Source organism: Penicillium canescens (assembly GCF_028828765.1).
Source record: "Penicillium canescens strain IBT 15451 chromosome Unknown utg000010l_segment0_segment0, whole genome shotgun sequence".
Classification (NCBI taxonomy): domain Eukaryota; kingdom Fungi; phylum Ascomycota; class Eurotiomycetes; order Eurotiales; family Aspergillaceae; genus Penicillium; species Penicillium canescens.
Window position 1 is genome coordinate 986,577 of NW_026703972.1, and position 141,858 is coordinate 1,128,434.

Sequence of the window (141,858 nt, forward strand, 5' to 3'; positions counted from 1 at the left end):
CCGGAGATATTTTTACATAAGCTCATGAGATCTGTCCATGATTGGCATAGTTTCTACAAGCTATCCGCTAGGGATATGGGACTGACGATTGAGGGGGTTTGTGTCGGATTCAGAGAGTACAATCTCTACGGGAAAGCTTTCTGCAGGACAGAAGACATAGCTTCTAGAACGTTCTACAGACAGATAGACAAAGGGCAGCTTGCCATTTGACAGGAGAACTTACTTTCCTGTGACAGGAACCAGGAAAGTATAACCACGGATCGGGATTTAGCCTACCATTCTGTTGCCAGAATTCCGCGCGATATTCCAAATACCTCACCTGCCTGGACCGTACCTCCGCCGTACCCTCTACGCAACAAAGTCCTTTCGACCGGACACTGACGGCCGTCAAGTTTGGGCTTGTGGATCGGTCTGGACCTTTGCAAATCCTTCACTTCTTCTCCGGGCCATAAATAGAACCTCCTTGATCTAGTGTCCGGTGGGTCGTCGCTGGGATCTGCATCGCAGAACCGTACCTGCGTCTGTCTAAATTCGCGCATTGTGTTTGATTGGTCCGTCGGGCGCTATTTGTATCCAGAGTCTCATCAATGTGATAGTAGCGTTGCAATCTTGCGAGGGGGTGGCGATCACGCGAACCTAGCTCGTGGGCCTGGTTGCACATTTCACATGGTTGTCCTAGGCTCGGTTTCCTATGGAAACTTTCCAATAAGCTCTGGACTTTGTTTATGCCCTCCAAAGAAGGACAATCCTCATCCTGAGCTTGAGAGTATGTCAATATCTGTGCGGTAAGGGAGTAGAGATTCTAGTAAAAGCAACATTAGCTGGCTGCGAGTAGACAAGGAAGAAATAACATTCAGCGGCGCGGGGCCAAGGATGAACAGGATTGATTCGAGCGAGACCAAAGGATCCTCCAGCCAACCGCAGGCACAGTCCAGCGTTTCTGTCAGCCAGAAAAGTTCCAACCTATTATTTTGGCATCTGTTGAAGCACTTCAACCCTCATGAAAGAGAAGGTGACCGTGGCTAAAACAGGAAGATGTACAGTGCCACCGCCTTGAGCGATTTAATTGCAAGCTCAACAATATGTAGGAATCGCATTTTTGCGGCGTTGCTTTCTTTCAACAGTTAATGAAAGTGGTTCACCATACTCAACGCAAGATTGAGAAAAATGATCCCAGGTCGAAACTTCAGTCTATAGGCCACAAATCCTCCAAACACCGTTTCAACGTCGTTCGACTTGCTTCAACGCCAACCAAAGGACAGTGATCTCTCTACCCTCGGCGCAATGGTTCCATGGTAGAGACTTGACAGAAAAGTTATAAAAGGGGCCGGATTCCCAGCCCAAAATTCGCAGGACTTCCATCCTCACACTTTGGTCCTCACACTGTGATGCATCATAGTGTCCCTCTCTTTCCTGCGGGCTTGAGAGCTTCCGTGACCACGGCTGTCGCTGACACGAGCCCAGCGATGTAAGACTGTGCTCCCTCGCTGCCATGAGCCCCGCGAGTATAGAAAGGTGCTTCGCAGGATAGGTCTGCGTGAACAACAATCCTCGCAGGGGGGTGCTGCGAAAAAAGACTACCCCGCAGGATAGGTCTGCGTCAACAATAATCCTCGCAGGGAGGTGCTGCGAAAACAAGACTACCTCGCAGGGGGGCGCTGTGATGACAAGTGAGACCCGCAGGAGACCGCTGCGTTAACAAGTTATCTGCAGGAGACCGCTGCATTACCAAGTTCTCTGCAGGAGACCGCTGCATTACCAAGTTCTCTGCAGGAGACCGCTGCATTACCAAGTTCTCCGCAGCCTAGGTCCTGCGTCAACAAAGCGCCTCGCAGGGACATCTGCGACACCAAGAGTCTCCGCAGGGACATCTGCGACACCAAGAGTCTCCGCAGGATGGGCTCTGCGTGATCAAGTGTGCCTCGCAGGATGGGCTCTGCGTCAACAAGTGTGCTTCGCAGGATGGGCTCTGCGTGATCAAGTGTGCTTCGCAGGATGGGCTCTGCGTCAACAAGTGTGCTTCGCAGGATGGGCTCTGCGTCAACAAGTGTGCCTCGCAGGATGGGCTCTGCGTCAACAAGTGTGCCTCGCAGGATGGGCTCTGCGTGATCAAGTGTGCTTCGCAGGATGGGCTCTGCGTCAACAAGTGTGCCTCGCAGGATGGGCTCTGCGAAACCAAGTACTCCAGACCTTCCGTGACCACGGCTGTCGCTGCCACGAGCCCAGCGATGTAAGATTTGCGCTCCCTCACAGCCAATGAGCCCTGTGACTGTAAAAATGTGCTCCCTCACAGCCAATGAGCCCTGTGACTGTAAAAATGTGCTCCCTCGCTGCCCTGAGCCCCGTGAGTGTAAGAAGGTGCTTCGCAGGACGAGCTCTGCGTCAACAAACGTGCTCTGCAGGGGATTGCTGCATTAACAAGCCCTCTAGCAATGTGCAGGCACCTCTTCGTGGTGTTAGAGACCAGTATTCGATATTCAACAGTATTCGAAGAAGCAAAGACCTGCCCAACCTCCTCATAGTCTGTTTCTTTTTCCGAAGGATCATCATTGGACAGATAGAATGAGCCCTAGATAGATCGTCCCGAATTCAATGGCCAACATTATATAACAACGAAAGTGTCATTTTTATCAAAGGGGAGGTTCCCAAATGTTCTGCACTGATGGTTTGCGGTCCGATAGTCCTTTCGCGTAGTGAAATTGACACCCTTCATTCAGGCGTAGGGCAAACATGTTGGTGAGAATTGGTGAGAGTGTTGATGTGTTGGTGTTTTGATGTGTTGAGAGTTGAGAGTTGATGTGTTGATGCGCGTTGATGTACTGATGTGTTGATGTGTTGATGTGTTGATGTGTTGATGTTTGATGTTGATGTTTGATGTTGATGTGCTGAATGGTCGGGCGGTGAAGGGAGTCCTGGTCACCGTCTCACAGAGGCAACGCGGTCTCTTGCCATGTCCCCCACATCATAGAAACTTTAATTGCTTTTTTTTTTTTTTTTTGTTCCTGCAAAGCAATTTTGACCCCTGTTGGACACGCCTTGACTACGGCCTCCAATTCAATTGAGATGATCTAATTCAAGGATTGTGTAACTCTGATGATGATGATGATGATGATGATGTATTCATTTGCCCGATGTAGCTCGCTCTATGATGATGATGATGATGATGATGATGTATTCATTTGCCCGATGTAGCTCGCTCTATATATATGCTGCTATGCGGGAGTGCTGTCAGGCCTGCCGACAGCTGGAAGGTGGTCGCCAGCCCACTGGGCGACCGTCAGGGAACTCGCCTTGCGAATTTCTGATCAATCGCCCTCGAATCGAAAGACGTAGACTAAACAAAAGAAATGCACGGATGCAAACATGATAAACACAAAGCCAAAATGAACGTCATTTACCCCTGGTCGCGGGTAGGACCAGGGCCCCGCTTCAACACACCATTCCCACGCCCTCTTCTCTCCAACTGTCCAGTCTTGTCGGCTGCCGCTTGCGCGCTCGCTTGGATCAAGGGAGTACAGTGGACCTGGCACTGCACTCCTAATGGGCGCCATCCTTCTTCTTCCGTCACACTGTCTAAGGGATCATTGTCTCCGCTCCTTTGTCGTCCCCTTCCTCGCCCAGAGCCGTAGGGTCGACTGTCTGAAATTGGCCTAGGAGGCCGGTCTTGACCATGAATTCGGCCACAACTGTGCGGGCCTCCGGTCGTGTGAGGAGTTCGTCCCGGTGGAGAGCGACTCCCTGGTATGAGAGAGCGCTTCTCATCCAGTCTCGCTCGTCCTGGTGCAAGGGGCATTCCAGTAGGACGTGTGTTACTGTTTGGCTGCCAAGATCGCAATCACACCGCGCTGTTTCGCGTCGGTTGATACGATTCAGGTAAGCCCCTAGGCCAATTCGCCCAGTTCTAAGCTGCATCAGAATCGATGTCGTCGCTTTGCGCAAGCCCGTCCAGTATTCCAGCGTCTTCTTTGTTGGTGCTTCAATCAAGCGTTTCGTCGGACGACTGGTCGCTTCCTTGGCCCACGTTCTGTCCCACTCCAGCTTCGCTTCTCTGCGAATTCGTCGTCTCGCTGCGGCTGCGAGACATATGTCTCGGTTGAGGGGGTTATGCAGCCCGTCCTGTTCCTGCGCCGCTTCTTTTGCGTGTTGGTCCACGATCTCGTTGCCAATGACTCCTTGGTGCGCAGGAATCCATCTGAGTTCTGTCCGAATGCTTCTGCCCGCAAGTTGTCGGATCAGGTTGAGGCATCCTGCTAGATAGACCTGTCCTGACGGCATCCGCGGTCGTCTCAGCGCCTTCAGCGCTGCTTGGCTGTCTACAAAGATGACTACCCCGTTTTTCGCCTGCTTAGCCCATGGCTCTGTGCTTTCCAGAACCATTTCAAGTGCCATCTCAATGGCTCGAAGCTCTGCCGCATATACGGTGGACGTATTATCATCTCCCATCTGGCTATGAGCATGTTGATCCTCAAGGTCCACGCCCGCTGCCGCTCCGATCCTTCCATCAATTCCGCTCCCGTCGGTGTACAGAATCAAGGGTCTTTCTCTTGGGTCTTTCATCAGGATCTGGTTGTGATTGTTCACCGCAGCTTCTCTTTCCTCGATGATTACCTCTGGTGGCGCTTGCCATGGTGCCAGGACGAATGCCTTTCGACTCTCCCATTTCCTCGTCAAAGTATCCGGGGGAGCCATAAGACATCCGCCCGCCTTCCAAGCTTGCGCCTCCATCGGTGACCATCCAGCCCAGTCTCTCTCATCTGCCGGTCGTCGACGTAACATCGTTGGCGGGACAGCGAACTTTGGTCGTGTCCGTAGTCGAAGGGCCGTTTCTTTCACCAGTCGATTCATGTGAACAGAAATAGGCGGTAGGTGAAGCTCTGCATTCAGTGCCTCTGCTGCCGTAGTTTTGAAAGCTCCGCTAATGAGGCATGCTGCCTGTTTTTGTATTGCTGCGAACGGCTTACTGATTGTGCGTGCCTTGTATTTACTGATGAGCATAGGTTGATACCACGCGGAAACCCCAAAGAGCATCTGCGGGATTATCACCGCTTGGTAGATCTTTCGCATTGCATAGAGTGAGGCTCCCCACGTTGATCCTGCCAGGCTTCGTAGTGCGTGGAGAGAGACACCGGCCTTGGCCACCGCTTTCTCGCGGTGATGGTGGAATTCCAGACCCGGATCCAGCCAATAGCCTAGGTACCGCTCAGCCGTCCTCGTCGCTGTCACCGTGTGTCCTCGTAGAGAAAGCGATGTGTATTGTGGGTCGACTTCCCTGGTGTTTACAAAATGCACGAGTGCATACTTCTTCGGGTCAAAAACTGATGCATGTTTCTCGGCCCATTGGTCGGCTTTGCGGCATGCCGCTCTGAGTTTCTTGATGGTTTCGCGTTCGCTGTCTCCCTTTGTCATGAAGCAAACATCGTCGACCCACCCGTTGCTAGTCACACCGTTACCGCAGTTCTCAACGAGGTCTGCGTTGTAGATGAGATATAGAATGGGTGAGATCGGTGATCCTTGAGGGATGCCTGTAGGTGTCGGGATTCGATCAGATGTGCCCTCGGGCATGCGGATCCGTGTGCTTCGGTTGGTCAAGAAGGCCCTCACCCAGGGAACGAAGTGTCCCAGACGTCGTTTCTTGAGGTTGTGTAGTAGACGTTCATGGGAGACATTGTCGTACGCTCCGGACACGTCCAGCATCAGCAGAGATACCACTGGCTTGCCCTTTCCCCATGCAGTTTTGATTCGGTCGATGATAATGTGGATAGCATGATCGGTGGATATACCCTTTCGTCCGCCTAGATGGGTTCGTGGGAGTAAACCGTTGGTTTCTGCTGCGTAGCTGATCCGTCGCGCGACAACTGCCTCCAGAAACTTTCCGAGCGTGTTCAGCAACGCGACGGGTCTGTAGGATTTTGCGAGCTGGTAGTCACTTTTGCCTTGCTTCCGGAGCACCACCGTGATTGAGCGCTGGAAATGTGACGGGTTGTATCCCGTGTTTATGCATGCGTTGAATAACTGGACCACTGTTGCTAGAACCACCGGTATCTCGATAAGCTTGTGCCAGAGAGAGTTTGGTATACCGTCTTCTCCGGGTGCTTTCCCTGCTTTCGCTCCTCGCACCGCCTCCTGTATCTCTTGAGCGGTGACTGCTGGAAACTCGATTTGCTGTGGGTACAGGAATGAGTCTGTGTCGGATAGATCGGCCGGCGGTGGTTTTGGGAAGAAGGCAGTCCGGAATGCCTCTGCCTTTTGCTCAACTGTTTCTGCGAGAGTTCCAGGCATTTGGGGATCCTGTATTTTCAGCGAAGGGGTGATACCCTTCTCATATGCCCCGTCTCGGTTTCTTGCCCATTTAGCCAATCGCCACATACCCTGTGGGCCATCTTCAACGACTTGCTGGACTCGGCGCCGGTGCGCTCTTGACAATGTTTTCTTGACGAGTCGCGTTTTCTTGTTGCGTGCTTCCGAGTAGCACATCCAGTCGTAGGGGTCTTTGGTTCTCGTATGTCTGCGACGGAGGCGACGAACTTCTTTGACCGCAACTTTACACTCGTCGTCAAAGTCGGGGTTCGACCACGCGGATGGTTTTGCCCATGGGGTTGATTCCTCGATTGCTGACTGGATCACACCCATTAGCTCCTGGCATTTGGCTTCTATCCTCTGCAGATCTGCCTGGTATAGGCCTCCTGCCTGTAGACCTCCTTCGATCTTCTGGATGAGTTTCTGGTCATCAGTTGCGTTCCAGTTTCTTCTCTTCTGTTGTACAGCAATGGGTGTAATAATATCAAGCACAGTCCTGATCGGGAAATGGTCGGATGCGTGCTCGATGTCATCCGCCCTCTCGCAATTGATAAGCCTGTTGACCAGGTTGAATGTGATGAAGGTGAGGTCAATCACCGACGACTGATCGTTTCGAGACCAGGTAGGTCTGCCTTGTTGGGTCGTCAACTCGAGTCCCCATTCATTGGCAATTTCTAGGAGTTGCTCGGCCTCCTGATCGGCCCTGGTCCCTGTTCCTCCCCATCTCGGGTGATGCGCGTTCATATCTCCAAGGATGATGTGTTCTCCATGAGGTCGTTTTGACAGCTCATTTCTCAGATGTCTAAGAGTATTGCTGCCCGGCCTATTGTATATGTTGTGTATGAAGAGATCTGTCCAGTCTCTGCCCTGATGAGCCTTTCTAAGTTTCAGTAACTGGTAGTCCTGTGAGACGAGTTGACACGACCAAGTGCTCGGGTCAAGCCTTTTAGACACAAACAGGCATACGCCCGGTTGGGAGAGATCCGAGGCTTGGACTTGATTGTCCTGGCCTTGGGTTGTTCCGTCGGCAGCTGCTTTTGGTGGGTAAATTAGCTGGAATGTTGCCGTCGCTGGTTGGTGTGTTGTGTGTTGCATTTCGTTCTTCCATGGCTCCTGCACCGCGACGACGTCCGCCGCGAGGACATTTCTGTCTCTGAGGAACGTTGCCATCACTGGCCACGATTCGTGTACGTTGTATTGAAGAATCTCAAACGATTTCATTGATGAGTTTGTTCGTCATCGCTTCGTTCGCTGGCCTCGTGCCATACTTCATCATTTGGGTCTTCGATTGTTGGTGCATCCGTCGTAAAAATCGGCGGAGAAGATCCGATTGGTATCGCTTGTCGCTGCTTGTATTTCAGAACCACCAATTTGCGGTATTCGGGGCTCTCCGGGTCCAGTTCGTCCTCGTCATCAGGCTCGGACGTGTTACCGGCCATGTTGACAGAGGTGACCTCGTTAATGAATTGGGTAAGTCGGTGTTCCCGGCTATCCTGCGGAGTGTCAGGTTGAGGGAGATCGGCCGGAGTGGGTTGAATGCTGAGCCATTCATTGTCGTCTGGTTGCTCGTCCATGGTGTCGTCCGGCTCGCCTGTGCGGCGCCTTTTCGAGGCCGCTTGGAGCCTTGTTGACCCTTGGCATGCTAGTGGTATCATTGCTGGTTTCGGATTCTTTGGCCTCGTTCTTGAGCCTTTTGGGCGACCAGGACCTCTTTTGAGCTGAGTAGGCTGAATAGGCTCAGTGTTTTCCTCTGGTGATGTTTCTACTTCTATTGCTGCAGCCTCCACGTCGATTACAGCATCCTGGGGGTTCCGCCGGGGCTCTTCCCCCCGTTGCTCCTCTGGAGCGTGTATCGACGCTTCGAGTCCATTCGTGGCCATGGGGTCTGCCCTGGTCGAAGTTGCTTCTTTGCCGGTGCTTGCCGTCACTCGGAGGTGCAGAGGAACGCGGTGATATGCAGGGCAGTTGGCCAGCGCTTGTTTGGCTTCGTTCATCGCTGCAACCTTCACCGGACATTCCCGACTTGTAGGGCGATGCCCTTTATTCATGCAGGAATCTCAACACAGGGGAAGAAGCCATTACGATTGTAACGAACAGTGCAAGTACATGTACAAATGGTATGTCAGAGAAATACACCGATGGGTCCCTGTGTAATTCTTATCATGCGTATCTAGATGTCACCTACTCGCCCATAAGCTCACCAAAATCATTGGTATGGCGGTGAAAGACAGTGTGGCTCTGGGATCCTTGTCCAATATCAGCTGAAACAAATATCGGAAAGCAGAAGGAGCTGGTATTGTCCCTTTCCGAAGTTCCCGGCTGTGGCTCAGACGACACAAGAAATCCAATAGTTATAGCCAATGGTAAATCGAGACCACGGCTTTAATGACTAGAGTAAAGTGGAAATAGGGGACATTGAACGTTTAAGGGGAATGATCCGTTCTCTCCCCGGAGAGGAACCGAAAATCGGATCCCGGATACCGGATACCGGATACCACGGAGGACAAGCGTCTGGGGTTAATTTATGGAATCTTCAGATCGCTTCCCATTGGAAGTGGGTTAACTATATTACCACTGCCTCTTAATATAGTTTGGGTCAGTGCTGACTCTGTTGTAAAATGTCAGACAAGCCCCGACAATCCCCTCTTCGACCCCGGACTTCCCCGCAATGTCTAGCAAGAGTCAGGACCCTCCCTCCGGTCTTCAGTGCGCCACACGATATTACTGTTGGCGGGGAATATAGCGGATAGGCCGGGAGCTGGAATTGAGACATACAATGGGGCGTAGGTTCTCGCTTGCCCGTTCGAGCCGTTGCATTATCAATACAGATAACCATACACTGTTTCCTTGTTCTGAATTTAAATACTTAAAAAGCCCTTGTTCTTCTTCTTTTTCCTGCAACATTTCATCGCCCTGCGATCTATGACAGCTGTACTTCAAGCTATCATTATTTTCAAAGGACTCGATCATTCGTAATCTCATCGAATTTTCACATTCTGTGACCCTGACTTTGGAGCCAACCTTGCTTGGTGGTTGCAGAAACCATGGCACACGCATTTTCACCGAACGGCGCGATGACCAGCCCCCGCGTATGGAATCTGGACTACCCTCAAACCCTTCTGCGTTGTGTCTAATCAAGAAATACGCAGGATTGGCCTTTGTGGTGGCGAATAATGGTTCTGTTTAATGTCAGTTCCTACACCATGTTGGGTAACATGTTTGCTGCCGGCATTACGCCCCTCTTCGGCCTGATCATCGTGGATTTCAAAGTCAGCACTGGCCAAGTCTCTAGTTTGTCATCATGTGCCCTGCTGGCCCTTGGGATTTCGGTACGTGAGAATCCTATCGTATGTTGACGAAGTAATCTGAGCAAAGGCAGAACATGTTCGCGGTTGTGGCATCCAAATACATCGGGAAACGATATACAATCCTCATCTCTCTCGCTGTGTTCACTGCTTCCAATGCTTGGGCCGTGTACGCGACGACCTTTCATTCACTCATGGCGACAAGACTCGTCGGTGGCCTCTCCGGGGGTGTCGTCGAAGCCCTCGGCCCGGAGATTATTGTGGAAATATTCCACGAGAAACACCTTGCTTCGGCCATGGTCATCTATGTAGGATTCCTTGCAGCCGGATCCGCTATTGGACCCGTTGTAGCTGGGATTATCGGAACCGCGACGGGCGAGTGGCAATGGTACTTTAAGTTCCTGGCAGTTTTTGCTGGGGCCATCATGCTGCTTTGCATCCTGATGCTCCCGGAAACTACCACTAACTCACAGTCCATCGGCTTTCCTGACCAGCTTGCGGAGCCAGTCTCCAAGAGGGATGCTGAGCTTACCGAAAATTCTGAAATCGCCTTTAACCCCCGACAAGAGGATAATCTTCATGATGTATGGGTGTCGCGATCCTTCAAGGTTCGAAATTCAGATTGGAACCGAGATGAAACTGCAGTCGAGTGTTTATATGTGCCCTTCTTGATGCTATCTAAGCCTGCTGTTCTCGTCACAACTATTGTATTTGGCCTGACAATTGGATGGACCGTTGCCTGCTCTATTGTGTTCTCCAATGTCTTCCAAAAGCCACCCATGTTGTGGACTGCAAGAGCCGTCGGCTTTTTGAATATCGCTCCGTTGGTTGGACTGATGATTGGTCTTCCAATTGGCGGCATTTTAGCAGACAGATTGTCGGCCCGTTCTGCCAAACGACATGGGGGTATTCCTATCCCGGAAAGTCGACTACTCATAGTCACTATTGGTGGTGTTCTCAGCCCTGCTGGTGCTCTCATTATTGGGCTCACTATGAGCTATCACACTCATTGGGTTGGACAAGCCATTGGATGGGGTATGCTGTCACTTGGTCTGACTGCATCTGCTAATATTCTCCTCACTTACGCGGTTGACTGTTATCCCACCCGTGCTGCACATACAGCGTTGATGGTGAACGTCATCAAAAACCTTCTGGCATTTGGTGTGTCATTCCGGTCAATGGATTGGTACTTACGTGATGGTCCTCTAAAGCAATTTGGTGCTATGGCAGGAGCTCTGTGGGCGAGTTATCTGCTCGTGCTACCACTTTACTTACTTGGTGCGAAAATCCGAACTCGCTTTCACTCGTGAAAAGAAGGAACAATTCATATAGTTACGAAGACATAGCACAGGAATGGACGAGCTATTGAGTGACTATTGAATCTAGTTGGTGATAAATGTCAAAAATAAACAATCATATGACCGTATCTGTTCATCGCATTCTTGCAATAGCAGGTTTGAGGGGGAAAATAAAAATAAAAATAAAAAGATATCAAAATGCACCATTACTCAATCCTATAAAGTTCAGTTATTGTTCATGCGGGCCATACCTAGAGTGATTTCAACGATACAGATGATAAAAAGAAGAATACAAATGGATAAACCGAGAACGCGGATTTCCACTAATGTCAATCAGTTCAAGATGCCCTCGTAGACGCGTCGCTCTTAAGATTATCAATGACTCTACTTGGTATAGGGAAATCTGTCACCTTTTCAGAGGTTGGATTGTGCGGGGTGCGAAAGTATTTTGAATTGCTATCTCAGATTGTTGTTAAAGTACACTTGACCTTATTTCTTTTCATACGGGGCGATATCTGAAGTCATTCTTACGATCTAGATGATAGAGAGAAGATACACTTGGCTAAACACGATATACTTCCCTGCATCTACCAGCTGAAATATGATTTTTACTTGATCGTAGGTGAGTACCATTGATTATGAGCACTAAATCACCTTGCTCGCGTTCGTGCTATCTAAACTGACCGAGTATTGGTATTGCTACTACTCGTCGAAGGATCTTCACAAGAGCGCAGGCATCCTATCCCAGACAGGCTTTTTATGCGGAATGTAATTATACTCGATCAGCATCTCAGTTGGCTAAGCAATGAGGCCGGTAGATTTTGTCCTCGGGTATTCTCCTTTGACTTGCAATAGACAGCTTCATTTGGTCTCCTAGATCCATGAAACTGTCGTAAATATCACCTTTAACTGCAGTTACGGACATAATGAGGGATGTTAATACCTAGTATTTGCGCCGGAAATGTTTAGCTCATGGAATTTCTCGTTAGCCCAAGGAGATCATACTATAGGTTGACGGGTTTAGTCGTTCAGGCAACCCTAAATTACCCACAATCCCACAAAGAAAGTTAATTTAACATTGCACGGAATCTGCTTTCCGATTGCATGGCACACCCTACTTTCTGTGGAAGAGCCCATACTTTATTTACTTCAGGTCGAGAAAATGGGGCGGCGACTTACCCCTAGAACAGGATGCTTATAGGCTGATCTGCAGCTTCTTATTGGGCAGGGTAATTTGAATTTGACCGTAGTTGTGCATTTGAGACTTATTGTCTTATTCAGAACGGACCTCGTCCCTGTGACACAGACGTGGTGTTTTTTACCCATGTCGCAAGCCTGCTAATCTCTTTCAGTCTTAAACGCGTTGATCGTCTTTTTTGAACATTCGCACCTAAACCGCCTGCATTTTGCGCTCTTCCCTCATTAGTGTATTTGGGTGGAGTGAGTAGACTCTATATGCTTTCTCAATTCCCTTATTTACTAACTCCTCAGGTTTCTTGTCGACAGCGGGTGTGTTTCAGTTGGCTATAAGCTGGAGAAGGAAACTTCTGCTCCCGATATTACCATGATCAAAGAGTTCATACTGTGGTACTGCTCGCGTTCTACAAGAAGACGTCTTCAACCGCATGGAAGACCTACAGTGATTGCTACTCTGGCATGCGCGGAGAGCTTTTTCAGTAGCTTCGAGACAACTACTGGGAACAGGGTTGCTGCAGAGGACCGTTCAGGGGTATAGCCGTGTCACAGGACCGCCCCCCACCCTCGCGGGTAGGGGGTGTCCCACAGCCATAATGCAATTAACAGCCATAATGCAAATTTTCAATTTCTTCAACTTCTAGCTCATTTTTTAGACGTATAAGGTCTAGGATCCATGAAATAAAGCCCATCAATAGCCTCAGTAGCCAATAATGTATCATCCTCCTCATTTTCAAGTGTTTCCTCCAATTCCTTAGCCGCCAAATCGGCCGCCATTTTCTCTGCGTCTTTCCGCCAAGCACGAAGCTTCGACTCATCTTCTTTCTCACACCTTCGCTGTACTAGCCTATTGCCTGAAATCGATGAAAGGGGACTCTTTGTAGCACCCTTTACCCATCGCTTGCTTTTTGTAGGTTTTTTCCCAGGCGTTTTATGGCTAAGGGCGCGCGCAAGGCTCATCTCAGCAAGTTCCGCATTGTATAGAGACGATTTTCCGGCATCAATTGCGCGCCGTATATGCTTCCGAATTTTACGTAAATCAGGATTCAGGTTATCAAGTAGCGGGAAAACTGTCTTCTCCAATTTTTCAATACGCGCATAAGAATTGGGCGGAGAATTGGTCGCTGAACTTGGGAATTCGCGGGTAGGTGACGGCTCGTCGTATATGCGTAAGGTCTCTTCGTCCGAATATTGCCCTAAATTACCCAAAACTTGTGTCGGATCTATTGGCCAGATACCAGTAGATTTGAACGAGGTTTGGATAGTTTTGGACCTTAAGGCGTGGCGTCGGACGGCGTCAATGTTGCGGAAAAAGTCGCGTTTTTCGTTACTTCCACCCCACGCCACAACCTCAGTATTCGCCATTTTAAACTTATGTTTTAGGCTTAAAAAAGCCTCAGCATCAAGGGGCTGACATATATGAGTCGTGTGAGGTACAAAATACCAAGGAATAATCAGGTTTTCCTTACAAAAATCGAGAAATTCGATAGTTGTATGAGACGCATGATTATCCATTAGCAAAAGCCTCGGTCGCCCGCGTCGTACGCGGTTTTTTGTGGCTTCATGAAATGAGCATAGCCATCGGTAAGCAGTCTCACTATCCGTCCAGCCACTAGACGTCAAATGGATAATTTTGTACGCCGAAGAAGAGGTTGACATATTACTATACCAGTCTTCCATGTGGACGCTGCCTTTGACTAGAAACCACGGAAACATCACCCAGCCATCAGCGGCAATACATTCAATGCCAGTAATAGTTTCACCTCGATCTCCAGTAGCAATACTAGCAGTTTGACGCGTAGAGACGACGTGTTGGTTAAGTCCTTCGCCATTTTGGAAGCCGGTTTCATCCCAATTATAGATCTCATGAGGTTCAAAACCATGCTCACGGTAGAGATACTCAAGCCTATCGTACCAATGGCTAATAACTCCAGGATCCTCGGCTTGAATTCGTAAAGACTCCTTTGATTTTTGGGTAATAAGCTTGATGTGTGGAGGTAGACGCCGTATAAGCCGATAGCTATACATTGAACTAACAACTCTCTCCGAACCCGCTATTTTCAACAGGCGATTTGCGGCAATTTCAATGTCTTTTGCAGTTGGAGGTGTATAGCAAGAATTTAGCACTTCGATCCAGCTAATTAATGCATTTTCCTGATTCAAATTCAATGCATTATTGGTGGTAGGGCGATCGGAGAGAGATGTCTGTCCGTTTTTGCGACCGCGAAGCTTCGAATAAGACACGCGATAATGGTCCGCAGCCTTACGTAGTGATGAAAATTCTCGCGTAGTATAAGCATGTAATGCCTTAGCTAGCAGATCCTCTTCATCACGAGTTTTTTTAGGCATTTTAGGTGGGTAGGAATACGCGTAAAAGTTGAAAAGGTAGGAAATTTGCATTATGGAGGTTAATTGCATTATGGCTGTGGGACACCCCCCACCCTTCGGGTAGGGGGTCGTCCCGTGACACGGCTACTGGGTTAGTATAGCAAGTTGCTGAAAGTTGATGATGCCGTTGGGGGCTTACCTTTCCACAGTGGATCAGATCGGATCAAATGGCCACTTAGGTTATCTAACAGCGATATTCGATGGCAATTTGGATGTCTAAGTTTATGTAGTTGACAGAAACTGGTTGAGGGCACTATAACAATAAACAGGCAATTAATTAATGGCAAGGAAGGGTGTGTAAATTCGACAATGTGAACAATCTGCTCAACCGGGGTTTGAAGTAAACAGTTTCCTGCATTTATTCCATTCGGACACCTAATGCTCCAAGGATCCTACAGATGACCATAAATCGAATTGTCAGGCCAAATCGGTGCTTGTTGGTTTGGAAACCAATTGACCAGATATGTCTACCCGTCGAATCTCCACCCCACTCTTCCATGCAATTTGGTTAATGAACATAATTAATCACCAGCCCGCAGCATTTTCTATCGGCAAAACTTACTGATTTCTTCTTAACCAAAGTTGCCAATTTCCTATCGTGTGTTTTTGTTAATGTTGGTATCACTAGCTAGGTACTGTGTACAGTGGTTATGCTTCCAAAGCAAAAGTCAATTTGATTCGTGTAAAGTAGATGTTCCTCCTAGGTCAAGGCCCAATACCCCTGAATCCCTACGGCGGGAGCCGTTGCTTAGCAAGATTACGTACAACCTGTCTTTGCTTATTCTGACGGGAGTGTATGTCCCGACAGTTAAAGCCTAATGAAACTTTTGACACTGGTTATTGAGTTCAGCCATTCGCCTCGCATCAGTACAACTTTCTTTTGCAATTTATATAAACACACAATGCCTAGATCATATGTTCACTTTAAATTTTCTTAGAAATCAGAGGTGCATTCACTTCAGCATTCAGCGATCATTTGGGGAAATGGCCCGTTCGTTTGTCACGCAGGAAGCGACGAGCTGTTCCTCCCTCTGAATTCCAACAGAGTTGAACTTGCCAAGCCCATGACGAGGTAGGGTCAACTCTGGCAAGTTTCGATATCCCGCAAAAACCTGCCCTTGTAATTCTGATTTACGTTCCCTGTCCAGCAGTACCCGTTACAGCGCAGCTCATTCAGGATTCATCGGATCGTTACTGCCGCAGCATCGGCGACTCGGAGAAAGAAGCCATGGAAGTGTACGTCTGAATAACGGATGCAACGGCGGGAGACAAGAGCAGATGATTCCCATATTCATCTCCACGTAAGACCAAGTTGCAATCGGAGCTAGGGATCCTAAAAAAGGCGATTAGTCTCTATAGTGGGTCGTATCGAGATGACTGACTTGTCAAATCGGTGGAATTGGTTGCTATGGCCACTGCCTTGAGGCGGATTATGCTTGTAATGCAGGCGCTATCTTCCTGGTTAGTACACGATAGGTTGAAGATACATAATAAACATACAAACTGCCTGCAGCGAAGATTAACATGAGGCCAAACTTTCGCTTCCAAGAAAGTTGCAGGTGAGACAAAACGGGAATAGGCATTACCAGGATGCCTAGGTCGGTAACGATATTTATACCTGCATTAAAAAACCATAAAAATTCCCTTTTTATGCAGCGACCTTGAATTGAGGTGTCCCAGAATGCATTTACCGGGATACAGCTCAGGATGGAGCTGAGAACACACCAAAGTCCATATGTGCTTATGACGCCTAGCGCGATACGCGACATAAGAATAAATCGAGGCAGCGCAAAGATCCGAATGTACAGAAGAAGAATTGAGGCTTTGGTGAATGTCAATGAAAAGCTGTATAATGGGATACTCAACCACAAAAACTATATCGCAACTTAGCATGTCTATCTCTCATTTGCGCAGACCACGCCAATTATTGGTCTGACAACGTAGCATGTTGTGTCCAAACGTACCAAGAATTGTTTTTCTGTCTCATTTGGATGAAGGATCTCTTGCGGCTTTCCAAGACCGTAATGTACCTCTGATTTACGGTTATCAGTTGTTGTACTTGGTTGTACTTGTGTGGGAAGGAAATCCAACTCGCGCTTACCAAATACGAGCACAAATAACGCAGCGATAGCGAAAAACTACGTAAGGTTTACTTTAATTAGCGTTCTGCAAGCTTAGTGGCTGAGGGAAGACAAACCAGAGATAAGCAAACCATATAGTCGTCATTGCCAACACTGCGGATTAACATGTACCGAGTGCAAAGCCGCAATACGACAAAGAAAACAGCGAGCCCACTAAAGGCCGCAGCAACCGGGAGGGTGTTCATCCTCGTCCCAAGGACAACAATATTCCTTCCCGTTATAGATTCATATCCCTTGTAGGTAGTGACAAGAGGAAGACCATGGCATCAACTCCAACCGAGTGTGTGAAGACGGAGACAACCGGGTCATACTGTAATCAGCCCCTTTGGAAAACTAATCTCGTAATAAAACGTATAGGAGTTTGCCACTAAATCTCTCCAAGGCTGGAATGCTGACTAGGTTTGATGGATGATGCGATAACCCGCATGGGTGGGCACCTGCCACGATGCTAGCCAATCAAATCACTAAGCGTGTTATCCAATCGAAGATTGAGCCATTGACTGGTGACGCGCGCTACCGCACGCTGTGGCCCTGAAACGAAACCGGGGGAAATGAGGAAGAATTTACAGATGTCATGAACATTGAAAGTTTGGATTTGGTAAGGTGCCGGAAAGTTACACGAACGTTCGCTAGGATACGCTAATTGTATGCAAGCCACCTCACGTTGTCCTGTGGCGTAACGTGTGATTGGATGAGTATCGATGCAGAATAGAATATATCTGCAAAAGGACCCTTTAGTGAAGAGTTGCTTGTATGTTTCAATTTCCCTGCCATGCAGCAATCGTTTCCTTCTCGAGCTCTTGAAGTCTTTGCATTTCAGTCAACAGCCGAGGATCGGGTCCGAATCGAAGGTCTTCTATTTCGAGTTTCTGCAGAAGATGAAGTCCTTTGGAGGATCGAAGCCGGGATAGCTGCACATATAGCGAGCAATACTTCCGATGGCGATCTTGCCCCCGGATGGTGGGGTCATCTTTAAGGTCTAGGATCGCAGCTGCAAGAGTCGAGCCTTGAACTTTGTAGTCGGTGAGGCAGAACGCTGGGCACATGGGAACCTGCTTTCTTCGGACCGAATAGCCCTTCATAGTGATAGATCGCTCTAATGGAAAGACTGGCACGATGGAAGGTTCAAGGTCTTGAAATGCAGTGGGTCTTGGTCTGTCTGGTTTGAATAAAATGCAGGCAGGTGGCTTGGTGCACATGATATAGAGGTCGTCGATTTCAAAGAATTCAGCTAGTGGGGAGGTGTCAAGAGGATGGTTTCATCACTGTTTACGAAAGATCAACATACCGGCCGGATCTAACACGACTCCTACAGCAGTCCCCGCTGCGCCATTAACCAGGCCGAGCAGGGTGCAGATGTTGGTCAGTACAACGGCAGGCATATTTGGGGTGTAGAGAAAGAGTCCGGGAAAAGGGATTTTGGTTCCTTGGTCCGGTTGCTGGAGCAAGTCGTCTGCACGAAGCCGCAGGTTGATAGGACCAGTAGACCTGGTCCGCGTATGATGCGCAGGAAAGACATATACATTCTGACACCGGGTCCGCGCGAATTGCTCAATTCGAACGCGGTTTACCTGGTGACGCAGAGAGTTTAACTTCACGACAGTGGTGGCGTCTTCCAACAGCGGGCTGACCAGGGTCGTGATAGTTTTGCTGTTAAGAAAGGCTCGATCGGCTTCTGTCAAAGTTCCAGCCCTCGCTCGTGAAAGGAGATCACGAAACGGAGCATCTTCTGATTGTCTCATTTGCTCATCCAAGATGATTACCTGTTTGAACTGATGCCAGAGGAGCCGACCGTTCTCATCCTCATCTCTACCCCTTCTAGGCTCCTTCCATAGGGCCGGTCCCCGAACAGGTGGAAACTGGAAAAAGTCACCGATGAAGATGACGACAGGAAGCCCACCGAAAAGATCAGTGGAGGATCTATCGAGGGATTTGGCGATCTTGCAGTGATTATCAATGACTTTGATCATGGTCAGATCCATCATGCTTACTTCGTCCACGAACATGATGGTCTTGCGAGACCAGAGTCGTCTAACTCGAGATGTCATCGCAGTTCCCCGTGAGCGGTCGATAGAGATCCCTAAAGATGTGTGGTACGTATTCCCGCCAATGTTATCGGCCGCTGCACCCGTTGGGGCCATGAGGATTACCTCGTGTTTTCGTCCGATAAGGTTCATACCGGCATCAATTGCCTTGATGATCTGGCTCTTACCCGTGCCCCCTTCACCTCCGACATACAGGAGGGTCTGTTTGCGTTGCGCTGAGTCATAAGGATGGTCCGCCCAGGCCAAAGCTTCAGATAGCACCCTCTCCACGACCATTAGCTGTTTCTGATTTAGGGGAATCACTTCAACGACCAGGGACGCCAGAGAGGCGCCAGTGGGACTCTGGTCAACCCGGGACTGGAGGTCATCCATAGCAGGGACCGTGTATGAGCCAACCAGTGTAGGTTCCAAGATGCCATCTTCAATCTGGATGTCGAAATCGTCGAGTGCGAAGTTAGAGCTGGTGGCATTACGATCTGTGCTTTGCCCATGATCAAGATTGGCGAAACTTTTCAGGTGAACCTCCCACGCTTGTAAAGTGGATGGTGGGAGGTACTTTAGGCCAGATGTTTCGTATGCAGGAGTATGAAAGATATCCAGCGGCCGGAGGTTCTGTAGTAGCAAGCTTCGCACTGGGGTTATGGCGCGGAGCAAGGGAGGAATCCGGCGTCCAGTGACCAGCGTCTCTCGATGCCATGCTTTCCTGATGGAGTGATAGGCGGCGACCAACGTCTCGGTGTTAAAAGTCTCATCCTGCAGTTGAAAGCATTCATCGTCCTCGTCGCCATCAGAAGCAAAATTTGGCGGCTCAAATCCGTCAACGTCATGGTGAAATGAATCAGCTGCGCCATTCGCCGACTTCCACAAACTTGCATCGGCTTGGCAGTCTTCCTTAGACTTCCGCAGCAACTCGATGTTTCTTGCAAATCCCCGATTGTGAAATGGGAGGGTTGGTTCAACGGCCGCCCATACTTGAACATGGGCGTCCCGCTTTGTCGCATGCCGGCGGAAGAGATCAACCAAGTGATCCCAGGGAACAAAAAGGCCCAGTAATATCTCAGCCATGTCATTTATAATCGCAGTCGTTTTCGGATGGCCTCCCGGAATCGCGTCTTCTGCGGCCTGGAACTCCGTTAGCTGTCCATTGAAAGTCACGGCGGCCACCTGGGACGTTGTGCGCGCCAAGTGCTGTACATGCGTGCCATATCTAGGATGGGTTGGTTCGAAGTCCACGTCATTCGCAACAGCGTCGCGTATATTCTTAGTCTTTACAAGCATGCAGTATTCAAATAATGAAAGAGGAGCCAGGTGCGGTCCACGCCACTTATAATTGTCAAAGATGCTTACGGGGCCGGTGTCGCCCGTTTCATATGTGCAAGGTTCTTCTGCCATGGGATCAGAAGAGGGGCCGCTTTCAAGGTTATCTGGCTGAATGATTGCCCGAATATAACGCCTTAGCCACCAGAGGTTGATACGGACGAAGTTGTAGCTGATCGTGTAATAGGTTGGTAGCTGAAGCAAGACGCTAGCGACCTGTACACCACTGATCTCTCGGTCATGAGAGAGGGCATTAAAGCAGCGTAGTGCAAAATTATTGACACCTTTTTCTCGAAGTCGGAGATCTGTCGCTGTTGGTGGCTCAGCAACCTTTGCATTCTCAATAGATTGCTTCAACAAAGCCGCCTTGGCAACCATCTGCCAGGGAGAGACGTCATCTTTCGTGGCGTAGTTGGTGATGTAATAGATCAGCGACAAAGACTTCGAGACTGTCGGAATCCAGGAGATGTCTTGATTAGAACGAACACAACTAGCAATGGCGGGGTTCCACGGGTTTATCCAGGCATGGTTTCGAGCGAGGTGAATCAGTCCAAAATCATCTACCTTAGAGGCAGGGACCAGATCTCGAGGCATGCCAAATCGACAAGCATTCTTTCCGGGACCTGTTTGCCGGTACTTGAAGCATGTGGCGAGATGGTGTTTCGAATGGACTTGTGTTTTACGAGCGACACAATTGCTGTCATACGATAGTCGAAGATGGAAGTCGTCATCGGATTCAAAATCTTTGGCCGACGGTGGCATGCCGGGAAGGTTCACTTCAGGGTCTTGCAAAATACTCTCATCAACGCCTTGGGTAATGATTGACTCTAAGTAGCGAATCATGCGAGCCGCAAAGTCGCTATCCTGGAGGAGCCGATCTCGCAAAGTAGTGAAAGCCAGGTTTCCTCGCGCCCATGCTAATCCGTGGAGATGTAACATGCCTCGACCATTCGTCTCGACAACAGCGAAATGGTTCGAGAGATCGCCAAGGATACCGATCCGGTCAGTATTAGTAGCGAAAAGGCCGTCCAGAACGGCTTTACAGACTTGATGGAAAAACTCAGCGACTGCCACCGGATTAGAGGTAACGGCGGCCTCACGGATAGCGGCATTTGCCGCAGCCAAGTTGTTCCCAGAGTACTCTACGCCAGCCAGGATCAGGACCAAAGGATTACGTAGGTCAGAGGGGTTGATAGTGATCCAGAAAGCTGGCATACCGTACCGTGTAATCAGTCCTCGAATTTCAGAACGCATTCTTAGTTTCTGGGCGAAGGATCCCGGGACTTGCATCCCGACAGTCTCGATATTTCGCAGCAGTCGTCGGATGACCGGATCCTCAATCTTCTGGCCGCTTTCGATGGTCTTCGCTGCATTCTGGAGTTGGGTCACTGTTAGAGAGGCGATGTCGTCCACTGCCGACTGCCAGTTCTGCCGTTTAATGAGGAATGCGTTCCCTAGCGAGGATTTTCGGAGTTGGATCACATCATACAGCAGGTACATGAACGTTTTGTGGCGTGCGAACCTACAGGAATAAGGAGAGACAAAGATCAGTATCTATAGAATTTTTTTTTTTTTTTTTTTTCCAAAGAAAGCCACGCACCTTCTACTGTGGTGACGCAAAGCCCACTCGGCAAACGCTCCAATTGACACCGGGACAGTTCGTTCATCGAGATGGCCCCCAATGCCTCTCGGAAACAAGGTTGGAAACGCGGCAGTAAAGTAACGAGGGTCCGTCCAGTGATTTACCAGGGTGGTTTGGCCACGGATTGTGTAAGAAATTAATGGTATCTTTCGATGACCAAGGGGCCGTGTGCCTCTTGCACGTTCTCTGGCTGAGGTACTCTCACTCGACGGGGCCGGTTGGTTCGTAAGGACGGTGAACAATGCGTCCAAAACGCGGCGATCCAGGTCTTGACGTTCTCCGTTTATGTCCGTGGCGACAGAGCCGGTATTGAAAGGGCTACCGCCACTCGCGTCGAATGCACTATCCTGGGCAGCCTGAAGATCGTTCTCGTAGTTCCCTGTCTGTAGATTTACGGTGTAACCTTCGCGCTCGTGGTGATCCGGCTCGTCGAGATAGATGATGGTATCCCGCAGGTCCGGCGGGATAAAGTCATCGCCCCAGTCATCGATCATGGGACGGTTAATTATGGTGTTACGGTAGAGGTGGTTCTGTTGGACAAGGTACTCCAAGGCTGCCAGAACCTTCGCCTTCCGCACGAGTAGGAATTGGATCAGGTCCGAATCTACGGGAGGTCGACGACCCAACCAGAACACCTTGATCAGACTATGTAATGTCAACTCCGGGCTCGGTAGGATCTCGAGAAGTGGTTCTGGGTCCTGTGGGATGACAATGAAATGGCCACGGAGAGCACGGTAGTTGATTGGCGAGGAGCGGCCACCTGGTCGCAGTTTCAAAACGACACCGAGAGGATGGCACTTTGCAATGAGACATTCTTCTGTCAGAGTGAGGCCTTCCAGAGCAGACGGATAGTCCTGGCACCGAGTCACATTCACAAGGTTCTTCGCAGAGAACTTGGGGATCATATTTCGATTGAGCGAAGCATGGCACGACGAGCACAGATTCCAAGTGTTACCATGTCGGCCGCAGGGATCAAGACTCCCCAACAGTGACAGCAGCAAAGGATCCTCATTATGTGCGCGGTAGATATCTGTGTCGGAGACAAGTTCCCCGCACGAACAACAGACGCATCTCTTCGCAGCCGCAGAAATCTCATCCTCGTATCTGGCTATGGATGCTCGTATATGCGAACAGGAGATATCCGGGGGAAAAGCATCGGAGGCGACGGCACGAGCCTCTAGCTCAGCACGCAGGAAACCTACCGCTCGATTTAAATTGGCCAGCGACCTCTCCAAATCTACCGTTCTCTCCCTGTTGACCGTGGCCTGTAAAGGATTCGGATAGCATCTTGTCTCTATATTGATGGGAGATGCCTGTGAGATCCGTGGCGACTGTGGGGAGGACACCGGCAAAGGACCTGCAGGAAGTAGCACTCTCTGGGGTCCCGGCCCGGTTCTCGAATATAATGGCACAGGGACGGGCCGAAGCGCAGCGTTTAGAATATCGAACGATGGAGGCGGAGCCATCGGCGCTTGCGGAACTGGTGCCAGAGGCCGCAAACGGGATCTCCTTTCTGGCAAGTATGCTACAGTATCATGTACAGAATTGTCATTAACAGGACTTGGTATGCGGAGAGCTGGTGCTAGAGGCCTCAAAGGAGATGCCCTTGCGGGCAAGGATGCTCTAGGATCACGAACAGGATGTGGCGTGTGTGGAACTGGGGCCAGAGGCCTTAGAGTAGAACCTCCTGCAGGCAAAAACGTTCCAGGGTCTCGAACGGGCTGCAGTGTGTGCTGAACAGGGTCAACAATGCAGCAGATAAGAAGGACGGACCACTCCCAGTACCTGGTACGATGCTACCGTCCTCCGTGTAGCTGCCTGGCGGCAGCGATTACACGTCCTATGATACAACGACCGGCAGGGGCGTGCACATGTAGAGCACGAAAAATGTAGCGTCGAAAAGGCAGGAACAGTAGGGGAAGTTAGAGGCGGAGGTGGCCCAGTTAAAATATTACTCGTGCCTACAGTAGCTGAAAGCTGTCGGGCTCTGACCGCCCGTTGAGAAGCCGTCCTGCGGCAATTGTCGCAGGACCGAAACTGTGTAGAGCGCCATGGTCTGGCGCAACCAGAGCAGAAAGAACGTTGCGCAGGAAGAGATGTCATTAGAGAAGAGATGGCTTGAAACCAGCAAACGGCATCCGTTCCAAGGCGCACTAGGAGAGGAGCGACAGGAAAAAGTTGGGGCCAGCGAGAAAGATCCGTGTTGATCATTCATATAGTAGAAGTCGAACACGTCACCGTGCGCATGAGTGCATAATAGTACTATCTGCAGGATGCTCAGGACAAACAAGGGTGGAATCATAATAGAAAGGCGAGAAGGCCGGAACACCGACTCCAAGACGAGCGGGAACACCGGGATCCCTAGACACGGAGAAAAAGCAACAGAGGCCGAATACGAATTCGGGAAGCACGAAGCCTAAGGAGGAAGGAAAGGAAAGTAGGTGAGCAGCAATCAGAAGAGAGCGCGGAGAGACAGAGCAGCAATCGGAGGAGAGCCTGGAGAGTCGCAGCAGCAAACGAGAAGGAGCGTATTGGCAGTCAATAGGAGCATTCCTTGGCACGAGAAAGCACCAATTAGCAACGAAAAAAACGAAGAGTTTGGCAGTGAGACTGGAAGACGCGCGCTGCGCACGCTGTGGCCCTGAAACGAAAAGGGTTGACGAGTGAACTGGATTTGAAGAGATAGTATGACAATGAACGCTTGCTTTTGATAGGGCGCGGATAATAATTATGCACGGATAAAAGTATGAGTCAAATATATGTATGCCAAGCCACGCAGTACGATGTGGCAAAAGGGGTGATTGGTTGAGCATGTGAGTAGAAATATATCCGTAAAGTTAAATTGAATTATTTATCACGGGATGGGGCCCCTAAGTATATATTGCTACTAGTGTTCGTCTACCAAAAGTTTGAGGTCTAAAACGAGTACCTTTACGTTGATTCATCGCAAGGACTATTCTGTTATGGTGGAGCACGGTCTCATTTATTTGAAGCTTCACGCCAAGCAGCAATCGTCTCCTTCTCGAGGTCCTGAAGTCTTTGCATTTCAGTTAGTAGTCGGGGATCAGGTCTGAATCGAAGATCTTGCATGTCGAGTTTCTGCAGGAGATGAAGACCTTTAGAGGAACGCAGTCGAGATAGCTGCACATACATCGAGCAATACTTCCGGTGACGATCCTGTCCTCGGATCGTGGGGTCATCTTTAAGGTCGAGGATCGCAGCCACAAGGGTCGAGCCTTGCACTTTATAGTCGGTAAGGCTGAAAGCGGGGCACATGGGAACTTGCGTTCTACGGACCGAATAGCCTTTCAGGGTGATAGATCGCTCTAAAGGAAAGACTGGCAGGACTGAAGGTTCAAGGTCTTGAAACGCAGTGGGTTTGGGTCTGTCCGGTTTAAACAATATGCAGGCGGGTGGTTTGGTGCACATGATATAGAGGTCGTTGATTTGGAAGAATTCGGCTAACAGAGAGGTGTCAGGCAACGTTCATGACTATTTATGGATGACAAACGGACCAGTCTGATCTATCACGATGCCTACAGCAGTCCCCGCAGCACCATTGACCAGGCCGAGCAGGGTACAGATGTTAGTCAGTACGACTGCAGGCATATTTGGGGTGTACAGAAAGAGTCCCGGGAAAGGGATCTTGGTGCCTTGGTCCGGTTGTTGGAGCAAGTCGTCCGCACGAAGACGTAGATTAACGGGACCAGTGGACTTGGTCCGTGTATGAAGCGCAGGAAATATGAAGACCTTTTGGCGTCGTGCCCTTGCAAATTGCTCTATCCGAACGCGATTTACCTGGTGTCGCAGAGAGTTCAACTTGACTATGGTGGTGGCATCTTGCAGTTGAGGGCTAGCCAGGGATGTGATGGTTTTGCTGTTGAGGACCGTTCGATCGGCTTCAGTTAAAGTCCCTGCCCTCGCTCGCGATAGGAGGTCACGAAACGGAGCATCTTCTGACTGTCTCATTTGCTCGTCTAAGATGATCACCTGTTTGAATTGATGCCAGAGAAGCCGACCGTTCTCATCCTCACCCACTCCCCTTCGTGGTTCCTTCCATAGTGCCGGGCCGCGAACAGGTGGAAACTGAAAAAAGTCGCCGATAAAGATTACGATGGGAAGACCACCGAAAAGATCAGTAGAGGATCTATCGAGAGATTTGGCGATCTTGCAGTGATTATCAACCACGCTAATCATGGTCAAATCCATCATGCTTACTTCGTCCACGAACATGACGGTTTTACGAGACCAGAGTCGCCTCACTCGGGAACTCATTGCAGTTCCTCGTGAGCGGTCGATGGAAATCCCGAGAGATGTGTGGTACGTATTGCCGCCGATATTATCGGCCGCGGCACCCGTTGGGGCCATGAGGATCACCTCGTGTTTCCGCCCGATCAGGCTCATACCGGCTTCAATTGCCTTGACGATCTGGCTCTTCCCCGTGCCGCCTTCACCTCCAACGTAGAGGAGAGTCTGCTCGCGCTGCGCTGAGTCATAAGGGTGGTCCGCCCAGACCAACGCCTCAGATAGCACCCTCTCCACGATCATCCGTTGTTTCTGATTTAGGGGGATCACTTCGATGACTAGGGATGTAAGAGAGGCACCAGTGGGATGCTGGCCAACCCGGAACTGGCGATCATCTATATCAGTGAACATATCGGAACTAGCCAGCACGAGCTGCAAGATGTTATCTTCAACCTGGACGTCGAAATCGTCAAGTGGAAGGCTGGATGTGGCAACCTCACGCTCTGTGGTTTCCTCATGATCAAGGTTGGCGAAACGTTTCAGTCGAGATTCCCATTCCTGCAAAGTAGACGATGGGACAAATTTTAGGCCGGATGTTTCGTACGCAAGAGTGCGTGAGATATCAAGTGGCTGAAGGTTTTGTAGATCTACGTTTCGAGTTTGGGTTGTCGCGCGGAGCAAAGGAGGGATCCGCCGCCCGGCTACTAGAGACTCTCGATGCCATGCTTTGCTGATGGAGTGGTAGGCTGCGATCAATGTCTCTGCATTAGTGTGTGCTGAACAGGGTCAACAATGCAGCAGATAAGAAGGACGGACCACTCCCAGTACCTGGTACGATGCTACCGTCCTCCGTGTAGCTGCCTGGCGGCAGCGATTACACGTCCTATGATACAACGACCGGCAGGGGCGTGCACATGTAGAGCACGAAAAATGTAGCGTCGAAAAGGCAGGAACAGTAGGGGAAGTTAGAGGCGGAGGTGGCCCAGTTAAAATATTACTCGTGCCTACAGTAGCTGAAAGCTGTCGGGCTCTGACCGCCCGTTGAGAAACCCTCCTGCGGCAATTGTCGCAGGACCGAAACTGTGTAGAGCGCCATGGTCTGGCGCAACCAGAGCAGAAAGAACGTTGCGCAGGAAGAGATGTCATTAGAGAAGAGATGACTTGAAACCAGCAAACGGCATCCGTTCCGAGGCGCACTGGGAGAGGAGCGACAGGAAAAAGTTGGGACCAGCGAGAAAGATCCGTGTTGATCATTCATATAGTAGAAGTCGAACACGTCACCGTGCGCATGAGTGCATAATAGTACTATCTGCAGGATGCTCAGGACAAATAAGGGTGGAATCATAATAGAAAGGCGAGAAGGCCGGAACCCCACCGACTCCAAGACTAGCGGGAACACCGGGATCCCTAGACACGGAGAAAAAGCAACAGAGGCCGAATACGAATTCGGGAAGCACAAAGCCTAAAGAGGAAGGAAAGGAAAGTAGGTGAGCAGCAATCAGAAGCGAGCGCGGAGAGACAGAGCAGCAATCGGAGGAGAGCCTGGAGAGTCGCAGCAGCAAACGAGAAGAGCGTATTGGCAGTCAATAGGAGCATTCCTTGGCACGAGAAAGCACCAATTAGCAACGAAAAAAACGAAGAGTTTGGCAGTGAGAGGCCAGCAAAGGTTGGCGGGCAGCTCGCGCAGGGTTGTAAACCCTTTCACTACGTTCCTTCGTTTCAGGGCATTGTAAACCCTTTCACTACGTTCCTTCGTTTCAGGGCAGGCCAGCAAAGGTTGGCGGGCAGCTCGCGCAGGGTTGTAAACCCTTTCACTACGTTCCTTCGTTTCAGGGCAGGCCAGCAAAGGTTGGCGGGCAGCTCGCGCAGGGTTGTAAACCCTTTCACTACGTTCCTTCGTTTCAGGGCAGGCCAGCAAAGGTTGGCGGGCAGCTCGCGCAGGGTTGTAAACCCTTTCACTACGTTCCTTCGTTTCAGGGCAGGCCAGCAAAGGTTGGCGGGCAGCTCGCGCAGGGTTGTAAACCCTTTCACTACGTTCCTTCGTTTCAGGGCAAAAAACGAAGAGTTTGGCAGTGAGAGGCCAGCAAAGGTTGGCGGGCAGCTCGCGCAGGGTTGTAAACCCTTTCACTACGTTCCTTCGTTTCAGGGCAGGCCAGCAAAGGTTGGCGGGCAGCTCGCGCAGGGTTGTAAACCCTTTCACTACGTTCCTTCGTTTCAGGGCAGGCCAGCAAAGGTTGGCGGGCAGCTCGCGCAGGGTTGTAAACCCTTTCACTACGTTCCTTCGTTTCAGGGCAGTGGGAAAAAGGCAGCAAAGGAACGCGAGCAGCTCGCGCAGGGTAGTAAACCCCTCCACTTCGTTCCTCGTTTCAGGGCATATCAAGGCTCACGCAATGTTCTTGTTTATGGTTTCCAAGTATGACGAGAAATTACGTATTACTTGAAGTTGCCGACAATGTTTTGGACAAAGGTAAAGGGATCAAGGGCAGGACTATGCCTGAGAGAGCTTATACATCCCCCCGCTTCCATGCAAGTAGAATCTCTTCGTGGCCAGATGTTTATTTGAAAGTGCAGATCCCCATAACCATTAGCGGTGAAATATTTGAGTAAGTTCAATATTTGCTCACGGATTCGATCGAGATGGCCCAGCCACGGCTCTATTCGGGGCAAAACAAAACACTGCTGATCAATGACCTCTCTCGTGGCCTTGTCTAGGACCGAGAAGCGGATCTCCAAATAACGAACTATGCAGAATGGGCAGAGGTAAGACACGAATAGGAAAATGCCGTCGCAGCTGGTGGATTCTGATAAAACGTCTGGCCCCACCCAGGAGAAGGAGGGCTGACCCTCGTAGCCAGGGAAATAGTAGCAATCGACGGTTGGCAGTACGTTTTCGGTATCGTTGGTTGGAAACGGGCCTCTCCATAATGAGACGGGCAAGGTATCATGACCAAGAGTTCGAAGGGCAGGGGACAATGTGCCTTCCGAAAAATCCCTCCGAGGGAAGTTATTGCCAAAAGGCAGAAAGTATTCTGAAGTAGAAGCCAGTGAGTATATTCAGAGTTCAAGGTAAGAAGAACAAGAGAACTGACCAGGATAAAGATCGTCTTCCATTGCTCTTGTGTTTTTGCAATCGCTACAATCATTGCTGCCAACCTTTTATCTATTATAGCACAAGGAGCCAACATTCACCCCACATGCAGTTCTAGCGTTACGTAATTTCTCTTCAAATGATATAGTGCTGTTCATTCAGTAGTAGCATAAATGAGTGTTTAAATCTGGCGCAAGAAAGATCTGTGTTTATTCACAACCGCAGACTGTCGCTGAGTGATGTCATATTTGAGCACCTGAACTGCCCTGCACCTCATACTGCTGATTGACCGTGTCTATGACACGGAGTGCCTCCCGTTTTGTTCAACATGTATCAGTGGCAATGTGTTCCGTTCGACTGTACGCTGCATTTTGATGGCTATGAAATTCGGGGTTATCTTAAGTTACTTGGTCTTGGAGTCCATGACAGTCAGTGATGCCGACTACATCAACAATAAGCGGGGCTGATGGCTCTACATACGCTATTCCCGTGCTCATCGCGAGATAAGGGAAGCCAGTGCAACGATGGAGCCGGAAACTGGATTCCAGACGGCTTGCTCTGTCCGGCCTACTTCGTGTAGTGGATTTGACTGCGATATTGAATTGGGGCGGATTCCGTGGCTTCAGTCTCTCACTGGGGCTTTATCGCTAAGGATGACCAGAAGAGGAAACCGCAGGACGATGAAAGGAGAAAACCAAAAGCTTAGAGATGCTTAGCCTGGTTTGCCCGAGTTCCGTGGTTTCGCCGGTTACAAACTCTCTATGCTCACAGTCTCGCTTTAGCGCTAGCTGCAATCCGATGGAGGTATTCGTGACTAGCCGTCCCAGGTTTCCCATGGCTGTCTCCACAGCTCTGGGGTGTTATTGGCCCGATAAAGGACACGAGAGCGAACTACAGGTGCGAGCAATATCACAAAAACCTCTCCGTCGATCAATGCGGGATCTGCATCTCCGGTCCGCAAACGGTCGGGTGGGTCTAAAAATCGCGCTATTGAATACCTGTACCACTTGTACAGTGACGCAGCAAATGTTTTAACACCCCTCTGAATTTTTAGATTCTGCCGGTGAAAAATTCAATTTTTTTCAACATCGTTTAACTTGTTTCTTAATGAAACACTTAGCCTTTGTGTATTGAATTATATTATACCTTCTATGAAAAACACTTACTGAAGCAAGAATGTTTAAAAGTAAGATATCATAAACTTGCTCTTCGGTTTACAATAGGCGGTCTCAAAAGCGGTCTGTCCAAGGGTGTTAAAACATTTGCTGCGTCACTGTACGTGTAATATCGCCGATACGATTAATTAATCGCCCATGGTTTTATGTCAATACCGGTCATTGCGCTCTGACGTGACGGTAAATCCCCACGGCCGTATCAAAGCTCCGAATCTCCCGGATGGTCCCAATGACCGTGCTCTGCACATGCTGGCCCCATCGCCTAACGTTCGCGCTCCTCTTCAGGACTCAGGATTCTTCCCCATTGTTCGTGTGCCCCGACTGAAGTGCAAACGTACCAGCAATGGCCCGTCCAACACCATATTCTCGACCACAGGCTCCCAGCATTGGCTTCAGGAACTCTATCGGCTCCACCCATGTTCAGCCCTCACGCTTGTCTACCACAGTCCAATTATGCCATGATTGCCCTCAACGAGGATCAGGCTTTCTACGGGGTCCCTTCAGATCGAATCTCGCCAGTGTCATATGACATGGAAATGTCTCTTGTGTAAAAGTGGAACCACCTCTGAATGGTCTGGGCGCCACCTGCTGGATTTTGATGGACAATCAATCCCGTGCAGGTTAGGCTCGGCATATCAAGAACGAGGAGACGATGGTTTAGTTTCATTGACTTCGTGCAGGCACTCTACTAACAATCTAAATATTTCAACGCAGAAATCAAGAATGTAGTCTGATTCGCATAATTGAGCCATGTCTCGACTCGTCACATTATCCAGCGCCTAGACAACTATACTCCTTGTTTATCATCTACCACGATTAGAAACGAACTAAAGGCGCAAAGAGACGAGGCCTGTTTAGACCTCGTAGGAACAACTTCGACCAGTTCGCCGGTTAGGTGCCCCCAAACATCGCATTATGATCCCCCTGCGAGGGCGAGATGCCTCCTGGGGTGGTTTCGGCCGAGTGGGCGGCTGACCGAACAATCGACGGAACCAACAGCAGCACCGCGGCTACTACGAACCTCGAACCGACCCACCAAAGCACCAGCAACATACTCTCAGGAGCAAGAGAGGGAAACTGCTGGCAGACTCAAGAGGCGCCGAAGAAGAACCTACCGGATCCAGGGCGTACGAGGGAGCGCGACAACGGGACACGTACCACCACCACCTGGCCAAACGGGCTCTATTATACGATAGATTCTAGAAGCTTTTGAGAATAGTGACGACTCCAGAAAGCCCCTGCACCGGGAGATTCAAGCCAAACAGGCGGGGACCTCCAGGTTCCATGCGGTCATCGCCGAGCTACGCGACGAGTTGCGCCGGGCGGATAAGAAGCACATGGAAGAGATAAAGCACTACGATGGTGCACTAGTCGGCATGCAGAGAGAACAGGAGGCAGTTATACAGATAATAGCAAGGGCAACGACCAACACGATGGAGAGTTCATACAATGGTCAATATGAAGAGTTTCTCGTGGAGCTTCAAGCCCTCTGCACCGGTGACAAGAATCCAAGTACAGGCTGAAGCTGGCTATTGATTGTGTCTGAGCCACCATGATGTCATTCAACAATCGCACAGTAAATACGAAGCTCGGGCTCCCTCATGTTCTCTTGGATTTCCGATCTGCCAATGATGAAATCGAAGCACCGGACCTCGCCGACTGGTGAAAACCAGGGAAAGACAAGCACTCCTGGAGGTATTCGTCCGCCCGTTGCGCACTATCCAGTGCGAATTGACGGGGGACGGGCCGGAGCTGGAGATGCTTCCGATGGAAGGGATTACTTCGAGTCAGCCCCTGACGAGGACGGCTTCGTGGAAAGCGCCTGGACCTGACCAACTGCCGGTGATAGTGTGGCAACAGTTATGGTCTACCGTGAAATCTATGTTTTCAAAATTTGTCAAGCATCCCTCCAACTCGGCTACTTTTCTAGCCCCTGCAAAATGGCCAAGATTGCAGGGCAGCCCAAGGGTAGGTGAGACCCTTCGGTACCAAATTTATACCGCCCCTCGCTGGCGCCGGAGAGCCACCGGAAGAGGCCCCAGCCCTGGTGGAAAAGCATCAGCTACTGCTCCCGAATCACTTCGGAACGCGGCGGAGGCGATCTTCTGGTTATGCGCTCAACATCCTAAGAGAAAAGGTACACGATGCGTGGCGTGAGGGCGAAGTCCTCAGCCTGGCGAACATCGATGTCAAGAGGGCTTGTAACGGTGTGGATCGGGGTGTTCTGTTGCGGAGGTGGTGAGAACGAAGAATCCCCGAGGTCCTAATCCGATGGGTCAGCAATTTCAGCTCCTCGTGACGGCCGTCGATCGTCTTGGAAGTCTTGGACATGTGCCAACCCGAGAAAATGGCCATCAAGCACGCGGGCGTGCCGCAAGGCTCGCCGCTCTCTTCTATTCTCTTCTTGTTCCTGAATGCAAATCCCGTTGATGCCTCCATCACTAGAAGAAAGGGAGCAATCGCTTTCGTCGTCGATTATACACGGCGGACTGTAGGCTCGTCTGCTAAGGCGAATACAACCATACTCCAGCAGAAGGTCATCCCACGAGCGTTAGAATGGGCGGTGCAGGCCAGCGCAGCCTTCGAGGCAGCGAGGACATTGTTCATCTACTTCTCGAGGAACCAGCGACTGTGCCAACTTTCCGCGGTTCCGTGTCACATGAATGGAGCGACTGTTGCCCCGGCATCAAGGTTCTCGGCGTGATACTCAACCAAGACTTGTAGTTTAAATCACGTATCTGAAAGGCTGCGAACAAAGGAACGAAAGCTATCCTTGCATTAAGACGATTGCGCGGGTTACCTTCACCGGTAGCTCGCCAGCTCTTCACTTCCACAATTGCATCAAATATTGACTATGCAGCGTCCGCGTGGTGCCCTATAAACTCTGCTGTCCTGCTCTCGCTTGCGAAACTGCATCTTCAAGGCGGATGGGATCTTAAATTAGGATCACGGAAGCAACCAGCCAACTGTGGGTGAACGGGGATAGGGTCAGCCTGAAGCCACCAACTGATGAAGACCGCGAGAATACTACACGAGCACATACCCTCGCATGCGAAGCAACAGAAGTGAACGGTGTGGTTAATCGCCTGCCTTGGGTGCGAGTCCAGCTCCCAGCGTCGGCGTTACGGGCTTAAACAGCGCAGGAATAACAACTTCCAACAGTCTACCACGGTCCAGAGTACGCGCCAGCTGGATTCGTCTCTCCCAGGACCCCACACGAAGATGCTGTATGATAGCCCGGATCGGGAGAAAGCATTTGAATACTCTTTGGTTGAAATGCCTCCGTACGCGCCCGAGGGTAATCTATGACGGAATCAAGTTTGTCGATATGATTATACCCAACGCGAGCTAGATTGCTGACGAAGCGGCCATAGGCGCGTTCAAGCGCAGCAAAACATCTAACGTCAAGCGGTTGTATAGATGCGACGTATGTGCACGCATACAAAGCGGTATAATGTCTTCTGCGTACATTCGATCCAATTAAGGCGTAAGATAGCTACCATGGCCGTCAAGAACCAATGGCCGATATCTACCTCGTACGCGCGAATTCGTTAAATGAATGATAGCTTTTGTAGCCAACGAAGGCTAAACTCATCGGTAGTCCAGCTGTTACTCGAGACCTCGATACGTCAATCTCCTGGAAGGTTATCAAACCAACCCTCGATATAAACTTAGCCCTTGAATACCACGCATGGAGGTAGCGAAAACCCATCAGCACAAATTACTTCGATCGCAGTAACCCATTCGAAATTTCCATGTTGCAAAACTGATCGCTGACTGTTGATATAAGGCCGATCGCTAATCCAGTCTCATCGAAGTTGTAGATACCCTCCTGTTGTATACCGTTCTCATTGATCACGCGTTGAACGGTAGTAAACCGCTCTCGTACGAATTTAGGGTCTTCATTTAGGGCGCACCGGTAGTTGTAGCTCTCAAAAAGCGTGTACGAAGCTCATCGCGACGGCCAACAAAGGTCATGATGGACATTCATCGCTAACCCCCCGTAGTCGTGAAGCCGCGCTATCTGAGTAGATCCGCATGTATCCATAGTAATTGAAACTGCGACGGGATCGCGAGAAAACAGTGAGAAAAGGGAGAAGTGAAAAAGATGTGGACTCTATATGTAGAGATGAAAGAGGAGAATGGTAATGGAAGAGGAAGGAGGTGTGATAGAAGGCTATCGAAGGTAACGGGCCACATCGCCGGATAGGGAGTCATGAGTGGTTAACCGCCACAGCCTATGTACACAATCCATATGCTACTAGCATGGTGACAAGAGCCCATAATCCTAAGCGATGCATATACATGAGTACACAATAACCCCTTCGTAACACCTCTGCTCCTCTCTCATCCACTTCCTTTAACGTCGTTCCTAAGACTGAACTGTAAATGTGTATGCTTCTCCGGCCTTGGCGATGGTTTGCTGATAGGCTTCGTGTTGTGACAATCCAAGATTCCCGGAGGCTACAACCTTCTTCGATAAACTGTCAATGACAGTCGCGATGACGGGGTATCCATTATCGTTGAAGATCGAGACGTAGACGTCACCAGAGGTATTGATAATAAAATTGAACACCACGCCATACCATGTGCAGCTGTACGAATTTCCAAGCTTGGAACCAAGTCTCCATATCCCTGCCTCAGTGACCCTAGGAACCAGTTTTGATTCACCACTAAGTCATGGTTCGTTAGTCTAGAAACACACACTTTGCAAGACAGACTCACACTAAATTTCCAGCAGTATCAGGGGTTTCCAAATCGCGAGTCTCCAGATCGCGAGCCTTCTTTGACTGCGTAACGGGAAGCTCACAATAAGTGTAGGTGGGATTATACAGACATTGGGAGCATAGGGCTTGCTCGCGTGAAGAGGTAGTAGCCGTGTCACGGGACGACCCCCAACCCTCCGGGTAGGGGGTGTCCCACAGCCATAATGCAATTAACAGCCATAATGCAAATTTTCAATTTCTTCAACTTCTAGCTCACTTTTTAGACGTATAAGGTCCAGAATCCATGAAATAAAGCCCATCAATAGCCTCATTAGCCAATAATGTATCAACCTCCTCATTTTCAAGTGTTTCCTCCAATTGGTGTGTACTCTTTCTTGGCAAAAACGTTTTCTTGAAATATCTAGCCAATCAGAGGTCTCACAGCCTCGTGAATTAGTTCATCGTAATCGTAACCTCAAGCGCTACGACCTGATACCCTTTTTATAGGGGAGATGGCAGCGATGGTTGGGACGGGTGCGAACGCACAGATTTTGCCCCCTGACAGGAGAGGAACACCAAAAACCACGGCCCTCGCGGATCCGCCCCGATCCATGGACGACATCGCGGAAGGGGCCCGCAGGGTGCTCAACCACATCGAAAACAATGGCACGGAGGACCGATATGTCACTGGGTATATTCGCGCCGTCCGCCAGTACGCACTCAACGCCCAACGGGGAGACGGCCAGGGGATGGCCAAGGTGCTCGAGGCGTTGACCAAAATCAACATCGACACCGAACGTCTGAACCAGCGAATGGATACCATTGAAAAGACAACGAGCACATTATCGACGGCACTATCTACCCCCGCGGCGAACTCTGCGGCAGCGTGGCGCAACTTCCGGGCCAAAGAATGGCAGCGCGACTTGGCTACGGCTGCGGCTCCTATCACCCGGAGCGGCGGCACATCGTCACCAGGAGTACCGGAAATGGAACTTCGCGAGGACCGAGAGGTCATCGTCAAGGTCGGAATGAACCGCGAGCAAATCCGTGGATTGACACCAAAAGATTTGGTCGAGAGGGCTGAACGACAGAGGGTATCAAATGCCCGTCAGAAGAATTCAGGGGTACTGGCCGGACAGGCTTTCTTTGTCGCTGCTCGAAAATTGCCGTCGGGGGATGTGGCAATGATCGCCAACAGTGCGGCAGGGGCAGAGGTCCTCCGCAAACATGCTGCGTGGCTGAGAGCCTTTGGACCAGGCTCGGTGGTCCAAGAACCGTCATGGGGAGTGGTGGCGTACCATATTCCCGTGAGGTCCATGAAGGTTACTCCGGAGACGATGGCTGACGTTGCGGCTGAGCTGCTCAGGCAGAACAACTGGGGCGAAGGCGCTAAGATTCAGTATCTAGGATGGATGACCCGTCCGGGTGAGAGGGCGGAGGGCTCCATCCTGATCGAGTTCACCAGCCCAGTCGTGGCTAATCGCGCGATCATCTCGGAAGTCGTGTGGGGGAAGCAAATTCACAATGCATCACGATTCTGTCGTGAGGGGCGGATAAAGCTATGCAGAAAATGCCAAAAGCCGGGGCATATCCAGTCACACTGTTCCAACTTATTCAAATGCGGTCACTGCGCCAACGGACACCCGACCTGGGAGTGTCCGTCGACGAAGGGGCAAGCGATACCAGTCAAGTGCGCCAACTGTGGTGAAGGGCATCACCCTACAAGTCGGGAATGTCCGGTGAAGGTTGCAGCGATGAACGAAGCCAAGCAAGCGCTGGCCAACTGCCCTGCATATCACCGCGTTCCTCTGCACCTCCGAGTGACGGCAAGCACTGGCAAAGAAGCAACTTCGACCAGGGCAGACCCCATGGCCACGAATGGACTCGAAGCGTCGATACACGCTCCAGAGGAGCAACGGGGGGAAGAGCCCCGGCGGAACCCCCAGGATGCTGTAATCGACGTGGAGGCTGCAGCAATAGAAGTAGAAACATCACCAGAGGAAAACACTGAGCCTATTCAGCCTACTCAGCTCAAAAGAGGTCCTGGTCGCCCAAAAGGCTCAAGAACGAGGCCAAAGAATCCGAAACCAGCAATGATACCACTAGCATGCCAAGGGTCAACAAGGCTCCAAGCGGCCTCGAAAAGGCGCCGCACAGGCGAGCCGGACGACACCATGGACGAGCAACCAGACGACAATGAATGGCTCAGCATTCAACCCACTCCGGCCGATCTCCCTCAACCTGACACTCCGCAGGATAGCCGGGAACACCGACTTACCCAATTCATTAACGAGGTCACCTCTGTCAACATGGCCGGTAACACGTCCGAGCCTGATGACGAGGACGAACTGGACCCGGAGAGCCCCGAATACCGCAAATTGGTGGTTCTGAAATACAAGCAGCGACAAGCGATACCAATCGGATCTTCTCCGCCGATTTTTACGACGGATGCACCAACAATCGAAGACCCAAATGATGAAGTATGGCACGAGGCCAGCGAACGAAGCGATGACGAACAAACTCATCAATGAAATCGTTTGAGATTCTTCAATACAACGTACACGAATCGTGGCCAGTGATGGCAACGTTCCTCAGAGACAGAAATGTCCTCGCGGCGGACGTCGTCGCGGTGCAGGAGCCATGGAAGAACGAAATGCAACACACAACACACCAACCAGCGACGGCAACATTCCAGCTAATTTACCCACCAAAAGCAGCTGCCGACGGAACAACCCAAGGCCAGGACAATCAAGTCCAAGCCTCGGATCTCTCCCAACCGGGCGTATGCCTGTTTGTGTCTAAAAGGCTTGACCCGAGCACTTGGTCGTGTCAACTCGTCTCACAGGACTACCAGTTACTGAAACTTAGAAAGGCTCATCAGGGCAGAGACTGGACAGATCTCTTCATACACAACATATACAATAGGCCGGGCAGCAATACTCTTAGACATCTGAGAAATGAGCTGTCAAAACGACCTCATGGAGAACACATCATCCTTGGAGATATGAACGCGCATCACCCGAGATGGGGAGGAACAGGGACCAGGGCCGATCAGGAGGCCGAGCAACTCCTAGAAATTGCCAATGAATGGGGACTCGAGTTGACGACCCAACAAGGCAGACCTACCTGGTCTCGAAACGATCAGTCGTCGGTGATTGACCTCACCTTCATCACATTCAACCTGGTCAACAGGCTTATCAATTGCGAGAGGGCGGATGACATCGAGCACGCATCCGACCATTTCCCGATCAGGACTGTGCTTGATATTATTACACCCATTGCTGTACAACAGAAGAGAAGAAACTGGAACGCAACTGATGACCAGAAACTCATCCAGAAGATCGAAGGAGGTCTACAGGCAGGAGGCCTATACCAGGCAGATCTGCAGAGGATAGAAGCCAAATGCCAGGAGCTAATGGGTGTGATCCAGTCAGCAATCGAGGAATCAACCCCATGGGCAAAACCATCCGCGTGGTCGAACCCCGACTTTGACGACGAGTGTAAAGTTGCGGTCAAAGAAGTTCGTCGCCTCCGTCGCAGACATACGAGAACCAAAGACCCCTACGACTGGATGTGCTACTCGGAAGCACGCAACAAGAAAACGCGACTCGTCAAGAAAACATTGTCAAGAGCGCACCGGCGCCGAGTCCAGCAAGTCGTTGAAGATGGCCCACAGGGTATGTGGCGATTGGCTAAATGGGCAAGAAACCGAGACGGGGCATATGAGAAGGGTATCACCCCTTCGCTGAAAATACAGGATCCCCAAATGCCTGGAACTCTCGCAGAAACAGTTGAGCAAAAGGCAGAGGCATTCCGGACTGCCTTCTTCCCAAAACCACCGCCGGCCGATCTATCCGACACAGACTCATTCCTGTACCCACAGCAAATCGAGTTTCCAGCAGTCACCGCTCAAGAGATACAGGAGGCGGTGCGAGGAGCGAAAGCAGGGAAAGCACCCGGAGAAGACGGTATACCAAACTCTCTCTGGCACAAGCTTATCGAGATACCGGTGGTTCTAGCAACAGTGGTCCAGTTATTCAACGCATGCATAAACACGGGATACAACCCGTCACATTTCCAGCGCTCAATCACGGTGGTGCTCCGGAAGCAAGGCAAAAGTGACTACCAGCTCGCAAAATCCTACAGACCCGTCGCGTTGCTGAACACGCTCGGAAAGTTTCTGGAGGCAGTTGTCGCGCGACGGATCAGCTACGCAGCAGAAACCAACGGTTTACTCCCACGAACCCATCTAGGCGGACGAAAGGGTATATCCACCGATCATGCTATCCACATTATCATCGACCGAATCAAAACTGCATGGGGAAAGGGCAAGCCAGTGGTATCTCTGCTGATGCTGGACGTGTCCGGAGCGTACGACAATGTCTCCCATGAACGTCTACTACACAACCTCAAGAAACGACGTCTGGGACACTTCGTTCCCTGGGTGAGGGCCTTCTTGACCAACCGAAGCACACGGATCCGCATGCCCGAGGGCACATCTGATCGAATCCCGACACCTACAGGCATCCCTCAAGGATCACCGATCTCACCCATTCTATATCTCATCTACAACGCAGACCTCGTTGAGAACTGCGGTAACGGTGTGACTAGCAACGGGTGGGTCGACGATGTTTGCTTCATGACAAAGGGAGACAGCGAACGCGAAACCATCAAGAAACTCAGAGCGGCATGCCGCAAAGCCGACCAATGGGCCGAGAAACATGCATCAGTTTTTGACCCGAAGAAGTATGCACTCGTGCATTTTGTAAACACCAGGGAAGTCGACCCACAATACACATCGCTTTCTCTACGAGGACACACGGTGACAGCGACGAGGACGGCTGAGCGGTACCTAGGCTATTGGCTGGATCCGGGTCTGGAATTCCACCATCACCGCGAGAAAGCGGTGGCCAAGGCCGGTGTCTCTCTCCACGCACTACGAAGCCTGGCAGGATCAACGTGGGGAGCCTCACTCTATGCAATGCGAAAGATCTACCAAGCGGTGATAATCCCGCAGATGCTCTTTGGGGTTTCCGCGTGGTATCAACCTATGCTCATCAGTAAATACAAGGCACGCACAATCAGTAAGCCGTTCGCAGCAATACAAAAACAGGCAGCATGCCTCATTAGCGGAGCTTTCAAAACTACGGCAGCAGAGGCACTGAATGCAGAGCTTCACCTACCGCCTATTTCTGTTCACATGAATCGACTGGTGAAAGAAACGGCCCTTCGACTACGGACACGACCAAAGTTCGCTGTCCCGCCAACGATGTTACGTCGACGACCGGCAGATGAGAGAGACTGGGCTGGATGGTCACCGATGGAGGCGCAAGCTTGGAAGGCGGGCGGATGTCTTATGGCTCCCCCGGATACTTTGACGAGGAAATGGGAGAGTCGAAAGGCATTCGTCCTGGCACCATGGCAAGCGCCACCAGAGGTAATCATCGAGGAAAGAGAAGCTGCGGTGAACAATCACAACCAGATCCTGATGAAAGACCCAAGAGAAAGACCCTTGATTCTGTACACCGACGGGAGCGGAATTGATGGAAGGATCGGAGCGGCAGCGGGCGTGGACCTTGAGGATCAACATGCTCATAGCCAGATGGGAGATGATAATACGTCCACCGTATATGCGGCAGAGCTTCGAGCCATTGAGATGGCACTTGAAATGGTTCTGGAAAGCACAGAGCCATGGGCTAAGCAGGCGAAAAACGGGGTAGTCATCTTTGTAGACAGCCAAGCAGCGCTGAAGGCGCTGAGACGACCGCGGATGCCGTCAGGACAGGTCTATCTAGCAGGATGCCTCAACCTGATCCGACAACTTGCGGGCAGAAGCATTCGGACAGAACTCAGATGGATTCCTGCGCACCAAGGAGTCATTGGCAACGAGATCGTGGACCAACACGCAAAAGAAGCGGCGCAGGAACAGGACGGGCTGCATAACCCCCTCAACCGAGACATATGTCTCGCAGCCGCAGCGAGACGACGAATTCGCAGAGAAGCGAAGCTGGAGTGGGACAGAACGTGGGCCAAGGAAGCGACCAGTCGTCCGACGAAACGCTTGATTGAAGCACCAACAAAGAAGACGCTGGAATACTGGACGGGCTTGCGCAAAGCGACGACATCGATTCTGATGCAGCTTAGAACTGGGCGAATTGGCCTAGGGGCTTACCTGAATCGTATCAACCGACGCGAAACAGCGCGGTGTGATTGCGATCTTGGCAGCCAAACAGTAACACACGTCCTACTGGAATGCCCCTTGCACCAGGACGAGCGAGACTGGATGAGAAGCGCTCTCTCATACCAGGGAGTCGCTCTCCACCGGGACGAACTCCTCACACGACCGGAGGCCCGCACAGTTGTGGCCGAATTCATGGTCAAGACCGGCCTCCTAGGCCAATTTCAGACAGTCGACCCTACGGCTCTGGGCGAGGAAGGGGACGACAAAGGAGCGGAGACAATGATCCCTTAGACAGTGTGACGGAAGAAGAAGGATGGCGCCCATTAGGAGTGCAGTGCCAGGTCCACTGTACTCCCTTGATCCAAGCGAGCGCGCAAGCGGCAGCCGACAAGACTGGACAGTTGGAGAGAAGAGGGCGTGGGAATGGTGTGTTGAAGCGGGGCCCTGGTCCTACCCGCGACCAGGGGTAAATGACGTTCATTTTGGCTTTGTGTTTATCATGTTTGCATCCGTGCATTTCTTTTGTTTAGTCTACGTCTTTCGATTCGAGGGCGATTGATCAGAAATTCGCAAGGCGAGTTCCCTGACGGTCGCCCAGTGGGCTGGCGACCACCTTCCAGCTGTCGGCAGGCCTGACAGCACTCCCGCATAGCAGCATATATATAGAGCGAGCTACATCGGGCAAATGAATACATCATCATCATCATGCGTCGTGTGCTGTGCTCTTCAGTGCTTAACGTTCCACTTTTGGAATCAAGACGGAAGGTTTTCACCACAGCTTTAACCCCATCGATATTTTTTGGACGCTGGGAAATTACCGCGGGTGAGAGCAGAGATTTGCGTGTCAATTTGATTAGTCGATACGCGTCCCTCAAATTGGCGAAGAAAGACCAGGAATCCTTGAGATCCCAAAGCAACTCTGCGCTTCTCCAATCTTCTCAATGTCAGGCCAGGATGGAATATTCTAACTTGTCGGGGTATGCATACCGTGTCTTGTCCCGGGTTCTGGCTCTTCCAAAGTTCCTGAGGTCATGTTTCTTGCTATAAACAATGCCTCAAACACAAGAGAAAGATTGAGAGCTTTTGATGATATATAATTAAAGAAATGGGAAATTGGATGGTTATATACATAACGAGGGATATCCTCCTCATTTTCCGTGAAGTCTCCCTGGGAGTTAGTAGTGGGAGTTCTGGGGGCTAAATCAACGCGTTGAATCGTATTATTAACGAGCGTCATCCAGATATGCCTGTACAATCGGTATACAGCTTCTATCTGATGACCGTGCAGGGTCGAACTTAGCCGATGTTCAACATTCACAGAATAATGAGGCATCGAGTCATCTCATCAATTTTCTTGCTGTCATAACCATCACAGCGCAATCCGCTCTGATTCATTTTTGTCTTTTTGACCCCTCAACTTTCACTTCGAAGGACGTATAGTGGCAAATGGTGCTACGAAGGGGTGAAATCCATTGTTATTGAAGCTAGCGGTGTAACACAAATTTGCTTTGGGATTTGTCTTTACAGCTGCAGCTGAGCTGCTACAATAGCCGCTGACCCAACAAGTTTCTCGGAGTCAGAAATTCGATTACTAAGCGAGTATATCTAGACCGGCCGCACGTGGCCACCATGAGGCTTTTGGACTCTCAGTGTAACACAGCGCTCGTCTGAACATCCCATCATCACCATCACGAAACCGGTCACGTTCCTGTTAACGGTTCCATCAGTGCTAGGAACTCATCTCTTGACCCTAGGAGTTCGCTTGCTCCCGGAAGCCTCTGAAACGTTTCTGAGAGCGAAGAAGCAGCTTCTAGGAGCCACGTAGCCCCCAGGAAACCCGATGTAGCTTCTGGGGTCTGCTATCCCCACCACGGGGAATCAAAGCCGCGTTCCTGTTGACAACTGGTTGATTCCTGGAGGCGTAGGTGTGCCTTCTGGGAGTGGTCCAATGACGCAAATTTGTGAGCAGGGTTGGTGAAGGTGTTTTGTGAGAGCTTTCCGCGGTCTCGGAAGGCAGGTTATTGACTCTAGGACCCTAAAGTAAGCTCCCAGGGGCTCCACAGCTCCCAGATCTGGTCAATGTATTCCAGAGCCAGTTTCGTATTCAGTCAGGAACGTAAAGTGAAGATCCCAGGGCTAGATCTCATTTTCCTAGAAATAGAAATAGCCCCAGGATCTCAAGAGTATTTCCTAGGGGATAAACAGCTCCTAGAAATGCTTTTGAGGTTCCCAGGGCCAACATATTGGTGCCCAGAGTAAGTTAACAAGCACGAGAGTTTGTCAGTCTTTTGCCTGTGGCTTTTCTGCCAACAATCCCCGCCTTCACGCGACACGGCTCCACTGAGACGAATCCTTCTCTGTTTCTTTGGTCACCGCCGTTAGGTATCATGAAAACAGAACTTTTATCTACCACTACAGTTTCGAGCTCAGACATTTTCGGAATCAGCGAAGCAGTCAATAGCTACTGGCTATGGTGTATTGGTGTCCAGCACTTACGAGATGAAACGGTCGCGTTGTACTTAGGAGTTTAACCATCCGTATTTCATTTCTTGCTAATTTGCTTCAAAATTCTATATCACGGCTATAACGGCTATAACCTCTGTTGCTGATCACGATGCCGAGTGTCTGGTCACGTGTACTCGCGTGTGATTCACTCGCTTTTCGCATTTTCCGTCAAACTCGGCTGTAACCTGTGATCACCTACGCTGAGTGGAATTGAGTCGGGCCGATCGGCGAAGCGGTGCAGCGGTGGAAGGTTGTCGCACTAAATGAGTTCCTGCTAGTCTGGCTGAGCGACGGGGCCCACCATTGGGAGATGGATCGCTTGCCGTGTGGACGGAATGTGTCTCGGCATCCGACGAGGGGACTCGTAAGGGGCGAAGGATGGCGTCTAGGGCTCCTTCTTTCGGCTGTGGTCATCAGTATCTTGGTCGTCTCAGAAATAAGGTCATCCACACTTACCACACACAGCATGACGTGCCAAACCCTGTATCTCGCTTTTCCAACCATTCTTCCGTGCACGATAGATGACAGAGCGATGTGCACTGACCGCAGTGCAAGACCACGCTCTCGTCCGCATGGTCTTCATCCTCAGTCTGGCAGAACACACAGTAGATGCTGTCGACGTGGACGCTGTCGACCGCTTGGCTCGGCCTGAGACTCTGCAGCGTCAAGTCTTGGACACCCGCCCGGATATTAGTTGCCGATGAGAGGATGGCTGGTCGGGTCGGCGAAACGCGCCATGGAACATTGTTCGTCCGCAGCGTTGCAGAAGTCACAAATGGATTGAATGGCTGCACTGGCTCGGGGTTGGTTGACAGGGGCACCGGTGGTGGTGATGACCGGGTGTTGTCTGATGCAGGGCGTCGCCTGGAGGCTAACGATGTCTGACGCTGGCCCCGATGTACAATGACTGACGGAGAAGCCATTCTGGAGCCATGTGGTACTCGCGCCTGGTTGCGGACGGCGGCTTCATACCACTGCTGGCCAACTTGGTCGGCCTGCCATTGCCGGTGCCATCTCGCGCAGAGGAAGTCTCTGGCGACATCACAGAGCTTGGACTGCAACGATGACAAGTCAAATGGCTCTCTGGCGAGAGTGGTCAACTTTTGATGGCCGATCTTGGTGTCTTCAACTTTGATCGAGTTTTTGCACGGCTCGCCTTTTTTCGTCGTCCCGCAACAAGAGCCAGGACCGCCATTGGGGCGGACCTCTATCTCACAAACAAGAAACGGATTCCAAGGCAGCATGGTAGTTATTGAGGTGGTCGTCAAAGGCAGAAAATGCTTCGGATTGTGGTGGTGTTGGGCAATCCACTGCGGCGTTCCCTCGCCAGCTTTATATGCCATCGCCGTGGGCTCCTTACCTACATGGCTGCGTGGCTGGCATGGAACACTTCCTTGAAACAGTCGGTATGTCGAAGAATGCATTCACACGCAGTATGCGCCACTATACGGCCAATCAGTGGCCTGCGAGAGGGGATATCATTTCAGATCACTGCTGCCCAAATCAGCTGCACTTATTGCTGTAGACCGCGGTGACCATGCATTGGCGAACAGACTGGCTACTGCGGTAGGCAGCGAAGTCGACAAATGCTGCGTTAAATTCTGCGTTGCCTATGGAATTTCGAAGTGCGTGGTAGGTTGTGATTTATTCTTATGGCGCTAGATGCGCGATGTGGGTACGTAGAGATAAATTCGGTTCCCAGGCCATCAACACACTACCAGGAACAGTGTTGTCAAGGCATCGATGCTGCTGTGCGACTGCTACACCCCTCTGTGAAGCGACGGAGGACACTCCTAGCTGACCAGAGAATTTAGCTGCGGCGACTATATAAAGCCCTCCGCGCCACTTCGAATGAACTTCCTCACCTCGACCGCATCTGCCCTCATCCTCAACTACTCTCATCCTCATCTACCTTCATCCTCATCTACCTTCATCCTCATATACGTTGTATTTGTCGCATAGCTCCTGTCTGCTGTTCAAACATGGTTTGTATACTTGTCTTTGTTACTGAAGGTATTGATAAGATAATTAATCGCAGCCAAATATCAGAAGCCTCCCTACCAAGCTTTTGCTGGGTATTGCGGCGCATTTGGATGGCATTGCGTTATTTGCCCTCGCAAGATCGTGCCCAAACCTTTATTTCAGACTGCAGCCCAGCATCTGGAAATACAATCAAGTTCCAGAATAGCAATCTGTTGCATCTGGCCGCCCAAACCAACAACGCCGATCTTGCGGAGGTTTTGCTTCAGTACAACGCCAACGTCAATGCCTTCTACCGTGGAAAAACACCTTTGATGATAGCCTTGAAACACTCTTCCACGTCTGTGTGTAAGTTCTTGCTGAAAAGTCAAGAGCTAGACGTCAACATCCAAAATTCCGCGCACGATAGTGCTTTGTGGTACACCGTCCACTACGGAAGCTTTTCCAATTTGAAGTGTTTATTGGAGCGACCCAATTTGAAGCTTGATTTGAAACACAGAAAGGGCCGAACGGCGCTCCATCAAGCAGTTCTATGGGGGAAATTAGGTTTCGTGCATTTACTACTCTCGACAGGCTTTGATCCTAATCTGGAGGACGATTCAGGCCACTCGCCATTGGCCTGGGCGTGCCGTTTTGATAGACCATTGATGAAAAGGATGTTCTCGTGCGAGCATGACTCGAGATTATTACTCAGTCCTCACATAACATATGATACTGGACTGCCACTCCATCAAGCAGTGTCATATTGGTCACCCGACGCCGTCAAACTCCTTCTTAAAGGAAAGCCTCTACATCTGAACGTTCAGGACCAGTATGGTGATACACCGCTCCATCTCGCCGTTAAAAGCAGACGTCTGGAAGTGGACACATTGCTCCTGAATCGCCCACGACCAACGTGAACTGCAAAGACACAGACGGTAACACGCCGCTTTGGCCGTCTACTTACTCATCTTGCGATGAGATATGAGAGAGGCTCTTGGCCGAGAAAGACATCGATATCAATTTCGTCGGGGGCCGCGGGAGACACTCGAGACCATCCACATCATTGCACCACGCCGTAACTAGACTGGACACTGTTACCCTACGGCGACTTCTTGCGACACTAGGAGTTGATGTGAATATTTGCGTTGCAGGCCAGTCCCTGCTTTACGCCGCTGCTGCACACGGAGGTGTCAACACGGTGGCGATGCTGTTGAAAGTAGAGGAGGTGGACATTAATGGACGGGGATTGGCAGATCCACCCATTTGTCGAGCGGCCGCACGAGGCCACCTTGATGTGGTCGGACTCTTAGTGCAACAAGGCGCACGTCTGAAGATCAATGAACTATCGCTAGTTACGACACCGCACTTTGCATTGTCGTCCGTGATGGGGACTTGGAGATGGTCTGGGTTCTGCTTCGCCATGACCAGATTGATGTCAACCTCACGAATCGGTGGCTCGAGGACATTTTGATATTGGCAGCCAAAGGTGGGCATCTTTCAATTGTTAATGAATTGTTATGTGATCGCAGACAGAAAGGTGGTAGTCTGAGGAGATCTCTGGATGCCGCAGGGGACGACTGCATCCGGAGGGCCATTCGGAGCAGGATAGAAGACCGCAACTCCCGCCAAACGTTTTTGGCGCCGTTGCCAAGAAGAAGCATGGGTGATGGTCTGTAAGAGCTAGTGGTATTCACTTTAGGTAGCTAGAGTGATATGGCACGAGATTTGCTACTCCAACATCAGTTGATAGCAATTTTTGGAATCGTATTATCGCATTCCCACGCCTCGAATGGTATGCAGTCGCAAAAACGTCACGGTAGAATTTCAACCAGCTCTACTAGCACCCAATGTATCCAGAATACACTTGCAGACTACCATTAGGTGATGGTTTCTGCAATATTTTTGTTTCAAGGTTTCATCGGTCATTCAGTTCCGCATATCACTGAGTCATTTAGGGTGAGCAATAGGTGAGATCGAGCGTCAACAGTTGAGGTAAATATTTACTGGCTCTTTGAACGCGGTCAAAATCAGGCCTGGAAGGTCACGGGTGGCAATAGATATGTGATAAGCGGTGCGAATAAGTGTATCGTTGCTCTCTTCGATAAAACGCAGGAACCTTATATTGTACTATCGTTGAGACGTATGTTTACTAGCATAAAGCTGATGTGGCTGTTAGTTAAAGTTGCTCTCTTACTGCTGTGCAATTGATCATTATGGGCTATGTGGTGAGATCCATGGGATGAAGAAAGGAAGGAAGAGAGAGAGTGGGAGTGTGTGTGTGTGTGTGCATAGATTAGAAGATTCGATGAGGTTACCTCAGCTTGGCCATCACCGTTTGCAGTCTCCGTTCCGTACAAAGCAATGTCTAGTAGATAAGGCTCCTGGCTGTGTTTCTGTGTACCAATCTAGATATCTATTGAAATGACACTCCAGGCTCATAGCGTAGTTCCTGAATTCCCCGAGGGCTCGACCATGGTAGACTGGCACGTTTGGGACTGGAGGAGCTTGGGAAGGTGACGAGGCCGATCTAGTAGCTGCAGCAAGTTCCCGTAATCGTTCCAAATTCGGGTCTGCGGCGCCATTTGGGTCTGTATTTTCGTTTTTAACAAGTGATAGGTTCAGCTGGGGCGCACGGAAAGACGGGCTGACAGCTTGCTCAGATGGTGCAGGGAGAGTATTGTTTGGAGCTTGGATAATACCAGTTTTGCTGTCCCCGTTTTGCATCGGTGCTGCAAGCCCCCTGTATTGTGCATTGACCGAGTCCTTTGCAGCAGGGCCGATAGTGGGCGAGTAATCTTTGCTGGTGGTAGCTGCGAGCCGGTTCCAAGCCACCTCAAGCGCTATCTGCTCATCAACAACTTGTTGTTGGATCTCAAGGAGCCGTCGCTGCCGCTTCAAATTTGCGAGCTGCGCCTGGGCCTCTCTAATCTCCGTGTCGAGCTCATCCGTGGGCTGAGACTGCGTAGGGTTAGGCTCGAGCATTTCGGTCAGCCGCGACCCTTGCTCTCGGATTGGCGGAGTAGCCTCGGCGGAGGAGTCGGATTTTTTGAGCTCTTTCCCTTCCAGTAACATCATCATACTGCGAGGGATTGGTATGGTTTGGGGGTTTTCTTATTTTTATTTTTTCTTCTCGTTGGCTGTGGCTTGATTCATAATGATCACGTGGTGATAAGATACACCAATGGATCACGTGGTATTGTTTCGTTGGTAACTCGGCCTGCTAAGTAACAGTTACAGTGACTGGCCATAAGTTTGGACACCCTCCTTAGACCCACTTTCATACCGCTTTCCCTTATAGCCGACACCGCCTAGAAAGACACGCTAGCTACGCGTCGCTATTTCTCGCGATTTTAGCCATTCTAGCTATTTTATAATACTATTTCATGAAGCCTGCCTTTCAAAATCTGCTATTTTTACTATGGCTCCACGCTCAGAACTTACACCTGCTTTACGTGAGAGGATCTGTGAGCTTCATACGGCTGCTCATTGGGGTTACAAACGTATCCATAAGAGATACCCCTGGATTTCACTATCGGGGATCCGGTATACGATTAAAAAAGAGCATGAAAGACGTGCCGGTGTCTCAAAGCCGCGTTCTGGCCGACCGAAGAAGCTTAATGAAGCCGATAAAGTACGCCTTTTAGACTCAATCCACGGGAACCCTCGCGTTACGCACGAAGACCTTCTTACTGAGGTCTCTTATAAAGTGAAAATAAAGTCAATTCGACGGCTTTTGAATGCTGAAAACCTCCGGAAATGGCGATGTAGCTGGCGACCTTATTTAACTGAGGAACATGCCTTTAAACGGCGTCAATGGGCTTTTCGCTATCAACACTTTACTCCCGAAGATTGGGCTCGCGTCTTTTGGTCTGATGAATGTACGGTAGAGCGTGGAATTGGTGTCCGTCGAGAATGGACATTTACTCGGCCAAAAGACCAGCCAAAACTTGGACAAGTTCAAGGCCTTCCACAACGGGGAAAGCAAGTTAAGCAGATGTTTTGGGCTGCTTTCTCGGGCGCTACCCGTCGAACTGGTTTGATTCCGCTATTCGGGGATCCGGAATCAGAGCGTGGAGGTGTGAATAGCAACGTTATCCGGGATCTATACCTCCGCATCCTACCTACCCTAATATCGAATGAAGGGTCGATTTTTCAGCACGATAATGCGCCAACACATACTGCCTACGTCGTCCGAGAAGCTCTACGGGACTTAGAGCTCGAGGTAATGGAATGGCCGCCACATTCGCCTGATTTAAATCCAATTGAGAACCTCTGGGCGTTGTTAAAGGCCGAGATCTATAAGCTTCGGCCTGATCTCATTGATATGAGGAATAATGAGCAGACAAAGGCTATTTTAATAGATACAGCACAGATTGCATGGGGCCGATTGAACCTTGAGCACCTAAAACATCTCTCTGAGACTATGCCGCATCGGGTGCAAGCTATTATTGATAGTGAGGGATGGTATACACAGTATTAGTTAAATGGCATGAGGTTTTAAAACCGGCAGAAAATTATGTAATAGGTGAGTGGGTCTAAGGAGGGTGTCCAAACTTATGGCCAGTCACTTGTAACAGTGTCGGGTACATGTAGTCCGAGATCCAAAAGATGAGCCAAGGTTGCAAAATCATGCACAACAACCTTCAGATCGTAAAACGGTCCAATTGACTATAATCGGTTAATATTTTCAGTGGGCTGTTGGCAGTTTTGTCTCCATTGGATAATAGTAATAGTGATCAAGGCGTTAGTCGGGGAGTTGATCAAGCCTCACGGCGTTGAGGTTTAGATCCCAAGTATTCATGTCCATGACCTTTGCAGACTTGAGCAAATTTGGCCAGCCACCAACGGTCGTTGCAAGCCCGTGTGACCGTGGTAAAGGGGTGGGTACAATCGTCACTGCATAATGACGGATTTCGGTGTTCTACAGGCGTCATTCCGACGCCTTTGTTCACTGACCGGATAATCAATTGGAAAGAAATGATACATACATACTGTGAGATTCACTGATGTTTTATTTGTTGGCATGGGATGCCATGAGCAGGTACAATGCGATGAGGAGCTGTCGATATATCTCATATTCATCAGCTCCCTGGTGATGAACGCTAATTGAGAATATTGAAATTACACGATGAATTTACGGGGAATCATGTATGTCAAGGCCAACAAGGTGGTTTAGGTCTGATCTCTCTTCAATGAGAGAGAGATCCTATTTAATGGAGAGCATTTCTCCTGAACTATACTCTGTATGGTAGCTTCAATGCTGATCACTAGATTCATGCTCGGCGAGGCAGGCATGAAATGCCTGGAGATGCCTGGAGAAGCCATGAATCTCAACAGAGAAGATAAATATATTTTGTTGAGATTCCTGCATGAATAAGTTAGATGGTCTCAAAAGCCGTACTTCATCCGACCAATAAGATCTCGATGACTCTGTCTTTTATTACTACCAATTTCAAGCTATTTATGCTATTCACTAATGACCAATCCGCGTATTCGGAGTATCCATTTCTCCGGTTCTCTTCCAGTATTCATGAACTTGCATTGACAGATGGTGTATACCAGATATATCAGGCATGAATCAGTTGTCACGATTTGTCCTGTATCCGGCCAATTGGAGATGTAAATGACTCTGTATTTCCATTACCCCTATTTCCTGCTATTTATGAGGTCCATTCTAGTTACATAAGCTATGCCGGTCGGATCATCTATAGACCCGGTTTCATGCAGTATTCGTACGATATTTGTGACATCAGTCAGCGTGATCCTTCCTCAAAAAGAGTATAGTTCAGGGGAAATCCTCCCATTTTAAATAGGGTCTCTTTCTCATTGAGAAAGAGACTGTTGGTATCACCAGCTAGGTACTGTACACAGTTAAGTGGACAGTGGTTATGCTTTCAAAGCAAAAGTCAATTTTGATTCATGTAAAATAGATGTGTTCCCCCAGGTCGTGGTCCAATGCCCCTGAATCCATACGGCGGGAGCCGCAGCTTAGCAAGATTACGTACAAAGTGTCTTTGCTTATTCTGACGGGAGGATATGTCCCGACAGAGACCAAGAGACTTAAACACCTCTCTGGAATAGACTGTTTGCATGCGTTATTCATCTTCTGCTAGAAGACATCGTATATTTCAACATATTTTAATCTCCCACTTTTACATTTGTTAAAGCCTCAAAATCTGACAGAGAAATATTGTACAATTTAGAATTATTATACAAAAAAAAAAAAAAAAAAAAATTCTATTGATCGTTGCGAGTTCAAAATATTTAGTTGATGTACGGCCAAACTTCAACAATGTCCGCGGGTCAGCACACGCGACCGTGACCTAATACTCCCACTCCAGTCTAGACGGACAGACGCACAGCTCACACAGCCAACTGTAAAGCGAGGCTGGGAAGACCAGTCCATGTCTCCTAGTGAAGAAATTGTAGGCGCTCTTTGACGATTCAACGTTGGGTCATTAACAGATGAGATGGTCAAACATGAATCATCGAAGATTGAATAGCTCCCAGTGTCTCAATATAGAAGACCGTGGAGGATTTGATCGTTAGCCAACGTTTCCTTAACCGATTCAGCATCACTTTTTCTCAACATAACCCCAACTCGTCTCTCTCTGTGGGCATATAAAATGGCATCAAGAATGTCGCTGCAAAAGTCGCGGTAAAAACGAAGGTATGGGTTGCAACAGGCCTCACATAGGATAGGCATCGTGTCTTTCAACGTTTGCTACCTAGCAGAGCACGTACGCGACAGGAGCCGAGAAGCCTATAAATACGTCCTCTACCCCCAGCAATTTGTTCTACAATCCTATCACTTGGCTACGCAAAGTCGAGCAGGCCTTGTGTCTTGAGGCACTCGATAAGTTCACCCCCTTCGACCCAGTACTTATTTTTCCACTGTACTGACAACTTTAGATACATCGTGGACCGGCAAGCTAGAAAGTGCCTGTGAGAGACGTGATTCCCACTAGGTCCACTATGCCACCCATGCCAGCCGATCAAAGAACAAGATTTGGGTTAGCTGGTCAAAGTGTCTATGCGAACATCTCTCTCCACCATAGCAGCCGACTCACTGTCTCGCCCTGGACCTCCCCCGATGCAAAAGAGCGACTTTTCATACAGGTATGTAAATTTCAGCACGATACTGTCCAAATTCAACTGACTTCAAAGATGATGCGAAACAACCAGATCCGTGCATTCCGTCCAATATACACCAGCGCAAAGCCACGGAGCCCTTTCCCGTGTCTTATTTCAGAACATGTGAGTCATGCATTGTCTCGCCGATCAACAAGCTAATGATGGACAGGAAACCGTTGACAGTGCACCAGAGTGAGTCCGAACCAGCACCTCGTCAGTGCTCCGCGCAAAGCCACGGCTTACACACCATTTCTGGTCCTGCCGCTTCAAACCATGCAGCATGTCCTATGTGGAATATTGTAAACCAAGGGCGCGGGCCAACAACAGCACGCATAAGCTCCAGACATTGGTTATCCACGATGAGGTGAGTGGAATATCGCGCCTCCTGCTGCGCCGGGTCCGATTATTTGTGCCAAGTCTGTGTCTCAAACACAAAACACCACTGACATCTCCATGCCGTTGTAGGAGCAGCCCATCGCCAGCATGTTGTGCCAAGCAACCTATTCCCGCCGAGTCAGATAAGACCTAGGGCACTACGGCGCGCTCCATCGTGTCTTCCGCCCCTCTCCTTACCGCCTTCACGCACCAAACGGCGGAGCCTCAACCTCTTGGCATCTACACGAAGCAGTCTCCCAGTACGACTGTACAATTCCTTGTCACAGGTGAGTTCGTCGCGCGCCTTTGCCGTCTAGGAAACTTGCCCGGTGCATCCAGCGCGGCTTCTCGAAGCGACAGCCGGAGAGTGCAACGAACATGAATACAACATGGCGTGAATGGTGACCGCATTGCTGAAGAGAATTGGAAGTGATCTAGTCGGTAAGCTGGTATGATCACGATCCTAATTGATCATCGGTCTCAAGCGTACTCTCGGCGGATTCTTCATGAACAACGTAAAGCACATTACCTCGTCCAGCTGGATCAAAACTTGCTGACTCCTGACTCGGATCCCCCAACAGGAAGACACCCTCAGATTCCCACCACTCGAATGCGAAGCGAGCAAATCTCTTATCTGCTCAAGCTCCCCTACACAATACGATCGCATGCTGTCTATAGCTTCCACATGACTACTGGTGGCATCGATGAGTCGCTGGTGGGTACCAAATCGGCTACCTCGACCCTTTCTCCCAGTCGATTTTGTGCATCAGATCATGCGTTGATATGCCTACCTGGCGCAAGACCCGAAATCTAAGGAGCGCATACCACTGTCTATCTCTCGGCATTGAACACTCACAGGGGATAGCCTTCTCGTGGCTTGGGATCCGGGTGCTGAATGGGTGACTATCGTTGTCTTCGGATGGTGTCTAGCGTCTTTAAAGCCTGGACCTCTGAAAGATGCCGAGAGGTTCCGGTGTTTCTGTCTTGCTTCATAGCGGACGAACCGTACCTTCGCAGAGGGCCAGGTTGTTATTCCAAGTCTGCATGCAAGGAGAATGTGAGGCAACAGCCCCGTCATTTCTAGCCGAATAAGTTGACATGACCATCCCAGCTTCAAATCGAGCGGACAAGACCGAGGACAGCTAAATCAATGAGAGAGCCCACGACCCAAGAATCACCGTCCGGTACAATCCCACTTGATTCCGACCCGCGTTGCTGAGCAAAAAAGGATCAGCAAGGAACCTGTGTTACAGTCCTAGGTATCCAGATCGACTCTATTGCAGTGGAAGCTCGTCTGCCGCCAGAAAAGTTGTGCCGCGCCACATTGGACGCCGCAGCTGCCCTGAACGCAGCGAGTCTCTCCGTCAAGCAAGCAGAGCGCCTCACAGGCTTATTAGCCTTTTGTTCAAGAGTTGTCCGACTTGGAAGAACAAGATTACAGTCTCTATACACCTTCCAAGCCGCTTTCCCACATGGGAGTAGTGCGCGCCGCCGTATCCCTTACGAGGTACGTGACGATTTGGAATGGTGGAGGGACTCCTTGTCTCTCTTCAACGGCGTACTCCTAATTGACCCCTGCCGCCGCCCCATCACGCATCTCTACACAGATGCCTCTAGTATAGGCCAGGGGCTCTTCTTCTTCTCATCCCAGTCTACATTAGACTGCTGGCTGGCCCATTGTCACCAGCTTCATCCAAGCAATGCTGCCACATTGGCCCTTGCTGAAGACGCACATGCGCACATCAATACCAACGAAGTGGACGCTATTCTACAAGGCTTCCTACTCTTCAGCCACCATTGGCTCCATCATACTCTCGTTATCCACACGGATAGCTCCACAGCGCACACGGGACTCAAGAAAGGCTTTCTTCATGGTCCGCCTAACGCACCTCTGAAGAGCCTGCTTATCCTAGCGGCGGCGAGAGACATCCACATCGTGCCACACTGGCTCCCCTCCGGGGAAAATACATTAGCAGACGCGCTCTCACGTAACAATCTTGAAGACATTGCTAACATTTGTCCCCATTGGCAGGACCTCTCGGTATTGAACCGCCCGCGTGGTTCTCTTCACGAGCTCCTCAGCTCAATGCCGGCCACCTAAAACTGCTCTGGAACGGACTCAGCGCCAACACCCGTTCCGTTTACCTCTCCGTTCAGCGCAGCCACGAAAAGCACTGCGCGCTACAAAATTTCTCCGCATGGCCAGTGTCAAGACATTCATTAACCTCATGGCTAAGCTCACGACTCCTTGGTAATGCCAGCCAAAAGGCCGTCAAGCCTGACACCGCACTCGCCGACCTAGCCGCTCTCCGAGCCTACCATATCGATAATTTCCTTGACGATATCTTCGATAACAAGCATTTTCGACGTCTCATAGACGGTGCGAGAAGACTCAAACCCGTCACAAAAATACGGGTCAGAAAACCTATTTCTCGTGACACTATTACGAACTATCTGCGAGCCTCGCCGCACTCCCGCCTCGGCCATTGGAGATGTCTGCGAACCTTCTAGACGTCTATAACTTTGCCACCGCGTGCCGGGTAGCATTTGCTGGATTCCTTCGCCTCGGAGAATTCACCTACAAGGCTGACGATCTCAGCACACATTCTATCTTCTCAGCCACAAAGTTAACGCGCTCCGACGTCAGATTCTCGCCCTCGTTAGACCACGCACAACTCACACTCAAGCGCAGTAAGACAAACCGCCGCCACGAAGGGGTGCAAATTATTCTTGCAAAGACAGGAGACGGCGCGTGCCCAGTTGATGCCCTTCAGAAGCTGCTACTTCTCGATCCCAGAGGGCCCGACGCCCCATTGTTCTCCTTCCACAGAAGACCATTCAGTCGCAACAACTTCCTCTCGACCTTATCTACTAAGCTAAGAGCGCTTGGACTACGGACAGAGGGCTACTCGGGTCACAGTTTTCGGAAGGGCGCAGCTCAGCATGCGCACGATAGTGGGATACTCGACGACCAGATTCAGATGCTAGGGAGATGGACCTCAGAGTCTTTCAGGGTGTATTTTACGGCGAACGCGTCAGTTTTGTACAAGCTCAATCACCAGTTCCAGACAGGCTCGCCGGCCCCGCTGTCTCTGCTGCTTCCACCACCGTCCCCTCCACCATCCTAGTTTGGCCGGGTCATTTGGGCCCTATCTGACGCTACGGTCTACGACCGCAGCGACAGGTGACCCGTTATGGCCAAACTACACTCTTCTTGCTCCTCTTGACTGCGTGAGGTCACCAAGAAAGCATGAATAATACCACAAAAACAACTTAAATTTTGCTATTTAACACGTGTAGGGCATTTAATATACGTATGACCTTTAGTACCACATCCAGAACAGGTGACCTGCCGCCTAACTGTAGGCATAGAGGGTAAAGCAGGTTCTGTAGGTTGTTCTACAGGCATCTCCAGCAAAGATATATCTTTACATACATCCTTCTTCTCAATAACCACATCACTCTGACTGCTCTCCTGACCCCTTAAAATGCCTCTCTGATCAATAAATGTATGTTTGATCACTCGTTTTTTTTGTCTGTTTTTTGTTGGTTGCCTCTAATTGTATACAGCGATCTTGGAGGAAAATTTGGCGGTGGACCACTTTTATGGTCATTTCGTAGGTCCTCTTAATCTCCCGTTTAATAGGCGAAGAAAGGATTGAAGAAGAAGATTCTAGACCTTTTTTGATACGAGATTGCGATTTTGAGAATTTCGAGAGAGTCCAGAGAGTATTTGGATCACTATCACTGCCGGAAGAGAGTGGTCGCTGGGAAAGGATCTCAAGAGGAGGAAGTTCATCCAGGTGCACATTCAGTTTTTCCAAGACTTTATCTGGATTAAATGGTGTTAATCCAGTAGCCAAGAAGCTATTCTGGATAGTAGAGGCCGTAAAAGCACCCTTTCTTGCATCTGCAATCAATTCAAGGAAATCTTCCTTATCAATAGAATTGACTCCATTCCGCATCATGGTTGAAACCGCTCCTCCATAAAGCCTCTTCAAAACCGAAAAACAACCCACATCCAAAGGTTGTAAAAGATGAGAGGCATGGGAAGGCATGCGGATTGCAATGATATCATTTTCATCACAAAGTTGGTCAAATTCAGGGGTCAAATGACTACCATGACCATCCAGGACCAAGAGGCAATATTTTCCTACCCTTCTCCCAATATTTGGGATAAAGTAGTATTTTAGCCACCAAATACCAACCTCATTGGTACTCCAGCCATTTTTACTTGTAGTAAGACCAGCTCCTTCTTGATTGTTCAGGAGGGGTTGGCGTAGATGCGCTGGAAAAAGTTTTCCCTTGAAAACAAAGAGTGGAGGATGAACACTTCCATCAGCTCTGATACACTCAATTGAAGTCACCCACTCGCGATTTCCGGCTTGTAAGAGAGCTCTTTTCCCATGGTATTCAGCCGAGGTAATAATCCTCTGTGTCGCGCCAACCCCCATAGCAAAACCAGACTCATCAAAGTTGAAAATATCATCTGACGTGATACCCCACTTTTCAATAGTATTTTGGACCAAATCAAACCATGGTTTAATAATTCGAGGGTCCTCTGAAAGTGCTCTCTGATAGTCGTATTTTCGAGAGAGTCGGCTGGATAAATTCGGGCGTCGTTTGATAAATTGAGTAGGCCAATTGACACCGATAGTGGAGGGGGTATTTTTCTGGGCACTTCGTAGGAGATTGGCCATATCGCGCAACATAGGCATCGTGAGAGCAGCACCTCTGGTATCCATATCAAGTAACCAATTTTCCATTGATTGCTCTTCAATTTCAGTGAAAATATGGCCAGTTGGTCTCTTCTCAGCCAAAGATTCGCGCCCATTGATCCGATACTTCAAAGTTGAGACAGGTAAATCAAATGATCGTGCAGCAGCTGCAGCAGAGGGATATTTACCATCTTTTATAGCCTTTATAGCTAATAAAAGACGGCCCTCCTGCTCTATCAACTTTTTTTTCGATCAGAGCGTTGGGGGGCATTTTTGTTGTGGTTAAAAAACATGTTTTATTATTGAGGGGGATTTTTTATGGGGTCGCCCGACCGGCAGTGTCGCCCGGGAGACCGTGAATCACGTTAAAAGTTGAGGTGTCCCTATCAGTTCCCGCTGATGGGTTCTTGGCGGGCTAGCGGGTACCCATGGGGTACCCGAAAAAGCAATATGGCGAGGTCTAGCTGCGATTTTCCAGTATGGGGATGAAAATGGAGCCGGTCAAGACTAGTAGGCCATCGTGAATCTGTGTAGCCGTAGAACTTCCCAATGATTGATTTTCACATACCTGTCAACCTCATTAATCGACTCAACTTGAGTAATTCGAGGTCCAAGTGGGCATCTAGCCAATTGCCCATTTTCTACTATACTATGATCCATCCTGCTACTTTAGCCGAATTAAAAAGAAATCTTGTTTATTTTTATTTTTAGTCTTTTAATTTATTTTCATTTTTTAACCTACGTCGAAACAATGGTACGATGTGCATTGCTATATTAGATGGTGAAATGGGGATGGCTCAATGGCAGTCTGGCATAGCAGACAGGTCGATATCATGGATGAAGGATCAAGCAACCAACACTCCCTAGACAGCACTAGTAGACAGCGGAGCGTATACCCTGAGACTTCTTCATAATAAAAGGGCTGGAAACGAAAAGAGTGAATTGTACGATGCTAGCCCAGTCCTCTGCTGGAATCCCAACATGGAGGAATGCTATCTGACTGGCCACGTGACTAATAGTCCGTCCATCTTTCTACTATGTCACCGGTTCCACCACTACAATGGGTATTTAATTATTAAACTCATTTTTTGCGAGCTGTGAGTTCCGCTATGACCACTTGCCTCCCAAATGGAGACTTGTTCTAAGTAGATATGGTGAGTTGAGTACAGTAGACATAAGTTATATTCTCGCTGTTTGTAGTTTCTCAACCATCTCTTCCAGAGTTTGCTCTCAGCGTGATTTCCTGGTTGCCGTCCGTTCTTTTACTCTTTTACGTACCCCATCCACCACGATGCCGACAGGTGACTATGTTCCTTGGACTGAGACTGAGGAAGAAAACCTCGAACCATGGTTATTTGAATATGAATGGATGTCATGGGAACAAAGGGCTAAGGAATATTCCAAGCAACACGATAAGTACAGGTCATTCGAGTCCCTGCGAGGAAAGCGCAATCAGCTTCGGAAAGGAATTCGAAAACGGCGACCGATCGCAGACAAATCGACTTCACGATCCCATACCAGGGCTCGGTACCAACGTCAGATGCTTCCGGAGGGCTTCCCTCCTCGCTCTCCGACCTTCAGGCTAAAATCTGCGGATCCTTGGTCTCATCAGCTAATGCAGCAAGTGCGTCGATATAGATTACGCGACATCAGGCTTCTGCACCATCCTCGCAAAATCAAGAAGACTCCCAGCCCGCAATCTCACCAAACAATACCACACCGGGTAGGTCAAGATAAAACCAGAATATACCTCACATTGCTAATCATTGACTGCCTTCTCAGTCTATATATCTCCCAAGCCTGTATTCCGTCGACATGAACTACTTACCGTATTGCTAAATGTGCATGCCCGAAAATGGCCCGCACGTTTTAGTTTTGGGCAAACGATGTCAATATCCTCCCAAACCTCCTGGACCTCTTTACATAGACCAAACACTTCCTTTAAAAAGCTCTGAAGGGATCGACTGAAGCTCCCAAAATCTTTGTTCTGGGGTACATAGTGATCGCCGAAGAATTCATAGGGCCATGGGTTTGAGCAATGTCGTGCGAGGTTCCGTGTCTGTGCAGTAGAAATCGTTGCATCCAACTCGCCGACGGCGTGGAACATTGGAGTTACAATCTTAGGGAGATAGAAAGCTTAGTAGCATTCATTCTCTAATTTGAAGCCGCTCAGACATATTGCTGAACACTATTTATTCAAATCAGGCGTATCCCCAACACGACGGAATAGGTCGATTGTATATGTAAGCAGCGATCCTCCTGAGACTCAATGCAGTTTCTAGTTCCAGTAAGTGGGTCACGACTCTTAGAACAAATGGTGTCGTTCTTTAGAATGATGCAAGGAGCTATTTCTCACATTAGGAAAGGGTACCTATATCCACATACGTGAGCTACTGTACTATCTTCATGGGCGGTGAAAGAAATTGCGACGCATGTCCAATCCATTTTGGCACTCTCGTGAACGTTGAAGGTACAAGTCATGTTCTAAGCGAGGATTTAGAACAGTAGTGGTTAGAACGTAAGCCGTGCGCGATTACTTGAATTCAGAATTGAACGCTGGATCTAATTATTGTTAAGACGAAATGGCGGTTTCCCCTTGAGGATGGGCAAACGAAAATGAGTGATGTATAAAAGCGGATGAGTAGTGGCCAATAACAAATTAACGCTGCATACGTACTTGCTCTTTTATCAGTCAAGGCATTGAAGCCACTATTGGAACAACCAAGAAAGGGTAGGCATAGAAGTCTGCAGTTTATGACGGGCTCCCCACAGCCCACTGTAGTCTAGCAGGTCGTCATATTGTACAGACCTGGACACTGAAGGATTACCTACGAATCGTGCACAAATGCTTAGTCCCCTCACCACTCCTTGTCACTGGGCATGGAAGCGCTGAGCTTAACAATTTATTCCACTTCTCATTGTCAACCAGAGGCACAGTTGACACCCATTCTGAAACAGTTATTGACTGCTATTCTCCCCCCGGTTATAACAGCGTATCTGCTCAAGAATGGAGATGGCCGGACCCATTGTCATCGTCCACATGTACTGAGGATATCTTCCTCTCCTTGCCAGCTTCCCGACTTCCGAAAATGCTGGACTGGGCTGACATCCGGGTCTGCGTTTTGGATCAAGAAACCGATGAAATGGTAGCAATATATCCATTTTTCCTCCCGCGGGTGGAATCAATGCTAGGAAGCTTGTCCAAAGCTTGTAAGCTAGTGCAAGAAGTTGCCGCGAGCCATGACATAAAGGAATTTGAATGTCAATTATCCATTTGGCTTTGTAACCAAGGAGAGTCCAATGCTGTGACTCTAAAGACCGCTTTCAGCTCATATTTCCGCCCAAGTGCACCAGAATCTGCTTGATCCATCGATTTTCTGTAGTAGCTAATGAGAACTTGCTCAGAGTGCAGTTCTACCTCATCAGACGACGGCAGCTTTGCAAGTGCATGTGCATGCCGGGGTAGGCGTGAGAGTTGGAGATTGATCTGCAAGAGGCGTCTCAGTAGCCGAGTTACTGGCTGAAGTTGAAGCCAAAGATTGACTGTTTGTAGGCGTCGAGGTGAATATCGGAGTTGGTGATTGATCTGCAAGGGGCGTCTCAGTAGCCGAGTTACTGGCTGAAGTTGAAGCCAAAGATTGACTGTTTGTAGGCGTCGAGGTGAATATCGGAGTAGGGGATAGATCAGCATGGGCTGTTTCAGAAGCGGACATGTCGATTGTAGTTGAGAACGAGGTCTGACTGCCCGTAAAGATCGGCGTGGTCGTCTGAGAGGAAACTGTTTTACCGATGCTACATCCACTGGGCACCTTAAGACCGTTTTCTAGCGTACAACTAGAAGTATCTCCCTCTCGGTTGTGGAAAGCCACGGTGCCGTTTTTGTTCACTGTCACCCAGGCGACCTGCTCTCCATTTTCAGTGCCACATATATCAATTTTCACCGACTTATCGTCGGAACCGGCACCAGTGAAACCTAAGGGTGTTAACAACAGCGCGTTTGGTTCAGATTGTGTACTCACTCGAACAATCTTTGCCTTTCAGCTTAGCAAAGGTTGCTGAGTAGCCGGTACAGCCGTGGTTATTCTGAGACCACACTCTACAGTTGTTCTCGCCACCAGTGTCCTTAATGATAGCCAAATAACTGCCTGTCACAACATTTCCGATGAAGAAAAGGTAATTGAAGGAACGCATCTTGGACTTTGCGCGGCTTGAAGTCAAGCAAGTGTGGTGATGGTGACGACTGGCTGGGGCCGATAATTATTTATGTCCGGGACTGAATCCTTCAAACCTACATTCTATTATTCTTACTGACTCTTTTAGACGGGGGGAAAAAAGATGGGGGGGGAATGGAAGCAATTACTTGTGGGAGTGTTCTTGTGGCATAAGTCTCAGCAGTACAGCCGACAGGCCGATTGATTGGAAGCGGCCAGTCCGCTCACATGCCGGCCGGTGGTGGCACTCCAAAATTGCGTGGATATTCCTTGAACAGCTGGGATAATATGAGGGTGCCTGGTATTGGTAGGTCAGCCACTAAGAAGCCCATCCACACCTTTTTTGTGTTTTCTGCCCTCAATAATCAATTAGGCCTATGCAAATGTTCTTCCGCCGCGTCCCCTTATATAGTCCACAGAGCATTTTCTATTCTCCAATTCCAAACTAGGCGCCTTTTCCTGAATACACGTCATTAGTGACCCAAGCCGCGTTTTATCTTCCGTTTGTCCTGCCTGCATCTGCTGTGATAGCTTAATCACAACTTCACAATGGCTGTATGTTCTCACGAAATCTAGACCGGCTTCCTTAGCTTCTGACGAACTATGCCGGGGAAATGGGTACTCCGGAGGAGGGATGTTCTCTTCAATAAATAGCGGAGGATCTCTGTGAGAGTAGGTACCGGACCTTTGACTATGCAAAATCCGAGCAATACTAACCAAGGAAGCTCATCGCTTCATCTGAGGAAAAAGGCGAGTGCTGGAGTCATTGAAACGAACTCGTTCCGGCACCTATAATAAGCGATCCATAACAAGAGACACCTTCTAACTTTCGGCAAATATACAAATATACACTCGCCTCTCTTTTAGAGATTCCAAATAGTAAGATCAATCGCCTCTATTCTGAGGAGGCGAGGCGGAAGAGGGGGCGAGGCGGAAGACGGGGATATGCGGAAGAGAAGGATATGCGGAAGAAGGAGCTATGCGGAAGAGGGGCCAAGCGGAAGAAGGAGCTATGCGGAAGAGAAGGCCATGTGGAATAGGGGGCCATGCGGCAATGTGGAGCCCTTTTCAGTCCCCAGCCTTATAAAAGCTTCCTCCCACCATGTCTCGTCTCTTTTTGTTCCCAGTGCCCCTAAGGGTTTTTTTTCCTTCGGCGTCAACCGCTAATTGCATCCATTCATCATGCCCAAAAACAAACGGGCATCATGCGACCGTTGTCGTGAACAGAAGAGGCAGTGTGACCTTTCCTCTCGTATGACAAGGCGAGAAGAATGCTGCTCAAGGTGTGAAGAGCAGGGAAGTGAATGCCGTTTTGAAAGGTCGGAGGCTATCCTCCCACGCAAACGCCAGCGTTTGAAGCTAGAAACACAGTGCATGGGCTCCAGCTCGCATCAAGCAAGAGATCCCTCTGTTGTCACTTCGCGGAGCTCATCGCGCCGTCTGGATGTGGACCACGAGGCCACGAGCGCAGATCACCGCGAGAGTATTGGTCCTCCCATCGAGCATCAGGATGCTCCATTTTTATCGCCAGAAATCCCACTCACAACGGTGTTGTTGGATGAAGCATTCGAATACAGTCCGCAGCGTTCGAGAAGCCCTCTTGCACTTAGCTCTCAAGGGGCTTCATTCCTCCATCGTGTCTTTTCTGGCAAGTCTGAGCCACATCCGTCGGAGCATATACCACCCGTTAGCATCGACACGGAAAGCCCAATGCTTGAGCCGCCAATCTCTGAAAAAAGTCTCAGACGTTGACTTTGATCGCCTTCCCCTTGTTCATAAAGAACGCACTGCCGTTACAGTGCCGAATGTGCGAGCCGACCAAATCCCGAAACTTTTGGCCTCTTTCGACCAAGTCTTTCCGGATTTCCTCGTGCCTTGAATGGTAGCGGAGAGGGAAGGCCTCAAGGCTCTCGATCGGCCTTGATCCCCGGAACTTTGCCACACGCAGAAATATTCCGGCTCGCCAAACTTGACTCCGTCATAATCGATGAATCAGCACTCGAGATTCCACCACGTCTCGTCATTTTGTGTCATCTCTCCCCCCGCGTCGAATCTGACACATCGTGGCTCTTTTGTGCCAATGCATGTGGTATAAGCATGGCAACCAGGCTTGAAAAGCGCCCAAAGAAGGTCATAAGTAATATGACCGTGCCGCAACATTGATTCGAGACGCTGCGAGATAGAAGCATATGCTTGCTTGAGGTGGTCGATGAGCAGGCGGAGATGCTCCGCATGTGCCGAGTCATGGTCCGAGCTGTTGTCCACGTTCTCCACACATCTGTCGAGCTCTGGGAGGAAATGGAAAAGGACGTTTTGCTCGATCTAAATCCACGTCAGCGTTCTCTTCGAGATGCTACTCGCTCTCAATTACCGATGGCTTGTCCTCCATCAAGCTAATAGCTTTGATGTGGTGCAGTACCACACGCAGGATGTCACGTAGGCCTTCCAATTTGATGTCTATGTAGTGCGTCACCTCCTCGGAATTCCGTTCTAACCATACTATTAGTATTGTTTCGGTCTGTCACGCGAAGGTCTGATGTACCGACACGTTCACGGACAACGAATGCATATTCAGCATAGTCGTCCAAGCCACTGCTGGTCTTCACCGGCTCTGCTATCTTGTATTTGCATGCTTCTTTGTCCCAACTATACCCTTGTCAGCCAGTTTCTAAAAAGGAATGGGAAGGGGAGTTGGTGGCTCGTACGTTTCCAGAACAGTCTTGAAATGGGGTGTCGAGGCCCACTTTTCGAACGATTTGAAATCATCCGGGGTAGTACAGATCGGACTGTCGAGATCAGTTTCATTTGCGACCCGGACACCCTCCTTCTTTTCACTGCTTGCTAGACAAGCCTGAGTAGGCTTAGCTGCCACGGACAGTTCAGCTGAAGCACATTCATCGCGGGTGAGCTTCACCAGCAACTTCTTCAGTCGAACCATGTCGGGGCCGTATGGAGACTGGTCCTGGGAGACAGGAGTGTTTGGAGGTTCTCCGCTTGTAAGTTCGAGCAGCGCCGTCTCAAGAAACACACCAAAGAGATGCTGCAGATCCTCCACGATCGTCTGAGACGTAGCTGTCCCCTCCATTGGGCTATCTGGAGGCGTCAAGCCTTGGTGACAGGGAGAAGAAATCTCGTTCAATGCCATGTTGTGCAGTTAAATAACTGGAAAATTAGGTGTGTTATGGGAAGTTGGTATGAATGTGCAAGAGATTGGAATGCCTATGAAGAACAGAAAGGTCGACCGGAGCGAACGGTTACCGAACCACCTAAACGCTTGTTCGTAACTTTATTTCAATCGCCGACAGCTCTTCCTTCTCGGCAAAAGATCATCCGAGACCCCGCCTGTCCCCCGCCCACAGTATCTACAAGTTTATCAGAACACCCAAGATCTGCAGATAATAGATGATAGGTTCTATTCGGGACTGTTGCGTGAGAGCCCCTTGCGTCGGGCCCACGATATCCCGTGCTGGACATCGCACACAAATATCGCCTGGCCTTCCCCTCCCTCGAAAAGAACATCGCCGTTTCGAGGGAGAGCCGGGCTCTCTCCGCGACGGTTTCTTCCCGCCCACCGCGGAACCCCCTCATGTATATTCCACGTATGCTCCCGCATAGCTATTTTTCCTCCTAGAATATACGGAGTGCCACGGGCCCGCCTGCAGCCCTCACGGCGCTGTAGCCCTCCGTCAACGAGGCCTACATCGCCAGTGTTCAGACCGCAGGTGCCCCGTGCGGGCCAAAATATCTCATCCGTCTCCATTTGTGCCAGTGTAGCAATGGTTAGAATAGATGGTTCTTTGAGACGTTCGTAGATAGCTCAAGGCGGTAAGAAATGCGGTGTTAGTAAGATTCACAGAACTAGTTCTCGAAGCTACCGCTCTAGTTGGGACTTTAGCTATTACTGGAGATGATACTCGGATCACAGGTGTGGCTTTTGAGGCGCCCGAATAGCCAAAAGACTGAAAGGGTCTAGTGGTTGGTGTCCCGTGAAGTTTACAGGCGTGGTTCAAACTTGGGAGAGGAAGGCTTTTATGGGAGAAAGCATGGCTAACTGCATCAGTGATAGCAGCAGAGAGGGCCATTGTTTCACGAATATATCTTATAATTCCCGAACAATAGACCTAACAACAAGTAATTGTCTCTGTAGGATTTTCATCTTCTTATACGTCTCATTCCATGTTCGAACAACAAGGTACTTTATAGAGGTCTTTTCTGGAGGTGTTTAGATGTTCAGAATTAGCTGGGGGTACTTAGTGGTAAGCCTAATTTAAAGGCCCGCCATCAACTTTGTCAAGGCTGGAGAACGTTCACTTGGATCGTCCGTAATGCTGGGCAAAAGGCGCTGCAGCGCTGCAATTCAATGAATCTGACCACCCTCAAACAACACAGTGAGGGATTATTATCTGCTTTTTGCCTTGCTAGTGAGGAAAAGTTTAGGTTAGAGGTCTAAATGATCCTTCATTCCCCGCAGGGCAGATTTTAAGCACAGCAATAGCCGTACATTCTGTATGTTAGGTTGGTGGAGGGGAGTCAACAAGTTCCTAGGAACCGTGCTAGTAAACTGGAACGGAGTGGGGGATCCAGTAGTAGGCCGAGCAACTATAACCGTGTACATGTATATCTAACTGGATACGTTTAGCGTTATTCAAGATAGCGCGTAATAGCACTGCCTCCGATATCTCCGCACAGCTCTTCTAACACCATAGTTTCGTTTCGCCTATATGCTCCCTGTTCATGCCTAGGTGGAGATCATTTCCATCCGGACATTACAGAGAACGGGCTTGAATGCGAACATACGAGATACGCAGGCAGCAGAGACGACTTTGAGCTTAAGAATCAACAAACGGAAGGAGGACTTCCACTAAAAAGCTCCACAATTGCTGCCGTGATTGAGCAATACATCGGCAAATGAGAAATGTATGGATAGCTCAGAATGGTGCGCTAGTGAAGAGAGGGCTACCAACGAAATGTATCGGGAAAAATGCGCCACCAATAGCGTCCAAACCATCCTCCAGGCTTGGATTGTGAAGATTCTTGGCGCTCGACCTGCGAACATCTAGTTGAGTACTCCGTGGCTTGTCCCCTTCTAACGGGTGGATAGGTCTGTGTGCAGCTGGCTTAGTCCCACCGAGAAATGGAACTACTGGGCGCCAAAAATGTACCACATGTGGGGGAGGCACCAATGGGACGAAAATCTTGAAAATACTGCTTTAACATCCACACTGCAACCATATAGTAGCTCTCCGGGGCCGCCTTCTAGTCCTTCCAGGGCCTTGGCATTGGTCGGTAAACGAACTTGTTGACGGCTTCGACAAACTCCTCATGTAATTTGTCCAGCGGAGCTTGCTTCTCTGGCCACTTCCACCTGTATGTAGCTGCATCAAGTGATTGGGATTCTTCATATCTCCTGAGGTCATTGATCGTCTCTTTGGTTAACTTGAAAGCCACCTCACTCTGTGAGACCTTGTCAACATGCATGACGTATGCCTCGATGTGGATCGTCCCAAGCGTGTTCTCCAGCATCACCGAGCACCATGCCCAGATTGCACTCTCTGATGACAGTTTCTCAGTTAGGTAACTGGCTCGCTGTGTGAGATTATTCAAAAATAGCCTAGCCAGATTCACTCGCTTAAAAGTCTGTACCAACCAGTGCACATTGTCTTCCAGCACCACTGTGGGCGGCGCTCATGGCTTAAAGGCGGCGGCAGACGAGGGTAATATGGCAGTCGGCTGCAGTTTTTATCTGAAGTCAAATGGGTATTCTGCGTTAAATAAATGCCGGGATTTAAGTAACATAGACTGATATGCAACGCACGATGGACACCTCGTTTTGGGAAGGAACTGATTGGGGTGACGGCCAATTTCTTGCCAGCAATGAGTTTTCTCGAATATTCTTGTATGAAGTTCTACACGCTTCTATTTAACCACTATTAGAATGCTCGACGCTAGAACGTTCTAACTACTATAAGACTCCCATTGGCGTGTTAATCCCTAACATACAAGACCAAAACCCTTCCCATAGCAGCCCTTCTTTCTACAATCAGCGTTGCCCAGCCACGAGCTGTACTCCCTATAGGGCGTTTAGATAGGCTCAGTGTACGAGAACGAGGGTTCTCCTACGAGCGTAGCACAGAGTAGTCTTAATGACCTAGAAAAACTCCTTTCTAGTCCCAGTCTTACGCTTGTACTGTTCTTTGAATATTCTACTCTCTGAACAGCCGGCCATCCCGAGCCCCAGCATTACCGTATGTAATTTTCTCGCATCCTTCCATACTCAGCGCAGCCAAGCATAGTCTGAGGAGGGGATTACCCTGACCCAATCTCTCTTCAAGCCTGGCAATCTCCCGGTCTAGCTCGTGCTCTAGGCTCCTTAGGCACCTTAGAGTCTCGTCGAAGCCGCCAGACGCCTCAATGCACTTTATCAGATGCTCCTTGACCTCCCGGGACAGTGGTTTAGCCTCAGCGGCCGCGCTGGTTGGGCGCTGTCTGAAGACGGCAAGGATGTGGCCGCACCGCTCGGGATGCCTCTCAAAGCCGCAAACGACGGGGAAGGAGAACTTGCCCTCGTCCAGGTCCTCGGCGAAGCCCTTCTGGGCAGCGTAGGCACTGAGGTTCAGGTAGTCGTCGCGGATCTGGAAGAAGCGTCCCAGCAGCTGCATCAGCCTCTCTAGGTCCTCGACGACCGCGCCGCCCCAGCATGGGCTCTCAGCCACCATCAGTCGCACCAGCATGACGAACATGCCGCCCGTCTTGTGATCCACCATCTTCACATATTCGCGCTTGCCTGGGCACTGTAGGTTGTGCTTCCAGTACAGGTCCCAGCTTTGGCCCAAGAAGAGTGTCTCGAGACCCTCCAGCAGCGCCGCCAGTGCCGCCGGACTGAGCGCCGAGCGCACCACCGCCGTCGCTTTCACAAACATGAAGGTCGCGCTGTTGATAGACTGCGCCGCCCCGAAGACGACATGGGTGGCGGGAAGTCCGCGCCGCAGAGGCGAGTTGTCCTCGATGTCGTCCAGGATCAGCGACGCGTTGTGCAACATATCGATGGCCGAGATAATGTGTGCTAAGGCTCCCGGAGGCACCTTTAACCAGGCATTCAGGGCTTCGATGAGCTGGGTCCTCGTGCCCTTGGAGGGCATGCTAGAGACGTGTGTAACAGGCGCAGCCACGGCCAAGTCGTTGAGTTCTTCCTTCGGATACTGACAGACGGGATGCGTCTCATTGGGGGCACCGTTGTTAAGACACTTCGGAGTTTTCAATATCGTGTCGTTGTTATCAGTACTCGGCTCGTCGCTCTTGGTGCCATTAGACGTGCCATTGGTAAGACGCTTCGGCGTTTCCAATGGCGTGCCGTTGTTATTAGTACTTGGCTCGTCGCTCTTGGTGCCATTGGGAGTGCCATTGGGGGTGCCATTGGTCATCCATGCATTTTGCCTGGTACAAGCCGAGAGCCAATAGTGATTACCGGAGATCGAAAGACCGATATACTCGATCCAACGTTTCAAATCCAAGGTCATGTCTGGGTGTGAACTGAGCAGATCGTCGCGGAGCCGGCAATACTTAGCCTCAGCTTCCAAGATCATCCTTTTGACTTCTGCCTTGGCATCTGTACTCGAAAGTCCCTTGGTCCGGGACACCATCTCGACAAGGTTGACGATGCGTTTCGCCTTTCCGGTCTCAAGCTCCCAGACTTCGCGTTCATAGCTGAAGGAGTCATTCGCCCAACAAAGAGCTTCCTCGGCGGCGGCAATTATGGGTTGTACTAAAGCATGTTGTTCCTCCGAGAGGTGAAGGTTTGTGGCGAACAGAACCATTGGCCAGAAAACACTGCCATAGTACACGGGTTAGTTGTACTGTCAAAATGCTAACAGAACGGCGCAGAGTTTGCCTACCTCATACCGCCATTTGACATTCGTACACGCCAATAGTCTTCCAGTGTCTGTGGCACTTCGCTGGTGGCGTTCTCGGCAATATCCAGCCAGAGAACACGAAAAGCATCAAGCATGTCCGTGCCAAGCTTGCGATCTGTTTTGATACACTCAAGAACACACTCGGATAAGAGCATCTTGAATTTCAATTGCGGTGACTCTGGGTCCCAATTGCGGTTGTCCTGAGGGTCCAAAGCAGGCCTCAGACATTCATGCGCCGTCATGGCATCTTGGACGCTGAGCTCCTCATTCACATCTATGCAACCAGCCAAGTCAGCCACATGCCTACCAGCTGATATGCATGACCCCATTCAGTGAACTCACCGTCGTGAATCAGACCAAGGTCCAGTAGATAAGAAACAGTACCAAGCCTTTCGGGGATGGCCTCAGGGTAGAGGAACGAATTCCAATTCCCCACCGGGGAAACGCAGAAGTGGGTTCTCTTCTCTCTGCCGTCACGAACGTGCTTGGCCCAGTCTGCAGTGAACTTGACAGTTGCCCCGTCGGCAATGTCATTACGGGGATGAATGCGGATAGGTAAGGACGTGAAGCAGCCTGTTCGCTGCGCCTCCTCTGTTGGAATGAGCCTCGACAAATAAGTCAGTTCATCCATAATGGCTGGGAAGGTCAGGTGTTGAAAGTGCCCTTGGATTAGACAAATCCAATGATACACGACAACAAGAAACGTGTGGTGGAGAATGCGTTTTTCCCTTTATCGCCTACTATATATAGGAATTGTGGAATGTTACATAGACCACCAGTCCAGTTATTTTGGCAGGCATATTAATATATACATATGGTCAATACCTCTCTCCTTTTCTCAACAATAAAACTTGGTACTTTATCGAAAGTTTATCGAAAATACTACGATGACATGCCGAGATAACATGCCGAGGTAAAATAGAAATCGAAATAAAGTAAAAAAGAAACATTGAACCTTATCCTAAATGGGTTTAGTAGGAAAGATGCGGGGTAAAGTCTATCATTGCTTGACCCGGGCCCGCCGTAGATAGAGACCCTCTTGGTCAAGCAATGACTCACTTCACTCCCTATCTTTGACCATCTGATATGGACCGCCCTGTGAGAATCGACGTAACTGAGGAGCCTAGGTTCAATACACGCCCTCAGAGACTCACACCGCGTGAAGAAGCCGCCTTCGACAAGTGGTTTACAGAAGCGCTGGCAAAAAACTGGATCAGCAACTCGAGCTCTCGGCATTCCAGTGGGTTACTCTTTGTCCGTAAAAAGAACGGTTATGACCGAGGTTAATCTCCCTGAGACAATAGTCTAGACTGAAGTGGGTTTACACTAACAGCAAGTAACAGGCGTTCTGAGCAGAAGGTTTTGCTTGTCGTTCAATGGTTACCATAAAGCTTGATGCCTCTTAAAGGCATAGTGTAATCAGAAACTTAAGTTACGACGTTAAACGCCATTTGAGCTGTGAGCCTATAAGTTGGATTTTGTAACCCCGCTCGATTTCTTAGCGTAAACTATAACTATATCTAAAGGTATTCTGTAAGCGAGTTGTTCACCCCCAAAACACCGTACTAAATGGGATAAATTACAACCTGGTATCTCAACAATGGTGGTCTATAGGGACTTTGCCTTCTAGCACAATGCTTTTTGGTGATATCTAGGCACTTCAGGGAATTTAGAGAATGTTTGTAACATAGTGGATAAGATATATATGATGCTAGCTCATAGTAGCGTAATTTTCGATACCGTAACAATGTAGGTTTTAGATTCCGTCAAAATTGATATATAGTGCTGAAAAGCCTTATCAACGGCAAATAATAAAATAAAATAAAAAATGGTTGTTGAGATATCAGTGTAGAATATATCGTATTTCGTATGGTGTTTTGGGGTACACCACTCGCTTACAGAATACGTTATACGTTTCTGTCCGGTGTATTTCAACATCCTGCAAAAAGTATAACAATTTATCTGCTCATGGCTAAATGGCCAACTCTTGAGCCATGGTTTATTCTAGTCCACGGGGAGTCAAATAAACTTTCAACGGTCCCTTCTCCCGCATGAGGAAGATTTTCTGGTCAATCCAACTTCTGCTCTCATCCGAAATTCGGAGGTCAAAGTTCCATAGCAGTCGAGCAAATACAGTGCGTATCACTGCAGTAGCCAAACTTTGGGTAGGGTCAGCAAGTAAGAACAAGGTCTAATACAATTCAATCAGTGTGGCAAAGCTAATACGTACGCTCTGCCGAAACAGGCTCTGGGCCCGACTAGGAACGGCTGCAAGGCATGAAGATTGTCGCTCGCGTACTGGGGATCGCCCAGGAAGCGCTCGGGGTGGAAATTGAACGGATCCCGAAAGAGGCTGTCTTGGTGGTATAGCGCCCATTGGTTGATAGTAACGGTAGTCTAGAACATTTGTCAATCAAGGAGTTCCATCGAATACGCTTTGCGCTATGACTGCGGATTCTCATTACATCTTCAGGCACATAGTGTCCACAAATCAGCGCTCCTTCCCGTGGAGTCACCCTCGGCATTCCAACCGAGATAGGGGGTAGAGCCGTAGTGTCTCGTTCATGCAAGCCTGCAGAAAGTTCAGGCGGCAAACAGACGAAAAGGTAATTTCGCATTCGTCTTTAAAAGTGGATCGGACCTCCAGGGTTGCTTTTTCCAGAGCATTCGCATTCGTCAAGAGGTAGTATGTTAATCCGGAGAGCGCCGTCGCCGTGGTCTCTGCCCCAGCACGGACTAGGATGATAGCGTTGGCCTGGAGTTCCTCCATCGATAGTCCCTGTAGGAAATGTATTAGCTGATTACGACGGCATAATTATCTAGATACACTCACCAAGTCGTCCTTTCGCTTAATTAGGTTCCCGATTAGATCGGAGCGCTCCTCCTTGCTGTCATCCATAAGCTTCAGCAATTTCGTCCTCGGCAATTCAGTGTGTTCCCTGGACCGCTTCCGAGCCGACTTCCCCACCAAGAAGAACAGAAGCTTTTTCAGTCTAGGAAAGTAGTTCAGCAGCCGTAGGAACCTTCCGGCACGGCTCAGCTGGAAGGTATCCCTAACCCAAGGATGATAGTCGGACATCTCAAGGCAGCCGAAAGCCTCACCTAACGCTAGGTCGCTATGGATGTCAAAGGTAGTGAAATCGTACCATGAAACTATATCCACGGGTGTCGCACCTCCGCCGCACCTCTCGTGCAGTCGCCGTACCAGCAAGTCGACACAAGACATAATGGTGGGCTCCTGGTCCCGCCGGCTCCTCTCGCTGAAACCAGGCTGGAGCGCGCGCCGGACGATATTGCCTTTCTGGAGGTCAACAGAGGCAAGGTGTTTCTCGGGGACAGAATAAAAGCGAGTATCTCTTCCCAAGTTCTGCTTTTGGCTGTAGATGTCGTCCCAGGCCGCGGCGTTGGCAAAGGATAGCTCGTGAGGCGCCACCCTCACCACCTCGCCATAGCGCCTGTGCAGGTCCAGGATATCGTCCGAAAGGGTGCCGGCCATCTCCTTGCACAGGTAGGGGAATACCGAGGCCCGCATATGGATCGGACCGGGGAAGTTGCGGAGCGGATGGACGCACAGGTTGTAAACAACTCTGGTCACCGCAAACAGCACCATCTAACTTGCTTGATCAGCGGGGGTCTCATCGAAAAAAAAAAAAAAAAAACAAAAGGCAAAAAAACATCACGGCTGTCAGCATAGTATGGAGAGGATATCGTACAATGCCAAAGAACGCCGCAAAGGCACTGCCTAGGCTGGAGATGATTATGGCCATATGTCACGGCGGGGAGGTAGGTATGTAGACGGTAATATAATATGTGATCAACACACAGTAAGCTAAGTACAGACAGAGCAGTAGGGCAGGCTCAACAACAGGACGTAGCTCAAAGAGCTACAAATTAGGGGCAGACAAGATCCTGATGATATCTTCATATAAGGACAGTTAATCGACGTCTGGAAGCCAGCATAGCTCCCTGACATAAGAGGTGCTTTTATTCTTCTTTTATGTGGGGTTACAGTCTGCCTATACCCTATGGTATTGGTGGAATGCTTACAAGCCTAATCTAAGATATCCTATCCTAGCACGGCATATGTCATTTAAAGAAGGCAAGCGAAAGCGAGATAGGCCCCCTGAAAGTGTGAATACTTACTGGTATATGGGGATCCACCCGGGTGGACTAGTTAGAGTTCTCGAATTTCCGAGCCGTGTGTGCGGGGAAGATGGAGAAATAAGGTTTTGACTCAAGCCACCACCCAAACTTCTGTGATTAGTTAAGACTTCTTAATCTAGCGATAAGCGAAAGACAAATTCAAACCTCGGGATTCGCCCCCTTATCCCCACTTCTTATTTGGTTTGCCACGTGGCGCGGTGGTGGCGGTGGTGGAGCGTTCACAGATAATCCAACCTGGCGGAATATCGGGGAACTTGAAGTTTATTGTTATCAAGGTTTAGCCACAGCCCTAACTGTAGCATCCAGGAACCCATGAGGTCTGTTACGTATCACTAAATGAAGCTCTGATTTAGGAACTTGGGCCGTTTAAGTTCATCCTGCTTACTTCGTACCATTCGATGCCTTATCTTTAGGCTAGTGACCATTGAAGACCACATGACTCCCACAGTTTGACCAATGAGAGCCACCATAGTAAGTTAAAACATTTTCCAAAAAAACCCCTCTGCACCCAATCCATGGATATCGAAAGCAACCACTGCCATTTGAGCCAATAGCGAAAATACCGCACACTCGCCTGATCTCTTTCGATGTTCCTCTCCTTAATCTAGGAGACTTTACTGGCTGGACATTTCTCAAATTGGAGGGTTCTAACTTTCCAGTTGTTGCAGAATTGAGGCAGCATCGTGTCTACGCCGGGCTGCATCCACGATCCCACTGTCAGGCAAATGGAGATACGGCTGAGAACTCATGCGAGCATGGATCACGAAGTTCACTAGCGAGGGTGGCGGCATCGGGGCCGGATAAACTGGGTGGTTTGGTCTTTACAAAAGGCTTTACGCAGTCCGCCATACAAGAGATGTGCTAAGAGGGCTCATACTCTGCTGAACCATCGAAACTAACTTGGACAACACTTGTACATTTTCCTAGAATGATCACTCAACCCCTTTTCTTGCTTCAATGGCTACAGCCGGCAACCGTGGCGGGTGTCGTAAGTTGTCTTGCTACCCATGATTATGGAACTGGGCCCTTGATTAACAATACCTCACAGATTAGTGTACTAGCACTTGTGTATATATCGTACTGTTGCTTCCTTCACCCACTTGCCCGTATTCCTGGGCCAGTGCTTGCGAAGTTCTCACCCGTATGCTGCTGAACAACTCTCTTTTCCTTAAACACTTCAACTGACTGGTAAAGTTATGGATAATGGGCTCTCTCTACCGGGGAAGTTACAACTCAGATCTACAGAAATTACACGCCAGATACGGTGAGATATCAATAAACTCTAATTCTGTTGTTTCGTTAAGGCTGACGACTGGATGCTCAGGAACGGTTGTGCGTATAGCGCCAAATGAGCTCTCATTTTCCACCCTCGAAGCCCAGAATGAGATCTACTCAAAGCAGGAAGAAGGCGGCTTTTCGAAAAAAGCTACCTTCATAGACTTCCTCACTGGCCTTCTGTTTGCGGATCCCTCGCCCACACTGCTCACAGTTTCCGATCTTGATATGCATAAGAAGCTCCGTCGGACCGTGGAACAAGCCTTCACCCCTAGTAGTCTCGCTGAGCAAGAACAAATCCAGAAGTCACACGTTGACAAAGCCATCCATCAGCTTGAAGAACATGCAGATCACGGAGACGAAGTCGATCTTCGAGCCCAGTTGGAGACGATACTGTGGGGAATCCTCGCAGATGTGACGTTCGGTGAGCCCCTGACAATGGGGAAGAAATGTATGGCGCAAATCATGTTAGTTACCTCAAGATGGAATATACTGATGTATTCACTGTGCAGCGACGTGGGAATTTCTTAAGACCGTGGGAAAGGCGTCTATGCCCATGGTAGAATTCCTCCTTTGGTCAAGCACCTTCCCTGGAGTAGCTCTGGTTTTACACGTTATCTTCTGGATTCTGCCTTACCAGATTACTCCCTTCTCTAAGATTCTTCCTGCTGACAAGTTCAAAGAGTACGTCTGAGGTTTTGTATAACCCGTATACATAGTTCCTTGCTAATTCTTTTCTCCAGGTGCTTAGAACGACAGAATGCTAACACGCGCAAGACATTCATACAGGCCATGACGGCCACTGAAAAACACGGTTTCTCTCTCGATAGTGACGCTATGGTTTTCAATATCATAGTCCTATTGTAAGCATATTTCATCTCTTCCCGCTAGTGCACCGGAATTGATAGATAATAACTAACGCCTGTTCTGCGCGGCAGATTCACTGGCTACCAGTCATCGAGCATTGCGGTGGTGGCCCTGTTTTATAACATCCTTCGCAATCCGGGTATATACGACAAAGTGTGTGAAGAAGTCAGGGCGAGTTTCCACAACGAGTCTGACATCTCAAACGAACGCCTACTGCAGCTGCCCTTGCTCAATGGCTGCATTCGCGAGGCGTTGCGTCTCCTGCCCCCGGCCAACGGCAAAACCGCCCAGCGGACCGCCCCGGAGTGCACCATAGCCGAAACTTACGTTCCGAAGGGCACGATTGTATCCGCCGATATTTATAGTATCCACCGGTCATCCCGGTACTTTAGGGAGCCTGATTCGTTCCAGCCCGAGAGGTGGGTATCCCACGGCAAGGATACATTATTCGAAAGCGACAACCGCCGGGCCTATCGGCCGTTCTTGATAGGACCCAGGGCATGTGTTGGAAAGAACTCAGCCCTGCAGAGTTTGCGTCTTATTACGGCAAAGTTGCTCTGGAAGCTTGATTTCGAAATGGTAAACAAGGACTTTGTCTGGGAGAGAGATGCTGTCAGCAGCTTGATCTATACCGACTATCCCCTGATAGTTCGAACGAAGAGGGCTGGCTAGGCGGCGGGCAGCGACGGCACCTTCAGCGTTGCTCATATTGATGATCGTAACCTACTGCGCGAGAAGATTCGAAAACGGCTACGTCGCGTGTGCCCCATAATTTCCACTCTTTAGCAACCAATCAAATGAGGAGCGACTCGGGCCGGGAACGACATCACTCCAGCTAAGGATACATCGACCGCCCCCCCTTGCCCGCTCCAAAGGGGGCGTCGACATTACTAATCAACCCTTTTCCGCATACATCTGTGCGCGCTCTCAAAGGCTTCAAAGGCTTCAACCACCTCTTATTCAACCACAATTGCCTTTAAATAGCCTATAAAATCAATCACCTAAATGATACTGACCATTTTGGGCCTTTGGCTGAGTTCCAGCCAGCGGTCTTCGAGACCGCTTTGGAAAACCGCCAGTCCTCCCTCAACTTCCTTAAAATAGACCAGGACTCAAAAGTTGACCAAAAGTCAAGTGCAATTCTCCAGTCAGCGACAATTTAGATGAGAATATTTGACTGGGACATATCGACGAACCGTGCCTAGTGTAGGAGGGTGGGTCTATAGGACATTCAGCGGCACGAGACATGATGCTTCTAAGCAGGTCTCATGTCCCGGGTTATCAAAGCCTTCGTACTATACAAGTTTTCTTTCTGGCGGAGCGACCTCGATCGGCAGGGAGGCACGGATTAGACAAAGTTATTTAAGGGCATGGAGGTACACAGCTGCAGCTATACCACAGGATTATGCTATGTTGGCCAGCCACATTCAATTGCTTTAGAAGTTAAAACGGCCAATGTTCAGTCCTAATGTGCTTCAGCCGCAAAAAGGATAAGAAACCAAGTGAAGGTCTATTCATAGAGACTGTCTAAGGATAAGGATAACTTTTGAGGCCATACTAATCATGTGTTGCCTTTCCATGAAATTTCTAGTTTGTTTTGTTTGCATCCAAATAGTGTGGGGAGGTCTCTAAAGGCTCAGGCCATTTCCGGTTTTAATTCCAAAATTAGGGCAGTCTATCTCGCAACGACTGCCATAACCAGGATCTTCCCGAGGCACTCTCATATCTCAGAGGGATCACGGACAATGTTTTGCCTATTTGGGTCTAGTGCTACTCTTAGCGAGAGTGAGAGATACGCTAACCAATGGCAACCAGTTCTTCAGCTCATATAATGTCTGCGTGGATGAGCGCTGCTCATCGGGCGATGCAAGACAATGAAGGCGTCATTTGAAGTCCCGTTCTACGCAACTGACTTTCCTAGCCCTCTACCGACCGGTACCGAAATCAAGAATGAATGAACAATCAATCTTCCTTTGAATTACAACACGCACAACCTGATTTCGATTGGGAGCAATAACGGAATTGCCATGTGAATACCTCTCCGTGGGTCAGTGACCCTCCCGCAGCTGCTCCTCACCGAGCTACTACGGCACCGTAACATTTACTTGCCCAGGAATACCAGATTAGCTACGTTCATGATTGACATGAAAAGCCAAATCAAGACGGCGAGGATCGCTGTGTACCACGAGTTGGTCATCTTGACACGTTGGCGCTCGAGCTCGGCTCCCTCTCCAATTACCTGGTCCACCTCACTCTCGTCGTCCCTGCCCGCCATGCGCCAGCGCGCTCTGCCGGGGTGGACCGTCATATATTTATCGCGACAGGTAAAGTAGATGAGCGGTGCGGTAACAAACGGCAGTATGATACTCAGCGCCACTTGCGACCCATTAAGTGCTGTATTGAGCCCCGAGCGACCCACGGCTCCCGCGATGATGATGCTTGGTGTGATGCTGATGCTGCGGGTCACGAGGCGGCGCAGCCACGGCTTGATCTTCCAGTTCAGTGAACCCTCGCTAACCATCTGGCCGGCGATGGTGCAGACGATTCCTGCCGAGACTCCCGATAGCAGCAATGCCAGAGCGAATATGATACCTGCCGTGGGCGAGATAGACTTGGAGAGCAGATCGTGAATACCAAAGATGTCGGCGTCGAGGGCATCTGGGTTATTGTAAAGCGAGGCACCGGCAACCATGAGAATGGCGGAGCTAACAAAGAGGGCGAATGTGAAGAGCGAAATGGCCAGCTCGAGAATCGAGACCGTGAGCGAGTGCTTAATTGCGCCCAAGGACGGGACATAGTAGCCTTTGTCGATTCCATCATCTAGAACCGAATACCCCGATGTAAGCTGACGAGGCAAGAGCCTACTTCGCTCATCATATTCGCGTAGGCGGGGTTGAACAATGCCGGACCCTAGGTAAAGACTGTGAGGCATGACTGTTACGCCGAGAATTCCGCAGGCCTGGTAAATACTGGGAAAGCATTAGAGCGAGTATGAAGGCGATGGAGGAATTTAGAACTCACGCTTCCGATTCGATAAGAGATTTTGACGGAAGATAACCCTTGAAGACTTCACCGGGGGTGGTGACACGGATCAGAGACATCTGGATGCAAAAGCAAAAGACTACGGCAAGAACCAAGGAAATGATAAACATTTCGAAGTACCGGAGGCCCTTCATCGAACCTTCTGGGCGGTAGAAGAGCAGGATTACCATTACGTCGATGATGGAAATGGCGCACCCCGCGACCAGCGGTACCTGAGGGATTAGAAGGTTTAATGCAATGGCAAATCCAATCACCCGGTCAGTCAGCACTTGTCGACACACAAGATACGAATCGGGGAGTGAATCAGGGGCCTACCTCTGCTATATCCGTGGCAATGATGGCAGCCTCGGCAAAGGCGTATAGGATGTAGTTGAGCCATCACGGGAGAAACGCGCGACAGGCCTCGGCGAGGTTCAAGCTACTGACGGTGCCGAGCTTGATTGCCAGGCTCTGGAGAAAAATGGCAAATAGGTTGGAGAGGAGGACGATGAACAATAGGCGGAAGCGGTACGAGGCTCCTGCGGCGATGTCGGTCGAGTAATTGCCTCGATCAACTGGGTGCACGCATGTAAGTTAGGTGAAGGGGAAGGCTGCGGGATGCCAGCGTCCTGAACATACTGTAGGCAACCGAAATCATAAAGCCCGGCCCAATGAAGGAGCCAAAGGTAGCGAGCATCTTCCTGACGCGCTGGGGCAGCGCCACGCGGGCGGCGTCAGCACCAGCCGAAGCTGGCGGAAAACCCGGGGGTGGGCGGTTCCAGGTATTTGCAGACCGCCCATATGGGACTAGCCACGATCAATTGACGGTGGCCTTGCCGTGACCGTCGTTTTCGGTAGGAGCATCGCTGGCTATTTACCCTGTGACGTTCGAGGCTGCGTTTGGCAGTGCCTGCGAGTCGCTTTCTCGCACGGCCCGACTATTGACGAGGCCATTGAAGTCCTCGTTGGTGGTCAGGTCGTTGGAGTTTGGATTGGGGCTCTGGTTGTAGCCGCCACCCTCGACGGGCTCGTCGGTGTGAAATGTCTTGTTCATTCCGTTGGCAACTCCTGAGGACGATGACTCGTCGGTCTACGATTGAAAATACTTGAGATAGAAACCGGCGTCTCGCACGAATGAGTTGATTTCCCAACTAGACTAAAATACGAATCCGCACTCAGCCTAGTGGGTTATGGTTTAGAATCCAACTGAATGTTGTTGGGGACACGCAGAGAAAAGATTTGTGGCTACAGCCGTACAGACCACAGGAATATAGGCAGCCGAATGGAGAGGCACCCGGGGCTCACACAGCGGCTGGGAGTGAAGCAAATTGACTTTTTGTCCTCGGCCGTTCCGTCCAATGTCTACCGGCCCACCACCAGGCACCCGGCGTAACTCAGGCAGCGAGATTGTTCGATTCGTTGAGCCACGGCTGATCTTTCCACGAGGTTCCAGCCTTAAAAATGCTTCGAGAAAGCTTGTCAACTTTGCACTAGGAAAAGACAAGGTCCGCTGCTGGCGTTTCACATCCACTTTCGCTTTGCTTTGGAGGAATCCGACAAGGCTGACAAGTTCAAGCACAGCCCGCCCCTAAGTACGTTATCACCTCCAAGTTTCTCCGTATTTATCATCCCGAGAAAGTGAAATGGAGGAGATATCTGGGATGAGCAGGAATACAACCATATAGCAAAACGGAATGCCCCGAATCTCTGCTAACAACCACATTCTTCCCCAAACAGCGCTCAAGGTTAACGTCGTTTCTAAGCGTGGCAACAAGAAGACCAGACTGCTGTGGGATTTTATTATCTTTCCGAATCTCTCATGCTCTAGACGATGAGAACACCAAAAGATCGTGCTTATCTCCCGAGAGAGATCATCCTCCTCACGGCGGAGAATCTCAACCCCCGTGACCAATTATCACTCTTACGCGCCGTTCCTGACCTCGCCCGAGTCTTGACGTTCCGACACACTTCTGTTAGGGATGGAGGAGGAAATACAATCTTGCACCTTCTCGCAGTAGAAGCTGAGGGCAGACTGAAGGAGCTGCTATTAGCGAAAAGTAGTACTCAGGTGGACCCGAAGAACAAGAACGGTCAAACGCCACTGTCTCTCGCAGCTCTGTATGGACGTGAAGCGGTGGTAAAGCTGCTTCTGGAGCGAGACGATGTAGAGGCGGACTCGAAGAACAAGAATGGTCAGACGCCACTGTCTCTCGCAGCTCTGTATGGACATGAAGGGGTGGTGAAGCTGCTTCTGGAGCGAGACGATGTAGAGGCGGACTCGAAGAACAAGAATGGTCAGACGCCACTGTCTCTCGCAGCTCTGTATGGACGTGAAGGGGTGGTGAAGCTGCTTCTGGAGCGAGACGACGTAGAGGCGGACTCGAAGAATAAGAATGGTCAAACGCCACTTTTTCACGCAGCTGAGTGTGGACATAAGGAAGTGGTGAAGCTGCTACTGGAGCGAGACGATGTCGAGGCGGACTCTAAGGATAAGTACGGTCGGACACCACTGTCGTGTGCTGCTTCGAATGGATATGAAGCGGTGGTGAAGCTGCTTCTGGAGCGGGACGATGTGGAAACGGACTCGAGGGATAATGGAGGTTTGACACCGCTGTGGTACGCAGCTCTGTTTGGACATGAAGAATTGGTGAAGCTACTGGTTGAACGAGATGATGTGGAGGCGGACTCGAAGGATAATAATGGCCGGACACCGCTATCATACGCAGCTTGGGATGGACGTGAAGCAATGGTGAAGCTGCTTCTAAAGCGAGATGATATTGACGCGGACACGAAGGATAATGAGGGTCGAACACCGCTATCATACGCAGCTTGGGATGGACGTGAAGCGGTGGTGAAGCTGCTTCTGGAGCGAGACGATGTGGAGGCGGACTCGAAGGATAAGTACGGTCGGACACCACTGTCTTATGCGGCTGGGTCACTGTCTTTTGCAACTGGGTATGAACGTGAAGCAGTGGTGAAGCTACTGGTTGAGCGAGATGATGTGGAAGTGGACTCGATGGACGATAATGATCGGACACCACTATTATGGGCAGCTGAGTGTGGATATGAAGAAGTGGTGAAGCTACTGGTTGAGCGAGATGATGTAGTGGCGGACTTGAAGGATAAGTGCGGTCAGACACCACTGTCGTGTGCTGCTTTGAATGGATATGAAGCGGTGGTGAAACTGCTACTGTGGCGAGATGATGTGGAGGCGGACTCGAAGGATAATGAGGGTCGGACACCGTTATCGTACGCAGCTTGGGGTGGACGTGAAGCGGTGGTGAAGCTGCTTCTGGAGCGAGATGATGTGGAGGCGGACTCAAGAGATGATGATGGCCGGACACCACTGTCTTATGCGGCTGGGTCACTGTCTTTTGTAACTGGGTATGAACGTGAAGCGGTGGTGAAGCTACTGGTTGAGCGAGATGATGTGGAGGTGGACTCGATGGACAATAATCATCGGACACCATTATTATGGGCAGCTCGGCATGGAAATGAAGCGATAGTGGAGCTTCTCATCTCCCTGTCATAGATACCCAGCAGAAATCCAAGCAAATATGCGAGAGGATGACCAGGCTCCGGAATAGCAGCCAGAATAGCAGGAGATGATACCTGACGTAACGTTCCAAGTGAGAAGCGATGTAGGCTGGCTTAGTGGAGAGACACAACCACTCTGAGGATATTGCTAATCTGCTGAGGTCTCTTACCCTTATACCGCGTTCGAGGCAATATTGTCAATACATCCACAGTGCTCCTAGGAGCCGGTGCTGATAAGGCTGACTCGCGAAAAGATAAATGTGAATATGCATTCAAAGGCTGACATGACCGCTTCAGCCCACAAAATTTAAAGGTCATAATTGTCCTTGTCTTGTGGTCGATTCTCTCAAGTTTTCTTTCCCCTACAAGATCTTGTCATTACAATATCCATTAGGAGGAACCAAGCAATCATGGATTACAAGCTGCCACGGATGTCAAACAGGGCCCTTACCCCAGACACAGAAGTTCAAAACGGACATATATGGCAAGCTGGTATCATCCTTCTAGATCACCTTTCCCGAGGAATCAATTAGCTAACAAGCATGTTTCATGGAGGCAAAGAATCGGGTGAAAACTTCCGTCTGGTCGTCGGCCAATTCATCCACGGAGATCGCGGCAACGCAAACCAGGTTTCGTAACCGTCCGTTGACCGGTCCCTGTCTGAATCTGTAGCTACGACTGTAGCTACCTCTATTGCTACCTTTCTTGCTAGCTCAAGAGACTTTAAACCGCCTGAAAGCTGCATGAAGGCAGGAAACCAAGATCTACCCTCACTGGAAGGGAAAAAGAGAGCAGCCGAATCCTCAACCCTCTTACGAAAACTGGCGACGCAAGAGATGCAGCAAAAGAGACTTCCAAGAGTTACAGCAATCAGTACGGCGATGATAAACGATACGATTCAATACCTACAAGCGGTATCGGACCACATCTCAGCTTCCGACACCATTTTCTCCAGGGAACGGGCCAAGATGCACCTCGCCGCGCAATTGCTACTGAGCAGGTACGAAGATATCATCGCGAGGGATAGAATACAGATACACGGTGCGTTGGATTATTTTTCTTCACAGGCTGAACCAGAAGAAAAGTGCCCGAGGTGTGTTGCTGCGATGAGGAGCGGTTATATGATTGAGAAGCCCCTTGTTCTTCTTAGCTACTGTAAGAACAAACGGTTAAGGACAAACGGTTAGGAACTGAGTAAGGAGCGATAAGCGGCAGATTGCCCAACAACACTGAAAATTCTCGAACATACTGCTTCGGCCTTGAGTGGCACTCCGCCTTATCCTCAGCTTATTTTTCATTTATCTGGATATATTGAACAAGAGTACAAATAAATACCTCCATTACAAAGACAACCTCCAGACGGTCCTTTAGTTTCGTGGCCTTTCCGAAGATGTGTTCACTAACAATGAATATACTAGGTGAGGATGAAATATTAGACAGATGAGCTGTGGGCAAAATGCCGTTCGCTGGTCTGCGGCAGGTCCCCGCATCCGAGCAAGAGAGAGAAGAAGGCTCCAGATTTATTTAATAAGGGAATTCTAAAACTTATAGATCTTTTAACGTCAATTACCTCTTCCACGAGATGGAAGTGCGGATAGAAAGAAGATACAAGGTATCAAGCCAATGATAAGGTGTACATGGGCCATGTTATGGAATCAAAAGAGTAACCAATCGCACGTCCTAACTCAACTTTACTGAGATTACTGTGAGAACCAAATTCCTTCTTGTCAATACCCCAATGGAGGACCGAATCTTGTCTTGTAGCAGCCCTGACAATTTCTAGACCCTATAGCTACGTCATTGGGTCGATTTCCTCTTTCCGTTTTATATGTGGTGGGAATCGCTAGTTGGGACTTCTTCGTTTATTCAGTACACAGGCCTTGCGAGCAATCCATGGGCTAGAATATTTGCTGGCCGGAGAAGCGCTACTTCCTGATTCGTTCCTGGGAGCAATTATGTCTTCTCTGTCTTATCGATTAACTCTTAGAAGATACCGTCGTCACCCCTCAATTAGTTTCAGTAGCTTTCTAAACCCAAAGCTCCTGGACTCCTGGGAGCAGCTATCTTACTGTAAGCCAGCAGAAGTCCCAAGAACTTAGTTCTATTGGCTCTCTGTGACAACAAGGCATCAATGTAATTGTATCCACGCGAGGAATCCCTTCTTGTTTGGTGGCCAAGGGCTATTACAGATCAATTGCAACGATGTAACTAAGTCTACGTAAGCTAAACAATATTGCTCGCAAAGGAGAAATTCAGTAAGTCATATTAAATATAAAGTAAGCAATATGGATACAGACGACCAGGGAAATAATACGGGCCCTTAATGCCCTTAATCTCGTGTCACACAAATTCCATATCCTCCCTTTTACACGTGTCAAAGAAGCTTGTTCGAATCCAATAGCCCAGTTGTGGCTCAATACTGCGCCAGACGCGGGATTCAGCACCCCGGTTCTGATCCCAGTCACCCTCTTCGAGAACCCCACCTGATTCCTTTGCTTGATCTAGGCACAGTTCGAATGCGGCCGGAGACGGAAAAATCGAAAACTCACATCCCTGTTGAGCAAGTGTGCGATGAAGTTCATCCGCCCGGATAAGGACTTTCTCAAGCCGGGCTAGCATAGCATCGTTCTCCTGCCCTGTCTCGCGCCTCCATAAGCTAATAGTGCGATCAGTCCAAAGTACAAGCATGATTTGTTTGCAGTGACGGAAATGAGTTTGCAAAAGAGTGATAATCGCGTCATATGCACCCCATGACACGTCGAGTTCTGAAGATGTTTCGCTGTTGCTGGCAGTTGGATAAAGGTGCGGAAGATTGCAGCTTATTATAGCAGAACTTGCACGAATTTGCTTTTCGGCGGATACAATATCCACACCGTTGACGTACCTAAATAGTATAATGTCAGATCAGATGAAATGCCTAGATCGATCTCCCGTGGAACTTGAAAGACTCACTTCAGTCGTAATCTATCTAAAGACCAGGATAACCGGTCATTTCCGGATAGAGTAGGGTGTAAAGCACACGTAATTTGTCTCGCAATATGTGCCGGAACATCATTTCCACTGCCTGTGGATTGGTCTACTAGAGCCGTCCAGGACGAGTTGTTGTCGGAGTTCTGCCCTAAGCGTTGCACGTTTAGCTGGATGACCCCGGAATCGTACGGATACAAGCATTTTTTCATGTCTCTCGGATGTCGGAAATCATGCATGATGTAGGAAAGAAGAAGAGTTGAGCAAGATCAGGCAGCGGAAACCGTCGCCTCGCCCAAACTTTAAAAGTGCGGTCGCGCTGGCTTACCCGAGGCGGCAGTTTTACGGTCACCTACAGTGGTGTAACATTAGTATTTGACCTCCAGTACTTCGGGACCGTGACCGCTTTTTAGACCGCCTACTTTACTAGTACGTCAACACTCGCGTTTTCAACGCGCCAGTATCTACGCTATAATTTTTACGCGTTTCTCACTCTGTCTCTCTATAATAATGCCTCCAATACGCGGAAAAAAAGGTCCAGAGCTTGACTGCCTTACCCGGGCTAAGATCTGCGAATTACATGCTACAAATGGCTGGGGTGCTACGACTATTAAGAAGCAGCGCTTTCCCGACATTCCACGCTCAACTATTCAATACACCCTTACCCAAGAGGTAAAGCGTCAAAAAAACAGCAAAGTCTTCCACGCTCAGGCCAACCGAGGAAGCTTACTGAAGAGGATCGTGACTATATCTACGATACTATACAAGAAAAGCCTTCAATTTTGATCAAGGATCTACTCGGAGAGGTTGATTTTAAGGTCCACCGTATGTCAATTTGGCGTCTAACCCACGAAATGGGCCTTCGAAAATGGAGAAAAATGCAGCGGCCGACCTTAACGCCTACACACGCTGAGAAACGTCTACGCTGGGCCCTTCAATATCAGCATTTTACGTCGGAGGATTGGGCCCGCGTCTATTGGTCTGACGAATGTACGGTTGAACGTGGTATTGGCCAGCGTCAAGAATGGACTTTTACGCGTCCGAAGGATCAGCTATTTCAGCATTCGAAAGAGGGCCATCAGGTTCAAATGGTTCCAGCGCGAGGGAAGCAAATTAAGCAGATGTTTTGGGCTGCTTTTTCCGGTCTTCCGCGTCGATCAGGCCTTATTCCACTATTCGGAGATCCCTTATCTCGGAGAGGTGGCGTTTCTTCGCGTACGATCGAAGAGCTTTATCGGCGCGTCTTACCTACGCTACTTAATAGCATTGATTCTAATGCTATTTTTCAGCAATATAACGCGCCTGTTCACACGGCATATATCGTACGGGATGCTTTAAGTGAGCTTCAATGCGATATCATGGAATGGCCACCTTACTCGCCTGATTTAAACCCAATTGAGAACCTCTGGGCGCTACTCAAAGCCGAAATTCTTAAGCGTCATTAGACCTCGCCACGACCCGCGGGTCACCCTGACGACCCGGACCACGACCCGGACCTCGGAGGGTCCTGGGTAGTGAGTCCCGACCCTGACCCTCCATGAGGGGAGGGTCGTTGAAAGTGCCCCCGACTCTCAGGGCCACGACCCGACCCTCAGGGTCGTAAAACAATGCAAACACCAGCATGTCGCGCGGTGCACAAATTATGTAGGTTTTAGCTGTATTTTTGAGTATCTCACTTACAGCAGTTCTAGGCTTACTTTGCTACCTTTGATCACTTTGAATGCATTAAACAGATAGATTGAAAGGATGAACTGAATAGATGAATTGAACGAATTAACTATATATCCAATATTTCATATCCATCAAGCAACCTTGAACGCTTGCGAACTCTACCAGATACTCGGTGCTGTATCTCTGGCAGGCATGTCACTTCACTATCATCTTCCTGGTCACCTCCTGTATCCTTGGCTATACTGCTTAAGCGTCTTTTGCCAAGTGCGTTTGTAGATAGGCCTTGTGAAGCTGCTTGGCCAGGCGAAGTTGCTTGAAACTCTGTAGAAGGCCCCTCATCCTCTTCATCATCACTGATTGGATCAACGGTGATATGTTGCTGTGTTCTCTCTTCCTTTGCAGCCTGTATCTCCTGGGCTGAAAGATATTCAGACAGCATTATTCGCTCCTCTTCAAGAATCTCGAAACGCGACGTGCACATATACATCATAAGATCCGAGATTGTTTGAGGCTGTAGAGAGCCCCGCCGATAATGACAAATATCTCGCGCAGAGTTGAAAAGCCGTTCTACTCCTGCACCACTAGCTGGAATCGAAAGAATATCCCGTGCAAGCCTCGCCATTCTCGGGAATTCATCTTGGTGATATTTCCACCAAGTTCGAGGCTGAGCATTTGGTACTGTGTCTGAAAGAGAAATAAGTAATAAATTCTGTCGAAATTAAGAGAAACTTACTACTATCAAGATACCTTGTCAGCTCGTCAGATTGAACTCGCTGTGGAATCTGCGATTGCTGCGACTCGTCTCGAACACATGCTAAATCAAATTCATCCGTTTCTGGAATCATTAGAGGAGCACCTAATGTCAGCTGCTCCCGCGCAAGGTTCTCAGAGTACTTTTCGAGAGAGGACTCAAGGCTCTGGCGATAGGTTGCTCGGTAATCAATTCCGCCTTCCTCTGGGTCCCAGTCGGCGGTTGAGAAAAACTGAAGTTTATCCTGCGGAGAAAGGATTGTGCCAATGGCATAGAGATCGCCATCCATATTATCAGTGTCTTTATAGTAGACTGAGAGCTTGCTTTTGCCGCTTCGAGTGACATAAGCATTCCTTGCTTCCAAGCGACCCTCTTCCGTCTAAGCCGTCTAATCGACTTTTCTATGTGATCAAATAGCTTATTGTAGACCTTAAAGACCCGGTGGATAGTGACGTCCTTCGACTTTGAAAGAAGAGTTGTGAATCGGTGAAAAGGCTGAAGGATGCAGATAAGATAGTCCACTTGTCGCCACTGCTCCTGACTTAGGGCAAAATGTTCTTGGTCGTACTGTGTACAGAAAGCATCGAAGGTTTGCTGGAGTTTCTTTGCGCGGACAAGCATTAAGAACGTGGAGTTCCATCGAGTAGCAACATCCTGAATTGGCACGAGCTTTGGCTCCTTAGTTTGTAAGTTGTAGAATGACTCTCGGCGCTGCGGACTCGCGTTGATATAGATCGCAAGGCTTCGAACCTAAGAGACAGATTAGGATAATGAATGGTAGAAAAGTTACGATATCTCACCTTATTTAGAGTGTCCACGATCTCGCGTTTCTGCTGTCTTGCACGAAGACTATCCACCCGGTCATCAGACCATGCCTGTTCAGCTACATCATTCTTTGGAGCAGCCTTCATCTTCCCAAGGAGGTCTTTAAGGCTTAACTGGATCACATGGGCAATACACGGTATCCGAATAATAACGACATCGTTGGCGGATTGTAGTGACTCAATCGCGTCGTGGACACTTGCCATAAGGGTAACGTTATTTGAAGCGTTGTCAGTGGTTACCGTAAGCACTCTATCTGTGATCTGATACTCCTGTAGCAGCTTGAAGAGCACTTCACTCAGATTTGCACCTGAATGAGATCCATGTAAGTGTTCGAATCTGAGTAGTATCTCATTGTACTCCCAGTCTTCGTCAAGAAAGTATCCCGTAATCGCTATAAATGCCTGCTTAAATGGCGATGTCCAGCAATCTAGAGCAAGTGATAGCTTCGCACCAGAAGGGAGTCTCTGAAGGATACTCTTTTGGTTCTCACGGACTAGGTCTCGAAGCTGCCGGCGCATAACCTTAGCAGAAGGAATTTCCGGCATTGACGGTGCAAGCCGGGCGTAGGAGATAAGATCACGGAACTCGGTGTGCTCGAGAAACAGAAAGGGGAGATGCGATACAGCAAGAAGCTTAGCAAGCTTCTGCTGCCAAACTCGCTCATCGAATCTTCGTACCGTCGCATTCTGCGCCTAAACGTCGAGGTCAGATTTAGGATCGTCACGGTTAGAGTTAGGTCTTATCTATACCGCATGCTCTAATGCAAGCTTGATATTTGGTTTCTTCCCTGCAGCTGAGGCAGCTTTTCGGCAATTTACCCCATTATAGTGCTTATTCATTGAGGTCGTCCCTGAATGAGCCCAGCCAGGGTGATCAAGCACCTTCCGACATTGATGGCACATAACCCCAGGCTTTCCATCTTTTTCAAACGCGACTTGGTCAAAGTTTTTCCAGCACTGGGCAGCTCGTTTTGTATCCCAAGATATCTGTTTCTTTTGGCCAAAATCGGTATGAAGCCACCACTGCACGAATTCGCTACCCATTTCCGGTGAGTATAAGATGTACGATCTGATCCGATCGGGGCAAATCCGTGGAAGACAATCAGGTGCCGCTCGATGTAGAGACGAGGGAAGGGAGGTAGTTTGACTTCCAGATGGGATAGAGGAGTAAAGCTGATTTGAACTATCATTAGCAATATATTCAAGAAAATCCGAGGGAGGACCCCCATAAGCAGATGAAAAGTTATCAGAGAACTGGGACATTATGAAGATGGTTAGGAGAAGAAAAGTCTTACCTCGATCTCTTGTGCTATTCAGTAAAGAACTCAGGGGTAGTTGAGTCTTGTAGACAAGGGTCTACTTCGCAAACAAAGGAGAAAAAGTGATATATCATATTTGATACTACCGATACTAATTGGCTAGAACAAGGATTATGAGGGTCACCCTGAGGGTTATGAGGGTCACTTTGAGGGTCGTGAGGGTCACCCTGAGGGTCGTGAGGGTCGCCCTTAGGACCCTAGAACTCTGGAGTCACATAATTGAACTTAATCGACATATTCTGCTTAATTTTAGCGTAGCATAAGTGTTTAGAGAGTGAATACAATATATCAAATACAATGAAGTCAGGATTTCCAGTGGTTTTAGGTTATATCCAGAAAAATGTTAGCCGTCTCTGGATTGCGGTGCGACTACGTTCTGCACTCAAAATATATATTTCCACATCGTGATTTGCCAATCTCTCCAATTCTTTACAATACATACCACAACGGTCTCCCTTAGACCTGAGAATCTGTCAATTGAGTATTACCAAGCAAGAAGACCTGAAGACATATTTCATAAAAATACACAGGGGTCGGATAGAAAAAGATGAATTAAGTGTGTGACAGACGAAACAGGTATAAGAAACAGTAATTTATTGCTATCTGTCAGCAAATTTATCCATCCTAATCAGGGAAGGTGTGAAGAATTTATGCATATGCGGGTCGTGAGGGTAACTTGGCGGGTGACCCTCCAAAGATTTTATGACCCTCAGGTGCGGTGAGGGTCGTCAGCCTACGACCCTCCCCTCCGGAGGGGCGGGTCAAGGGTCGCGAGAAGGGACCCACGGTCCGGGTCATGGCGAGGTCTAAGCGTCATCCTGAGCTTATGCAGCTTCCTAATAACGTATCTACGCTAGAATTGCTACTAGAAGCTGCGCAGGAAGCATGGGAAAGTTTAGATATTGATCTATTTAAGCATCTATCGGAGACAATGCCTCACAGGGTAGCTGATGTCATTAAGTATAATGGGTGGCATACTAGCTATTAAATTGAATTCAATTTTGGAGGTTTCTGCTGGCAGTATTAAAAAGTGGGTCCTGGCCCGAAGTACTCGAGGTCAAATACTGTCAGGAAAATGGTGATCAGCATCGTATTGACCCAAACGGTACCTCTGGGATTCTAGAGGATTCGATACCAGGTATTCTCGAGGCTATTTTAACCCCCTCGATCCCAGTAGATAGGAGACAGGAATCAACACTCTTTTGATCTCATCATTTTGGGTAGTTCCCCCTTTTGATTCCGTTGCGCCAATCGCCTAGTACATCCATTGTATTTCCCTAGCTATACAGGATATTCCTGTTAAATACTAATGTTACACCACTGTAGATAACTTCAGTTTCATATTCTACCACTTACACCAGAAACACACTGGATGAAGTTGACTTTGAACATAAAGGAGTTGACTCGTTGATCTGACGTTCGAATAAGCCAATTTTCTGCGGCTGAACTTGACAGTGCATATTGTAGAAAATCAGACTATTCAGACGAACATCTGGCCGAGAATATACGACTCTGGTATCTTACGGAAACATGCTTGTTTGATGTATCGAAAATTATACAGTACTGCCAAGTATTGTGGCTTGTCTGTATCAAAACGGTGGCTGTGCAAGTCGGTTACAAGGGTCTGTAATTTTCTCTCAGAGAAATACGAGCAAGGTGTATCAATTCCGGGCCGAAGCAGCCATGATGAAGGTCGATAATTACCCAGATATATCAGCCAACAGGAAAACAATTAATCAAGTTTTGGGTGATTGCAGGTTTTTGGACTCCTACCGGATTACCTCACTTCATACTGAGTACGGACTGTTTAGTGTTCAACCAGAGACGTTCAATCTTTATAAAAATATCCATTTGCTGGCAATGGTAGTCATTTCCGTTCGACGCTAAGCTCTCAGGGTCGAGAGTCGACCAAGACTGACGGGTTAGACTGAGGGGCTTTTAGCCGTCCGCTTTATAAATAAGCTTAATATTCAGGCACTTCAACAGATATGGCTTCGTTTGGTCTTGGCGCTCAGAAGAAGCAACTTGCATTTAGATTTCTTCCACTTAAACCAACTGGTTAACGATACCATGCAGGCTCCTCCCGCCCAGCTTCGGCTGGTGGATTATTCTCTGTGATGCTTGAAGAAATCCGAATTGCTAAAGTACGGCGAAGAATCGTCTTTGGATTTTGGTTGCACCTAGGGTTTCTTGCTGTATTATTGTCGTTCATCGGAAAACTGAAGAGAAATGATATCGCTGACGAAAGTCCACTGGAGTGGGGAGGGAGCTCGAGAAAACCCTTCCGTTTGTAAGTATAAAACTTCGTTAGGAAACCAGATCGGAGGGGTCCATCCATGTCCGATTTGGCAAAAGGTCTCTGCAGCTGCGATGGCCTGCGGTGCAAGCCTTGTGTTGGCATCTGGTTCTTGCAACAAGGGCAGTAAAACGTCATATAACAAAAGCTACTGATCTTCAGCAATCAGTAAGGATGTTGTGAAGTTTCGATATAAAGCCCAGGATCCGAAAACTGGGAGACATATCAGTCAACATTTGGAGGCTTGTTGAGGTGGTTACCTCCTCAAAGCAAGCTTTTCTCAGCACGCCGTATTTCTCCTTGTCTGCAAGGTAAGGAGCCGTTTTGGTTACCAGCTGTTGCTCTTGGTCAGAAAAGAGGTATATCAGATCGAAATAATGGAAACTAAGACTAAATCCAAATTTGTGCCATACTTTCACCATGCCTCACAAGCTCTCACCTAGCGGAAACATCGACGTGTCGAGAAAATCGAGAAGGATATAGCACAGGTAAGAGCGCTTACAAAACGTCTCGAGATCGCTGCAGCTCTATGGTCTGCCCTTAACATCACAAGTGATGCACTTCAGTGCCAGTTATCTTTCCGAACTTGAACAATTGCTCACAATTCTTGTTCTCCATAGCCAACGCCGCGCTTGTCTTCTGATCAGATATTACTGCTGGTGAAGAGAATCATTCGGCCGAAATTTAATCACAACAGGGCCTCCGAATTGACGCACAACACAGAGGTTTTCACGCATCCGTAGCCGTTCGCTCAACAGTCGTGCTCCTATGTCACAGAATCAAGAGCATCCCCGTTCAACCCCTGCAAAATAAATGTCAGCCATGGACTCAGTCAACCTTTCGTACTGGGATCTAACCCCCTTGCCCACGATGACGTTGGAATTCATGACCGGACCTGCTGGGGTTCTGATTGACCAAGTACTGATGACACCCAGTTTAGATTAGTATCAGCGGAAGACAATCGACGACAAAGCCCTGTTAATTTTGAAGCGTGATTTTTCGGTAGCTTTGTGAGCCTCCGGGGGACGCAGACGCTCCGCTGCGCGGCCTGAGAAGTGGTGATACTGATCAACTTGGCCTTGCAAAGGGGAAAACAATGACAATCTAATGTACGATCAGTTGATGCGAATCAAGGAGTGAATTAAGACCGAGCTTACAGTGTTTGATTTTGTAATGATGGATAGCAGGGATATGATAAAACTATTATTCTGGGAGGAGTGGTTCGATATATATCCATTTTGGGGGTGACATCACTTCAGAGAGAAATGTTAGAAAGGTGGGGGATTCCTGGGAGTTCGCCTTACCTCTGAAAGTAAATGGTTGGCTGAAACAAAACACTCTATAAGCCCCAGGAGTACAGTATTGCAATGCACTGTGGTAGTCTAGCAGGCTCCTGGGAGCGCATGACGGGCCACCAACTCCATTCAGCAATGGCAAAGAAATGCTTGACATTATACGCTCAGGAAGGGCTTCAGATATGTGCGCTCATTCGAAAGAAGTAACGAACTAATCCATCTTCGTTGCCTGCTGAACATGAATTCCTTCAGTTTACCTTGTTACAGGGCAAGATTGTAAGTAGATTCGCCCACTGGCCATCGCCCTAGCAGAGGTCCAAAGCCTGAATGCGCATTGTGGGGCAAATCAATTAATTGATCCTGGGAGCAAAGCCAGAAATGGGAACCGACAGGTCTAGAGCGAAACGGTCACATTGATGACGCCAATCTTTTTCTGATGGGACGATGGGGGTGATCTAGAGAAAAGCTACACGTGATGTAACTAGCGTGTTGCATTTTATTGATGTAGCTTACTCAGGCCGCTCATGCCTACGCTCAGGTCATGCTCAGTGAGCGAATCAGGGCACTCAGATGATGATCAGTGAGTGGATCCAGGTGCTCAGGTGATTATCAGGTGACACTCAGTGAGAGGTCAGAGCCTTATGTAATGCTCAGTGAGCGGATCAGGGCGCTCAGGGGCGTGCTCAGATTTACTCAGTGAGCAAAAAGTGGCAAGTCCTGAGCACTAATACGGAAAGAGAACGCCAAGAAGTGGCAGAGGAAATCAAGTACATAGGTTTGATTTGAGCAAAGCGGCATTCGTGTTCGTGACAGACCAAGCGTATCCATCTTCGGACCGCGGTTGAAGACGGACTCGTTCGGGAGGGACGACGAGGGGAAGTCGGTTAACTAGGCATATCAGATTGTGTGTGGGCAGCAGAAGGGGTCAGTAAATACATATATGAGCCGCTAATGCTTCTCGACATTGTTTTCTCAGTTGGAAGCGTTTTTAGTCTTTTTCTTCGGCGGCGTTCTAGCGTCGCTAGACTAAATACACTAGTTCTGGATCTTCTTATACCGTGCCTTACTGCTCGCATAAGACGTCTCGGCCATTCCCTCAACAGGTGTCACTAATGCCAACGTAACGTGTGCTACCAAGAAGTTCACCACCTTTAATCCAACTGCAAATCCAAATCAAACATGCGGTGATTACATAGTTAAGCATATCGTAGCGGTTGATGGGTGCTTACTAGAATCAGACGCTATGAGCAACTACCAGTACTGCAAGGTCAAGCAGACGAACGTGTATCTAGCAGCCATTTACGCAGACTACGACACTAGGTAGCGTAACTCTGGCATCATATAGGTTGATGTCGCTTTCAATGTTATTGCGACGCTTGTTTTGCACTGGGTGGCGAGAATGTCCCAGGTTATCAAGAAGGTATTGGAATAGGCCTCTGTTCGTAGTTGAGGTTCATATGACTTTATTTGGGATACCCATGTATATCAGTTCATATTGTGTTACAAATTGAGAAACACATCTCGGCAAAAATAGTCTATCGTAGTAGCAATTCGTCCACATTCATCCTAGGGACACAGCCGCAACTAACTTGATATTTTAGTACCCAACGCCGTTAATATGGAAGCGAAATTACTGACTGTCATAATTATTGTCCATCTCTTTGCGCTGGATTTCCAGATCTGTGAAACAGAGATCGTGATTCAGAGATGAACTAGCAATGAACTCAAGATCCACGCAGGTTACGGCGTCACATTGACCCCGAATATGACTGAACTCATGTTCAGCTATGCCTTGGATCGGGGTATGATTGCGCACATAATGTTTAGGGGGACGAGGACGAACAACGAGGACGATCCTGAGCGGGATATCTATGCGCTAGGCTCCTACAACAAGCTAGCCTGCAAGAAATCTGACCAGCACTTAATTATACTTTCTGATTACAGCGACCAGTACCTCAATATCTACGGGAAACTTCCCGTAGGCTTCCTGTGATCGGGTTCTCGGTCGGCTGATAAGCCTAAGAACGGCCCAACCGGCTCCTCACCCGATGACTTACCCCGCAGTGGCTTGCGCTTCAACCCCAAATGGCCATACCATTGACAGATGTACAGTAAATTAGTTTCTGAAGTCCCCGAGTCCCTGAGGGGGGTGGCTAACCCGTGTGTACACTGTGGTCGGCTGAAGCCTTCAGTTGGCTGGCTCCCAATGGAGTGAAACAACGGGTTTACTTTTTCAAAATATTGAAGTACTTTGAAGGCTAAAATGATAAACTCGATTTCTTCTTTTTCCATTGCCTCGGAATGAGTTCTCACTGCGGGTTGTCCCAGTGTCAGTCAGGTCTGTGTATCGCTGCCAATGACGGTGGCTGGTCTGCCACCAGGTTTTCTTTATCGCTTTGCACGACTAAGGATGAAAGAACGAGTATTGAGCAACCTTACTTCGATTCGTAAAATGTCACATCGACTGATAATCCACGGGTCATTATCTCTAACAGAGGAAAACAAGTCCTAAACAAGTCAAGGGCACATCGGCTGTGAAGCCGAACATACCTCATCCGTTATCACAGCCGCTACCCCCTCATGACCTCAGGGTGGCCAACCAAGTTTGCCGAGTCACGAATAGCGAGCAAGCGAGGAAGATTAGGCAGGCTACCATCCTGATTGCACGCGATTTTTGACAAGGTTGCGGGGAAGTGGAGACTTTGATTGGTGGATCACCGTCTTAAAGTTGATTTGGCGTTTTAGTACACAGGCTAACGCGATAGCAAGCCAATAAGGCGGGCAACCTTGAGATTACCACCAGTCAACCATGGTTATTGTAGAGTGGTGTTCAAAGCGTCAGACTCTGGGAGTTCGATGCAATCCTGATAGCGGCGCTGCATTTAAATAGAGGGTCATGTTGCTGCGAATTCTCTGCAGATATTTAGTCAATTTACATCCATCGTGAGTGATCGGATACATCAATGAGTGATTATGATTGCGAATTTCACAGAGAAAAGCCAGGAGCCAATCCTCGAGGAGAAAGGGGGCGATTCAGTCACTGAAATTCAAGATGATAAGCAAACTGCTGGCGTTGTCATTGACAACACCGACCAGTTGAAACGACACCTAGGTAACCGTCAGATCCAATTGATCGCCATTGGTGGCTCCATTGGGACAGCGACCTTCGTCAGCATCACGTCCGGTCTAACCAAGGGTGGCCCTGGTAGCTTATTCCTGGCATACACCATCTACTCCTGCATGATGGGCCTGGTCAACAATTGTATGGCCGAAATGGCTGTCTTCATGCCCATCAGTGGTGCTTTTATTCGACTGGCGGGCCACTGGGTCGATGAAGCCTTTGGTTTCTGGGCTGGTTGGAACTTCTTCATTTACGAGGCACTCCTCATTCCATTCGAGATCTCAGCATTGAACCTGGTCTTGACATTCTGGCGGGATGACATTCCGGTCGAGGCAGTAGTAGCTGCCTGTATTGTCATCTACTTGTACGGACTCTTTTTTTTCTCTAATTCTGAACCTCTGATATCATTCCTTTCTTGGCCTCAGAGACAGTCTGCTAACCTGCTAGTCAATTAGTGTCCTCAATGCGTTTACGGTCAAGTGGTATGGTGAAGCTGAGTTTTGGCTGGCAACTGGAAAGGTACTGCTCATTCTCATTGTCTTCATGTTCACATTCATTACCATGGTTGGTGGCAACCCCAAGCACGATGCTTATGGGTTCCGCTACTGGAATAAACCCGGTGCATTCGCCGAATATCTCTCAACGGGTCCTTTGGGTCAGTTTGAAGGCTTCATAGGAGCTGTCTGGAGTGCCTCGTTCACCATCGTCGGACCTGAATACATGTCAATGGTAGCAGGAGAAACCAAGCTGCCTCGACGCTACCTAAAAGCAGCCTTCAAGACTACCTATGTTCGTTTTGCCATCTTCTTCATCGGCAGTGCGCTATGCGTGGGCATTGTCATTCCATACAACGACACAACACTTCTGGACATTCTCAGCGGCTCTTCGGGTGGCTCAGGCACGGCGGCCGCATCTCCCTATGTCATCGCCATGAAAAACCTAGGCATTACCGTGTTACCTCATATTACAAATGCTTTGTTAGTGACGAGTATTTTCTCCGCAGGTAATGCGTACACATACTACGGCACTCGCAGTCTCTATGGCTTGTCTCTCCAGGGCCAGGCACCCAAAATCCTTCGACGCTGCACGAAAGCCGGCGTTCCCATCTACTGCCTCTGCGTTATTATTGTCTTCCCCTTCCTCGCCTTTTTGAACGTTTCCAGCGGATCTGCTCTGGTTCTCACTTGGCTCACGAACATCATCACTGCCGCCCAGGTCATCGACTACATTATTATTTGCGTGACATACCTCTTCTTTTATCGCGCCCTCCGTGCTCAGAACATGGACCGGCGAGCTCTTCCATACTATGGCTACTTCCAGCCCTACTCTGCCTGGATCGGCCTGATCTGGATGACCTGTGTCGTATGCTGCTACGGCTATTCCACTTTCATTCCAGGAAAGTTCACCGTGGGCGATTTCTTCACTTATTATACCATGGTCCTAGCCTCCCCAGTCCTGTTTTTTGGGTGGAAGTTATTCAAGCGTACCAAGTTCATCAAGGCGCACGAAGCTGACTTGATCTGGGACCGGCCAGTCATCGATGCGTATGAGGCTACTTTCACGGAGTACACGCCGGGTTTCTGGACGGAGATCCTGCAAATGTTTGGACTGCGGAGGAAGAAACAGATAACTCGGGAGATGTAGTTTTGCATTTGGTGCCCGCTTTCACGCGCTGACGCGCGTGAAGGGAAAGAAGCCAATTCCGAATCCGGCGGCCGTGAGGAGTGAGAGTGCCGCCGTTACCAAAGCAGGAATATAACTTTCAAGAGTTTTCTTATAGATATACAAGGTCCTTCACATCTTGGTACCTTTTAGGGAGGGATAGTCTCTCAGGATTTATTGTGGCGTAAAACCGTATCCGAAATAATGTCTCAGGACTAGATTCCGTCCTTTGGCAGTGCTGGCCTGCTCACCGAGTGCGGCGGAGCGTGAGATAATGCATGATGCACTTCACTAACTATAGGAAAAGAAATGTACACCCAGAATAATAATTAGGTCACTATTTCGGGCCCGACATGTTGCTTTCTCAATTTCTTGAAAATGGTAGTAAAAGACGTAGTATATCAGGAGCGTAGCTGCACAGTTACCTGATCTAATGCTGACGTTACTTTCGTACTTGTCTTTGATAAATAGTAGATCAGAATAGGACTTACACAGACCAAATTTGATCAACAAGGCGATGTAGACGGCAAAGGAACCGCGGGCGGGTATGTCGGGCCAGGGGTGAACAGTCCAGGATAGCCGTGTCACAGGACCGCCCCCCACCCTCGCGGGTAGGGGGTGTCCCCTCAGCCATAATGCAATTCTCAGCCATAATGCAAATTTTCAATTTCTTCAACTTCTAGCTTATTTTCTAGACGTATAAGGTCCAGGATCCATGAAATAAAGCCCGTCAATAGCCTCATTAGCCAATAATGTATCATCCTCCTCATTTTCAAGGGTTTCCTCCAATTCCTTAGCCGCCAAATCGGCCGCCATTTTCACTGCGTCTTTCCGCCAAGCACGAAGCTTCGATTCATCTTCTTTCTCACACCTCCGCTATACTAGCTTATTACCTGAAATTGATGAAAGGGGGCTTTTTGTAGCTCCCTTTACCCATCGCTTACTTTTTGGCTTTTTTCCAGGCGTTTTGTGGCTAAGGGCGCGCGTAAGGCTCATCTCCGCAAGTTCCGCATTGTATAGAGACGATTTTCCGGCATCAATTGCGCGCCGTATATGCTTCCGAATTTTCCGTAAATCAGGACTCGTGTCATTAAGTAGTAGAAAAACCGCCTTCTCTAATTTCGCAATGCGCGAATAAGAATTAGGCGGGGAATTGGTTACTAAACTTAGAAACTCGCGGGCGGGTGACGGTGACGGCTCGTCATACATGCGCAAGGTCTCTTCATCCGAATACTGCCCCAAATTATCTAAAACTTGTTTAGGATCTAGTGGCCAGATACCAGTAGATTTAAACGAGGTTTAGATCGTTTTGGACCTTAGGGCGCGGTGTCGGACGGCATCAATTTCGCGGAAAAAGTCGCGTTTTTCATTGCTTCCACCCCACGCCATAACTTCAGTATTCGCCATTTTAAAATGATGCTTTAGGCTTAAAAAAGCCTTAGCATCAAGCGGCTAACATAGATAAGTCGTGTGAGGTACGAAATACCAAGGAATAATCAAGTTTTCCTTACAAAAATCGAGAAATTCGATAGTTGTATAAGATGCATGATTATCCATTAGCAAAAGCCTCGGTCGCCCGCGTCGTACGCGGTTTTTTATAGCTTTATGAAACGAGCAGAGCCATCGGTAGGCAGTCTCACTATCTGTCTAGCCACTAGACGTCAAATAGATGATTTTGTACGCCGAAGAAGAGGTTGACATATTGCTATACCAGTCTTCTATGTAGACGCTGCCTTTGACTAGAAACCATAGAAACATCACCTAGCCATCAGCGGCAATACATTCAATGCCAGTAATAGTTTCACCTCGATCTCTAGTAGCAATGCTAGCAGTTTAACGCGTAGAGACGACGTGTTAGTTAAGTCCTTCGCCATTTTAGAAGCCGGTTTCATCCCAATTATAGATCTCATAAGGTTCAAAACCATGCTCACGGTAGAGATACTCAAGCCTATCGTACCGATAGCTAATAACTCTAGGATCCTTAGCTTAAATTCGTAAAGATTCCTTTGGTTTTTGGGTAATAAGCTTGATGTGTGGAGGTAGACGCCGTATAAGCCGATAGCTATATATTGGGCCGACAACTCTCTCCGACCCTACCATTTTCAATAGGCGATTTGCGGCAATTTCAATGTCTTTTGCCTTTGGAGGTGTATAGCAAGAATTTAGCAATTCGATCCAGCTAATTAATGCATTTTCCTGATTCGAATTCAATGCATTGTTAGTGGTAGGACGATCGGAGAGAGATGTCTGTCCGTTTTTGCGACCGCGAAGCTTCGAATAAGACACGCGATAATGGTCCGCAGCCTTACGTAGGGATGAAAATTCTCGCGTAGTATAAGCATGTAATGCCTTAGCTAGCAGATCCTCTTCATCACGAGGTTTTTTAGGCATTTTTGGTGGGTAGGAATACGCGTAAAGTTGAAAAAGTAGAGAATTTGCATTATGGCTGAGAATTGCATTATGGCTGAGGGACACCCCCTACCCGAGAGGGTGGGGGGTCGTCCCGTGACACGGCTATATACATTCAATCACAACACTTATCCACATTTGCTAGAGAGCTCAGAAATCCCAAAAGTAAATAGAGTAAAATCTAGAGGACCGAAAATGAAAGTCGGGAAAAGTAGGTATCTACCTCAACCATGATCACAAGTCCAAAAGTTGACTCCTGTCAACAAGGACGGCCAAGCTTCAACGAGTTGAAGGGTTGAGTACCCCCGCGCCCGCCTGCCCTTTCCGCAGCCTAGACGGACAGAACCACACACAGCGCAGACAATCAACACTCTGACCAGAAAATTCCATGTTCCTTAGATGAAAATGTGAGCGCTCTTGGTAAGATCAAAGAATGACGAGCTTCCGTTGCCTCAATATTAAGACCGTAGATTCAACAGTGACCCAACGTTTCTTAACCGACTCACTCTGACTCATTTTCAATATGACTTTACAATGTTTTCTTGATGAGCATCTAAGATCGCACCACGAATTTCGCTGCTAATAGTTGCGGTAGAATGAAGGCATGGGTTGCAACAGGCCTCACTTAGTATAGACATCGTGTTCAACGTTTGCTCTCTAATAGAGCCCGCGTGCTACAGGAGCCGAGAAACCTATAAATACGTCCTCTTCCCCCAGCAATTTGTTCTACATTACCATCACTTGGCTATGCAGAGTGAGCAGGTCTTTGATTCCTGAAAAGTTCTTCCCTTTGACCTACTGGAATTTTACTGTATTGACATCTATAGTTACATCGCGGACCGACAAGCTAGAAAGTGCTTGTGAGACGCGACGACCACCAGGTCCACTATGTCACTCATGCCAGCCGATCAAAGAAGCAGATTTGGGTTAGCTGGACAAAGTATCTATGCGAACATCTGACCACCGTAGCAGCCGACCACTGTCCGCTCCTGAATATATCGATGCAAAAGAGCGGTCGAGGTAAGTTTGTCTCGGCACGACCGTATCCGAGACTAGACTGACTTCAAAGACGATGCGAAACAAAGATCCATGCATTCTATCCAATATACGCCAGCCACGGAGCCCTTTCCCGTGTCGTCTTCCAGCACATGTGAGTCATGCATTGCCTCGCTGATCGACAAGTTAACGATGGACAGGAAACCGTTGACAGCGCGCGCCCCAGAGTGAGTCCAAACCAGCACTCCGTCAGTGCTCCGCACAGGGTCATGGCTTACACGCCATTTCTGGCCCTGTCACTTCAAACCATGCAACATGTCCTATGTGAAATATTGCAAACCAAGGCCGCGGGCCAACAGCAGGTTGCATAAGCCCCAGACGTTCGTTGTGCACGATGAGGTGAGTGTAATATCTCGCCTCCTACTGCGCCGGGTCCAATAATCTCTGCCAAGTCTGTGTCTCAAACACAAAAACCACTGACATCTTCATGCCGTTGTAGCCCTTCACCAACCTCGAAAACTGCTGTGGCGAGTAACCTATTCCCGCCGAGTCAGATAAGACCAAGGGGGCGACGCGCTCCATCGCGTCTTACGCCCTACACCTCACCGTCTTCACATCCTCAACAACAGAGTGCCTCTACACGGAGCAGTCTCCCAATACGACTGTACAATTTCTTGTCACAGGTGGGTTCGTCGCGCGCCTTTGCCGTCTTGTGAACTTGCCCGGTGCATCCAGCGCAACTTCTCGAAGCGACAGCCGGAGAGTGCGAGGAACCTGGATACAACATGGCATGATTGGTGACTGCATTGCAGCAGACCATCTGCTTCAAGCGTACACTCGGGGTGTTCTTCTTCAGCAACGTAACCAACACCTCGTCCAACTGGATCAATACTTGCTGACGGATCTCCCAACAGGAGACGCCCTCATATTCTCACGCTCGAATGCGAAGCGAACAAATGTCTTGTTTACTCAACCTCCCCTGCACCAACACCATCGCATGCTTGTTTCTTCCACATGACTACTGGTGGCATCGACGCGTCGCTACTTCGACCTTCTCCCAGCAGATTTGGTTCATCAGATCATGCGTTAATATGCCTACCTGATGCAAGACCCAATGGAGCGTATAGCAGTGTCTGTCTCTCGGAATTCGAACACCCTCATAGGATAGCTTGCTTGCGGCTCGGACCGCCGGCGTCCAGTGGGTGACCATCGTTGTCCTTGGATGGCGTCTGCGTCTCTCAAGCCTGAGGAGCCGAAGTTTCGTCTTGCTTGAGCTGTACTTTCGCAGACGGCCAGGTTGTTAGTTTAAGTTTGCGTGCAAGGAGAAGATGAGGCGAAAGTCCCGTCATTTCTAGCCGAATAAACTAACAATAGCCATGTCAGCTTCGAATCGATGGACAAGACCGAGGACGGCCAAACCAAAAAGAGAACTCATGACCCCAGAACCACGCCTGGTAGAGTCCCCTGATCTCTCTTACTCTCCGCGTTGCTGAGCTTGTGGACATGTGCGAGCGAGCGGAAACGAGTCGTTCGGACATACACGGAGCTGCATGCTACCAAAAGTGTTTGTTTTGTCCCCGTTGGATCGAAAGTTGTTTGATTTGATTCCTAAGCCTGCATTTTTCTATCCAAGCCCGAGCACTATGTGCAAAGCCCATATACGTTGAGGGTCACTGCAGCTGCAGTCAAGCCATCCAGTATCCTTCGTCCATTAATACCGTCGTCTAACATATCGCAACTGGCGGCGCAAGCAGATCTTGCCAGCAAATCACCGATTTCTCTACGTCTCTGAGCTCACTGTGCTTTGATCATCGATGATGCATTTGTCATCGCGCCCAGGACGATATCTGACATATCACTGTTGAGCAATTCACCGTGAAGGTGGGCTTGATGTCTGTAAGAGCACCACAAGAGCCCTCGGGTTGTAGGACCTCTGAATGTCCCGTACAGCTTATACGAATTATCTACCCCAATAAGCGCTCATGTTACATTTGCTTGGGGAGGATATGAGCGGATGCCTGCTAGGGTCACACGCGGATGAGAACACCCCTGTACAAATATCACCAAGTCCGGAGCGGCGATCGTGGAGAGTGTTTTTACCAGTTCTGGTCCCGGAGGGCTAGTTGGAAATCGACCGGACTTCAATCATGCTATATCAGCAGCGGAGCATGCTGTATTGCATGACTCGGGAATAGGCACCACAGGAAAAAACGACTGTTTCTTAATCGCTGTAGTGGACTTTTACGAGAGATTGGGTGAACTATGAATCGGAAGTACTGGCGGGATATTATTCACAAAGTTGCGACGGCTCCTACATGTAGAAGGAGCGGATCAGGTATTCCCGAGCCAAAGCTACCAATTACATGTTAACCTCGAGAGAAAGAAACTCTCACTCTCGCAATCGCTCTATAATGTAGGCATTCTAGTGTAGAACAGGTTCGAGTGACTAGCAATAGTCATCTCAAGCAATTTCTTTGGCGACGCAAGAAACTGAGCCTACCGCATAATCATCTTGAATTGAACCCATGATTCGGATTTTCGAGACATATCAAAGGGCTCTACACTTCGTAGTTCTGACCTTGAGTGAACAGTAGACCTCGCCAAGCGCGGGTTTGGGTTGGGTTTTCACTTTCTTCACCCACCCACGGGTAGCCCACCGTGGGTTTTGGCCTTCATAAACCCGCCCATGGGTTCTTGGCGGGTACCCGCGGGTTGCCCAAAATACCCAAAAATGGACATAAATCGTGGTGTCGGAACGTGGTCGTTACAGTACGGACTAGTACGGGCATAGCCAATTGAGTACTTGAGAGTGTTTTTTTTATATACTATAGAAAGTGCAGAATAAATAGGGGATGAGCTTAGTAAGGTCGTTGAGAGCCTTAACGATCATCAGGCAGAGGGGGTGCTGAATATTCCCCAGGCGCACTAGTAACATTTCGACCCTCTTTTGTTGACACGGTTCACTGGGTCGGCCGCGTCGCCCTGCGTCGTGAGGGTTGCATCTGCCTCAACTTGGATCGCTTGAGACAGAGAATCGTGGCAGCGATCGAGGAGGCGAAATAGTGAGTTGGATTGCACTCGCCATTCTGCCGCTTCTCGCGCCTGTCTCTCTTCCTCTTCACGGCGCTCAGCCGCTTCTTGGAGCCTTTGTTGTTCTTTAACCTGACGTGGAATTCGGCGATTGTTTCCTCCATCCCTTGTTGAAAGAATTATTCAGCAGATAATCGAACGAAACAAACTGAGTCGACAGAGTAGTTGGGGGGCCAGCTGGCGCAGGGAATGGGCTGTCGCGGGAAGATGTGCGTCTGGTTGTTTATCAGACTCATCTCTTGACTCACAGTCAGTTGGTGCCTCAGGCATTACGCACGTTGCACTTTGGTTGGTTTCAGGCATTGTCTCCAAAACATGCGCCGACTCGATGGTATCTGGATTTGCCGCGTCAGTACAAGATAAATTCGGTCCTCCTTCCGATCCTCAAAGTACAGTCACCGTAGCGAGACGAGTATTTCATTTTGTATCACTCGCGAGGCCCGCTTCCTTCCTCCAATAAAAGCCATTTGATTCGAAGCATAACTGCTTGTATGATCTCGCTGTGAGGAATGCACAGCAAAGCTAGTAGTCAGCAAAAGCTCTTTCCACAAACTAGTTAGAGAGAATAGGCTTACCTCTCTCGTTGTCCGTCTGTTTTGCGTAACACCCTATTGTATGCTCCAGTTTTGGGGTTAGACATCATGCAGTTATTACCCAACGGAATTGATAAGGAAAGACGTACCTGCCCTATCCCTTGTCAGGAACAGGCTTGCTTGCTTAATGCTGATGGCCTTGGTTGAGCTGTCAGGTCCTGAATACACATCGGCCACTTCGGGGAGGATTGGCTCTTAAATATTGCATAAGATGCCTAGTGGAGGCGAGGTCTTACAGTTCAGAACCGCGAACTCCAAACCGCGAACTCCAAACCGCCGACACTCCCACTTTTGCTTAACTCTCCAGGCTAACTGTCGATCCAGTACGTAAATGGGGAATTGTAGCCAAACTGCTATTCAGAATCGCGAACTGCGAACTGCGAAGACCTTGAGATGCAAGCAATCGTTGCCATACAGCAAATCCAGCTAAGCACAGCCTGAGTGTAGAGCGACGCTGGTGTCCCAGGTCTGGAACGTTGCCTGCAGTTTTAAGTGAGCTTCTATTGTATAGAGACTCATTGGCCTAGAGGTCTGCCAATGGAGCCAAAGGGTCGGCAAAGGACATCGTTATGGTATTCAGGTAGAATTGGCAACGGGCAACCCTATGATTACAGTACGTCCCGAAACTGGTGCGACCACCTACACTCTTCGATTGATTCTCCAGGCTCCAACGCCAAGAGACACACTAGTCTATATTGGACGTTTTTCCGGTGTATTGCTTCTTACTGTAGGTTAGTTAGTAAAACCAGCTCCAAGATAAGAAAGAAAACTGGAGAAAAGAGAAAAGGTCAGATCAGATCAGCAGTTGAAAGTAATCTCAGGAGGACGCCTATACTGCAGCTCCCAGTCAAGACAATCGCGCATAAAAGCAGAGGCCACTATCTGAGCCCGATCATAGCGCACTTTCATCCAGCCCACATCTTCCAGCGTGCACCCCTGCACTGGCTCGAAATTATTCTCTTGCGGCGGACTGGTATAACCTCCTAATTCCTCTTCACTCAGGAATCGCGGCTCCCACCTGCCATTAACCAGAACCACAAAGTCGGTGTCATTATAACGCACGACATCCTCAGGTGAAATGTCCAGAACTGACTGCAATGCCTCCTCATCAACCATGATACAGAATTTATACCGTGCCGTATTTGCCCACTGGGCACGATCAAACGGAACGCCTTGCTCGGTTTCACACGTAGTACGCGCCCACTGGTTGAAATAATCACGCACAATAGATGGAGTCACACCATCAAAACGCGTCTTGTCATCCATCACCGTAGGCACGAATGAATCGAGCATATCGAGGCCGTCGTAATACTCGAGCGTATCTCTCACATGATAGAGAAAGCGACGCATGAACTCCTTCTAGTCAGAGTCGCTCTTGTAAGTGCATCTGTAGATGACGAGGCCCCATGTCCGGAAGCCGTCGTCGAGCATGTTCTTCTCGATGACATCGGCTTCATTATGGTAGAAAGGGGATGGATGGAGTACGTTTGGAGTCGAGCATCCTGGCTGGTGATGAAGACGATAGCGACATAGCAAGGAATTGAAGTATTTGCCTCTTCACGCATGCCTGTGGTGTGGTATTGTGAAGTGATGGGCGGTGGATGTTCGGGTTGAGCCGTCGCGTGGAAAATGTGACCGTTTTTGACAGGTTCCAATGAGAAATCTGGCTTTTGAGGAGGCTTTTGGCACCCCGAGTCAAGAATATCATGTTGACACTCCCGCATTGAGTTTCACATCAGGCGAACCAGTGGGGTTGGAGATACACGAACGGGGGGAGAGCAGGAATTCAGAACACAGCCCACGGTAGGTCGAAAGCTCTCGTCACGTGGCTCCACGATCGTCTTCCTACCCTGGGGTGTTTTGAGGCCCTTAAAGATATAGAAACAGTGTCTCCTGGCCTGAGTGGTTAGGTTACGTTGACTTGGAGGTGAACTGCGAAGCGCAAAGTGTTAAGAGACAAGCCGTCAGCAACCTACGGGGGATGACAACAGCCAACCAAACCCTCAGAAAAGACGAAACCTACAGGATTCACGTACAACCAATCATATCACCAACTGATAAGTTCCCAGGAGCAAGACAAGAGCGTGTAGAAACGACACCTCATGCATGAGACTGTGATCGATCCCTGATCATTCAGGCGAACGTGACCTTGGGATCGACCGACAGAGGAAATCCAGTACATAGATGCCTTCTAGGTACCCAATGTCCTCTGCCGTGAGGACACGCTGTCCTTGATCACCCTGATTGATCACTGAGCAGTCCCTGTGTAATTGTTCTTGAACGTGCTCCACTTTGCTCCTGGGAGCTTATCGTGCGCATGTTTTGTTCCTGGGAACTTATCAGTTAACGTATTCGGCATGCGAGCTGGCCGGGTAAGCGAGCTGGCCACCCACCCAAAAACACCTCATGTAATTAGACCGTCTTTATTCAACCACCCACCATGCCACCAATTCGCTCTCAAAGCTCTCATAAACGTACTGAGCAAGAGGGTAGGATCTTGTTAGCTATTGAAGCCATTCAGAAACAAGAAATTAGCTCTTTACGCAAGGCTGCAGAGCTTTTTGATGTCCCCCCGCTCTACGCTCTCGGCGCGTCTTAGTGGTATCACCTACCGCGCCGAAACACGCGCTAACAGCCATAAATTGACTGTTTTCGAGGAGGAATCGCTATATAATTGGATCATCTCACTAGATGATCGTGGAGCTGCTCCTCGGCCGAGTACTGTACGAGAGGTAGCGAATTTACTACTGGAAGCGCGTGGATCTACTCCACCCATTACGGTCGGCGAAAAATGGGTCAAAAACTTCGTCAATCGATATCCTGAGCTCTCTACTCGATTCTCTAGGGCTTACGACTACCGGCGAGCTCAATGCGAAGACGAAAAGGCGATTTCAACGTGGTTTAACTTCGTGAGGTCGACGATCGAGAAGTACGGTATTCTAGACGATGATATCTACAATTTCGATGAAACCGGCTTCGCCCTCGGTCTTACAGCTACCGCAAAGGTTGTGACGAGAAGAACCTACGGTCGGAGAGCTGTTTTACAACCTGGAAACCGCGAATGGGTGACTGCAATTGAAGCTATAAGCGCGGCAGGGTGGGCGCTACCGCCATGCGTTATCTTTAAGGGCAAGGTCTTTATGGAGGCCTGGTTTAAGGATACCAACTTGCCGTGGGATTGGCGCTTCGAAGTCAGCAAGAATGGATGGACAACCGATGAAATAGGCCTCGCATGGCTTCAAAAGCACTTTATTCCATTGACTACTAGCCGGACGAAGGGAAGGTATCGTCTCCTAGTCCTCGACGGCCACGGCAGCCATCTTACGCCTAAGTTCGACGATATCTGCTCAAAAAATAGGATTATACCGATCTGTATGCCGGCGCATTCATCTCATATCTTACAGCCTCTCGATATCGGCTGTTTTGGGGTGTTAAAGCGGGCATACGGGAAGCTAGTTGAGTCGCAGGTAAAGCTTGGTGTCTGTCGAATCGATAAAAACGACTTTCTTACGGCTTATCCTGCTGCTCGAAATGAAGCATTTAAGCAAGACACTATTCTGAATAGCTTCGCAGCTGCTGGTATCGCCCCTTTTAACCCGGATCGCGTGGTTTCGAAGCTTTCTATACGCCTACATACCCCACCTCCTCCGAGCCGTGGAAGCGATTCGAGCCTCAATTTTACCCCGAAAACTCCGTATACAGCGAAGGATGTACGGCGACAAGCATCATCTATTAAGAAAATGCTACAAGACAACCCATCGCGGGTAGAGGCAGCCTTTGAGCAGATCGTAAAAGGCTGCCATTTAGCTATCCATGGCGCTACTATTATGCGTCAGGAAAATAGCGAATTACGGGCTGCCAATGCGAAGACTACCCGAAAGAAGCAGCGTACAAGGAAGCGAATAGCTCACGAAGGTGGCATGACTGTTTTGGAGGCTTTATCGATGGTTTCAGGACAAGAAATAGCTGATGAAGCAGGATCAGCTAGAGAAGGAGGGTCTTCGCCAACACCTACTCAGCCTCCTCAGAGAGCAAGGCAGCGGTGTAGCCTTTGTAAAAATGTAGGACATAAGAGAAACAGGTGCCCAGAGAGGTCTGAATAGCTTCAGTTTCAATTATAAGATGTTGTGGTGCTGAAATGTACAATTTAATGCTAGTAATAATTGGTGGGTGGCCAGCTCGCTTACCTGGCCAGCTCGCATGCCGAATACGTTAGTGCTTTGATTGGTCACAAGTGATTCCTGTAAGTTACGTGTTGTGGTTTTTTGAGGGTTTGGTTGTAGAGCTGTTAACGATACGATATCGGCACTGTTTTCCCATATCGTCAATCGGCACCGTCAACTTCGAAGTCTGCCGATATCGTATCGGCAATCGACATCGACAGTTTCAGAAACTGTCGATACGATATCGGCAAATGATATTATCGTCGGCGATATATCGTCACCGGTAATTGGACAATAAGAGAATAGCTCCTGGTCCTAGAAATAGAAGACTTTACTACGAAGAGAATGTAAGCTTAGATACTCGTTAATTAGGGCAATCCGATTCCGTTGTGTAGTCGTACGTTGTGTTGTTGCCGTACTATGTGGCTTGATATTTATATATTTTATTGGTGACCTCACGCAGTCAAGAGGAGCAAGAAGAATGTAGTTTGGCCATAACGGGTCACCTGTCGCTGCGGTCGTAGACCGTAGCGTCAGATAGGGCCCGTTCGCGCTCCCTTGTGGGGAGGCAATATGTCTGTATTGTAGTGAATTCTATATACAGAGGGAAGGCGGGAGGGACAAAATCAAGACTTGACTGCGTGAGAGATGACGAGCTACCCGCAGAGGTAAGGAACTGACTCTCGTGAGGCAGTTGTAGGAGGAAGAGGCCCTCAGTAGTGTCGGTGTAGATATCACGTGAGGCTACGGGCATTGTGAGGCAACCCCAATAAAACTACTCCCTTTATGTTGCTCTCCCGTCCTATCAACCAACTCTGCTATTGCAGGGTACATGTCTAATCCTTTCTAAGTTGCTTCCATTCCTCTGCGCATACGTATATATATACTGGAAGACGCGCGCTGCGCACGCTGTGGCCCTGAAACGAAAAGGGTTGACGAAGTGAACTGGATTTGAAGAGATAGTATGACAATGAACGCTTGCTTTTGATAGGGCGCGGATAATAATTATGCACGGATAAAAGTATGAGTCAAATATATGTATGCCAAGCCACGCAGTACGATGTGGCAAAAGGGGTGATTGGTTGAGCATGTGAGTAGAAATATATCCGTAAAGTTAAATTGAATTATTTATCACGGGATGGGGCCCCTAAGTATATATTGCTACTAGTGTTCGTCTACCAAAAGTTTGAGGTCTAAAACGAGTACCTTTACGTTGATTCATCGCAAGGACTATTCTGTTATGGTGGAGCACGGTCTCATTTATTTGAAGCTTCACGCCAAGCAGCAATCGTCTCCTTCTCGAGGTCCTGAAGTCTTTGCATTTCAGTTAGTAGTCGGGGATCAGGTCTGAATCGAAGATCTTGCATGTCGAGTTTCTGCAGGAGATGAAGACCTTTAGAGGAACGCAGTCGAGATAGCTGCACATACATCGAGCAATACTTCCGGTGACGATCCTGTCCTCGGATCGCGGGGTCATCTTTAAGGTCGAGGATCGCAGCCACAAGGGTCGAGCCTTGCACTTTATAGTCGGTAAGGCTGAAAGCGGGGCACATGGGAACTTGCGTTCTACGGACCGAATAGCCTTTCAGGGTGATAGATCGCTCTAAAGGAAAGACTGGCAGGACTGAAGGTTCAAGGTCTTGAAACGCAGTGGGTTTGGGTCTGTCCGGTTTAAACAATATGCAGGCGGGTGGTTTGGTGCACATGATATAGAGGTCGTTGATTTGGAAGAATTCGGCTAACAGAGAGGTGTCAGGCAACGTTCATGACTATTTATGGATGACAAACGGACCAGTCTGATCTATCACGATGCCTACAGCAGTCCCCGCAGCACCATTGACCAGGCCGAGCAGGGTACAGATGTTAGTCAGTACGACTGCAGGCATATTTGGGGTGTACAGAAAGAGTCCCGGGAAAGGGATCTTGGTGCCTTGGTCCGGTTGTTGGAGCAAGTCGTCCGCACGAAGACGTAGATTAACGGGACCAGTGGACTTGGTCCGTGTATGAAGCGCAGGAAATATGAAGACCTTTTGGCGTCGTGCCCTTGCAAATTGCTCTATTCGAACGCGATTTATTTGGTGTCGCAGAGAGTTTAGCTTGACGACAGTGATTGCATCTTCTAACTGAGGGCTGGTCAATGACGTGATGGTTTGGCCGTTAAGAACTGATCGATCGGTTTCAGTCAAAGTCCCTGTCCTCGCTCGCGATAGGAGGTCCCGAAATGGAGCATCTGCTGACTGTCTCATTTGCTCATCCAAGATGATTACCTGTTTGAACTGATGCCAGAGGAGCCGACCGTTCTCTTCGTCGCCGGCTCCCCTTCGTGGCTCCTTCCATAGCGCCGGACCCCGAACAGGTGGAAATTGGAAAAAGTCGCCGATAAAGATGACAACGGGAAGCCCACCAAAAAGATCAGGGGAGGATCTGTCGAGGGATTTGGCGATTTTGCAGTGGTTATTAATCACGCTGATCATGTTTAGATCCATCATGCTGACTTCGTCTACGAACATGATGGTCTTGCGAGACCAGAGCCGTCTCACTCTTGCTTTCATCGTGCCTTGACGGGAGCGGTCGATGGAGATCCCTAAGGATGTATGGTACGTATTGCCCCCGATATTATCCGCGGCCGCACCTGTTGGTGCCGTGAGGATCACCTCGTCCTTCCTTCCAATAAGATCCATACCAGCGACGATTGCGGTAACAATCTGGCTCTTCCCGGTGCCGCCCTCACCTCCAACATAGAGGAGGGTTTGTTCGCGTTGCGTTGGATCATAAGGGTGCTCGGCCCAGGCCAACGACTCAGAAAGGATCTTCTCTACGATCATCCGTTGTTTCCGATTTAGTGGGATCACTTCACATACCAGGGAGGTGAGAGAGGCGCCAGTGGGATTATGTCCAACCCGAGACTGGCGACCATCCATAGCAGGGGCCATATCGGAGCTAGCCAGCATGGGCTGGAAGGTGCTATCTTCAATCTGGGCTTCGAAATTGTCAAGTGCAGAGCTAGAGGTCGCAACCTCATGATCCATGCTTTCCTCATGATCAAGGTTGGTGAAACCTTTCAGTCGAAATTCCCATGCCTGTAAAGTAGACGGTGGGATGAACCTTAGGCCCGATGTTGCGTACGCAGGAGTGCGTAAGATGTCGAGTGGCTGAAGGTTTTGTAGAGCTAAGCTTCGAGTTTGGGGTATCGCACGGAGCAAGGGAGGGATCCGCCGTCCAGTGAGTAGAGTCTCACGATGCCATGCTTTGCTGATGGAGTGGTAGGCTGCGATCAATGTTTCCAGGTTAAAATTCTCATCCTGAAGGTGAAAGAATTCATCACCGTCTTCTTCATCAGAACCGAGACTTGCAGGCTCAAAGTCATCAACATCATGGCGAAATGAGTCAGCGGCACCGTTTGCTGACTTCCACATCTTTGCATCAGCCTGGCAGTCTTCCTTGGATTTCCGTAGGAGTTCGATGTTTCTTGCAAATCCTCGGTTGTGAAATGTGAGGGTTGATTCAACGGCCGCCCATACTTGAATGCAGGCGTCCCGTTTTGTCGCATAGCGTCGGAAGAGGTTCGTTAAGTGATGCCAGGGAACAAAGAGTCCCAATAATATCTCGGATATGTCATTCTTGACCGCGGTCGTTTTCGGATGGCCTCCTGGAATCGCGTCTTCCGCGGCCTGGAATTCAGTTAGATGTCCGTTGAAAGTCACGGTAGCCACCTGGGATGAGGTGCGCGCCAGGCGCTGTACGTGCGTGGTATATCTAGGATGGTTCGGGTCAAAGTCCATGTCGTTCGCAATGGCATCGCGTATATTCTTGGTCTTTACAAGCATGCAGTATTCAAATAACGCAAGAGGAGCCAGGTTCGGTCCACGCCATTTATAATCGTCAAAGATGCTTACGGGGGCGGCGTCGCCAGTTTCGTACCTGCAAGGTTCTTCTGCTACAGGATCAGAAGGGTGACTACTTTCAGGGTTATCCGGCTGAATGATCGCCCGGATGTATCGCCTTAGCCACCATAGGTTGATGCGGACGAAGTTGTAATTGATCGTGTAATAGGTTGGTAGCTGAAGCAAGACGCTGGCGACCTGTACACCACTGATTTCTCGATCATGAGAGAGAGCATTAAAGCAGCGTAGTGCAAAATTATTGACACCCTTTTCTCGAAGTCGCAGGTCTGTCGCTGTTGGTGGCTCAGCAACCTTTGCCTTCTCAATGGATTGCTTCAACAGAGCTGCCTTAGCTATTATCTGCCATGGAGAGACATCATCCTTCGTGGCGTAATTTGTGATATAGTAGATCAGAGACAAAGACTTGGAGATCGTTGGAATCCAGGAGATGTCTTGATTGGAACGGACACAACTGGCGATGGCCGGGTTCCACGGATTGATCCAAGCGTGACTTCGAGCGAGGTGAATCAATCCAAACTCATCTATGGTCGAGGTAGGGACGAGATATCGAGGCATGCCGAATCGACAAGCATTTCTTTCTGGATCCAGTTTGCCGGTACTTGAAGCACGTGGTAAGATGATTTTTGGAATGAACCTGCATTCTACGAGCGACGCAATTGCTATCATGAGATAGTTGGAGATGAAAATCGTCATCGGATTCGAAGCCTTTGGCCGATGGTGGCATGCTGGGAAGGTTCACTTCGGGGTCGTGTGGAATACTCTCATCAACGCCTTGGATAATGATTGATTCTAAGTAGCGAATCATGCGAGCTGCAAAGTCGCTATCCTGGAGAAGACGCTCCCGTAAACTAGTGAAAGCCAGATTCCCCTTTGCCCATGCCAATCCGTGGAGATGCAACATGCCTCGGCCGTTCGTCTCGACAACAGCAAAATGGTTCGAGAGGTCGCCAAGGATACCGATCCGGCCAGTATTAGTAGCGAAAAGTCCGTCCAGGATGGCTTTACAGATGTGATGGAAGAAATCGGCGACCGCCACCGGGTTAGAGGTAGCAGCAGCCTCACGGATAGCGGCATTTGCAGTGGTAAAGATGTCCCCAGAGTACTCTACGCCGGCCAGGATCAGGACCAGGGGGTTTCGCAGGTCGGACGGGTTGATAGTGATCCAAAAAGCGGGCATGCCGAACCGGGTAATCAGTCCTCGAATCTCAGAACGCATTCTTAGTTTCTGGGCGAAAGATCCCGGGACTTGCATGCCGATTGTCTCGATATTTCGCAACAGTCGTCGGATGATTGGATCCTCAATCCTCTGGCCAGTTGCGACCGCCTTCGCTGCATCCTGGAGCTGGCTCACCGTCAGAGAGGCTATATCGTCCATAGCTGATTGCCAATTCTGCCGTTTGATGAGGAACGCGTTGCCCATCGACGACTTCCGGAGCTGGATCACATCATACAGCAGATACATGAAGGTTTTGTGGCGTGCGAACCTACGCGAATAAGCAGAAGTAAGCATCACTTTTTAAATTTTCTTTTTTAAAGAAAGCGACCCACCTCCTACTGTGGTGACGCAAAGCCCACTCGGCAAAAGCGCCGAGTGACACCGGGATACTTCGCTCATCGAGATGGCCCCCGAAGCCAGTCGGAAACAAGGCTGGGAATGCGGCGGTAAAGTAATGAGGATCTGTCCAGTGATCCACCAGGGTGGCCTCTCCACGGATTGTGTAGGAGATTGCCGGCATCTTTCGATGATCAAGGGGCCGCATGTTTCTCAAGCTTTCTCTACTCGAGATGTCCACACCCGATGGCGCGGATCTGTTCGCGACTACATCGAGCAGTGCCTCCAGCGTGGAAACATTGGGGTCCTGACGTTCTCCATTGATGTCTGTACAGACGGAGCCAGTGATAAGAGGCCCACTACCACCGGAGTCAAGGGCACTATTCTGGGCAGCCTGAAGATCGTTCTCGTAGTTTCCTGTCTGCAGGCGTACCGTGTACCCCTCACGTTCATGGTGATCTGGTTCGTCGAGACTAATAATGTTGTCGCGCAGCTCTGGCGGGATGAAGTCGTCACCCCAGTCGTCGATTATGGGGTAGTTGATCGTGACGTTACGGTAGAGGTGGTTATGTTGAACAAGGTACTGTAAAGCCGCCAGGACCTTCGCCTTCCGAACGACCAGAAATGGATTCAGGTCTGAATCTACAGGGGGTCGAGCACCCAGCCAGAATACCTTGATTAGGCTATGCAGAGTTAACTCAGGGCTCGGTAGGATCTCGAGAAGTGGTCCTGGGTCTTGTGGGATGACAATGAAATGACCGCGGAGGGCATGGTAGTTGACTGGTGCGGGGCGGCCACCCGGCCGCAGTTTCAAAACGACACCAAGAGGATGGCACTTGGCAATGAGGTATTCTTCCGTCAGGGTGAGGCCTTCCAGATCAGACGGATAGTCCTGGCACAGAGTTATGTTCACCAGTTTCTTCGCAGAGAACTTCGGAATCATATCCCGATTGAGTGAAGCATGGCATGACCAGCAGAGATCCCAAGTATCGCCATGCCGGCCGCAAGTATCAAGGGCTCCCTCCAATGGCAGCAGTAATGGGTCATCATTATCCACATGGTAGATATTAGTGTTGAGGGCAAGTTTTCCGCATGAACAACAGACAGATCTCTTCGCAGCAGCGGAAATCTCATCCTCGAATCTGGCTACGGATGTTCGTATGTGTGAACAGGAGATCTCCGGGGGAAATACATTGGAGGCGACGACCCGAGCCTCCAGCTCATCGCGCAGGAAACCCAGCGCTCGATCTAAATTATCCGGTACCGTCCCCAGCTCTAGCTGTCTTTGCCTTTTGACTGCGGCACTCAGTGAAGTTGGGTTGCTTCTTTTCTTCCCGGCGGCGACCGGGGATGGCTGTGATATCAATGGCGATGGTAAGGGAGGCACTGGCAGAGGACCCGCAGGAAGCAGCACTCTTTGCGTTCTCGGCTCGGTTCCCAGGTTTAATGGCACAGGAAGTGCGAGTGGCGGTTGCGGAACTGGTGCCAGAGGCCTTAAAAAGACCTCGTTGCTGGCAAGGATGCCCCAGTGTCATGAGCAGGACGCGGGGTGGGCGAAACTGGTGCCACAGGAAGTGTGAGTGCCTGTTGCGGAACTGGTGCCAGAGGCCTTAAAAGGGACCTCGTCGCTGGCAAGGATGCTCCAGTGCCATCAACAGGATGCGGGGTGGGCGAAAGTGGTGCTAGAGGCCTTAAAAGACATCCCCCTGTTGGCAAGGATGAGGCAGAGTCTCGAATAGTGTGCAGTGCACGCTGGACAGCGTCAAAAATGGTAGCAAATCAGAGGACGGTCCACACCCAGTACCTTATGAGATGCCGCCATCCTTCGTGTAGCTGGCTGGCGACAGCGGTCACACGTCTTATAACCCGTCGACTGCCAGGGTCGCGCGCATTTAGAGCATAAAACACGTAGGGTGGAAAATGCAGGGGTGGAAGTGCAATGTAGAGGAGGCGGCTCAATAGAATCGTTGCTCCCTCCCGCGCCGGCCGTAAATTGTTGAGAAATAAATGCCCGCTGAGAAGCCATGGTCCGGCGGCGCAGGACGGCATTAGTAGGAGCGCAACATGGAGAAGTAGGCGGCGGCGTGGAAGACCAGGGAAAATACAATCTTATGATAGAAAGCCCAGAGTGCCTTCCAAGCCGTTCTTCTGTTGTCCTTTGAAGCTTTCCAATTTGCTGGACACGCAAAGCACAGTCGGAGCGCGGGGCTTTTTGTGCAACCCATTTGTTCGTGTTTTGAAGCGGTTCGCACTACCAAGACCTAAACGAACCCTATCGGATTCAGCCGCTGCCTCCCGCAACTCTAACCGCGCCTTGACCCATGCAGCCACACCGGGTGGCACACCCTTTAGGCCCGATATGTTCGACCGTATCCGCTCATTAAGAGATGGAGAAAAAGCATGAGATGTTAACACGAGCCAGGGAAGCACAAAGCTTAAGGAGACCAAGCCTAAGGAGGAAAGAAAGACAGGTATCAAACTATCAATCGGAAGAGAGCCTGGAAAGGAAGAACAGCAAAAGCGAAGAGAGCGAGGAGAACCCCAAAACACGTCACGAAACGCCCGTGCCAGGCACGTGATAGCAAAGAAAAGCAGCAAACGAAAGGCGAAGGCGTGAAGAAGAAACAGCAAATAAAAGCGAAGAAAAAAAGAGGAAACAGCAAGTAAAAGCGAAGAAGCAGCAGCGAAAACAGCAAATAGGAACAAAGCTTGGCAACGAAAACGGACCAATTAGCGCCGCGAAACGTAAGGGCTGGTGAGGTGTTGGGTACTGGTGACTGGAAGACGCGCGCTGCGCACGCTGTGGCCCTGAAACGAAAAGGGTTGACGAAGTGAACTGGATTTGAAGAGATAGTATGACAATGAACGCTTGCTTTTGATAGGGCGCGGATAATAATTATGCACGGATAAAAGTATGAGTCAAATATATGTATGCCAAGCCACGCAGTACGATGTGGCAAAAGGGGTGATTGGTTGAGCATGTGAGTAGAAATATATCCGTAAAGTTAAATTGAATTATTTATCACGGGATGGGGCCCCTAAGTATATATTGCTACTAGTGTTCGTCTACCAAAAGTTTGAGGTCTAAAACGAGTACCTTTACGTTGATTCATCGCAAGGACTATTCTGTTATGGTGGAGCACGGTCTCATTTATTTGAAGCTTCACGCCAAGCAGCAATCGTCTCCTTCTCGAGGTCCTGAAGTCTTTGCATTTCAGTTAGTAGTCGGGGATCAGGTCTGAATCGAAGATCTTGCATGTCGAGTTTCTGCAGGAGATGAAGACCTTTAGAGGAACGCAGTCGAGATAGCTGCACATACATCGAGCAATACTTCCGGTGACGATCCTGTCCTCGGATCGCGGGGTCATCTTTAAGGTCGAGGATCGCAGCCACAAGGGTCGAGCCTTGCACTTTATAGTCGGTAAGGCTGAAAGCGGGGCACATGGGAACTTGCGTTCTACGGACCGAATAGCCTTTCAGGGTGATAGATCGCTCTAAAGGAAAGACTGGCAGGACTGAAGGTTCAAGGTCTTGAAACGCAGTGGGTTTGGGTCTGTCCGGTTTAAACAATATGCAGGCGGGTGGTTTGGTGCACATGATATAGAGGTCGTTGATTTGGAAGAATTCGGCTAACAGAGAGGTGTCAGGCAACGTTCATGACTATTTATGGATGACAAACGGACCAGTCTGATCTATCACGATGCCTACAGCAGTCCCCGCAGCACCATTGACCAGGCCGAGCAGGGTACAGATGTTAGTCAGTACGACTGCAGGCATATTTGGGGTGTACAGAAAGAGTCCCGGGAAAGGGATCTTGGTGCCTTGGTCCGGTTGTTGGAGCAAGTCGTCCGCACGAAGACGTAGATTAACGGGACCAGTGGACTTGGTCCGTGTATGAAGCGCAGGAAATATGAAGACCTTTTGGCGTCGTGCCCTTGCAAATTGCTCTATCCGAACGCGATTTACCTGGTGTCGCAGAGAGTTCAACTTGACTATGGTGGTGGCATCTTGCAGTTGAGGGCTAGCCAGGGATGTGATGGTTTTGCTGTTGAGGACCGTTCGATCGGCTTCAGTTAAAGTCCCTGCCCTCGCTCGCGATAGGAGGTCACGAAACGGAGCATCTTCTGACTGTCTCATTTGCTCGTCTAAGATGATCACCTGTTTGAATTGATGCCAGAGAAGCCGACCGTTCTCATCCTCACCCACTCCCCTTCGTGGTTCCTTCCATAGTGCCGGGCCGCGAACAGGTGGAAACTGAAAAAAGTCGCCGATAAAGATTACGATGGGAAGACCACCGAAAAGATCAGTAGAGGATCTATCGAGAGATTTGGCGATCTTGCAGTGATTATCAACCACGCTAATCATGGTCAAATCCATCATGCTTACTTCGTCCACGAACATGACGGTTTTACGAGACCAGAGTCGCCTCACTCGGGAACTCATTGCAGTTCCTCGTGAGCGGTCGATGGAAATCCCGAGAGATGTGTGGTACGTATTGCCGCCGATATTATCGGCCGCGGCACCCGTTGGGGCCATGAGGATCACCTCGTGTTTCCGCCCGATCAGGCTCATACCGGCTTCAATTGCCTTGACGATCTGGCTCTTCCCCGTGCCGCCTTCACCTCCAACGTAGAGGAGAGTCTGCTCGCGCTGCGCTGAGTCATAAGGGTGGTCCGCCCAGACCAACGCCTCAGATAGCACCCTCTCCACGATCATCCGTTGTTTCTGATTTAGGGGGATCACTTCGATGACTAGGGATGTAAGAGAGGCACCAGTGGGATGCTGGCCAACCCGGAACTGGCGATCATCTATATCAGTGAACATATCGGAACTAGCCAGCACGAGCTGCAAGATGTTATCTTCAACCTGGACGTCGAAATCGTCAAGTGGAAGGCTGGATGTGGCAACCTCACGCTCTGTGGTTTCCTCATGATCAAGGTTGGCGAAACGTTTCAGTCGAGATTCCCATTCCTGCAAAGTAGACGATGGGACAAATTTTAGGCCGGATGTTTCGTACGCAAGAGTGCGTGAGATATCAAGTGGCTGAAGGTTTTGTAGATCTACGTTTCGAGTTTGGGTTGTCGCGCGGAGCAAAGGAGGGATCCGCCGCCCGGCTACTAGAGACTCTCGATGCCATGCTTTGCTGATGGAGTGGTAGGCTGCGATCAATGTCTCTGCATTAGTGTGTGCTGAACAGGGTCAACAATGCAGCAGATAAGAAGGACGGACCACTCCCAGTACCTGGTACGATGCTACCGTCCTCCGTGTAGCTGCCTGGCGGCAGCGATTACACGTCCTATGATACAACGACCGGCAGGGGCGTGCACATGTAGAGCACGAAAAATGTAGCGTCGAAAAGGCAGGAACAGTAGGGGAAGTTAGAGGCGGAGGTGGCCCAGTTAAAATATTACTCGTGCCTACAGTAGCTGAAAGCTGTCGGGCTCTGACCGCCCGTTGAGAAACCCTCCTGCGGCAATTGTCGCAGGACCGAAACTGTGTAGAGCGCCATGGTCTGGCGCAACCAGAGCAGAAAGAACGTTGCGCAGGAAGAGATGTCATTAGAGAAGAGATGACTTGAAACCAGCAAACGGCATCCGTTCCGAGGCGCACTGGGAGAGGAGCGACAGGAAAAAGTTGGGACCAGCGAGAAAGATCCGTGTTGATCATTCATATAGTAGAAGTCGAACACGTCACCGTGCGCATGAGTGCATAATAGTACTATCTGCAGGATGCTCAGGACAAATAAGGGTGGAATCATAATAGAAAGGCGAGAAGGCCGGAACCCCACCGACTCCAAGACTAGCGGGAACACCGGGATCCCTAGACACGGAGAAAAAGCAACAGAGGCCGAATACGAATTCGGGAAGCACAAAGCCTAAAGAGGAAGGAAAGGAAAGTAGGTGAGCAGCAATCAGAAGCGAGCGCGGAGAGACAGAGCAGCAATCGGAGGAGAGCCTGGAGAGTCGCAGCAGCAAACGAGAAGAGCGTATTGGCAGTCAATAGGAGCATTCCTTGGCACGAGAAAGCACCAATTAGCAACGAAAAAAACGAAGAGTTTGGCAGTGAGACTGGTGACGCGCGCTACCGCACGCTGTGGCCCTGAAACGAAACCGGGGGGAAATGAGGAAGAATTTACAGATGTCATGAACATTGAAAGTTTGGATTTGGTAAGGTGCCGGAAAGTTACACGAACGTTCGCTAGGATACGCTAATTGTATGCAAGCCACCTCACGTTGTCCTGTGGCGTAACGTGTGATTGGATGAGTATCGATGCAGAATAGAATATATCTGCAAAAGGACCCTTTAGTGAAGAGTTGCTTGTATGTTTCAATTTCCCTGCCATGCAGCAATCGTTTCCTTCTCGAGCTCTTGAAGTCTTTGCATTTCAGTCAACAGCCGAGGATCGGGTCCGAATCGAAGGTCTTCTATTTCGAGTTTCTGCAGAAGATGAAGTCCTTTGGAGGATCGAAGCCGGGATAGCTGCACATATAGCGAGCAATACTTCCGATGGCGATCTTGCCCCCGGATGGTGGGGTCATCTTTAAGGTCTAGGATCGCAGCTGCAAGAGTCGAGCCTTGAACTTTGTAGTCGGTGAGGCAGAACGCTGGGCACATGGGAACCTGCTTTCTTCGGACCGAATAGCCCTTCATAGTGATAGATCGCTCTAATGGAAAGACTGGCACGATGGAAGGTTCAAGGTCTTGAAATGCAGTGGGTCTTGGTCTGTCTGGTTTGAATAAAATGCAGGCAGGTGGCTTGGTGCACATGATATAGAGGTCGTCGATTTCAAAGAATTCAGCTAGTGGGGAGGTGTCAAGAGGATGGTTTCATCACTGTTTACGAAAGATCAACATACCGGCCGGATCTAACACGACTCCTACAGCAGTCCCCGCTGCGCCATTAACCAGGCCGAGCAGGGTGCAGATGTTGGTCAGTACAACGGCAGGCATATTTGGGGTGTAGAGAAAGAGTCCGGGAAAAGGGATTTTGGTTCCTTGGTCCGGTTGCTGGAGCAAGTCGTCTGCACGAAGCCGCAGGTTGATAGGACCAGTAGACCTGGTCCGCGTATGATGCGCAGGAAAGACATATACATTCTGACACCGGGTCCGCGCGAATTGCTCAATTCGAACGCGGTTTACCTGGTGACGCAGAGAGTTTAACTTCACGACAGTGGTGGCGTCTTCCAACAGCGGGCTGACCAGGGTCGTGATAGTTTTGCTGTTAAGAAAGGCTCGATCGGCTTCTGTCAAAGTTCCAGCCCTCGCTCGTGAAAGGAGATCACGAAACGGAGCATCTTCTGATTGTCTCATTTGCTCATCCAAGATGATTACCTGTTTGAACTGATGCCAGAGGAGCCGACCGTTCTCATCCTCATCTCTACCCCTTCTAGGCTCCTTCCATAGGGCCGGTCCCCGAACAGGTGGAAACTGGAAAAAGTCACCGATGAAGATGACGACAGGAAGCCCACCGAAAAGATCAGTGGAGGATCTATCGAGGGATTTGGCGATCTTGCAGTGATTATCAATGACTTTGATCATGGTCAGATCCATCATGCTTACTTCGTCCACGAACATGATGGTCTTGCGAGACCAGAGTCGTCTAACTCGAGATGTCATCGCAGTTCCCCGTGAGCGGTCGATAGAGATCCCTAAAGATGTGTGGTACGTATTCCCGCCAATGTTATCGGCCGCTGCACCCGTTGGGGCCATGAGGATTACCTCGTGTTTTCGTCCGATAAGGTTCATACCGGCATCAATTGCCTTGATGATCTGGCTCTTACCCGTGCCCCCTTCACCTCCGACATACAGGAGGGTCTGTTTGCGTTGCGCTGAGTCATAAGGATGGTCCGCCCAGGCCAAAGCTTCAGATAGCACCCTCTCCACGACCATTAGCTGTTTCTGATTTAGGGGAATCACTTCAACGACCAGGGACGCCAGAGAGGCGCCAGTGGGACTCTGGTCAACCCGGGACTGGAGGTCATCCATAGCAGGGACCGTGTATGAGCCAACCAGTGTAGGTTCCAAGATGCCATCTTCAATCTGGATGTCGAAATCGTCGAGTGCGAAGTTAGAGCTGGTGGCATTACGATCTGTGCTTTGCCCATGATCAAGATTGGCGAAACTTTTCAGGTGAACCTCCCACGCTTGTAAAGTGGATGGTGGGAGGTACTTTAGGCCAGATGTTTCGTATGCAGGAGTATGAAAGATATCCAGCGGCCGGAGGCTCTGTAGTAGCAAGCTTCGCACTGGGGTTATGGCGCGGAGCAAGGGAGGAATCCGGCGTCCAGTGACCAGCGTCTCTCGATGCCATGCTTTCCTGATGGAGTGATAGGCGGCGATCAACGTCTCGGTGTTAAAAGTCTCATCCTGCAGTTGAAAGCATTCATCGTTCTCGTCGCCATCAGAAGCAAAATTTGGCGGCTCAAATCCGTCAACGTCATGGTGAAATGAATCAGCTGCGCCATTCGCCGACTTCCACAAGCTTGCATCGGCTTGGCAGTCTTCCTTAGACTTCCGCAGCAACTCGATGTTTCTTGCAAATCCCCGATTGTGAAATGGGAGGGTTGGTTCAACGGCCGCCCATACTTGAACATGGGCGTCCCGCTTTGTCGCATGCCGGCGGAAGAGATCAACCAAGTGATCCCAGGGAACAAAAAGGCCCAGTAATATCTCAGCCATGTCATTTATAATCGCAGTCGTTTTCGGATGGCCTCCCGGAATCGCGTCTTCTGCGGCCTGGAACTCCGTTAGCTGTCCATTGAAAGTCACGGCGGCCACCTGGGACGTTGTGCGCGCCAAGTGCTGTACATGCGTGCCATATCTAGGATGGGTTGGTTCGAAGTCCACGTCATTCGCAACAGCGTCGCGTATATTCTTAGTCTTTACAAGCATGCAGTATTCAAATAATGAAAGAGGAGCCAGGTGCGGTCCACGCCACTTATAATTGTCAAAGATGCTTACGGGGCCGGTGTCGCCCGTTTCATATGTGCAAGGTTCTTCTGCCATGGGATCAGAAGAGGGGCCGCTTTCAAGGTTATCTGGCTGAATGATTGCCCGAATATAACGCCTTAGCCACCAGAGGTTGATACGGACGAAGTTGTAGCTGATCGTGTAATAGGTTGGTAGCTGAAGCAAGACGCTAGCGACCTGCACACCACTGATCTCTCGGTCATGAGAGAGGGCATTAAAGCAGCGTAGTGCAAAATTATTGACACCTTTTTCTCGAAGTCGGAGATCTGTCGCTGTTGGTGGCTCAGCAACCTTTGCATTCTCAATAGATTGCTTCAACAAAGCCGCCTTGGCAACCATCTGCCAGGGAGAGACGTCATCTTTCGTGGCGTAGTTGGTGATGTAATAGATCAGCGACAAAGACTTGGAGACTGTCGGAATCCAGGAGATGTCTTGATTAGAACGAACACAACTAGCAATGGCGGGGTTCCACGGGTTTATCCAGGCATGGTTTCGAGCGAGGTGAATCAGTCCAAAATCATCTACCTTAGAGGCAGGGACCAGATCTCGAGGCATGCCAAATCGACAAGCATTCTTTCCGGGACCTGTTTGCCGGTACTTGAAGCATGTGGCGAGATGGTGTTTCGAATGGACTTGTGTTTTACGAGCGACACAATTGCTGTCATACGATAGTCGAAGATGGAAGTCGTCATCGGATTCAAAATCTTTGGCCGATGGTGGCATGCCGGGAAGGTTCACTTCAGGGTCTTGCAAAATACTCTCATCAACGCCTTGGGTAATGATTGACTCTAAGTAGCGAATCATGCGAGCCGCAAAGTCGCTATCCTGGAGGAGCCGATCTCGCAAAGTAGTGAAAGCCAGGTTTCCTCGCGCCCATGCTAATCCGTGGAGATGTAACATGCCTCGACCATTCGTCTCGACAACAGCGAAATGGTTCGAGAGATCGCCAAGGATACCGATCCGGTCAGTATTAGTAGCAAAAAGGCCGTCCAGAACGGCTTTACAGACTTGATGGAAAAACTCAGCGACTGCCACCGGATTAGAGGTAACGGCGGCCTCACGGATAGCGGCATTTGCCGCAGCCAAGTTGTTCCCAGAGTACTCTACGCCAGCCAGGATCAGGACCAAAGGATTACGTAGGTCAGAGGGGTTGATAGTGATCCAGAAAGCTGGCATACCGTACCGTGTAATCAGTCCTCGAATTTCAGAACGCATTCTTAGTTTCTGGGCGAAGGATCCCGGGACTTGCATCCCGACAGTCTCGATATTTCGCAGCAGTCGTCGGATGACCGGATCCTCAATCTTCTGGCCGCTTTCGATGGTCTTCGCTGCATTCTGGAGTTGGGTCACTGTTAGAGAGGCGATGTCGTCCACTGCCGACTGCCAGTTCTGCCGTTTAATGAGGAATGCATTCCCTAGCGAGGACTTTCGGAGTTGGATCACATCATACAGCAGGTACATGAACGTTTTGTGGCGTGCGAACCTACAGGAATAAGGAGAGACAAAGATCAGTATCTATAGAATTTTTTTTTTCCCCCAAAGAAAGCCACGCACCTTCTACTGTGGTGACGCAAAGCCCACTCGGCAAACGCTCCAATTGACACCGGGACAGTTCGTTCATCGAGATGGCCCCCAATGCCTCTCGGAAACAAGGTTGGAAACGCGGCAGTAAAGTAACGAGGGTCCGTCCAGTGATTTACCAGGGTGGTTTGGCCACGGATTGTGTAAGAAATTAATGGTATCTTTCGATGACCAAGGGGCCGTGTGCCTCTTGCACGTTCTCTGGCTGAGGTACTCTCACTCGACGGGGCCGGTTGGTTCGTAAGGACGGTGAACAATGCGTCCAAAACGCGGCGATCCAGGTCTTGACGTTCTCCGTTTATGTCCGTGGCGACAGAGCCGGTATTGAAAGGGCTACCGCCACTCGCGTCGAATGCACTATCCTGGGCAGCCTGAAGATCGTTCTCGTAGTTCCCTGTCTGTAGATTTACGGTGTAACCTTCGCGCTCGTGGTGATCCGGCTCGTCGAGATAGATGATGGTATCCCGCAGGTCCGGCGGGATAAAGTCATCGCCCCAGTCATCGATCATGGGACGGTTAATTATGGTGTTACGGTAGAGGTGGTTCTGTTGGACAAGGTACTCCAAGGCTGCCAGAACCTTCGCCTTCCGCACGAGTAGGAATTGGATCAGGTCCGAATCTACGGGAGGTCGACGACCCAACCAGAACACCTTGATCAGACTATGTAATGTCAACTCCGGGCTCGGTAGGATCTCGAGAAGTGGTTCTGGGTCCTGTGGGATGACAATGAAATGGCCACGGAGAGCACGGTAGTTGATTGGCGAGGAGCGGCCACCTGGTCGCAGTTTCAAAACGACACCGAGAGGATGGCACTTTGCAATGAGACATTCTTCTGTCAGAGTGAGGCCTTCCAGAGCAGACGGATAGTCCTGGCACCGAGTCACATTCACAAGGTTCTTCGCAGAGAACTTGGGGATCATATTTCGATTGAGCGAAGCATGGCACGACGAGCACAGATTCCAAGTGTTACCATGTCGGCCGCAGGGATCAAGACTCCCCAACAGTGACAGCAGCAAAGGATCCTCATTATGTGCGCGGTAGATATCTGTGTCGGAGACAAGTTCCCCGCACGAACAACAGACGCATCTCTTCGCAGCCGCAGAAATCTCATCCTCGTATCTGGCTATGGATGCTCGTATATGCGAACAGGAGATATCCGGGGGAAAAGCATCGGAGGCGACGGCACGAGCCTCTAGCTCAGCACGCAGGAAACCTACCGCTCGATTTAAATTGGCCAGCGACCTCTCCAAATCTACCGTTCTCTCCCTGTTGACCGTGGCCTGTAAAGGATTCGGATAGCATCTTGTCTCTATATTGATGGGAGATGCCTGTGAGATCCGTGGCGACTGTGGGGAGGACACCGGCAAAGGACCTGCAGGAAGTAGCACTCTCTGGGGTCCCGGCCCGGTTCTCGAATATAATGGCACAGGGACGGGCCGAAGCGCAGCGTTTAGAATATCGAACGATGGAGGCGGAGCCATCGGCGCTTGCGGAACTGGTGCCAGAGGCCGCAAACGGGATCTCCTTTCTGGCAAGTATGCTACAGTATCATGTACAGAATTGTCATTAACAGGACTTGGTATGCGGAGAGCTGGTGCTAGAGGCCTCAAAGGAGATGCCCTTGCGGGCAAGGATGCTCTAGGATCACGAACAGGATGTGGCGTGTGTGGAACTGGGGCCAGAGGCCTTAGAGTAGAACCTCCTGCAGGCAAAAACGTTCCAGGGTCTCGAACGGGCTGCAGTGTGTGCTGAACAGGGTCAACAATGCAGCAGATAAGAAGGACGGACCACTCCCAGTACCTGGTACGATGCTACCGTCCTCCGTGTAGCTGCCTGGCGGCAGCGATTACACGTCCTATGATACAACGACCGGCAGGGGCGTGCACATGTAGAGCACGAAAAATGTAGCGTCGAAAAGGCAGGAACAGTAGGGGAAGTTAGAGGCGGAGGTGGCCCAGTTAAAATATTACTCGTGCCTACAGTAGCTGAAAGCTGTCGGGCTCTGACCGCCCGTTGAGAAGCCGTCCTGCGGCAATTGTCGCAGGACCGAAACTGTGTAGAGCGCCATGGTCTGGCGCAACCAGAGCAGAAAGAACGTTGCGCAGGAAGAGATGTCATTAGAGAAGAGATGGCTTGAAACCAGCAAACGGCATCCGTTCCGAGGCGCACTGGGAGAGGAGCGACAGGAAAAAGTTGGGACCAGCGAGAAAGATCCGTGTTGATCATTCACATAGTAGAAGTCGAACACGTCACCGTGCGCATGAGTGCATAATAGTACTATCTGCAGGATGCTCAGGAAAAATAAGGGTGGAATCATAATAGAAAGGCGAGAAGGCCGGAACCCCACCGACTCCAAGACTAGCGGGAACACCGGGATCCCTAGACACGGAGAAAAAGCAACAGAGGCCGAATACGAATTCGGGAAGCACAAAGCCTAAGGAGGAAGGAAAGGAAAGTAGGTGAGCAGCAATCAGAAGCGAGCGCGGAGAGACAGAGCAGCAATCGGAGGAGAGCCTGGAGAGTCGCAGCAGCAAACGAGAAGAGCGTATTGGCAGTCAATAGGAGCATTCCTTGGCACGAGAAAGCACCAATTAGCAACGAAAAAAACGAAGAGTTTGGCAGTGAGAGGCCAGCAAAGGTTGGCGGGCAGCTCGCGCAGGGTTGTAAACCCTTTCACTACGTTCCTTCGTTTCAGGGCAGGTTGGCGGGCAGCTCGCGCAGGGTTGTAAACCCTTTCACTACGTTCCTTCGTTTCAGGGCAGGTTGGCGGGCAGCTCGCGCAGGGTTGTAAACCCTTTCACTACGTTCCTTCGTTTCAGGGCAGAAGCGCAGCAAAGTTTTGCGGGCAGGTCGCGCAGGGTAGTATACCCTTCACTCCGTTCCTTCGTTTCAGGGCATAGGAATAGGGAGAGGCCTAAGCGTAAGATCTGAAACAGAGCAGGGCTCCTACAAAGCAAGTGCGTCGGGACGAGAATCACGAACTAAAAAGATTGAGGACTACTTTAAATGCCGTAGTCCGTGGAGCGTTAGCGCGACGCACTAGATATCTGCCCTTCGATTGTACTGTCGGGGATGCCAGCAATTAGCCCGGAAGATGCATGTGGATGCACACAACCTTTTCACAGCATGAACAGGCCAGCCTCATATTATTACCAGTAATATCACGCATGAATTACGTTGTACTTTACTGAATAAATTCAGTTCAAGCAACAGGCTCAGCAGGAACCAAGAGTACAATGGAGCCCCGACAACGACTAAGCGATGTGTCGTACATGTTTGGTGATCACTAGACCACTTTCTATGGTGCCATGAGGGATCGTATGTGTGGCTGAAGTCTGTTTGCTAGGCCTGGAGGATTTACTACTGTTGGTATCACCAGCTAGGTACTGTGTACACAGTTAAGTGGACAGTGGTTATGCTTCCAAAGCAAAAGTCAATTTGACTCGTGTAAAATAGATGATCCTCCTAGGTCAAGGCCCAGTACCCCTGAATCCATACGGCGGGAGCCGTTGCTTAGCAAGATTACGTACAACCTGTCTTTGCTTATTCTGACGGGAGGTATGTCCCGACAATATTAAACCTCCAGCAACCCTTCACTGCCAGTTCAAACACAGCTGCCACATCCCCCCACCTCCACCCAACGACTATACCGGGAAAGAATTGAAGCAGATGGACAAATGCGGTCAAGATGGTTCGTATAACTTTATAACAGAAATTAGTGACCAACATTGTATGGGTTCCAGAACGGTAATATTAAACTCTCTCTCTAACTAAAAACTATGAACTTGACAATTTTGTAGGATATGCTGACAAAGAGTAATATGCACTTTTATGTGAGGTGTCTGATTTGATGTCGTAAGATATTCTGGGTAAATACCCAGAAATCCACACGCAGATCCACCATATTTCTGACACTTTATTTCACCGCGTGCCTGTGCTCACAGACTAGATAATGACTTCAATCTCGACCTTCACGCGATCTGGCGAGTGTCCTCTTGTATACCGGCGCCGCCTCCTTGCCTTTGCGCAGATCATGAAGATATTGCGCTAGACTTTCCGAATGGATTAAAGTCTGTAGCACACGAGGGACAAGGATCCCCCTTGGTCGAATGCTTCTTCCACCCCGACAACGATAACCAGTCGGGCTTCAAGTGGACGGGCCCAAATCCTCTGTCGTTCGCCACTCAGGCTGATGACCTTTTCCTTTACATATCGGCGTTCCTTCTTTTTGAAGAGGTCTTCTGGGTGGAGTCGAGGCTTGCAAGGTTTCATCAGTTTACGGGCGAGACGGTGGGAGAGGGAGAGCATCTGTCTTCCTGCCCCGTGTTGAAACGGCCATGGGGAATCTACGTCGGGTACGTGGGCAGATCCTGGAAATCATATCACTAGTCACTGTGGTAACGATGCCCACCTCCTTCCGACTATCATTGTGGCCGCGGACAGAGCCTCTACCCTATTGTGGTCACTCTGCCCTCTCCCCGCTAGAGACACTACCCACGACGCCATCCCTGAATCTGTCGTTTTTTTGTACATAATCTCCTGGAAAACTATAAATGAATACGATACAATTCGTATGACAGTACTTGCTTTTCCATTGTTTGTTCGAACGACGTCCGCAAGTCGTCAGTAGTCACGTAATCGGAATGTGCTTTGTACAACATTCTCTAAATAAAACAAAACCCTGTCAAAGGATTGACACTACCTTTGAGTACGGGGACATGTTCTCCGTTTGGTTCATTACTTGACAGTAAAGAAATACATGGCACACTTCCCACTGGCAACCCCTCACTCGGTTCTTTTGCGATCCACCAACATGCCCAGACTACCTTTTGAGCATTGATTCCAGCCCTTAAGCACGACAGTCAGTCGTTCCCTAGACATTTCCAAAGCCTGCTCAAAGGGAAGCAGTCGTAATTGCTGCTCATGAGGAAGCTGAAGTCCATTTCTCTCTTTGCTCGGGTTAATGCTAGCCTCCTTCGAGAGTTGATTCTTCTGGTCGACATCCTCGCCACTGACGCCTGCAGGCAGAATGGTTAGCTTACTCACCTGTAAGAAATTCTAAGGACTGTAAGTACATATTAGAAAAATGAGCCACTATATATGGTTTATGGATAAATCTAGGGTCTCCTGCATATACAGTAAGCCTCGAACAGGCTGGGCTTTGTTACTGAACTGGTGGACAGATCGCTAAACATAGTGTGCTGCCTGTATTAGACCTCCCATCAAACCCCGCGTCCTCGAGCGGGATATCAGCAGTCTCTGTCTCAACAACTCCCTTACGTGGCCTCCAGCGTGTTTTGGATGTAACTTTAGAAGCCCAATGAGACTTCAAAATTGGGAGCGCAGTGGATGTGTAAATAATGGCGTTCCAAAACCCCTGCAGAGAGAGGACAAACGCTCCAGCCAAATTCAAGCCAAAATTTGGTTCCCTAGAATTGACTAGACCGTAAATTCGATTGACAAATGATGGTGTCTAGAAGCCTCGTCAGTAATAGCTTGTGAGTGCCTTATACGTTAGGTAAATGTTCTATGAAAAGATCCATACCCAGGTAGCTATCATGGCTATAAAGAAGAGGAAGGAGTATCTAAAGTAACTCCACATGGCGTCGTTCTTATTGATCTGCATGCTAAACCCGCTTCCACTTTGGGATTGCTGGGACTCTATGCAGGTTGAATATGGCGAAGCTAGCTCAAAGGCTAAGGCTTTCGTCGCGGTAGTCGTGATATTGGAAATGACCGACCGAGCAATGCTAATTACTTTGCTAACAGGCTGGGTCTCTTTGGGTACTCGTAAAGCCTTGAATTTTCGATAAATATGGAGGCCGGCTGTGGCATAGATCGCAAAAGTTGCAATACTCACCACCCTATAAAAACGAAATTAGACCCGCTGCTGCGAAATAGTATTGTTGTCCCCTACCACACTGGGCCATAGAAGCACACTAGGCGAAGAAATTGCCACGGTTCTGCAATTGAGCACCATATCTAGTGGAGAGTCAGTTTTATGATGTTATGGCAAGGCGTGCTGGAAGTACTTACTAAGGCTGGCCCATAGACCCTTCCCCTTTTAGTAGATTTTACAAGGCTCAGTACCGTTGCGACTACCAGTGGCAACCCGTAGCATAGAAGAAAGTACCACTTTTCAAGCTTTTTGAGGTTTTCTGCCGAGTATTTCCGGTAAAAAGCAAGGTATATATTAACAGCCATACAAAAGGACCATAATGAGTCCGTTGGCATCCAGCTTCAATCACAAAAATTAGAGTCTGCAAAAGTGGCATAGAGGGTTAGGGACATACTATTGGATGAAGAATGCTTGTGCTAGACATAAGGCAGAATTCTGGCCCTCTATAACTCCATCCCTGCTCATCAGTGACGCAACGGCGGAGAAAATATTTCCAAACGATGCATAAAAGATTAACCTGTTGACCGGCTTGCGAAAGGCGGTAGAAGCACAATAAGTCGTTATAATAAACGCACAGCCCAGCAGAGAAGAGCTACCTCCTACTCTTTCTGCTATTGAGATAGCTCGAAGTTGCTCGTCGGTCAAAGCCATGGCGTTGGTCTAACTCTTGAAACTGCCTGGAAGGTAGATCCGCAACCTTATAGGTCGTTCGGACTGTGACGAAGAAAGTCTACACTAGTAGTACCGGGTTGAGAAAAAGCACGTGGTGGCGATAAAGGTAGGTAAAGCCCCCGAGAATAACTATTCGCCAAACCAGCCGCTTGCACTTAATGTACCACGAACCAAAAGGCATGACTAAGCCGAAACCTGGGGTGGACAGAGACAGGCCGAAAGCTTATTGCTAGGTTCACCTACCGATTACAAGCCAAAGGCAGAAGTTGGGTACCAGCCATAAAGACATAAAGCCCGTGCTACCTAGAAGAAGCTTGAGACGTAAAATCTAACAAATTCAATGCTCGTGGCAGTTCCCCCAACAACCGTTCGTTCCTAACGTATTAGTAGAGTTGCAGAGGAATGTCTAGAATTCTAGCATCAGGCTTTTCACCAATCACCGTAGACAGTACGGGAACGCCACAAAATTTTCACTTATTGTAAATAAGCGATATGTTCGAGGCATTTACAGCAACCAGGAAGAAATATATCTGACATAACCATACATACAAGTGTTTCTTTACTGGTTAAGCCGGGTCAAGGCAGCATAAACTTGAGAGGGAAGGAGAATTTAAGTGTGAAGTGCTTGGTTGAAATATAGGCTACTCTAGATTAAGAAGGTAGTTGAAAAATGTATTAAGCCATAAACTAGGGGTCGAACTTCCACACTAACATTATCAACGCGGTAGACCTGTGTAGATTTGGTGCGAAGTTGAGGGTCTCGAGCCTTGGGATGGGGTAAGAGAGTGAGGTAAATGGGCTAGAGTGGGCTAGAGTGGGCTAGAGTCGGTGAGCTAGACTGTAACTGCAATTTCTGGGGAATGACGCTACTGCAAAGGATGCAGAAGTAGCTTCTGGGCTGACGGCGACGGCAGCCAATCCCAACCGACGGCAGAAAATTGATCAGGCGGTGTGGATATCAGACGGCATCACAGCAAGCCGCGCCTATGATGTGTTGCGGCAGGCAAAACTCTCAGGGGGTGCTTCGGATGGAGCAACCTGTGCCGACGATTTTGAGGTGTCAATATTTCCCGGACAGATGTCGCCCCAAACAATTTCCCAGTGCAGCCATCCTTTGTGGCCATTGCTGTTGTGATATGAGGCTGGTGCAGACCAGCAACAAAGCCGCACCACCGTAATTAATCCCGAGTTGTCTATACAAAGAACCAAGTTGATATTCAATCAACTTGATCCTCTTGTCATATATATAGCCTCATGTTTCCTTCTCAATGAATTAATTCCTCTGAATTACAACAGGTTATGAGCCCGGGATCAAAATCTCGGGTGCTGTCTCTACTCATCTGAGAATCATCTTTGTTTAAATTACACGATGAATTTACGGGGAAGCATGTATGCCAAGGCCAACGAGGTGCTTTAGGTCTGACTCTCTCTCATGAGAGAGAGATCCTAACGTAATTCACATGCGAGCGGCCCACCCAAGCGAGCGGCCCAGCTCAAAACGCCATACTAAATGGGATAAATTACAACTTGATATCTCAACAACGGTGGTGTGTAAGAACTTCGCATTATATCCTAATGCTTTTCATGTTGATATTTAGCCTATTTAGGGACTTTGGAGAATTTCTTGGACTTAGTGGTTAAGATATTTATATTTCTGGCTCACAGCAACGTAATTTTCGATATCATGATATTGCAGCCTATCAATTTCCTTGAAGCTGATATATAGCATTGAAAAGACTTATTAATGGCTATCGACAAGCAATAAGGTAAATTGAAAACGTGGTTGTTAAGATATCAAGTTGTAATTTATCCCATTAGTATGGTGTTTTGAGCTGGGCCGCTCGCTTGGGTGGGCCGCTCGCATGTGAATTACGTTATTTAATGAGAAGCATTTCTCCTGAACTATACTCTACATGGTAGGTTCAATGCTGATCATGAGATTCATGCTTGACGAAGCAGGCATTTTATGCCTAGAGACCCATGAAATCTCAACAATCTTAACCGTTGTGATTATATATCTACCCCGCCTTCACAATCTTAACTATGTCTGCTCTGGTCCATGACTCGCCTGACCGAGCGGTCACGGCCATCGAGCCTCTGACAGGAAGCGACAACTTCGCGACCTGGAAACGTCTCATGACTTCCTACCTCAAAGCAGGGCAGGTCTGGGATGTAGTGCCATTCCTCAAAAGCTTAATTTTCCAAGCGAGCTGTTTCTCTCTTTCTTTCGTGTACGTGGTTCCCCAGTGGCGCTGTCAGACTTTGCATACCCAAGACCCCACACGACAGGGAATATGGTATCCGATGGAATTATTACCATTGTAGCTGTATTTATTTGTAATTCTTATACTGTACCGTGGAGCTGGAACTCTAACTATTCTCGTTGGTGACTTAGGGAGTAACTCTGCAGCTTTGGAAGCCAGATTCATAGAAATTGTCCTGTTCCTCGGTGTGATACGACGAATTGCGGACCGCAATTTCTAGATGCCAATCCGGGCCCTGGCCCGAGTGTGTGGCATGTCCAACGGATTAGCAATTTTTAGCCCCGCCAAGCATAGCATTATCCAACTCGAGTCAGCCACCCGCTCCCAAAATCGTCCGGTACATATTAAGTTTGAGAGACGGTTTCATGGATTTCAACTTCTACATACCTAAAAGAATCGTCCCCACAAAGGGTTCACAGCAACAGAAAGGTGGTATCCTGTCTTGCCAAAAGGTCTTCCGTACAGTAATATCAAGACGGCATAACTGTCCTAATTGGCGGAAGAGGATATGTCTCTTTATCCGTTTTAGTCTTACTTTGGGGCATTTGTCTCAGAACTTGGGAAGGAAACGATTTACTGTGGCTTACAGGATCGCCTATGCTGATTATGCTCTAAGCTAAGGAAAGCAATCCCCGTCTCCATTAACCTCACACCACCTTGCGATATTTGTCTACCCAGAGGCCCAACAGTAACACCAGCTCAACGATGCAAATTTCCGTGTTCGTTACTTTTAGGTGAATTTGCCATCAGTCCCAACATTTTGGCGTAAGAACCTTTCTGCAAAATACTGTGCCACACTGCCAAAGTCGCTGTTGGATCTAGTGTAGTCTGGGAAGTGATTTAAAAGAAGGAGATAGGGAGCTTGCGCTTGAACAAACCGGATTTTCCCAAGAGGAGAAGGATGGGCTTGCGCTCGAACCATTTGCAGTTCACTAGAGATTCAAACAGCATCATGGCTTCATACGTTTAAGCTGTAGAGGCGGTCCATAAGTGACTGGCGCTGTAGAGATGGGAGTAGACATACGGCATAATGGACTTCAATCAGACATTGATAGTATCTAGAGAAGGCAACCATAAAGACTAGGCACTGAATGCCGTCAAAACTGTGGATCCATTTTTCCCATTCAGATCGTTGGCCGCCAACATCTGTCATGCGAATATTCATCTGTGCAAGCTCGAACAGCGTGTCCGTGATATCTGTTGTCCGAATTCGAACTCGCAGCATGCCTTGTTTGTTAGATACCGTGTTTCGGGTAAATATGCGGTCAAAGAAGTTATAGACGCCCAGAAGGATTGTTAGCATGGATTTGGAAAGATGGTAGATGCGCGTAATAAACCAGGTCGTGATGAAGAGCAAACCTGCGTTCCAGAGCAACAGCCTGTTGGACGCCTGCATCACCCCACATGACATTCACGCCGTCATGAACTTCGAGATCTCAGAACGCTTTGGCAGAACCAGAATCTGGATCCTTGTTCACCAAAAGATCGGCTGATGGCCAAGCAGTAACCAGCTTGGATGAAAGACCGACGTGGACTTCGTGAAACTTCAATCCTCTTATGCTCGAACCTGATTTTCTCAGCATGCATGATATCTAATAGAAATCTGAACGCAACGACGATAATGAGTTGATCACAGCCCGTGCCTGCTGGCACTCCTCTTCAGAGAAACCCTGACGGTAGATGATGTGCATTTGCTTACATGTATTGAAGGTAGACTTTCCAGATTTTCCAGTACCAGACGAAGGGGTTAATGTTGTGGACAACCAGCTTCCGTCTGCAGATATAGCACACCCAGTAGCACGATATTGATGGTCCGGTCGATCGTCTCCTTGCCACCCTTGATCGTCCGTTGTATACGGGCATTGCGCTGGATGGATCCCTTTCGCTCATCAGCTTGTTTGGATTTCACGAGGCCCATGGCGTTGGTAGTTGAGGACGATAAAAGCACCTAGTAGAGGAGATGGTTAGCGTCGCTGGTATAAGCTTTTGTCATCCATTGCTGTGATAGAAGTTATGCACGAACGGCGCTATAGCAAACACGAGAAGACCGTGAGCTTGCTTTACATGGTCGGTTCTCGCAAAAGACGAAAGAAGAAAAATATAGGGGGATGGAGGAATTGGCGGCGAAACTTGGTTTTATTTGGTTTACAGCACAGGACTGCTGGAAAATTAATGTAGTAATGTCGATCCCAATAAAACGGGCCGTTCCAGCGAACTGGGGCTGAATCTGAGTCTACTGCAAATTCCTCGCACTCGCAACCGGACGAATGCCTCCCTACCTCACCAGAAAATGCAGTACATTAGGGATAGGCTCGTTTTTGTGTCTACACTGGAAATTTGCAGCTCACTCTAGAAGAGTATCACTTTAGAGAAAGCGAAACACCCGTCGCTGGACCTCGGGTAATAATTGTCTTTGGCCACAGGCGGTGTGGAACCCTATCCTACTGTTGAAGTTGAAAGCCATAATTCTTCGTTATACCCTGGATCCACTTAGCCTATTGGATTGTGCTTCTCGATAGGCAATATCGCTACTAAGCAAGAGGGAGCTTCGAAAAATTGAAGTCGCTTGTTCAGGCATCCACAGCAAGTCTGCGTGGTTAGACGCCGGATGGAAAGATTGGGTGGAATCTGCCATTGCACCGAGGGTTCTGAGCCATTCCATTGATAGATACTGACTCGGTAGTAACGGCGCTGCGCAGTAGCCGGGAAGTCTCGGCTGCGTTTCATTTCTGAATCTCGAATTATTTCCTCAGCGTCCTTAACGGGGCCTTACGAAGCAAAGTTTATATTTCACCGAAGTAACGCAGTTAGCGTAGCCTTTGTGGGACAATAACTTATTTTACTATTATCTTATGCACGTTAGCTTGACCGGCTAGCTTATACTACCACGGTGTTTTCGGGACAGGCCGGGTCAATGACAAAGTAACAGATAATGTGCCTCTTAACCTGATCCATAAAGTAATGAAATTTAGTAGTTTGGGCGGATTGGCGGATACTCCTAAGACCACCATCTGGCTCTCATCTGTGCTTCAAGTCAGGCCACTACTTGGGGCTAAGCTCGGCACATTCAACGAATAGCTGCGTGCTTCTATTAACAATATGTCAGCAAGTGGGGTCTAGTTTGGGACCGTCAAGCCATCATTACCCCCGGACCGATCCGCAACCCCTATTTTTCACCGCCTTGAAAAGCTTGCTAAAGCTTAGCATCAAGTTTATTCCGAAAGCGACCCCGTGGAGAAGCAGGTGCCATTTGGGAATACCCCAGAGACTGCGTGGAATTAAGTACTTTACCACTAAAGGCTGGCTGATTCAGCGACTACCCACTCCCCCGTATGTTTTTGTATGGTAAACCGGGCCAGCTCGAAATACGTACCTGCGTCGTAACACGCCATACTAGCCCCTGAGAGTATGAGACGTCTTCACGGCGTTCTTCTAGTGGGTTCTTAAATCAACTCGTTCAATTGGTTCTCTCAGTACTAGTATGCACGGAAATCCTGTGGCCTGATATGGTGAAAGGTGGCGAAAGTAGGCGTAATCCCAATGCCAGATACCACTGTAGAAAGTCAGACAGCAGTCGATGTCCGCGGTCAGACGAAACGCAAGGGTCCTCACCTATTTCTCATTTCATTCTTTCGCGAAACTTATTTCGAAACGGGGTAGACTATGTCTCACTTAGGTTGTGTCGGAGATATCGTGGTGACCCTCCGGAGAATATTCGGCTAGACTATTACCTCGTAGTGATCAGACTTCGGTAACGCAAAGGGGAAGAGTTCGAGTCCGGGTAAAAAGGGTTTCTACCGAAGTCAAGTAGTCAAATGATGGATCCTTTTAGAATGGTGGTTACTCTGAACTAGCTTTAGTAGGCGATATAGACAGTAATTAGTGTCTAAGCGCAAGAATTGGTAGGCTTAAATTTTCCAGAAACAAAAGACAAGGATAAAAGAAAGGAAAAAGTAAGGAGTTTTTCTGGTTTCTGTGTATTCTTTCTAATGCCGACGAAAGTAGAGATCTTCTGAGACCAGCTGGCTCGTCTCCAGGAATGCAGGAACCGTCCCCAGAATCACTGCTACGGCTCCCCGACACGCCTGAGCTCCCGGATCTCAATCGTAAAGCACCGGGAACAGCTATTCTGCTCCTAGGGACTTTGGACTGATCCCTGGAGCCACTATGCCTAGAGAGGAGATGTCTAACTCCTCTGGCGTCTATCGTGCATCCTTCCTTTAGGGTATATAAACGTTGTGAGTAACTCATGAAAAGGCTATTCTATTCTATACGTCTTCAACCTCCAAGATTTTCAGAATACACATTGCATGCAAACGTCCTACAGACGCCAATACGCCAACATGCCTCCCTAGGGAACAATTACTGAGCTTTTCGATCGCTGTCTCTCCACAAACCGCTCATTCAGGCCCGCCGTCGAACAAACCCCAAAGCTTGTGTGGGGGGCGACGAACCCTCGCTTTACAGAACAGGGAGCTCACCACGTCAGTTCACGAGCTGAGAAGATAATGAGCCAAATCCATGCCGAATACACCAAGCTACTTAATATGAATCACGAACTGCTTGCAACGAATCACAAGATGCGGGGTATGCTACGAATGGGGAAGGATGAACGGATAGGACTCAAAGCCCAGATTCAATACCAAAATCAATGCCTTCAAGTGGCGGAGCGACGGGCTCGAGGTCTCGAAGAACAGATCAACAAATTGGAGGTTGAACTGGCATCTTGGAATACGGGAACACCTTAATAGATCATAGGGAACATTACCAAGCGGCGTCTACCTCTGCTGCTGTGCTTATCGACACGATAGGGCCTAAAGCCTGCTCACAAGGGTGGGAATTGAGGGGAAATACTCAACGTTGGCTTGGTAATTAGGCATATTGTGGACAAAGTTAACGCACATGTGGCCATGAGTACTGTAAATCAAACGAGCAGTCAACGGTAACTGGCGAAATTATGTTATGTCAAAGAAAGATTAAATCTAGGCATAAAAACCCACGGAATGTATCAATCTGGGTGAACCCTATCAGTTTCAGCATTATTGTGCGCACACCTGAATAATCTCTTTTCTTTTGTTATTTTTCTTATGTGGGGCGGTTGTGTTGTTTGGGGCAGAAAAAGGACGCTAAGCTGACAAGCAAGTGACAGCGAAGGGGATATGATATGTCAAAGGAATAAAGGACGGTAACAACTAGAAATTTTGCCCATATTGCATTTTAGTCTAGCGGTCTTATGGCCCCCCACTTGTCTTGATAGGATACTATTCTGATACTAGACCAGTATAGAATGGTATGCAGCAAAAAGACTAACTATTCTCAGGCCTGATCCCACTCGCCATCTTGGGGGTTAGAGTAAAGCCGGTAAAAATAAAGTACTTTATGGTTGTAGGCCAGGTACGCTAGACTCTTATCTTTCCGCTAGTGACAGCTGCCAACCCTAATTTTTAATTAACGGAGTACCTTATCCTCCACTGCAATAATCCGAAATAAGAAATGGTATAACCCCTTGATCGCAGTGAAGGGCTGACAGGGAAATCCCCAGAAGCAGCCTGGTGTTAGCAAGGTGTCCCAGAAGCACAGTATCACCGCCCGCGTTGATCATTCCTCGAGAAGCGTGTTGAGTTTGTGAGAACCTGAATTTAAGCGGGTAACTGTTAAGTTGAGTCTCATCTCCGTCAAGGTGTAGACCCTCTCGCCACTCTCAAGGTAGATTAAGTCACAGATAGCCCAGGCCAGACCAAGCTGTGCAAGGGCCCAAAAGTATGTAGTGCGATTCTGGTCGTCGTGCCCGAGCTAGCCGTTTCGAAGCCTGTTCGGTATCTGGTTTCAACCTACTAATAAAAGTTAATGAGTTATGCACTTAATATCAGGCTGGAGTTATAAGGAAAGGATGGGGCACAGTGGGGATATAGTTGCCAGATGGCAGCCAATACATGTGTGCGGCAGTGCGTATTGGCTAACTCCTGCTGCACTGATTTGGAAACACATTTTGCCCCCTAAACCGCTGCACCGGATTTAACTTATCCAGAATTGACTTCACTTGGCACATTTCAGAACCGAGAAATTGCTTTTTTTAAAAAAAAAAAAAAAAAAAAAAAAAAAAAGGTTCCCTGATTTTAAGGGCCTGTAAGTCGACTGTTTAGCGTATTTTCTGCGAGATAGGTAGCGGAGAGACGATTAAAGAAGCTTTGTCGGCTTGATAACTATTAGGAACTGTAATACAGAAAATCAGGTGAGGCATCAGTTTTGAATCTTGCTTTAGCTCCACAGTAGCACTGCAACAGGCTCTTCTTGGATTCCGTCACCGACCAAGCGTATCCATCCCCAGCCGATGGCTGTAGCCGGACTTGGCTGGGAGCGACGACAAGGCCAAGTCAGTCATCTGACGCGAGTTAGTTTGGCTCATCAGGCGGAGAGAAGACCATAACATACTAAAATGGGCTGCTAATGCCTCACGGCACCGTTGTCTGAAGAAAGCGCGCTTCTCATTGCTTGTGAGAACCATGATTGTATTTGATCCTTCAGACAAGGCTTAAACCCTTGATATATGTTCAGGCTAGGCGGTAGTGATCGTATGCCTCGACGACTTATCGGCTGAAGACGATCTGATTATCGTTCAAGCATGAACAACCCGGTAGGGCCCATAAATAGTGAGAAATAGGGGTAATGGAAATACAGAGTCATTTACATCTCCAATTGGCCGGATACAGGATAAAAATCGCGACATCCGAGCACCTTGGAGATCTATTCGCGCGATTTGGCTTGAGAACTGGATTTACTGTGCGTGAAATCTGTTCTTGGAAGGTCATCTGCCATATTCTATTTCTAGGGTCTTGGTGGTAGACAGTGCATGAATGACGCACGAGGCACGATCTACATACTAGGAATCCGAGAGTGAGCGCGTGCAAGCGAAATCAACAGACAGTAAAGCATATACAGAGCAAAAAGAAGCAAAGAGTGCTCCTCATAGAGCAGTATATTGATATCATTCAGACAGTAGTAAATAGGAAATCCAGAATGATTGTGATGATTGTGATGATACAGAGCAGAGTCGCCAAGTATAAAACAGCTGCAGAGACAAACAAGTGGTACCATCCTGCGTTACAAAAAGTGAAATGAGAAACGAAAAAGACACCGTCGCTAAAACAAAGCGAGGC

At 49.2% G+C, this 141,858-nt stretch overlaps 18 protein-coding genes across 18 annotated transcripts; 7 read left to right on the forward strand and 11 right to left on the reverse strand.

Annotated features, from left to right (window-relative positions):
• Positions 1 to 9,500: 9,500 nt before the first annotated feature.
• N7446_012245 (uncharacterized protein) lies at positions 9,501 to 10,912 on the forward strand (the record flags this gene model as incomplete). The annotated part of the gene is made up of 2 exons (XM_058520987.1): positions 9,501 to 9,626; positions 9,677 to 10,912. 2 exons carry the CDS (start codon positions 9,501 to 9,503, stop codon positions 10,910 to 10,912), a joined length of 1,362 nt encoding a protein of 453 aa, XP_058366353.1.
• Positions 10,913 to 15,912: 5,000 nt separating this feature from the next.
• On the reverse strand, positions 15,913 to 16,512 carry N7446_012246 (uncharacterized protein; the record flags this gene model as incomplete). The annotated part of the gene is made up of 3 exons (XM_058520988.1): positions 15,913 to 15,940; positions 15,983 to 16,356; positions 16,447 to 16,512. Coding segments are annotated over 3 exons (468 nt in total), but the record flags the coding sequence as incomplete, so codon positions are not given.
• Positions 16,513 to 31,072: 14,560 nt separating this feature from the next.
• N7446_012247 (uncharacterized protein) lies at positions 31,073 to 31,801 on the forward strand (the record flags this gene model as incomplete). The annotated part of the gene is made up of 3 exons (XM_058520989.1): positions 31,073 to 31,289; positions 31,339 to 31,647; positions 31,713 to 31,801. 3 exons carry the CDS (start codon positions 31,073 to 31,075, stop codon positions 31,799 to 31,801), a joined length of 615 nt encoding a protein of 204 aa, XP_058366355.1.
• A 663-nt stretch (positions 31,802 to 32,464) lies between these two features.
• On the forward strand, positions 32,465 to 32,839 carry N7446_012248 (uncharacterized protein; the record flags this gene model as incomplete). The annotated part of the gene is made up of 1 exon (XM_058520990.1): positions 32,465 to 32,839. The coding sequence occupies one exon, from the start codon at positions 32,465 to 32,467 to the stop codon at positions 32,837 to 32,839; it is 375 nt and encodes a 124-aa protein (XP_058366356.1).
• Positions 32,840 to 34,507: 1,668 nt separating this feature from the next.
• On the reverse strand, positions 34,508 to 42,055 carry N7446_012249 (uncharacterized protein; the record flags this gene model as incomplete). The annotated part of the gene is made up of 4 exons (XM_058520991.1): positions 34,508 to 34,784; positions 34,861 to 34,925; positions 41,841 to 41,956; positions 42,010 to 42,055. 4 exons carry the CDS (start codon positions 42,053 to 42,055, stop codon positions 34,508 to 34,510), a joined length of 504 nt encoding a protein of 167 aa, XP_058366357.1.
• Positions 42,056 to 47,817: 5,762 nt separating this feature from the next.
• Positions 47,818 to 48,567, reverse strand: N7446_012250 (uncharacterized protein; the record flags this gene model as incomplete). The annotated part of the gene is made up of 1 exon (XM_058520992.1): positions 47,818 to 48,567. One exon carries the CDS (start codon positions 48,565 to 48,567, stop codon positions 47,818 to 47,820), a length of 750 nt encoding a protein of 249 aa, XP_058366358.1.
• A 12,571-nt stretch (positions 48,568 to 61,138) lies between these two features.
• On the reverse strand, positions 61,139 to 61,907 carry N7446_012251 (uncharacterized protein; the record flags this gene model as incomplete). Its single annotated transcript, XM_058520993.1, has 2 exons — positions 61,139 to 61,689; positions 61,736 to 61,907. The coding sequence occupies 2 exons, from the start codon at positions 61,905 to 61,907 to the stop codon at positions 61,139 to 61,141; spliced, it is 723 nt and encodes a 240-aa protein (XP_058366359.1).
• A 1,202-nt stretch (positions 61,908 to 63,109) lies between these two features.
• N7446_012252 (Zn(II)2Cys6 transcription factor domain-containing protein) lies at positions 63,110 to 63,679 on the forward strand (the record flags this gene model as incomplete). Its single annotated transcript, XM_058520994.1, has 1 exon — positions 63,110 to 63,679. One exon carries the CDS (start codon positions 63,110 to 63,112, stop codon positions 63,677 to 63,679), a length of 570 nt encoding a protein of 189 aa, XP_058366360.1.
• A 240-nt stretch (positions 63,680 to 63,919) lies between these two features.
• N7446_012253 (uncharacterized protein) lies at positions 63,920 to 65,072 on the reverse strand (the record flags this gene model as incomplete). Its single annotated transcript, XM_058520995.1, has 4 exons — positions 63,920 to 64,249; positions 64,299 to 64,417; positions 64,470 to 64,573; positions 64,633 to 65,072. The coding sequence occupies 4 exons, from the start codon at positions 65,070 to 65,072 to the stop codon at positions 63,920 to 63,922; spliced, it is 993 nt and encodes a 330-aa protein (XP_058366361.1).
• A 2,111-nt stretch (positions 65,073 to 67,183) lies between these two features.
• N7446_012254 (uncharacterized protein) lies at positions 67,184 to 67,450 on the reverse strand (the record flags this gene model as incomplete). The annotated part of the gene is made up of 1 exon (XM_058520996.1): positions 67,184 to 67,450. The coding sequence occupies one exon, from the start codon at positions 67,448 to 67,450 to the stop codon at positions 67,184 to 67,186; it is 267 nt and encodes an 88-aa protein (XP_058366362.1).
• Positions 67,451 to 68,130: 680 nt separating this feature from the next.
• On the reverse strand, positions 68,131 to 70,468 carry N7446_012255 (bifunctional terpene synthase/polyprenyl synthetase family protein; the record flags this gene model as incomplete). The annotated part of the gene is made up of 3 exons (XM_058520997.1): positions 68,131 to 69,754; positions 69,820 to 70,111; positions 70,180 to 70,468. The coding sequence occupies 3 exons, from the start codon at positions 70,466 to 70,468 to the stop codon at positions 68,131 to 68,133; spliced, it is 2,205 nt and encodes a 734-aa protein (XP_058366363.1).
• Positions 70,469 to 71,836: 1,368 nt separating this feature from the next.
• N7446_012256 (uncharacterized protein) lies at positions 71,837 to 72,214 on the reverse strand (the record flags this gene model as incomplete). Its single annotated transcript, XM_058520998.1, has 2 exons — positions 71,837 to 72,028; positions 72,068 to 72,214. The coding sequence occupies 2 exons, from the start codon at positions 72,212 to 72,214 to the stop codon at positions 71,837 to 71,839; spliced, it is 339 nt and encodes a 112-aa protein (XP_058366364.1).
• Positions 72,215 to 72,349: 135 nt separating this feature from the next.
• On the reverse strand, positions 72,350 to 73,447 carry N7446_012257 (cytochrome P450 ClCP1; the record flags this gene model as incomplete). Its single annotated transcript, XM_058520999.1, has 2 exons — positions 72,350 to 72,616; positions 72,671 to 73,447. 2 exons carry the CDS (start codon positions 73,445 to 73,447, stop codon positions 72,350 to 72,352), a joined length of 1,044 nt encoding a protein of 347 aa, XP_058366365.1.
• Positions 73,448 to 74,929: 1,482 nt separating this feature from the next.
• N7446_012258 (uncharacterized protein) lies at positions 74,930 to 76,815 on the forward strand (the record flags this gene model as incomplete). The annotated part of the gene is made up of 7 exons (XM_058521000.1): positions 74,930 to 74,989; positions 75,050 to 75,142; positions 75,196 to 75,265; positions 75,326 to 75,727; positions 75,789 to 75,960; positions 76,020 to 76,139; positions 76,215 to 76,815. The coding sequence occupies 7 exons, from the start codon at positions 74,930 to 74,932 to the stop codon at positions 76,813 to 76,815; spliced, it is 1,518 nt and encodes a 505-aa protein (XP_058366366.1).
• An 18,774-nt stretch (positions 76,816 to 95,589) lies between these two features.
• On the forward strand, positions 95,590 to 95,817 carry N7446_012259 (uncharacterized protein; the record flags this gene model as incomplete). Its single annotated transcript, XM_058521001.1, has 1 exon — positions 95,590 to 95,817. The coding sequence occupies one exon, from the start codon at positions 95,590 to 95,592 to the stop codon at positions 95,815 to 95,817; it is 228 nt and encodes a 75-aa protein (XP_058366367.1).
• A 980-nt stretch (positions 95,818 to 96,797) lies between these two features.
• On the forward strand, positions 96,798 to 98,589 carry N7446_012260 (uncharacterized protein; the record flags this gene model as incomplete). The annotated part of the gene is made up of 2 exons (XM_058521002.1): positions 96,798 to 97,309; positions 97,401 to 98,589. The coding sequence occupies 2 exons, from the start codon at positions 96,798 to 96,800 to the stop codon at positions 98,587 to 98,589; spliced, it is 1,701 nt and encodes a 566-aa protein (XP_058366368.1).
• A 7,904-nt stretch (positions 98,590 to 106,493) lies between these two features.
• Positions 106,494 to 107,045, reverse strand: N7446_012261 (uncharacterized protein; the record flags this gene model as incomplete). Its single annotated transcript, XM_058521003.1, has 1 exon — positions 106,494 to 107,045. One exon carries the CDS (start codon positions 107,043 to 107,045, stop codon positions 106,494 to 106,496), a length of 552 nt encoding a protein of 183 aa, XP_058366369.1.
• Positions 107,046 to 131,030: 23,985 nt separating this feature from the next.
• N7446_012262 (uncharacterized protein) lies at positions 131,031 to 132,416 on the reverse strand (the record flags this gene model as incomplete). The annotated part of the gene is made up of 5 exons (XM_058521004.1): positions 131,031 to 131,339; positions 131,412 to 131,730; positions 131,784 to 131,848; positions 131,903 to 132,104; positions 132,160 to 132,416. The coding sequence occupies 5 exons, from the start codon at positions 132,414 to 132,416 to the stop codon at positions 131,031 to 131,033; spliced, it is 1,152 nt and encodes a 383-aa protein (XP_058366370.1).
• Positions 132,417 to 141,858: the final 9,442 nt, after the last annotated feature.